The sequence below is a fragment of the Pezoporus wallicus genome, unplaced genomic scaffold, assembly GCF_028554395.1.
Source record: "Pezoporus wallicus isolate ANWC-B61680 ecotype Strahan unplaced genomic scaffold, APGP_CSIRO_Pwel_v1 contig_9238, whole genome shotgun sequence".
NCBI lineage: Eukaryota > Metazoa > Chordata > Aves > Psittaciformes > Psittacidae > Pezoporus > Pezoporus wallicus.
Genome location: NW_026636792.1, coordinates 322,943 through 467,121, shown reverse-complemented (window position 1 = coordinate 467,121; position 144,179 = coordinate 322,943). Strand labels below are relative to the sequence as shown.

Genomic DNA, 144,179 nt, shown 5'->3' with positions numbered 1-144,179 from the left:
AAGCTTTTCAGTACAGCACACTTTAGTGTTTGATGTCTTAAAAAGTGGATGTCTCTTTTATTTTATTTCCCTTTTTTTCTTTCCTATTACTCGTTCCTTGAGGCCACCTCACTACAAAAGAACGCTGCATCTTTGTTTCCTAAGGAATGGAAGATCAACTTCAGTTCTTTCCAGAACAAATGTATTATTAGAAAAGAAAAATAAATCCTGCTAATCACAGCACTTCACTGGAGCTTGGCAATGGAATTACATGGATGTGTTAAATCAGCAGTTCCCAAAGATGAGCTTGTGACCTGGCTGGGTTCATGACCTGGAAGTGCAGAAGGAAATGGGCATACAAGCCCAGAACAGGAATCACAAGCTGAAAGCTTGGAAACTACCGTTTAGCATAAAAAACACAATAGTGACAATTACACTTTGTATTTCAAGGAGAATTCAGCCACCAGCACAGACCTGGGAATGGCAGCAAGACTGAATAGGGCCAGGTCTCTGGGAAAGAAGTGGGACATAGGAACTACCAGGGAAGCCTGAAGGCTTGTTCAGTGGTGGTGGAACAGGGCTGTCTCTGGGCTGAGCCGCAGCTGGGTTGGCATCCAGTGTAGCCCCTTTGGGTGCCACAGCCAGTGCTGGCTCTGGTGAGGGCAGTGAGGAGCACATGAGCTGCAGTGATGGGAGGCGAGGAAGGAGGAATGATGTTCAAATGTCCAGCTCACATCTGGGCTGCATCTGTCCCCGTTTAGAGAAACACAGTTTTGAAATTTAGGCTCACAATAATGACTCCATTTGTGAAACCTGTGTTGCACCCACAGAAGCACAGAGTCCTCTTCATGTGCTGATGGGATGTGCTTTTTTATGGGTTTCAAAGGAAATCATCATGTTGCACTTAATGGGTGAATGTTGATTTGCACTGGTGGAAATGTTGATTTGCACTGGTTGATTTTCACTTCTTAAGTACAGATCATTAAGGTTTCCAAGTACATTAAAGTGTTCTGCACCCAGTTTGTATTTGGGAGTGAAGAACCTGCTTCCTGCCCAGCTGTGACTGCCAGGGTGCTCATGGCAAACACACGATTTCATTTCAGTTTGCTCAATAGACATATTTGTGCACACACACCACACCCCCCCCCCAAGTACCCTGCAGGAAGGTAGGAAAGGTCACATTCTGAACATAAGGGACACAACATCTTCAGTTGTTTCATTGGGGAATAATTAAGTCTCTAAAAGCCTGCCCTCTACCACCTTCTTTTAAGGTCTGACACCATCCTGTCCAGCACAGTAGTTCTGCTGCATTGGAGATTTTAGTTCCGCAGGATTTTCATACCTTTAATTTGAACCGTGTTAAGTGTTCATTAGTATAGTGCAAACCTGAATACAAAACACTCCATTTACTGGATAACCACACTGTAAACATGTTTTACCTGGATTGTGATGGATGATAAGATCTATTCACAACATTATTTACAACAGGATGCCCAGTGAGTAATCCTTACAGGAAAATCTGTAGCATCATGCACACAGCCGAGGTAAGTCAATCCTTAAGCTAATGCATCTGACATATGTCATTTTAAAGAATGCAAGTGAAAAGGGAAGACTTGGGTGTCTGGGAATGCAGAAAAGCTGCCTTCTGTTAAATTACACAGGTGAGAACAGCAATTTTCTGTACACCTTAGATGGCATGAGTAATACTGCAAATGTCAGCTGGATTTATTGAGATCTGCAGAGAATATATTTGTCTTAGAAAGGGAAGAGGACTTAACTTGCACATCTAATTTTATGAGGGGTTGGAAGCCATTTTAAAAGTGGAACAAATATCTCTGTAGTCTTTTTTTCCCAGTCTCTTCTTTTTATACTTCTCCTCCCTCCTTGGAGCTGGCACTTGTCCCAAAATGCACACCATGCATTCAAGAGAGGGAAAACACTAACCCTGTATGATTTGAATAAATGAGCTCTACATATATCGCCACTTTTAGTTCAAATTATGCAAAAATCCAAGATAAATGAGGCTGAGCATAAAAGCCCCACAGTGTGTAATTATAAATACTAAAATGGTGCATTTTTTCCAAAACAAGAACCTTTTTTTTTTTTTCCTTTAAATTTGCATACTCTGTCGACTTTTGACCTGCAATAAAAATGTAACACAAGTTGGTAAGTGACTGAGTCAGAACAGGACCTTCTGTTTGCATCATTCCTCCTGCCTTCTGGAGTTTCAGTCTTTAGCAATTTGCTTAGATTTATAGTCATCTACTGAGCAGCTACAGTGTGTAACCAAAAGCTCTTGTCTTTAAACATGTAAACTGTTAGATTAAAATTCCTGGGCTTCAGGATATGCAGAAATTCCATGGGTCAAATTATAGATAATAAGTATGGATCAAACCCTGAGATCTTTTTGGCTTGAATGTGTTTTTCAAGTGCAGCTGTAATAAACAAGCAGGATGCCTCCTGCAGCACTCAGCTTCCAGATGTGTGCCCGATGCAGTATCTGTTTAGAGATGAAGCTCGCCTACAGCTCTGATGAGCAGCATGAGGAAAGAAAAAACTATAATGGGATAAAATCAGGACTAAAGATTTTACTTAGCTTTTATTCAACTTAATTTCCATTCCTTTCTATTTCTGTTTCTATTCTAATTTCTAAATTATATGGATTATCATTAGGAAAATGGGATCCAGATATCTCAGTGTTTCAGAGTAGCTGATGGGGACAGACTTTTCCAGTTATTAATCTGAACAGACGAAAATGCTAAAACCTATGTTTTCAAAACACCACCCAACTATTCATAACTTTCCTAGGCATTAAGTTAGAAAGCACTTTGAAGATTAAATCCCAGTTCTTTTTGCCTGAATTGTGTTCGTTATAAAACACTGGAATTATCAATCTGGTGTTAACAGCCAAGAGTCCCTTCACTTGACTTCACTGCACACTCTGAGCCTGAAGGTGAGGAAGACTCAGCCTGGACTGGCAGATCCAGCCATCGCTCCCAGATGTGTGCCTGACCACACACATCTCATTTCCTGAGCCACCCTGATGTTCAGAAAGGTGTTTTAAGGCAAAATATCTTTTCTACTGAAAATAGCTTGGTAAATTCTGCAGTTAGAGCAGACAAGAGGTGGTAAGGTCTGAGTAGACCTGGAGACAATGGTGTTTTATCTCTTCATAGCAAGGAGAAACAGCAGCAGTGTTGGGAATGGCTCCCATCTCATAGTTCTGTAGTCATCCAGATAATTTCAACATGTTTACCCAACTCCTGACACATTTACCGTCATTAATGTCAAAATATGAAAGCTACAGGTAACACAAAAATGTAACAACCAGTACTCCTTTTGTTTCTCCAATCTCTCTCCCTTGGTTCAGTAGGGCCTTAGTCATACAAATATCTCTGGCTGTTGACCTCAGTGGAACATTTTCAATAGTAAAAGGCCATGTAGACCCAAAGGTAGCAACACTGGACCTGCTTCCAGTTTGTATTTAGGACAAAAAATTAAGATCTTTCATTCTGCCAGAGCCTGGGAACCACAGAAATGAAATGGTGCTACACAGTAGCTGATCACTGCTAAGCATATTTTCAGTCCATTCACTGAGTCAATACTGTTTCAGTCCTAACAAGGCTATTTTGCTTGCTTAGGCTGAGTTCAGCTTTGGTGCCACAGAACTGTCCCCAGGGACCTGCCCAAGGACTCTGCCTTTGAGCAGCCACGTGGCCATCAGAAAGTTGCTGGTGCTGTGGCCAGAAGTCCCTGTTGTGCAGGTACGACCTGGACAAGCTCCCATATCTACCCCTCCGATGTGTCCATCCCTTCTGAAAATGAGGGATGATGCAGATAAAGCGCAAGTGAAGCAGAAGCCACCACTCAGTGCATTCACTCTGCTGCAAGATCAGATCCTTGATAAGGCAAACTTAATGTAGAGCAACCCTTGAAGTTAAGGGACTAATCATATTTCTGGTTCATTTCCACAATTACAGCAGAGGTCAAGTGGATCCTTCATTTTAATGAGTTGACTAAAATCTGGCAGCATGTTGTTATGAGGCAGACAATTTGTAAAAGCAGTGTGTGTTTTAGATCACATCTTCATTCCATGGCCAATGGTGATAACTGAGTATCTTTCTGTGGAAATGCTACCTCTTTTAAAATGTCTCTTAATTTAACTTCTATTATTATACATTATGGTTGTTGCCTGGTCTGCCTGTATACTGGTTTCATTCTCTGTATTCTAATTTTAACTTATTATAACTGAGTGGGAAAGTGCAAGACCTCTGGTTGAAATTCAAAAGAAAATAAATGGATTTTTTATGGCCTGAAGAATCTATTCATTACTAAATCATTTATCTTTGCAGAAGGAGTGCCTATATTCAATATGCCTTCCTATTTCCCTAATTTTATTTCTCCGTAAGTACGCTTTGTGCTTGCAAATAAATCTCCATTGAACTTCCACTGATAGGCTTTGCTTTTGAAAATCTGAGCAGAAGTATAATTATCATTATTAAACACATCTCAAAGGTTGTATATAAAGTTTGGACATTGCTGTGTCTTCCCTAAAAATGAAACTTGGGTGAAAATGTGGAACAACAGCGTGTGCTCCTGAGATTATGAAAGGCATATTGCACCAAGGGGAAACAGAGCAGAGATACACATGACCTTTAAACAGACTCGTTCGTGCTTTTTGGCTTACTTCAAAGATTTCTTAAGGGGACGAGAGTCATTAAGAAGGAGGGGAGGGAGGAGGGGCATTAAGATTGGTTAAATTGCTTTTTCTTAATTCCAAGTTGTCTTTCTCTAGTGAATCCTAACTGTATTACTTATATTGCATTTCAGGCAGTGCAGTTGCATTCTTATCTTGAACAAAGAATGAACTTTGGACAGTATTTTGAAGGGTTTACAAATAAAGTAAACAGCTCTGTTGCATAAAACATATGTATCTGAGGCAGAACTTCCTTCTTCCCAGATTAGACACGTTTGTGTAATTTAATTTGTAAGCTTCTTCAGCTGCCATTTGAAAGTGTTTCTTTTCTGTTTGCAATAAATAGAAGGTGAACATTCACAAACAAACCCCACACAACTGTTAAACTTTTGTGATTCTGTTAAAGTTACATCGAATGCTCTCTTTACCAGTTCATATATTAAATATTGGCTTTCAGTTTCAAATTGAACTTCTGTCTTTGTTCAGGCTGGATTAAACCCAGATAGGTTATCTGGTTTAGTTATTACTGTATTGTTCAAGTGGTGCTTAACTGTGTGTTTTACATTCAAGCATAGAAACGAAGGGGGGGGGGGGGGGGGAAGGGTTTGATAATTTTACATCTTCATTTAAAAAAAAATCAGAACATTTTTATACCCAGGTTAAAAATTAACAAATCAGAACGTTGGACTTTTAACTCCCTACACAGAGACAGTGTCAGGTTGGTAGTTATTTTAACTACAAGTTTTAAAATGTATATGAAAATATGCTAGCCACTTCCAGATGTAATACTTCAAAGATGCCACATTTATCATAGTTGGCTTATGTCCTACTGCAAACACCGGTGAGATATCTGTCACCTCACGTCCCCAGTTATTACACATGGCTAACAGCACTAATGCAGTTGACAATTTAGGATTTGCAAACACTGGCAAAGGACATTTACTTTTTACATTCTGTGTTGTGCCCTGTTTCATTTGTTGTTTGTGAGCTCTGGCATGAATGAGTTTTTATTAGCAGAGATATTACGGGATGGGGAGAGAGGGTGGTTGTGTCTATAACGGCTGCTGCCAAGTAAATTTAGTATTTACTATTTATTATACTTTCACACTCTAATTATTCAGGCCAAAAAGAAGACATGTCATATGACCTAGATCCTAGGGGACTGATTGTACATACCAAATAATGAATAGTGAAGGGAAAAGCTTGGAAACAATTAGTTGGTTGAATTTGGTTTGAATAAATAGTTGGTTAATTTCTAGATGGTGATTTGGATTCTGCATCTGCATAGGACTAAAGGAAAGAAGCAAGAACAGCACTCTTCTGTGATGCAGCCTCTGGGAGCTGAGACAGAGGACTAAAACTCCTGCCATAGGTTTTAATGTGCTATATCTCTATTAGTCTAAACAACTGGGAATGCCATTCCCAAGTGTTCAGAAGTCAGGACATCCTTTACCTCATCCCAGCTGGCCTAGGAATCATAAGGTTCTTAGAAAATACCACCATTATTCATTTGTTTTTAAGCTGTTTGGCTGCATATAAATCTTGAATTTAACTTTCCTCTGAAATAACAAATGCAAATCACTTTTGTTTTGTTTTAATTAGGAGTGCACAATTTTACACCTCATTATGGGACTCTGATAGATAGGGCTTGAAAAAACAATAATCCAGGAATTCATCAAGCAATGCAGAATTGATGGGAGGAGGGAGCACTTCCCCTGGCCACTGCCAGGGCTGAGCTGGGTGCCTGCTTGTGCCGCTGCCCGTCAGCATGATTATTATCTATGCTGTACAAGGTAAGCAAACTGAGTCACTGAGTTAAGATCAGAATACAGGAGTTTTGGCTTTCTGCTATATCTGCAGTCTCCTAGACTACACTAGACTATATACTGCTTTCTATAATTACATATACAAATAATATTAGACTTCGGCACAAATCAATATCACCTCTGGACTGGGTCTGGATGAGAATGTTACAGCTTGTCTTTATTCCTGTACCAAGCTGAAAGAAACCCCTGTGCCTCATGACGTCTGAGGCTGGACAAAGGTCCAAGTGGTAAAATTATTGTGCTGTGATGCCAGACTTCTCCAAAACGGGCCAAGTTCCCTTTCCAGAGGTTTCTCAGAGCCTGACTTTTGCAGAAGTTAGCTTTTGATGTCACAGTGACAAGTACTGTGTAAAACCAGAGAAAGTCCAAAAGTGACACAGGATTTTAGGGCACTGCTAAACCTCACAATTCAAATAGTTTATGCATCTGGCAGAAGTAATCATATGGTGTGCAGAGGGCAGGCTGGAATGTTGGCCAGCATTAATGCTATTTTTAGGCATATTAAGGCCCGATCGTTTGCCACCAAAATTAGTGGGAGACTCATCCTGAGTGCCCCATCGTGCTCGGAGATCAAAAGCGGCTTTGGAAAGGTCCACCCTTTCTCCCTCCCCCCAAGTCGTAATTAGGTCTCTCTCTTTCTCTGTCCTCCAGTTGCGGTTGTTCCCAAATTTGCTGACCTCATGTAATTCCTAATTTGACAAGCTGGCTTTTTCTCCCTCTTTTTTTTAGCTATTTTTGTCATAACAAGTTCAAAACAGAACAGCCTGTCTTTAGAAGCCTCCATTCACAGGAATGTTGGGACATTTCACGCAACAAAACACCGCCACAGAGGAAACCCAGCTTTGTCTCCATGAAAATAAATGCTTGCAAAGGCAGCAAAACAACAGGAGGGGAAGCTGCTTTCTTTTTGTTCCAAACAATTTTGCCAAGAGCACACACAGGAAAAAAAAAAGAAAAAGAAAGGAAAAAAAGCACCTTGGGGAAACAAAAGATGAACTTGTTAATAACAGATAAGTTATTGGCCTTGCATTTCAGAGGAAAACAAAGATTCTTGGATGCCTTTTATTTATGTAGCTCAAATATTTCCTCCTAAACTCTGTGCTGCGTAAGAGTCAAGCATTCAGTGGCAGGAATTACTAGAATGCTGATGTGTTGGTTTGGATTTTTTTAAGTGGAAAGTGTTGTTTGTTTTGGAATTTGTTTTGCAGTGATTTATTTTTGAACAACTAGAACTATGCTTTTGCTTTGTTTGGCTTTACTAATATCCTTGTTTCCCTATTAACATTTATCCTTCTTCCTAAGTTAGTTGCTTGGTGACTGGTATTACTCTCCATGTAGCTCAGAGTTTAACAGCATTTTTACTACCACCCTATTACAGAAACAGAATCAGTCAGAAAATGTCTGAATTTTTTCTTGTTATTTTTTTCCACTATATCAAAATTAATCCAAATGCTTGACCCAGCCACCAGCTTCAAGGCAGGAGACCGAGCCCTGCTTGGGCAAGGGCTGCTAGTGAAATGGTCTGCTTTTATTGCTGAAACTTACTGGGACAAAAATGCAAGTCATATTCAGACAAAGACCTGGGTGGCTAAAAGAAGCTACATCCATCTTGCTCTCCTCTACCAGCGTGGTTATGTCACCGATGACTCAGTAACTAGAACAGTCCTATTAGCAAAAGTCAGCAGTTGTAGCAGCAAAAACTTACACAGTAACAACTCAGCCTTGTTTCAACTTATAATAGCTCAGTGGGAAGGAGAATCACAGCACAGGACCAGTGCAGAGAGCCTTTACTCCAGTGCAGTTACCCATGGTAGCCTATAGCACAAGAGGCAAATCAAACCCATAGGCTGATATGCTTCTGCTGATATGAAAGCTGCATGTGAGGCAGACCTGATCCCGTCAAAGTCAATATGTACGTTAATTAAAAACAAAACGAAAAGTAGGATCTTTAGGATATAGGTAGATTCTGGGAATCTGGGAAGTAATGTTTGAACATAGAAGGATTTATGCAGCCAGTAGTTTCATTATCAGCTCTTTAGCTTCTGCATCTAGTGTCCCTGTTAGTCTTTCAGGAGGGAACCAGCTACTATTACACCAAGAAATGCATCACTTTGGATTGTTTTCATGCCTGGGAGAGTGGACCACAGGACTTGTATTTATTGGAGCTGTACTGCTAAAGAGTGTGATGGCATGATAGGAACCCAAGTCAAATCTGAAAACACATTTCCCTTTAACAAGTAGTGGAAGATGTGCTGGATTGCTCCGAAGTTTCCATGGGAATTTTATTGGAACTAGATAGCGTGATTCATATGAAGAAAAATCTAGTTTCCTCTCATTCAGTGTATCTTTCCATGTAGAATAGATCTAGCCTAATGCTGGCAAGCAGGAGCATTTGGACCTTGTAATTGCTTATGTTCTGGCTCTATTTTTTTCCCCTTATCCACTTGTACAGAAGATAAGAACAATAAACAGAAAATGGACCACAGGAGAGGAACACTGATTTCATCTTGCCACTTAAGTAATACCAATCTGTTCTGATTTAATGATCAGGGAATAAATGACAACTGGTTGAATCTTTGCAGCACTGCAAACCCAAATAAGTTTTGTATTGTGTTTTGACTTTGAAATCGTGCCCAGTTTCTGTTCAGATTCTTCTAGTGAAACGAACAGATTTCTGTATTATTTCCAATCTGCTTAGGGTTTTCTGTGGAAATGTTTTTTAGTTCTAAGATGTAAGCACACTGTATTTTATATTTTACAGTCTGTGAGTCTGCAAATTGCAAATAATGCAACCCATTGGTGTCATAAAGCCACAAAATACACAACTAAATCCTCTGAAATAAAACTTCATAACACTATAGTATTCTTATGCTGTAGCAGCAGGCTTCTGCCAGTTTTCCTTCTGACATTGTTCCAGAACCTGCTAAAACTCATAAATCAAAGGCCATAATAGCTTTGAAACTCACTGAAACTGCAATGTTTTTTGTTTGTTTGCCTTTTTTCTCTCTCTGCTCCTGAGGAAAACATTTAATTAATGTTTTTAACAAATAGGTGAATGGCTTAATGGCTGATCCATTGTTTTTCAGTTACAGAATTGGACCTACTGGTAGCAATACAGTTTATTCTCACAGGCCAGAATTACAGTTTTGGCCTCTTGGAACATACCTAAAGCCTGAGTGTAGTTTATAACAAACAGATAGCTAAATCAGGAACATCATGACCTTCTGAATGCAATGTAACATGCATCTGTTTGACTGGAAGGATTTTTCAATTGGTCCTCCTGAAACAGCAAGAATATGGTCAAGGCTATTCCAAGGTTCCAGCTATCCCCTCTGGATCTGCACTTAACACAGACCCAAAGATGCTCCAGTTTCTCACATGAATGTGCTGCACCTAATCCAGTTCTAACATGCAGACCATTCCATGGTTATTCTCTACAACAGAAGCAGATGGACAGCTTGAACTTAGGTGGCTGTAGGTGATGTGGAAGCTCAAAGCACGGGAAGGAAATGATGCAGGCTGTGGGTGAAGTGGGTGTTCTTGTGCCTCCTTAATCAGGCTTCTAGGAAAAGCATTATCACATCCTTCAGATCAGGAGTTCTGAGGGTAAAAATAGACACAAAATCCCAAATGATGTTTGCACATCAGATAAAGTTGTATAAAGGGAGGTGATATTGCTCTGATGGCCATACAGTCTACCTATACAAAGCCAGTCCTACTCTGAAGGCAAAACTGCAACAAAGAGGGTGTTACAGGTTGGCACACGTTAGAACTGAGCTCAGATGTGAGACAGTCATGGATATATATTTCAGCTAGTCCAAGTAAACAGCGAAGCTAAGGTGGTATAAAACACAGAGAATTTACCAGTCTGCATGTTGAAACACTACGGACACTTATTTAGGAGCTTTCACATCACAACTCCCTGCTGCAGAGCAGAAAATATCCTTAAGTATGAACATAAATTCATATTAAACTCTTTGTTTCTTGGCAAAATATTCATCTGGAGTGTTCCTGCAGTGTTTTGATGTGCTAGCTGAATGTGATTTACTAAAGTGTTTTGGAAAACTCGCATCAAAAAAAGAAGATTTTTGCCAAATGTTCTCAATCTGCAGCATTTGATATTTAAAATAAAGTTAGCAGTTATTTTGCTAAATCACCACCATTTTATTTAAACCGCTGTGGTAGTGACTTTGGTAAGCCTCATGCTTCAGGAGCCAGGTGATCACTTGAGACTTTCAGTTTCCCTGTATAATATAAAGCAAACCTAGCCCTCATAGCAGGACAGCTGGAAAATAGGAACCACATAGGTTCGAGATACAAAAGGACAACAAAAATATCCAAAAATTATAATTTTAAGCATAATTTGTCACAATTCTGCAGGGTCTGACTTACAAATTTTGAATCCTTGAGTTTGCAGTAGTGAAACCAAGGCACATAAAACCTTGTCTGTTTGCTGCCTGGGGGCCTCATCCAAAGTCCATTAAATTCCAAAGGGACTGATTCCGTGGACTTTTCTAGACTTCAGGGGAAAATTAAACCCCCAAGTACACACAAAAGCTTCAGGCCTCTGGGAGAAGTCCTGTCTCCATCCAAATACCTTTTGGCTTTGGCACAGACAGGGTTCTTCTACCTGATCTGCTAGTGCTATGCTGAACAGGAATGGGTTTTCTGAGTTGGGGTTAAAGTGCACAGATCTCTCTGACACAAATACTGATGCATGCAGCTTTAGAAACTTTGAACTTCTTCTCCAAACATTTGTTCCCTGACTCAGTCACACACATGTTCTCAGAAAGCAGAAGAGATACAAGTAGAGCCAGAGGGAATGTGTTCAAAAATTTCAGCAAATATTAACAGAACGTATTTATTTATTTGCAGTTCCTGTCTGTCTCAAGCATTAGCAGCAATAAGCAAGAGAAATTTCAAGCACAGCCAGCTCCTGATATCATATCTACTTATCATAGTGTTTATTTTTTCCCATCCTTTCCAGCTTAGATTAATCACTCTGGTATACAGATTTAAAATGGACTTTAAATTATGCTTTGCCAACAAAGTAACTATTTAAGGCAGTTCTGTTACCTGAGCTTCATTTTGTTGTATAACAACCCTGTATAACCTTGTATAACAAGAAGTTCTCCCAGCAGTTCTAGCACGCCCTTTTCCTAGCTGGATGTTCTGCATACTCCCAGCATTTTAAATATGTTTTTAAGTATGAAGAGTTTTCCTTTTTTTGACTCTTCCTGCCATGTTTGGTGCATAATCGCCTGCAAAACACAGCTTTGTATTGATTGGTCATATTCCTGCTTGCAAACTTATTGTTTAGCCACATCTGTTATTTTCCATATTGGTCATTAATCCCCCATAATTAACTCATGGGAAGCCTGATTTTCTCAGACTTCAGGACTTAACAGAGGCTGTTCCCCATCTTACCATGCTCAGCACCATCCAAGTCCACATCCTAAGAGGGGTACGCTGAGTTCAAGGACGTCTTATTAGTTATGAAACACTATAATTGGGTTTATTGGAACTGATCCTAAAATTGTATATAATCAGATGTGATTAATCTTTTGATGCACCCATGTGTGCAGCATCTGAAGGCTAATGATAACCTAGTCAATCTTATTACAAATCAAAAAGTATTGATCATTTTAAAGAGACTTCCTTGTCCTCAAACTGTGCAAATGAGTCTTTTTCATATAAAATAGATCAGACTTTTATGGACCCAAAGATGGTCTCACCTAACAGATGCATCCGTGCATGAAAATAGGTGTTTTGTCTAAGCAGTACTTGCTGTGGCTTTGTGAGTAGGATTTTCCACTGAGTGCTGCCCTAAAGAATTCCATCTGGTGATCTTCTTGGGAATCATTATTTCCTCACACTAAACCCCAGAAGAGTCTTTGGATCTCAAACCCCACAAAACTCAAGAGATGTGAGGATGCTCAGGAGCCCTTAATTGCCTCCGGAACCCTTCAAGATCACCTGGCAAGTAATTATGCCTTGATCAAGTCAGCCCAAATTGTTGATTTCCTTATTGCTGACCAGCTACGGTGGCTTGCCACTATAATGCAGGTCTGTCCTGTGCACAACAAACATTGTTCTGATTGTACCAAAGAAGGATACAATGATAACACTGCACACATCACGCAGTAGTAGTCTTTATATCAATACAGCACCTGACCTTGACAGAGACTGAGTCTATATCTTTACAAAGGCAATTGGTCAGACTCGCTATATAGTGTCAGGTTCTGATATTTAATTAGAATTATTAATGTAGTTAGATTAAAAATAATGGAGGAAATACTCTGCAGGCATAAATATTCATGGCTTGACTTAGTACCAACAAGTTATACTTGTTTACACCAGCCTGGGGAATTAAACAGTTCAATGTAATAAAATATTTCCTACAAAACAGCTTGATGTGAGTACTGTACCACACAGCAGAAAGCAGGAAGAAAGCATGTACAGCAAAACTGCCACAGATTCTAGTGCGACCTCCATCAGGAATAAAGTCAGTCCTTTCCTCCACTGCCAGGGAAGCCTGCTTTTTGGTAAAACTGATGTTTCGACAAGCTAGACCAGGCATTTTAAGCAGAAAGAAATCTCTTTTGTGAATCCCCTTTTCAGTGCTGGGCGAGGAAGCAAATTCCCAAATGGACGTGGACTTTGACAATTGTGAGTCAAACAAGAACCAGATGTTTTTACCCTGAGAGTAAGAAGCTGATAATGACAGTAAAAGGAAGAATAAAAGCCAGGAGGGGCACCTGGGTGTACAGAGTGGACAAAGAAATGGCACATCCATCTTGCATCCCCTATGACTCCTCTGTCTCCAGTGCACCTCTGCCCCATGCTTCCACACAGGCCGGATCACAAAGACTGACTGTGTCTATTATGTTAATCCACAAACATTTGCCTGAGCACAGGCACATGTGCAAATGGGCTTTTGTTTGGATGCAATACCTGCTTTCATTTTGGAAAGTTAGGAAATGGTCCAGTGTGCTGCAATGACCAGAGCTGGAGCAGGAGGAGAGGATGGTGACTCCTGTTTCCAAGAGCGATCAGCCAGCCATGCATCATGGAGACAGGCACTATTTCCAGATGTAAGACTGCCAGGTATTCAAATGTGGCTTTCTGCAGTGCTGACTGGAAGATACCAGCCAATTTATTCATGAGAATCTAGACTTTTGCTAAAGACTGTGTTCTGACTAATGATAGCATGGGCTTACTGTAATGATTAAGGCTCGAGTTTTCTCACATCTGTGAGGAATGCTTAGACATTCAAGTTTAAAAATAAAAATATCACTCTGGGCAATATTTTAACTTTTTTTTTTGAGGGAGTGTGGGATGATGGGTGGGTGGATTAGATAGTAATCAGTTGAATAAACTCAGCTGAGCTTTGAAAGTTAAACTTCAAGCTACACAGGAAGATTTGCATGGTGGGACATAAAAAGAAGAGTTTGGCTGTGCCTGGCATGATCTGTTTTTATTAAGGTGCACTAATATAAATGCACTTTTATGCAATCATTTTTATGAGATATCCAAGTGCTTTAAAAACATATAAATGACTTAATAATATGCTTGAGAATCCAACAAGTATAATTGATAGACAGGAAACTAAGGCACAGAAGGGTTCAGTTAAGCAGGATTATACATGAGCAAATGCCACTTTTGGGAATTAAGTTAATGAAATTTGTCGTATTGGTTACTGCCAAAGGAGGAGGAAGCATATCCTTCCTAATATAAGTGTCATTGCAGAACATAAACACACACTAACAAAGCACAATATTTTGATGCAATAAGGCATATTTCCCTTTGTTACTCATTTTGCATACGAGCATGCACTGTGTTTGTGCCTTCAGATGCTTATGCTATATTTAGCAGACTCTTTTCTGCCTCTTTCCACACATAAAGATTCAAAGAAATATCTTTCCATAGCATGTAAAGAAGTAACTAATGATACGTTATCGAGGAAGAAGTGTTCTCCTAGAGGAGACAGTTTCCTTTCAGAGACACTAAAACAAAACCTCTGTTGAATTCTTGCTCATAGCTTTGTATCATCACTTTTTTTACCACGCTTAAGACTGCACACGCTGACATGAGATTGTACAACGTGCTGTAGTATTTCCACGTTCAGCCTGACATTTATTCCAGAAAACTGGGAAGATGTAATTTCTAACCTAAGTGTTTAGAACACAGTTTAGTAGGTCTTTTCTTAGTAGGATTTTCTTTATTATAAAGGTTTTTGGTCTTGGAACTCTACGCATGCTGCAGTTCATTTCACCACATGCATATGAATTTATTATTGAGGATGCGTCCCTGCCACTGATGCATAATCAGGCTGCTTAAATGTTCTAGTGGAAACAAAATATTCCAGGAATCTTAAACATTTGGTAGAAAGATAGGGTAAAAGAGCTTTTCTAATACCAGTGAAAGAGTGTGGTACACTAAGCATTTCCAGTCAAATAAAAACTATGTTTATGCTGAGTGCAAACTGTGCATTTCCCTTAATAGCACAGCCTTTCCTAAGCCCTGTGGAAAGCCAGGTAATCTTTTAAGTTTGCCAGATGTGGCAGGTCCTTACTAAAGATTGCATTGCACTGTTACAAGCCCTTACTTGTGTTAACTTGTTGTGTTTGAACGCAAATTTGCAAGCAAGTGGAACTTGTATCCCTATCTGTCAATAATTCCTCATCACACTCCACAAAAAGCCACTGCTTTCCTTTCTCCCCGCCCCCTGAATGCGAAATTGCAGTAAATCAGTCAACAGCACTGTTTAGCATATAAAGCAGAAAACTTCAAAGCAAAGCAGCCTTTTCTCTCCACCTATGAAATTCCAGACCATGCTCCTAAATTCAGGGAAATCTACTCGTCCTTTCTACTCACAATTCAGAAAGCCTTGGTAATGCATATTAAAGGGCTGCTGTCAGCTTACATTGTTTAAAAATGGGCTGATTAAAAAAACATTTGGGTAAAGCACCCTTTATATACTGTGCGAGAAACACACTCATCTGGTAGCGCTGCTCTCTCACAGCCCACAGAGGACTGAATTATACCAGCCGACAGCCCGTTCCGAATCGCAAATGTAGTTTTATTGTGTGACTTTATGAATTCCATGCCAGTTTTTTCTCCTCTTTTGCTGGGACTTTTGTTCAGATTTACCCCAAGGAAGCATGCCCACGTGTGCTCAATCCCACTTTCCTTCTTTCCACATACCTGCCTATCACCAGATCTTCAGCTTTGTAGCTATTGAATCACCCATACAATTATTTTTCTTTCAAAGTGTAGGGGAAGGGTTGCTCTTGTTCTTACATTTCCTTATGTTCATATTTACCTGGTGTAACATAATGTTCTGTTAAAATTCTCTTTCTGTCCCAATAAAAGAAAAAAAGGCCAGGCAAAACCACACCAAACAAAACCCCAGACTTGTCCAGGTTAAATGATACTTCTATATCTGTGTATTCAATATAGAGGATTATGCTGTATGTTGTCTTATGCAGTGGCATTGGAAAGACATTTCTACCCCTTTCCCACCTCCTCCCCCTGCCATGACCAGACTGCACCACTAATGTTATATAGATGAAAATGTCTATAAGATTGTGTTGTAACCAAGATCACCCAAATTATCCTTTAAAGTTAATTTCCTCCCTGAAGCAAACACATCACCAAGCTATGCCCTGAGAATCCCCTGCAATGTTGCTAACCATCCCTGTGTATAAGTAGGACCCAGTCCATGCTGAATTAGAAGATGGCTATTTTCTGCAGCTGAAATTAATTTCTTTACATGGAGTCAGCATGAGGTCTATGCACTATTCAGTAACTGCTGAACCCTGATGATGTTAAATTTCTTCAATCTTATTTTAACCAGTTAATTAACATGAACGATTTCCCTCCCGCTTCGTTGTGTATTTAAGAGGTGCAGGAAGTAAAGGTATCAAGAATTCCTGCAGTTACACCACGGGCTTCTGCTAGTGAACCGCTTAAATCTGGGCTTTATGTCTACATTACATTAACAAACCTCTCATTTGGATACACTGCCCTTTCCCAGGATCTCCCGTGCAGCTTGCCGTATGCCTGATCCACATCGCTGAAATCAAAAGAAAAACTCCCATTGGCCTCAATGATTTTGAGGCTGTGCCCTGTGTAAACTGAGAGATGCTGAAAAAATAGAATGATCATTACACTGGAGACCTAAAAGGAACATGTTGCAATACATCTTCTGACAAAAACATTTTCTTTTATTAAATACAATAGCCTCAAAAATCAGTGGTTTAACAGGGACTGTGCTCTTTCACTGCATGCCCAATAAACTCAGCATGGGTCAACCTTCACACACACTTATTCATAGCAAAGAGTACAGTGTTAATCATGATTATCAGTGTAAATAATTCCTACCTGCTACTCAGAGGCTACACTAAATAGCTTTCTGAACAGGATCTGAATTAGCTGGACCATGAAAGCCATAAGTATGCTTTCAGAAGTATTACAGTTGAACAACATAGCTTTGTTTGTGCATTTGGTTGTGAAAGCAAGCTTCGGAAAGTATAAATGATGCTGGGTTTACAAAACTGAGGACATTTAATCCAAATGCGCAGTCTGATGTAGCAGTTAGACCAGTCTAACAGACTACTCTTTCTCATGCCATTTAGCCACTAGTCTAGCTTAAGTGTAATGTTAAATTGCACTTTACTTGCTGCATATTTTAGTCTATGCAAGACAATGGGAAATCAAGATAACTGATGACAAGTAGCTGTAGCAGCACTGCTTCAAGCTCAGGCTGTACAAGTGCCCGGAGTCCATGTTTCAGAGTTCTCAGATCTTTACAGTTATCAGTGCCTAAATTAGCTAATTTAAGTGAGGGTTAGATATGTCAACACAGCCTGCAATCATGCCTTCAACTGCAATAGAGACATAGGCTGTGGGCTGATGTTCAAGGCAGATATAGCTGTAGCAGTTTAAGAAGTTACTGCCTCCGGCTTATTCTCACTGCCCACTGTACAAGGTTCCCCCCTCCCACCAAGGCAGAGGAAAGAGGGTGAAGGTATCTCAGCAGCATCAGCTCTAAGTGGGGTGTCTTTGACAGGACATTATTGCCCCACAGCTGGAAGGATGTATGTCCATGCTTAGCATGTCCCGTTGGAGACAGGGCAGGGTCTTATCCCAGGTGACCACTTAAGGTGGGCTTAAACTAAACCACTGAAAAGCTGTGGAAGATGCATATATTCCAGTATAGTAATTTCAGCTGCAGAAGCTTATTCTTAAATGATTGCAGCAATCTACATTAGATGTTGCCTAGCCATTGTGGTACTATCAACAGAGACTAGGGAATACTGTGTTTATTGGGATTTGCAGGAATTGCATTACACAAAATAAATCAAAGCAGCCCATTTTCAAACTGCACCGGACCAAATAACAAGTCCAAAGGTTCAGAATCCTATCTCTGATGAAACCAAGCTGTCTAGTGATTCACTTTTCTGTCATTCTACACAATACTGCTACTGGTACATTGTCTGTGTGGAGGAAGACACAAACTGCTCTATGAGTCATTGTGTCTGTGCGTACAGTTCTTGTGTGTCTGTCTGTGTCTGTGACAGTATGTGGAATACAGAGTTACTGACAAAGACATCTTAACCAAAACACTTATTTTAACTACACTACATCCTGCTGCTTACCAGGTTGTCTCACTTCATCATAAAACCAAAATCTGTTTGTAACGAAAGAGTTGCTCTCTCTCCATTGATCTTCTTCCTCAGCTAATTCTGTGTATGCTTTGAAAGAACTCTGAATTATTTTTTCTTTCACCATGTTAAACAGGTACATGAAAGATTTCATTCTCTTTCCCATTATCTTAAGTTGATGGGGGTTTTTTTGTAAGTTATAAATGTTTGCATTAGCAGATGGTGATGTTTTATCCTTCATCATACGTCCTTAAATAGATTAAGTCAATGTTGTCAAACCCAGGGGAATTAAAGAAAAAGTCAGACATGCAGGAAACCTTATGGCCCGTGACAAATCAATACCTATCTTAATCTCCACCAACACTGGGATTTCTACTCTAAGAAACTAATAGTGAGAATTCCTAGTATCTCATCATATTTTGATACTGAGCTATAAATACAGGGTCTTGATTATCTCTCATTTTTGTGGTTCATCCTTTTTAGGAGGAAATTGGATATGAAGTAGCTCCTGTTCACTAAACTAACTGGATGCTACCACTCTACACATGTCCTAATGTGGGTCCAGCCCCATTTCTGAGCAATATTCCATCCCAGAGAAATCCAAATCAGAGGCTCAAAACTTGCTGCTCCCCTATCCTGGGAAGGAGCCACAACGTTGTCAGTTATTCTGCAAGTGGTGCCTGCTCACTAAGCAGTATGTGCTCACCAAGTGTCGTCTGGGACAGAAATTCTAGCCCACTCCTTGGTTAGCTCACCAAGTTCCCACGTGCAAGTACTTTGTCACCAGTATCTCGCTGCCTTTTGAGCTGGATTGAGACAGATCCACAGCTTGCACAAGCTTGTGCTTTTATTCCCCCCTATGTCAACATCAAATTGAAACATTTACTCTGCACTGCGGTTAATTGCAGTGGCCACTATTAACTGTTACCATCTGGATTAAAGGCAGAAGCCAAATCTGCATTAATAACTCTTTCCACCTGGGATAAACCATCTGCATTACCCGAGCAGACAGTTTCAGTAGCATCAGTTCTGTTTTGCTCCAGCCATGGGGCTGCACACTTCTGCTCTTTTAAACATCAAGAAGGCAGCAGTTCACAAAGCTGTTGCCAAATGAAATAAAGCAAGCCTTCCCCATGAGTGCAACCAAAGGTAGGAAATGACAAAAATAGGAGAGATATCCAAAGTTTATTTTAACTTTTACGAGGTTTTGGACTTCTTTTCTCCCCAAGGTTAGGTGTTCACAGGATTTAGAAAAGCTGAATATTATTGCTCAGTACTTTAAAGAGAAAAAACTGCGCCTAAGGACAGTTAAATCAAAGACAGATTCCTGTTCTCCTCACCTAATCCTTCTCAGGAGCAGGAGAGAAAAATGCCGTGGTGGGTGGGTATTAGGGACCAAACCAGAAACATATTTTCCTATTTTGCCAGATAAAGACCAAAAAGTTCTGACTGAGCAGCTCCGTGCTTTGCAAGATCCTCAAACACTTCCTCACCCACCAGCCAAGAAAGTCCCAACGATTTCAACCCATTGGGTTCCATCAGATTAACAAAGCCTGGCAAACCCAGCCCTCCCAGGTGAAAGTATAGGTGAAAAAATGCAGACCTTCCCTCATCTTAGAAGTAAAGGCTTCTCCTCACCTCAGAAGTCAACACTTGCCTGTCATTCAAAACCCTGAATGGTAATATACACTTTGATTTAATAATCAAGTGAAAATAGCCCAAATCAATCTGCTCATCCCAAAACAGCAACAATGGAGCAGCCAAAACTGAGATGCAATTTTGAAATACTTGATGTTTGTAGGGCTAAAAGACCATACAGACACCTTTTATGATGCCAAGTTCTGATCCAAGTTCTCATCTCAAGAAACCTGACCCACATGGTTAATTGCCACCCATGATCCATCGGGCATTAAGGAAGAAGCAGCAGGGCAAATCCATGCCCATTTAGCTGTGAAACCATGAGCATCCAAAGGGGAAACGGATGCTCACAGGGAGGTGCAAGTGCCTCGGTTGTCCTGCTCAAACTCACATGGAGCTGTGAATTACAGCCCTGCATCTTGGGGAAGCTGGAGCTATAAAATACATGCATTTTCAGTTCAATGTGTACTTCTCACGCTGGCCGTCATCGGTGACACACAAAATCTACCAGCTCATTTCTTAGACTTCTTTCCTCCCCCCGCCCTTAAGCAAGGGAACTTTGAAGTAATTTGCTCACGGGCAGTGTGATCTTTAAAGCTTGCTCTGAACTCTGCTCATTCAAGTCCCATTCCTCTGTGAACACTTTAAATACAGCACATAGGTCTTTCTCTCCCCTCCCCAAAGTGACAAACAGTAATGATGGCTTGTGAAATCCAATTTTGCATTTTACTTCAAAGTATTTTATTTCATAAGCTCCTGAAGCTTTTTTGTATTGATCCCAGTTAAGGTCATCTATCTGCCAGTTTCTACTAGTCTTTTCCTCACTGCTGACTGTGGCATGTCTGCCACTGAAGAAAATATGAAACCTGACAAATAGATAGAGCCAGAGAATTTCTGAAGCAGCATGCATGGCTTTCTGCATCTTTGCCGAAAAACACATATATCCAGGCTTATATAGTTATATATTTTGTGTATATAGAGACAGTTAAAATGCACCTAATATAGGCAGGATAGAAATGAATCTACACTCTAATATATGTTTCTCATGAAACCAGTGTATATACATTTTATAGATGACCCAGTTTAGACATAGGAAAATATAAACAGCTATCAAACAAACAAACGAAAACCCCACCTATGTGAGTTCAAGCAAGAACAATTTAAAGTCATCTTAGACATGCACTGCCCCAAAACCTGCCAGGATATATAGGAAAAAATCTTTATATAAATTATTACTATGGTCACAAGAGCTAGTGAAGGACCATACCAAATTGTTCTGACTTCCCAACAAATCAGAATAAAATACCTCTTGAACTAGATGGCAGTCCATTGAATTGGAATTATACATTAGGGCTACATTTACCATGTTTGGCAAAGATTCAGACACTCTAAAGTCACCTTCAGATACTGGGCATGACCCCCGCCTTCAAGAGTAAAGGGTGCAGGAATTTGGGCTGTTTCTTCTGCTTTGTTCTCATGTGTCCTGAGAGTTCCAAAAGGAAACTGCAAAGGCAGCAGCACTTCCACCATGCTGATTTGCTGACGTCCTACTGCTGATAGGAAATTAGCTTGTAAAACAGCCACAGATGGGCCTCCAAGCCAAGGCTTGTTGGGCAGGCAACACCACTGGGAGGGGGCTGAGGTGCAAAGAATCAAACCTGATTCTTCCCAAAACTAGGATCTGAGCTCTGGGGTGCTGGTTCAAGATCTTGTTCTGGTGACTGTATGGTCACACCATCCATTGCCTGTTAGAGCTTTATCTCTTTTTGTCTTTCTATTGGGAATACAGGAAGTGGGAAAGATGAGCAGCAGAATTCATGCACACAAGAGTGTATTTCAGCCCTCACCCTTGCTGGGTTCTAAGCTTTCTATAACACTACCGCCAAGTTAGTTTTACAACCATTAAAAAGGCATGAGCAAACCACCACGGTTCAGACCAATGATCTGATTTTCAGTTTGCCTAGACACAATGCATATTCCAACCATTTCAACTGCTTGGTGCAAATCACATTACTGGGCACATTCATGAACTCAGAGCTTATGCAGGGGTTTAGTAGTTGGGGGCCTGAAAGAAAGAAGTTCATCCTAAACATGAAAGATGAGTCTTGGTCTAATTGCTAGATTGTGGCTGAAAAGCTCATAAAGAAGAGACTGGTATTATCCCAAGAGAGAAGCCAGGTAATTAGAGAATGAGGTGCAGCAGGTGGAAGAAAGTGTTATGGTCTTTGTAAGCTCACTGTGGGAAGCTCACATGCGGGAGACACTTGGTCACGGGCAAAAAAGAAGTTTTAGTTTCTGCATGAAGATAGATTAATGCCAAAGAATAACATGAGATTAGGTGCGTGTTTTTTATTGGGGAGCTCTTTGAGTTCCGGCTTTAGTACTATAACACCTTCTAAATATCTTGTTTTCAACTCAGCCTCTGTGGGATATAGCGAATGTAAATAAAACTACCTCAGAAATGAAAGAGTCTTTATTTATGTAGTATTTGTAGCTGTTTAAAATACTTTTTATGTCTGTGTTTATTTCATTCCAACTTGACATGGCAATTACTAAGAGTAGCATTTAAATGACTAAAGCATTTGCGAAAGAGACTGCATACATCTCCATTTCTTTAGGCAAAACAACACCACAATAGTCATAAATGTTGAAACACCTAAACTTGAATTTCTATCCTAAAATATCCAATTATTTTTCCACTAATTTGTAAGAAGATTTTCTAAAGAAAAGTCCTTCTCAAAAGGTTCCAGATAACAAAAAGCCCCATAGTTCTGTCAGATTGTTGTGTTTGCTGCAGCTTGTTACACCAAGCGCACTCAGACAGGTTATGCAGCTCTAGGGGCTCCCATATTTAAATGTTCTCTGCCTGTAGCTGATATTTCTCTGCTCTTAGTGTTGTAATGCTGCATTCTTTCGAGATCACTCAGAGTTGAATCATACAGTCTATCACTTTAGCAAAAGAATAGCCTAATTAAAAAGTAAAAGGTGTTTTTTGCCATTTCATCCCAGATGAACAACTGAAGGGGAAGGATGTAAAGTTCAGAACAGTATGGCAATGTAATGGAAAACAAACCCCATAATTAAAAAGTCCAATTTACCCCTGTACATCATATTTCACAAAGGAAAATAATGTGTTGTCTTTCCAAAGACAGTGGCCCTGACTGTACATCTCTTGTTCAACAGGAAGAATAGCAATCCCGAATTTATTCTAAATGTTTCACATGCCCATCGATTCCTTCAAGTTACAAGAGCAAAACAAAGACAGAGAATCACACTCTGACCCCTTTACAAACATCAAAGTGCCACACTATCCGTCCCGAATCTTCCTTACAAGCCAACCTTTGGCAATTATGTTACAGTGCAACTGATTATGAATAATCTGTCCTGAAACTACAAATTATTTATTGATTTTTCTCTAATATTACCAAGTTCTAAAGAATAATTACTGGTGTAATAGTTAGCCAAGTTGTTATGAGAATTGTAAGCCCTTTTGGTTAATGCATGGCATATGTCTGAGGCATTCAGCTAATTCACATATCTGTCTGCACTATTAATAGAGAAGGTTACATGCCAATTATCCAGGGTTCAATCAGCCTGTTAGGATACAATAGCTGCAGTGTTCACACACTTGATGTGCCACATTCCTCACAGACATTATAAGCAGCTGGTCCAGATAAGACCACTGGGGCTTTAATATTTAGGAATCACTCCTTCATCCAACCTGGATTGTGATTTTTTCATTGTTACATTAACTGTAGTTCTTTTGTTACCACCAATCTCTTTTTTTTTTTACAGTATTTTTAGATTCAGCACTACCAAAGTCAACTGACATTTTCCTCCTGTTAGGAGGGGAAACCAGACCGTTGTAAATGGCTGTAGCAAACCCTTAGACACAATAGATTCAGGAGTTCTCCAAATTCCACCAAACTAAGAGCATTCTTCTGTCGTGAGGAGGCATGTCAATACCTCCCCTTATCACCCAAATCTGCAAAACGGAGCACGTTGAAAAGACCGTTCCATACTAAATGCTTTAATCTCATTTAATTGTTTTGCCTGCTTTACTTAAAACCCAAAATAAAATAAAGAAATAAAAAGCCAACCTAAAGCATGAATTTAGGTTATTTGTTCTGCACGGTTATTTTGTTATTCCATTAGGGGGGATAACAACTTTGGAAGAAGTATTCTTATTTAGTTTAGTGAAAGGTAAGAACAGCATGCAAACAACCAATTTAGAATGCCATGTTAGTGAAGCCACTGTGAGCTCGATTGGGGATTTCGCCACATGAAAACCAGACATTCATCTGTTCCCATGGAGATATTCCTTCTCCCAGTCAATCAGGGAGCTGTTCAGGTCAAACAATAGGCAGTGGTTCCTTTTCTCATCTTACAAATAGATACCCCCTCCCTCCTCCTCCTTCTATTTACGGGTATTCTTGATAACATTTAAACACCTACAAAACAAGCAATTATATTTTCAAATTCTTAGAAAAAGTGTTTGCTGAAATTTTTTTCCAAGCTTACAGAAAAATGAATGGGAGCCTGAATTAAATCAAAACGAGGCCATCCTGGACTCTCAGACCCTAACCTTACAATGTAGCCTGAACTTTTTTCCCCACAATATTTGCAATAATTATGTGAAGATAAAATTATCTTCACAGGATTTGAACATCATTTTTGCCAGGCCACCTGGAAAGCGTGGAAACAGTCTGAGATTTACGTGTAACTTTTTAATTGTCAGAGCAGAGCTAAAAGAAAGGCAATACAGAATAATGCTGGGGAAAACGTGGAGGATGGTTACATACATGCTACATGGAAATCAATTGTACAACATGGAACAGGAGATGGAATGATGTTTTTAACAACGCTGCTCAGGTACTCAGGGCAGGCCAGGGGACACCAGCAGAGCAGGTGGGATGCTTCACTACAAGCCTAGAATTTGCCCATTAGTTTCCACAAATGTGTGTATTTAAACATGTTGCTATATAATTCTATGTGTGTGTGTAAAATTCTATACTTTTACATATTCTTACTTGAGAAACTACTAGATCCTTGCCTTACACACAATCAGGTATTACATTTTCCTCTTTCAGAACACTCTGTATCACTAAGCTTTGCAAATACCCAAACACTTGAGCATGCAGAGTTACTCCACCTGAGAAAGGGCACTCATGAAACCAAACTGTTTAGCACCCTCCTCCTCCTGATTGACAGTTTCAGAACCTGCAGCCCATTTTTGGCAGAGCTGCTGAGGTTTCTTAATTAGTTTCTTGGTTAATTCAATACAGTGATGATTAATCCCTTGTTTTTTATGCAAATGGTGAGTTGGCAGAAGGGAGAGAGCACCCAAACCAAGGGAAAGGCAAGTAAAATTCCGTAGTTATTTCACTGTCAGGTAACTAATCAGCACATACCTGCCAACAGCCTACTCCTGGTGCCCTTGCCACCTAGCAGGCAAAAAATCAGATATGAAAAGAGATGTATTGCAGCTGGATGTGGAGAAAACAGAATCGTGCCTGGTGTTATGCTGGCAGGATAAGGGGATATTAGAGTAAGTAATGGAGAAGAAACTGAAGTTCATTAATTTTCCTCAAAAAATAAATTCCTTAAAAGAGGGTTTGCACTGAAGCTTGTGCCTGAAAAGCAGTGTCACAGCTTTGAATGCACATGTGTAAAAGTGCCAGATACTGACACCCTGATCCCTGGCTTAGTGGCTATACCTATGTAACAGCAGTACTAGTAATCACTTCAGAAATATTAATGTATGAAGGGAACTCCCCAGATTAAAGAGAGTAAAAGAAACAGCAATGGGAGTATACGCCTGTCCTCCAAGTTCCTCCTAAATTCCACCTTCACTGGGAGGCATCAGTATCCATTCAACTGGACAGCAGAAACGCGCATCCCAATACTCTCGCTGTCACGTTTCGCTTCCCTTTGTTTTAGTCACTAATTGTCTCCTGCGATCGGAGACTAAACTCCTCAGGAAGGCTCTGTGCACAATGCCTCTTGTGTGAGGGGTTCATCGTGGGCCTCTTGGTGTTACTGTATTACAAATACCAAACAAAGGTAATCACTCCTTCCAAGGGTATGCTGAGGCACAATCTAGCTCTTAATAAGTATGGCAGTGCAACAGGGAGAATTTCAAAGTGGCATGAATCAAACTAGAAGTTCATTACAGCAAGCTCCAAAGGATGATTTTCCAACAGCGAAAATGATAGGAAGGAAATCTTGCAGCATGAGAACATTGCTGTTCAGATGAAATCTCAAGGAGAGGTTTAGAGAGGAATTTGTGTCCAGCTCACTGAGTAAGAATAGAACAGGAAACTGCAAATGACACCAGTGGTTTGGATTGTACGATTAAGTAACTGCCCTCCTTTTTAATGAAGTCGCTCAAGTACGACTAAACAGCAAAGCAGAGCAGTAAAGTCAATAGTTAAACTCTCTTAGCTTTAAACAAGCCCGGCCAGTTATACTGCTTCTCCAAAAATTGCATTTCCATGCGCACACGGGGAGATTTCATTTCTCTGAAGGACGGGGCTAGAACAAAGAGATGTGAGCTCCAAACTAGTCCTGAACCCACTCTGTAAATAACGGGGGGGGGGATAAATTATAAAGTCAGAGATAGTTAATAAACAAGCACAAGTAAATTTCCCACTGCAGATGTAAGTCGCTATTAGCTGCCCGTTGTGCCAGTTAGCAGTGAGCACCTATTCTTGTCCGTGATTTCTCACCTATTGAAAGAACACATTTGCAAGTGACTTCCCGTTTGAAAGGCCCAGCCCTGCTGAAAGGACCCTGATGGGCTGGCACCTGTCCTTAAAACGCTTTTATCTATTGAGGAAGGCTTGACTGAATTAACCGTTTTAAAGAAGAGCGCTCTGTTTTCGGCTACCATAGTTAACCCATTAAAGGAACAGCATTATCACCCATGGCTCTCCCTGCGAGTTCTTTATCTTCCTTCCTTGTCTGGAAGAAATGCTCCTGTGCAAAACCAAACCGCTTCCCATAACTGCTGGGGGCCCTGTGTGTGATCCTACACCAGCTTATTCAAACTGAATACTTCCTACTGAATAATTCTGGGTCACATATTCCTCTTGTGCCTTGATGCAAAGCTAAGAAATTAGATCATGACCCTTCATATCAGCAGCGTGGTAAACAGCTACCGGGTTCCCTGTCTGCAACTCTAGGGACGTACATGAAAACTCGAATAAATAGATGTGTGTAAATCTATTCACTGATATTTTATGCTAAGGCAAATGATTAAATAACATTATCAAAACAGGAAATAGAGTCGTGGATTTTATTTCCTTTTACCTATTCCGTGGAGTATTTCATATACAGCATAGTTTTACAGCCAGCAGAAACTGACTTGCTATTATGACAAAGCAGAAGGAGCTGACAGCGATAAAAAGGAAGTTCCATGTCATGTCAAAAATAAGCTAGAACTATCTGTAGACTTAATAGACAAATAGAAATAAAATAGGAAAGTAGAAAACATTACCTGGGCACAAAATAAGTGGTCTCAGACTAAAAGCAGAACTTTTGAAGAGCTACAGCCTCAGTTTGTAAGCATACCATACAAAAGGCAAAGCAAATCTGTGAAGTAATTGATTCTAGAAACAAGCTGAATCCTCATTAGGGACTTTATGCTTGCAAAAGAGGGTGGAGAGGAATCAGGCAAGAATAATTAGCAGAAAGAAAACCTTCCCCTCCCAGAAAAACCCACATCAGGTCTGAAATGGAAATTGTAAGAGAAACCCTGCTTCCACTGAAGTAAATTAGGAACACACTGATTTCTTCCACTAAGATCTCAGCCTAGGTGGTGGACTTGTATCTGTAGGTACTGAGGATTTAGTGCCCCTAACATAGGGAAAAAAAAAAAAAACTAAATCAACCAGTTTTCTTCCAGTTGAACTGGTGGAATTCTTACCATTCAAGAGAAAAACATCTATTTGATGGAAGGAAACAGGCATTGACATCAGAGGGACCAAGCTGCGGTTTGCCAGGTGCAGAATCTTAAACTATCGATGATGTCCTGATCTAACAACTGTGCAGGAAATGCAGGCTCCCAGCCTGTCCTGTGCTCAGGGCAGCCAGACCCCAAGAGAAATAAGCAACAGCAAAGTCAGCAGCCAGCGGAACACAGACATTAAAATAGCATTTGCATCTTTATTTTGCCTCAGTGCAGCAGAATAGCAGTGGGAGAGTGGGATGTACACGTTTAGACTGGTGAAGAGGGGGCTAAACTTGCAGAGGCCCAAACCCACACACCACCAGTGATTCATAGGAATGAATTCTTGCATGCAGATTTTCTGATTTTTACTATTCCATTATTTGGGAAATTCTGGGGAAATCCTGAAGCCTTTGGCATCAGTAGCAGAACTCATTAATTTCTAGAGGACAGACTGAATATTTATGTTGAAGACAGATTCCCCACAGTTACGAGGTTCCATATTCAAGACTGTGTTTCCAGAATGATGAAAATTAGGCTGAATTTAGATATCTTTATCCCTGGTATGAGATTTATTCAAACCAGATGCCTCAAATTCCTTCTGAATGCTTACAATAACTATTAATCAAATATTCACGTTGTACAGATTGTAATCGAGTGCTCAGATCTGCAGTCTGCTTCAGATACCAAGAAACAGGGATATTGTTTTTAAACTTCCTTCACCAAAAAGGGATCAAAGAAAAATATGGTAAACAACACATAGCTCCCATGAGCTACCACACAGAATCAGCCTGGAAAATTCCTACAGCAAAGAGAATGTTAGTAGTAATATCTTATATGACCATGCTGGGTAGTAGTCAGGAATCCTGGTGGTGAATCAGGACCTCCATCAGAATCCTAATGCAGACTGAAGAGGTTCAGTCCAAGAGGCACTACAGTTTAGACATTACAGGGCTCTAAATATTAGATTGCTTACTGGGGTGTGTTTTCTCTTGCAGTCAGTTAAGACGATAGTACCTACAAGACAAATCATACTGTGTGTTCTTTCAGTGACATAGTACCCCCCCACACCACAGCTTCTGCAGCATGGGCTTTTCATTGAGAAAGCCGCCATGCTGAGGAGTCCGAAACCGAGTCACTAAATAAACCCTGAAATGAATAAACGGGGCTGACACATACCTTATTCACACCCTGGTGCATTGTTTGTGCAATCTTTAACTTTAGAAACAATTAGAGTAATACTGCTGTGTGTAGAGGCATAGGGAAGAAGTATGCTGTGGCCTGCAGACTGTGGGCAAACAACAGACCTGCTGATTGTTCTTGTTTTAGAAGCATATGTAAACAAAATAGCCATAAAACCCTGAGCTTATGTGTGCTACGTATTTACCTAAGCGTAACTGCTCTGTGGAACAACTAAATCCCAGTGTATGCAGGAAATAAAAGTTTTCTAACAGGATGTTATCAGAATGAAATAAAATAACTCAGTTTCTTAGCTATACTTACTGCTAGTGGCTATTAATTTGTCTGACTACACATGTCATACCTCAACAGAATGCTCAGACACACTCAGTGATTTACTTTCAGGCAGAAAAGGTAAGTCTGTTATATCACTAATTAGAAATTTTAATTGTAAAACAAGCTGTCTACAGTAAGAATCTGTTCACCCCCCAAAATAATGAATAGTAATAAATTATATCTACTGATTCTTTAAACTCAGATAATAAATAACCTAAAGAAACTGAAGATATCACACAGTAACAAAAAAAAAACCAACACTGATTTCTCTCAGGCCTCATCCTTTTGTTTGGAAATGTGGAAAAACATAGTTCTGAGGTGAATATATTTTGTTACTGCAGCACGATTACATGATTCTAATGGCACCACAAGCGCAAGAGAAGGCGGCAGTGCTAACGTGTGCTGGCTTTCATCACATGCATGAAAGTAATTCTTGTAATATCCTTTTGCCTGAAGAAATTAAGATACTTTAGATACGCATTGATTGCAGCGTCGTATCCAAAGCCCAATTGTTACACCAAGGGACTTTTTATTCTAATTCTTTTGTTGCTTCATAGTCACTGTTTTTGTGCGAAAAGCAAAGTAAGAAATGAGCCTTGTGCCGAATATTCTCAAGCTGACTTCCCCCCATGGGTGATAATTTGGAAAGTTAAGTTTCTATTCAGCTGGTTTGCTTTTTGTTTCCTAATTTGCACAACTGAAACTCAGTCCGTCAGTGAGCTGGTACACCAGCCCTGACTCAGCTCTCAAGAATGTCCGTGCATCAGGGTGTGCCTCCACTGAAGTCACTCTGGTATAAAATTGAACCAAAAGTGAGTGTGAAGGGTACCCCGAGTGCCCCGTGTCTAACAGCCAGGGTGACAGCAGCCATCAAGGCTGCTCCGGAGGGTCTCCTCCCTCATACTGCAGTGCGGTGCCGTGCCCCTCCGCCGGGCAGAAGCATTCCCACCTCCCCAGGATACAGAGCACGTCGAAGAGCCGGCCCTCACTCCCGGAGGATGCCACCGGTAAAACACCGTGCGCACGCACCTAAGGGGAACTCAGACAGCAGCAAAGCCGCCGAGTTAAAAGAAACAGACTGCAAAAGGTCAGGGCCAGGGAAACCGAAACCTGCCAAGTCCTGCCCGCCCGGTGGCGGACACCCCCATTTCTGGTTTCATCCTCAGGCAGCTGTAAAACACGAGCCCCTGCCCTCCCCCTTCCTGCCGCTCCTGTGCCTTCTGCTGGGACGTGAAGAATCTTCCTCATTCACAGCGCCGCAGCGGGACGCCCGGGAGAAGCGGGATCCAATTAAGGTGGGGCCCAGCCTTACCCAGAACGTGGGGTGCACGGGAAAGGCGATGACACTATCGAGCTCCTGCAAAATGATGAAGGAAACTGTTCTGCGCTTGAGAGGCCGCTCCTGGCTCTCAGGGCTGGTTCAGCCGAGGTGTGCCAGTGTAAAGCTGCGAGCACTTTAACTGCTTTGAAAGGCATAACAAGTAAATAAAATCACAACTTTTCATTGAACTGCTGCCTAAACTGCCTCTTTGCTGGTCTGCAGTTGCTCAGGCCCCTGAAAATGTGGCACCAGCAAACAACTCTCAAGAATATAGCTTTCTGCATCTAGAAAGGCTATATATGTACCGACAGAGAATCGAACCTAAAGCTGAGAGTGTTTTCTATTGTCATTAGATTATCATCAGCATTGTGAACTGAAAGGGGAAGAATATGCCAATTATTTTTATTTCTTTTTACTTTTTTTGTATAATACAACCCAGTGAACCATGTGCTTAAAGTTAAGCACATGTTTCAAGTGCTTAGGGAAATAGGAATGGCTTAACGTATGCCTTTGGAGGGGCAGAGTTGATAAAGAGAGATTACGGTTTTACCACAGAACTGACATAAAAAATGGATTCAAAACCTGTTTTGAACTAAACCTAGCTATAATGCAATCTTTGTCCACACTAAAGACTTCTGGCTTCATAACCAGCAAACTGGAGTTTTAGTATATAAATTTCCCCCTCAAAAATTGTGCCCTCATACCATTTCTGTTAGCTCTTCTGAAAACAAAGCATTAAGTCTTATTTATAAGGTTCTGATATCCTTGATAACCACCAGACCAAGTGGTAACTTTAAATCACTCCAGTTATATGAATATAACTTCATTGGTGACTCTTCATTTTGGAAAACAGGCAGTCAGCTCAGTACAGTTGTGTAATAGTAATTCAGTAAGACAGAAAAATTGCCCCTGTAGGCCAGCCCACATGACATTTAGTTCTGGCGTATAATCCCACAGTGCTGGCAAACAGGGAGTCTGGGGGAAAGCTTTCTCTTTTAGCATTTTACAGCGTTTAGCTCAAAAGCTCCTTATCCATGGCTGCATGTATTAATTAGCATTAATAATTTCATTATTAATATCATTATTAATTGGGAAGCTACAGTTAGTCCCAGCACATTCTCTCTGCTGCAGCCTACCAGTAGCCCTGCAGAGCTTCATGCTGGCCACTCCTGAGGGACAGAACAGTATGTGGGAATGGGAAAGCACGCACAGAATGAGGGGAACACAGGATACCTTAAAAGAGCAATAAAAGGAGGAGCCACCTATTCAGGCCAAACCTGTCTGTCTCCCTTGCTAAAGCAATAGTGGAGAGAGAACTTAAAGCACATGGCAGGGTTGCTCTGTGTGAAGTTCAGGGTGTTCTGGGGGTCCTCGAAAGACCGTGGGCACAAGCCCAGCTGCACATACAGCTATTTTCTGGCCCCAGTATGCCAAACTGGCATCAGTGAAGTAGAGAGCAATATTAGAGCAATTTGGGAGTGACCAGACATGGCAAGAGGACAGCAACTTATAGCCTCAGGCACAAAGTAAGGAGCTTTGTCCACCAGATCAGGCAGGGCCAGAGAAGCACATTTGTCCACAACCTGAGTTTCTTTCTTTTCCTGCCAGCCCTCTCCTTCCCCTACCAACACCCCAAAACTGAAAAGGCAGTATTAAAATTAGAGGTTGTTAGGCAACTTAGCTAAATTTATATCCATACTCTGAGCTCTACTGCTTCCTTCAGGGAAGAGCTCTCCTATCGGAGGGCTGTTGGGTTACATCCATCATTCCCTTTTCCAGCCTGTACAATGGTAAACACCTGTTCATTTAGCAGCTGATGGAAGACATAATAGCTGTGTAACTGTAAATAGTCAGCAGCTGTAAACGTTGATGCAAATCATACCTAAGTGATTGAAAGAGCTGACAGAGCCCATTATACATCCTGCGAGCAGCGCCTCTCCACTCGTGTAGCATCTCATTTTTCCTGGGCTGTGACAAGCCTGGTTTTGCTCAAGTTAGGGGATGGAAGTACATTCTTCATTAAATCTAAGAATCTGTAACACCTTACTCCTGTGGTTAAAGTTTTAAAGTGATCTTTTGATAAGAATTACTGTGCTCTGGCTCCTGTCCCAGCTCTGCTGAGGGCAGAGGCTTGAAAGATATATTTGAAGTTACAATGGTAGAAAATGAGTTGCGGGTGGAGGGGAATGGCGAAACCGGCTGTTCTAACTGAAAATGACACCAGCTTCAAAAATATCTATGGGAACGCTGTTTAGCAAAATCATTTCTTAAATCAGATCAATGCAGGCAAACTACCTCTCCCAGGAGTTGGTTTTTTTTGGCTCAGTGTCTGACTGTGCCAAAACAGGGAACAGCTTAAAACGAAACACACACACATGCACACGTGTCTCCCCTCGCTTTTCACAGCTAGTAGGAAGTAGTATGGTTTAACAGATAAATCACTGGAGCAGAGTTCAGGAAGTTTTAGCTGTATCAGTGCTATTAACTCAGTTGCATCCTGCTCCTCATGAAAGCGCCCTTGGGGTTCTGGTGATGTGGGGGACAGACGGGACAGCACTCACTGAGCATGCTGTTCTCCTGGCTGTCTGACATTTATCCTCTATCTTCTTCCAAAGGCAGTGCTGGCAGGTTTTTTTGTACAGAGCTGAAGGTCAAATGTGTTTTTCCAGCAGTTCCTCAGTTGTGGCTTTGTCCTTCCACACTGGAGCTCACCTCTACCAAACCCTTCTGCAATGAGTGGAAAAGCTGATGCAGCATCCCCAAAACACACCGGGGAGTTCATACAGTGATATGTAGGGCATGCTGTGTGTGCCATTGCTGTTCCCAGAGCAGCCAGCCAGAGTCTGGTCTGCCATTGGGAATGGTGGTGCCACCTCTCCCTGCGAGTCCTTGCTTGTGCCTGTGCCAGTGCCAGACCAGGGAACTCATCTGGCTGAGGATGACATGAGGAGGATTTATGCCAGGCTAAAGCTACTGTAAAACCACAGCCTGAGGCTTATGTTTACATTCAAAAATGCCATTCAAAAATGCCAAACCTGATTCAGCATGGCTATATTGACAAATATTTCTTCTGAAGACCTGCCCCGTATCTTGTAAACACCTTATAGAAATTAACTAAATCCATCTAAATTCAGAGATACAGGTTGAGTGTGTTTCTGCATCATTCATTGCCCAAATAAAATATTTATAAGCAGGGATTTTATTATTGCAGTCTCTGTTCTTAAAGTCTAATTTAAAGAAAGAAACTCATAAAATAGGGAATTACATTTTTAAGCACACTTCTTTAGCAATAAGTGTTAATATATTGAGAATTTTACCTTTTAAACACTGATACAATATTGTCTGTGACAACACAAAAGCCTGTAAAAAAAAGGTTACATGCAAAACATTGCTTGTAAATATTTTTACATTAAATATTGTTCATTTAAACAGTGATTAAGTTAATGCCATGAAATAATGCCTCGTGATATAAATAACTGTGTTGTCTAACATCTTTAAGCCGTACCTCTTCTGCCTTCCTGCTCCCTCTTCCCAGTACTCTGGTAGTGTCAAATTGCATTGAAGTCAATTAAGAACTGCTCATTTATTATACACACCTTGTTAAAGCAAGAAGGATAATTGAATGCCAAGACTCCCTTTCCTTCACGTCCATGATTTACAATAACACGATAGGTAATAAGGATTTTTTAGATTAGGAGGCTTATAAATAGATGTATAGGATTATTTTTTTTAAGGCCCCATTGTAAGAAGGCCCATTTCTTTGATTTTAGCTATTGAAGTGTGCATTAACCTGTGGGGTTGATGTTGCAGGGACACAGGGATTAAGCCCTTTTTTTTTTTTCCCTTGGATTTCTGTAAGTGAAAGGTTTCATTGGAGGAGGAGAACGAGGAGGGTGGCAAAGGCAAAAAGACAGCTGGGGAATGAATGATGAGCAGAGCCCTTTGTGCCACCATTTGGTTTTAACACTAGGATTGCTGTGAAATGGTGGCTGTTGCTAATGCAGTGGCAGCACAAATATATCCCAGCTGTGATCCCTTCTGGTTAAGCTAGGTGATGTAAATGTAGGTGATGTAAAAAGGAGAGAGAGGAAGAATACCTAAAATATCTTTCTGTTAATTCTTGCTTTGACCTTTATGAATACAGAATGAAAAATAAACCTCTGTCTCTTATACATGCATGGTTTGGTCCACCTGTACTATGTCAACATTACCAAAAAGACTAAGGATGAGCTATTAAAAAGTGCACTCTTTTTCAACACCCAAACCTGGACTCCATCCAACAACTCTGATTTATTAAATAATAACATTTAAGAGATTCTAGAGAGGTGCCTTGGACCCAGAGAGATAGCCAGACTCATGGAGATAAGTTTTTTACTGGCCTGGAAACAAATGGAATGCCCTAGTAGCCTTATCCACTGTGACAGAGAGAGCTGCAGCCAGGCAGTGCTGGTTTATCTATGGGTATGCATGAGGAAGCCTCCCTTTAATGAAAATCTCCTATTTCATAAGTGTCTTTTGCTAGAAAAGCAGAAGGATTTTAAACATAGAATATAGGCACTTCCTCTCTCCTCCCCATACTTTTACACTGCTAGCTTTTAGACCACTTTCCTGTGCATGCAAAAATATGAAGTGACTTTCCCCCCTCCTCGAGGAATCGACATAGAGATCAGATGAGCCCGGCTCAGCCTACTGAAATTTGCACCCTTAAATTACCGTTCAGACAAGAAAGCCTTGCCCAAGCCACGCTGCAAAGCATCTCCTTAAATATTCCTTCCTTCTAAGCAAGAGCAGTCCAGTTCATTCAAGGTGACTCACCTAAATACATATTTAAGTCCAAATGACTTTCCACTATTATTTATTAGCTGAACACAAAGTCCCCAAACAGCATTGGAAAAAGCCAAAGTCCCGAGCTAGAGGAGTTTGCAGCGCCCTCGCTGCAGGTTCAGTTTGCTGTTTCTGAGAGAGGAAACTGCTCCAGAGGCGTTACAAATATTAATTCTCAGGTGTTACAAAACCCCCATCCAAACAACGACACAACAGAAGCCTCCCGAAGAACAGTTACCGGCTCCACATACCAGCTCTCTGGCAAAGTTAAATGTGTTGGGATGTTTTCTCAACCAACACGAAGCAATTAGGCTCGATTGTGGTTTAATGATTCTCCAAATGCCTTTTTTTGTGCCGTTCCTTTGTCCTGAGGGTTCTTCCTATCGCATCGGACGCAACCGAGGACGGATGATGAAGTGCACATGTTTGATTGGGAGCTTTGAATAAGAATTCATTCCTAACAGCTTTTTCCCCTGAAGGAAATAATGGTATGAAGTAAATAAATAAACAAGCAAACAATTAAGAAACCGCCTCTGTCCCGTTTCCTTGAAAAAAAAAAAGAAGAGCTGTTTTTTTGGTTGGTTGTTTTTTTTTTTTAATTTATTTTAATGTTATTTTATTTTTATTCTGCTTCTTTTCCCATGGGCCTCACCACCCCCCCCCCCCCCAGCCCCTCCTGTGCAGCGGGGCAGTTTAGTACAGTGGAGGTTTCAAATGCTGATGTTTAAATGTTTTCAACGAATATGTTAATGACAATGGACAAGCCTTTAGCACTCTGCTGAAACAGCAGCCTGAACATTGTGTATTTAGCAGATCCTATAAGGTGATGACAGCTCACAAGGAGTTGATAAACGCCATTCCTCAGGAAGATAAATGTAAACCAAACCTCAAACCTCTGGCAATTTATTCACAAATCCAATTATTTTACAATAACATATTAAATTTGAGGCGCTGTGAATTTTAAAAAGCAACAATAGAACTTGGGCTTGGCTTTCATTTATAGGCATTGAGAAAAACCTGATCTAAAATTCAAAAGTCAAAACAAAAGGTTAGGAGGAAGACATTAATATTCTCTACTTGTATGGGTCCCGGCTCCCTGCTGGGATGACTTCACATGCTCATCTAATAGCTGACTCCAAGCAAGCCCAGAACACCAGAGCAAGTCCCTATCTTTTTTTTTTTAAGGTAATAATATCTGTAAAAGTTTTGAAGGAGCAGATGGATTTCAGAGCTTAGCCAGCTAGAGGGCTACAGCATCACTACCATGAGTACAGACACACCAGTGCAGACTCTCTGCTTTGTGGGGACCCCCCAGCCCAGATGCTCCCCAGCTGGCTGTAGGATTGGGGCACAATCCTATACAAAAGTGTTCCACCTTATTCCTCATCCCCTGACAAACATAGGGACCATGAGAGGAGCAACTGGGTTCTTTAAAGTACAAAACTTCACTAATGTACAAAACCGCTGCTGCACAAGAAGTTGCCCAAGGGTGTGAATGTTCTCTCTCTCTCCAGGTGGATAGTCACCAGGGCCAATCCATGTTGGATTACATATCAGTGTCCCCACAGAAATCTTTAGTCCTCAGGAAAGGTCAGTGGAGGTGGAAGATTTAGTTCTATAAACCATTTTGGCAACTTGATACAGGACCGTAATTCTGCATAAAGATATTTCAGGGGCATTATGCCCTTCTTAGGATAGGTTATTGTAGAATAGTATGGTTCATTTATTTAAAAAATTAGACAACTTATATTTTACTAGCTGCCTAAAACATGCCTCAGTGGTTTTACTTACTGTGGAAGCCTCAGACTTTGGTCAGGAGAACAGTAGGTGCAATTCCCTGTTAACTTTAGAAGATGACACATGTGGGAGCCATGAAATGGAAGCTGCTGACATGCCCACCAAAAAAAAACCAAAAATAAGTTAAAAAAAAGGACTGTGACCCTGCTGCTTTCCTTTTGAACATAACTGCATCTAAACACAGCAGGACAAAAGCCCAGCACAGGCTCTGGAAGATGTTTGGTCAGTTGTGCTGTGTAATACTATGGGCACATACAGATCTACTGCTGTTTCTTATTTTTCCCCTTTCTTCTCCAGTGATCATGTGCTAAAGGGCTCTTAGCTTTTTTGCATACCCGAATTCCGTAAGATAATGTTTGCTGTGCATATACAAAGTGGGTCAGTGCAGGATCGGAAAGTTAAGGGCCTCAGTTAGAGCTCTGCTTTGAGAATCCTGAAGTTCGGTTAAGTAATATTTTTTTGGCACTAGTTCTAAAAGAGTAATCGTTTGGATTGTATGCTTTCAGGAATAGCTCCCTTAGCACAAAGGCCCGCTCCATAAACAAAATGGGCTGCTTCTTGAGAATGATGTTCTTAATTATAAGAAGGATATTCGTGTTTTGGGATAAGGAAGGAAGCACTTCTCTGATGGGCTATCAGAAAATGAAACTGAATAAATGAGACACGTGATAGAGACCTAAGATACACGTATGGTTGCTTCAAATCACGACATGTTACTCTGTTATAGCTTTGATAAATCAAAGCAATTGCACCACTGATATATGTGACCCACTAAAGGAGGTGTATTCAACCTTTCTAAGACTTTTGCTGGCACTGAGACGCTGGGATGTTCCTTGTATATACAATGCAGCATCACCAAATTGCACAAAGCATCCTTAAATTCATCCTGGACCATTCTTTTACTGTTAAAGAAAGCAGCTGAGCTACAGCTGTCTGTCAGAGCCTGCTGGCAAAGCACGAGTAGGTGCTGAAGCTGTGAGGCATCCTGTGCTGTGAATAGGCAGTGCTTGCTGCTACCCCAGATGGGCAGCTCAGAGAGTACTTAGCAGAAAACCTGCCATAATTCAGGGATGAGGTCGCTGAATACTCTTGCCTCTGCAGCACTATCCCAACCACCAGTTATACCTCAGTTAAAATACACCTTTTACTGGTTCCCCAAATTGACAATTACGTATAACTGCGTTAATGTGCTTAAGAACAGAAGCGCTCATAAAACGGCCACATGAGGCTCCTGCAGTAAAAAAAATCTATCTTCACTGCTAAACTTAATTTAATTATTGTATCTGTTGACCAAGCAGAACCACATCTAAGGCAGAAATTTCTCATTCTGATTTCAAGAAGGAGCATGTGATGAGAGAATCACCCGTTCTACATAGTTTAAAATTCTTTCATACCAATTGCTCTACTTGTTCGGCTCTAGTGGAGGTTTGAAATAGGTGCGCTGCGATGCTCGTGGGTTTGATTTACACAGATTTCAGACACACATTGTGTGAAACCATTTAGAGACATTCAACACCTTTCTTTTTTTTTAATCGGCATCTTAATGACTCATTTGGAGTGCTTGCACACCAACCCACCCAAAACCCCCTCAAGCAATGACTTACAGTAAGAATGTTTACAGGATGTGTCAATGGGTGGCATTAGAATTTGTTAAAAGTGTCTGGGCAAGATTTCTGAGTAAGAAATACTTCCTATTAACTAATATATTTTGGGGTATTTTCACTGGGAAAATCTGAAACACATTGTCATCTACTGCATCTGCAGAAGGGAAATTTCATCATTCCCACTGACGTTACAATTTGTTCAGCTGCAGGAAAGGTGGGAGTCTTTGTTTAGCCATGGCTCGACTGAATTCCAGCGTTTTTATTCTACGTCAGCTGCTCTGCCCACAGGCAGCAGAGGCCAGTTCCTCAAAAGGTGCTATGCAGTTCCTTAATAAAGCACTTTTATCAAGGAAGTTACCAATCTCCACGTGACTGATGCACAAAGTACATGATTTTCTCAAGATGACAAGTTAATTCAGTATCACAGAAGAGAGCAGGGACTTCCTAACTCCAATTACAAACCCTATGGAGAAGTCTATTTCTAATTAGTTTTTAGTTGGTGCATTCCAAGTGCAGTTTCTATAGTCTGAACAATGCAGGGTCTCCCAAATTCCAGCTAAATATTTTTGTCCCACTCAGGGCACATAACTGCTTTCTAATTATCCACCCCATTTCTTGGTGTAATATAATGCATAAATTCTCTTCAGTTGCAAGCATCCTATTTTCTGATTGTTGATTTCTTTTTCACATATAAACATTTCAGACTTGGGAGAATTATAGTAAAAATTGACATTTATGCCCTGACTATATTACATCTGTTTTAATTCTAATGTTAGTAAGAATGGCAATAGACAAACAGCAACATATGTCAGCTGTAAATACCATATTATTTTGCATAAAAATGTACTATTTATTATTGTCTGAAAACTCCCACATATTAAAATATTTCTTAGCCCAACTGCCCTTACAGAACCCTTATAGAAAAGGGTTAGTTTCTCACTAAGAATGATATCTTACTTTTGTTTCATGCAAGTACTGTATCGAATACTGTGGCTGTTTAGACCTTAGGTCATGGAAAGAAGAGAAAAGAAGATATTAACATATCAATGAAACACTCTCCTCAGGAGCCATGGAGTGGGAACAATATTTGCATCTCCAGTTTGTTAACAACACAGGCAAAACTGCTAGTGAAAATTCTTAAATTAGGGTTTAATGCGATGGTCGCTGTTTTCAAAAGAGAAACAAAAAGGCACCACAAACCGCATGTGCTCAGAAGTGGCTTGTTCTGTGTAAATATCACCGTAAATCCCCAGTGAAGACCTGAACCCCTTTTGGTTAGGAAGAGAACAAACTCCTGTAACAATAATACATGAATCCGGAGCTGCCATGCAGCTTCTTGGGCTCCTGACTAAGAAAATTATACAGCAGATCAAAAGTAGAATCGATCAATGCAGTAAATTTCATTGTATTGTTTACCTGAAGAAATTACTACTTCATACAGGTGCCAAAATCACCATACTGAATAAGGCCTCACTAGATGATAAACAACTTCTCCCTAATGTTTACCAGGTCAGTTTTGGGGATATTCTTGTGGAAGATACTCATCCATAGCAGATTTGTTTTCTAACTCACATCTGTTAAGTGTCTTATGCCTTGGAGCTTGAAAAGCTATAATTTCTTTTCTTGCCTTATCTAATGTACCTGTGGCTATTTCTGATGCACATCTCATTTTTCTTATTGTTTCAAGAACATCTTGTGATAACAAGTTCCATGGAACAGTTGTGTTGCCCTGCAAGAAGTATTTCCTTTAGCCATTTTAAATATGTCACTCATCTCTGAGCCACCTTTATTTATAAAGTACTTCTTGCTGAAATAAGATCGGATGCAGTACTCCAGATGACATCACACCATTAACATTTTACATTTTATTTTCTATCACACTCCTTATGCAGTCTAATATTTTACAAAAGAAATGGAAATCCTGACTGAACGCTGAATCCAGATCCCATTAAATTGTCCTCAATAATACTCAGGTCTTTTCCCACACTTGTAGAGCTCACTGGAAAAAACAGACTTTTTCCTTGGAACCATATGTCAATGGAGCTGTTAGCATAGTCACCACCCTTAGTCATATTTAAAGATGCTGTTAGAATGAAAACAAATATCAAGGCATCAGAGTTTTTCAGAAAAGGGAACTGTTTCTGGAGCACATTGCCTCCATCTTCCAAAACGTTCTCCCTTCCTTAGGGCCAAAAAGCAGACAAAGCTGAAGGAAATTCAGTATTTCTGAAGTGATGACCACAAATTCAGGAAAATCACTATGGAATTATGGGGGTGTGCATTGCCAATCATTTCTGAAAACCATTAATTGGGTAATTTTATGTAGTGCTAAGAGCTTAACTCAAATGTTAACTTTTGAACTATGAGTTCAGGGCCCAGTTTTCAAAGTGATGAGCAGAGTGAAGTCCCACAAAAGCCACTGTGGAGCGCAGCACTTCATAAAGAGCAGGCTCCATGTTGTTTATTTAATATATTTTTTAAAGATTTGCTCTGCTTTAGTCCACTAACAAGTAATTAAGCTGCCTCCAGATTAAGAGGCTGAGCCAAGAATTACAGGATATACCACATGCTTTCTCAAGGCAAATATTTACAGTTGTTTGTTGGGTTGATGTCTTTGACATCTATCTTCTACACATAGGCCATTAAAAAATGCAACATCACAAAAATCACCACATGACATTATGTGAAAGATTTGCTTTTTGAAAAGCAAGATGTATTCAACGCCAGCTTGCAAATTGTTTTGCAGATGCTGTTTCTATAATGCTGGCATGGCTCCTTTTAGCAAGGGGGGTGGGGGGTGGGGGGGGAGAGAAACATAAAAGACCCAGATCAAAGATTCCTTTTTGGTAGGCAAAGGCTTCTGGCTTCTTTTTCCTAATAGAAAAAGTTTGTGATATCAGAGGAGACCGCACATCAAGCAGGGTTATGCAGCCCAGCTTTAGCATTCTCTTTATTCGTGCTTTGTGCTTGCTGCTGCTCCCTTGTCACTGTGTTGGTCGTTCCATGGGGGCCTCTGTGGGATTTAGAGAACACAGGCAGAAAATGCTGTAGAAATAAAGACCTCAGTAATTTGTTTATCATTCCTGTTAAACTAACCTATGCCTGACTGTCCTCAGTAAAACTAATCCTGTGAAAGTCTCCAATGGCTTCTCGATACTTTCAGTAATCGGAATGCCTTTATGCCTAATGGTGGCATGGCAAATGCATCCCTGTGTGGGAGACAGCAAGCTCCTCAAAGCACTGCCTGGCTTTTCTGAAATCACAGGCATCTCTGATTTCAACAGAAGTCAATATTGCTTTCTCCTTTGGAAGAGTCAAACAGTTATGCAAACAGGAATTTCAGGTAAACAGACATATATATAGCATGAGGCTGGCCAGAGCACTCATTGACTCAGTTCTGCAGCCATCTAATTTTAGGATAAAGCTCCTGCTTTCTTGGTGTCCACATGTCTGACTGAGGAAGTGCCCAAATGCTTTCCTGGCAGGTTGCAGACGTGCAGTGTGACCAGATCAGGCAGGTCCCAGCACCCCTGCATTAATTCCTGCAGTGGGACCACAGACTGGCTGGAGGCAGCTCCACTCACACCACGAGTGGGTAACAAGGGATTGGGTGCCTCTTCCAGCCAGCTCAGCAAATGGACTTTTTCAAGTTAGTAAATATATTAAAGTATAGACTTCAAAAGCCCCTGATTGGAAGATGGTGACAACGAAGAACACCATGCAAACAGATAATCTAACACTGTAGACCTGTTTAAGAGCTGGAAGAAGTGTGGAGAAGATTTTTCTCTCCCTCACCCCCATGGTTTTCAGGAAAAGGTCTTTGAACTTCTTTATCTGAGCACTTATGTTTTTATTACAGGAAATTAAGAGGCTGAATGATGTGTGATTCAACTGGGGATCCCTGGACATGAAATGAAGCCATAATAAAACATTTTAATATGAAATCAAAACCATAAGCTTGACTCTCTCCTACATCTGACCTGTGCTCTGTGCAGGGGCAAGTACATAGTGGGAGCCAATGATTGCTCTTTTGTTGTATTTCACCAACAAGTCTTTAGACAGGTTATGTGCTGCTTTAAATTATAACACTGGCCATGGAGTTTCAAAGAGCATGTCTCTGTTGCACAACAGAAGGCAGCTCAGGGATGCCTGGCCAGTGTATGCCAAGATAGGATATTAGTGTGGTTCCCCATTGGCACATACTGCATGTGCACTCATGTGCCTGGCTGGTCTTGAAGCTCAAACCTGTGAGTCTCAGTCTATTAATTTACTTTGCCTCCTCCTGCACAGTAGGATGAGATGCTGAGAAGGTCTGAGATAGAGATTTTGGTCTATCCTTCAGAAGGATAAAGTCAAGAAATGAGATTAGCCAAGAGAAGGTCGCTTCAAAGATGTTTTTTTGCTTTGAATATTGCTACTTAGGAAGAACAAATGCAGTCAGTCGGTGTCATGCTGCTGCTAGCTGAGCTGGCAGAGAAAAACATGTGAGAACTGTAACCATTAGTCAAAGAAATCAAGCTAATGCTCTAATCAAGTACAGCTAAAATCTGTAATGTCCAATAAAAACCAACCAGCATAAATGGAAGAGTGCCAAACAACTGAACAATACACATCGAGTTTTCCAGGGAGGGCCTCTCACAGTAAACTAAGAAATCAACAAAGACTGTTGTCTGATGTTACAGCCCAACCAGCCCAAAGGCTCATCCCACTGCAAGCTCTCTTCCCTTCCCAGTGCCAGCCTCTCTGACTGCAGAGATCTGGTTCAGAGGGCAAAAGAAGTCAAATGCTAACCATTTTTTCCTGACATTCAAGCCCTGTAAAATGACAAGGTGCCAGTGCCAACACAGGGAAGTGGCAAGAATATATACATCTGTGCACTGCTGAGGAAAACCTTATCGCTAGATTGGGTACGCTTTGATGTTACTGGTCAGGTGAAGAGGAGAACTGAAGCATCCTGCCTGTACTCTGCCTGGAGAACTGAACTAGGATTTGCCACACAACAGGCCACAGCATGTGTGCAACAGCACAAATTTACACCGACTGCTTTGGATTTCTAATTGAATTACAGTTATAAATCTGAATAACCAATGGTAGAAGCAAAACCTCACGTCTGGACTTCCAGAACAGTTCTCCAGTGGGTCGTTTACTGCTGGCCTCTTGCGCTGCCTGACCTCCAAGGGAATTTTTGGAGTCACGCTAATGTTTAAATCCTGAACTGCTTCCAGCAGCCAAACAGAGCATTTCTCTTGGTCTTTGGAAGTCTGAACAAGCTACTCCAAGGTTTCTCTGGCAAATAAATCAGGTGTACGTCTGTAAGCTGGGTCCCTTTTATTCCAATTTCAATTATCCTACAGTCCCATGAGAGTGGTTCCCCCCCCCCTTTGCTCACAACAGCTACTTTGGATAGAAACTATTCACCTGCGATCCTGGAGAAAACAGCTCTGCCACCCTGCTCGTGCAAGTCAGTGAGGCATAGAGTGGTGATTCGGGGCACCTTTTACCAGCATGGCTAGCTAAATGGGACACCTTGCTCCTGCTCTCATTCTTCATAGGGCATTCCCCATTTTTCATGTAAGGCTTATGCTCAGAGATCTGCTCCATATTCATGTACCAGATCTTTAGGATAGCCCCATCCTTATTTCTTTATTAAAATGGAAATAACAAGAGTAACCAGGGATAGCAGTGTTAAGCCAATTTTATAACACGTATGTTGAAGAGGTCAGAAAGTAACAGTTCAAAACACCCAGAACAAAAGCCACTGTCTGGCACTCTAAAATGAAATAGTAATCTGGGCACACTGCAACGGGAATGTAAATACAGATGATGCAATGACACAGAGTAGGACAAACTATCCCTTACGCCAAAGTCCATACTTCAGCCACGTGATATCTAAAGAAAATGTACATTAGCGACACCACCAGACTTGTCAAACCTGGGCAACAAAGGCAGACTGTACACTCACCCTGTGTGGGAGGGGTGGTGAGGTGTGAGAAAACAACCTGAGAGAGAGATTAGCACTGAAAAGTGATACCCAGCGAGGGCAGAAACAAGACATGGAGAAGTGATACAGAAACAGAGACAAGGAAATAGAGGAAAATAAAATAAAACCCAACCCCCAAAGGTTGATTTTCTGTGACTCAAATCTGAAGTGAAGTATTTGCTCTTGTTCTGTGGGGTCTTTGCCTTCTTTTACACTCCTTTCATCACATATGCTACTCAGAGCACTCACATTTATGGTCAGAAGGATGCAAAGGACATGACAGCGACTGTTGGTTTTGGTGCAGCGCCTGCAACAGTGCGTTCCTGCCCTGTGACCAACAATTAACAAAAAATAATTGAAAGACACATCTACTGGAAGAGCTGATACACTACAGCATCTTTGTCACTGCTTCAGAATCAATTCATCCACCTGTCGTGTTTAGCTTTCCATTTCCATTTAAAAGGATGTGAAATACACGGTAACAAAACAGTATTAGAGCAAATAAGCTCAAGAAGACAACGAAAAGAGGAAGTGAAAGGCTTAAAATTAAAAATAGGAATGAGAAATAGCATTTGTCTCTGCCAATATTTGCTGGTATGTCCAAATTGAAATGTCAGATGGAAATGGTGGGATTTTTTGCCTAGATATGAGCGAATTTGTCTGTCAGATGCTTCCCTCTCATCCTTGGTAGGCCACAAAAGAATGAAACCAAGGACTTCTAACAGGATAACCTGTTGTCAGCCTTCCAGGCATAATGCCATGAAGCCAAGGCTCTTCCACACTATGGGAAATTTTGGAGTAGTTTTAGTTTCCATTCCAAATTACAGATAAAGGAAATTTGAGAACATCAGAACTCTGCCCTGAAACCTAATAAATTGTCTATCAGCCAGCTGTGCTAGAAATGTTTTTCCAGCCATCTAACCAAGAAGTTCCCAAGTGGAGCTCACTTAGTTATTTTCTCCAGTTAGTTATTTTTTCTTGTGTTAGACCACAAGAGCAGAAGTAGATGGTGCTGTGCTGGTTTGCATGACTGAAATATGCCTTCCTCCAAACCTCTCCTCTCATGTGGCAGAGAAAACAGTGGCAGCTACTGAGCCATGTGGCCAATTCTCATCTCTACAGGGAGGAAGACAGCAGGATATATTAATTCCTTGGTGTACTAGTTCAGACTGGTTTGTGTATCACCAGCAGATCTGGGCTTCTGTTCAGACATTCGCAGTTAGTTTATAACTTATGTTATGATAGTCCCTGGAAGCCCTGAACTTGATTGATCAGTCATAAGATGTCCCAGATCTTTCACAATCCAGGTAAATGACTCACAGAGAAAACCCAGATAGATAGCAAATGCAGATACCAAACAATGGTGAAAATCAGATAAGCAGGAATAGGAACCTGGCTTCCCCAAATCCCAGACATCCCATGTTCACTAGACAATATCACCTGTGCACCCAGCTTGCATGGACCAATCTCTGCAAGACTCTTAGTTCATATTAAAGCATCTACAACCTGTTGTGAAGTCTTTATGGCTTCAACCAGGCTTCTGTGCAATGCAAGCAGATTGTTGGGTATTAGAGTTAATTTACTTGGCAGCTGAATTCTTCAAAGTTTGGAGAATGCTTCTCCATTCATCATCAAAACATCTCCTTGATTCATACTGCATATTTGAAGCCTCCCAATGAATTACTGGGATTATCAGAAGCCCATTGCCCTTTCCTATGCACCGCTAAATCTATCAGCAACTCAAGAACAGAACAATGAGAATTATGACAGTTGTAATATAGGAGTTGTCTTTCCCTAATATATATGTCTTTCCCTGGATATATGCAAGGTACGTGGCCTTTTTATTAAGAAATATATTCTAGCAAGAGTGCTGAAAGGGTTTTTTTCCTAGTAGCTGATTTTATGTAGAAATGCGACTGCTAAACCTGAATGCTTTCTGATAGAGACTTAATGAAGTAACAGTGGGCAATAGACAAGATGAGCAAAGTGTAACAGTGAAGAAGGGATTGTTACCTAAACAGCATACAACAAACAGTGTTAATGTTGTTAAATACTGTAAATAAAGTTATTGACTTGCATGGTAATGAAGGGACATTCTGGCAACATCCAAACTGTCCTGCCACTGCAAGCAATGCAAGAAACTACAATAAACATTTTCACACTTCTTCAGAGTACAAAATCTTTGTTGCTGTTAAAAGCAAACAAATACCAAAAGACACAAAAGAGAAGAAATCAAAGGCAAAATAGTTTTCAGAAGTGCCTAGTTCTTCTCAAAAGAAACACAAGCTCAAGCCCAACAACCCCCCTTTTGCCAACTGCCACTTTGTAGGCCTTTATAATTAGAAAGAACAATTTAAAAAGCCACAAGAAGAAATCCTTCGCTGATCTTTTCAGAGTCTTTTCAGTTATAGTGTTCAAATCTCCTGAACAAATCTCCTACGTTGCCCACCATCTTTATTCAGGGAGCCTTTCTGAGGTTATTTCTAGGAAAAAGAAACCAGGAAATTACAATATTTGCTGTTGTTTCAGTACCTTTTTTTCCCTTCTTCTAATGTGGTCACCCTGAGATGTCTGGAATGACCAGGAGCAACCCAATGCTCAGAAGAATTAAGTTCAAAACCAATTTTATCACAGACCCCCCAAAAATGCAAGCCTCGTAATTTTTCCTAACTCCTTCTGCCACAAAACAGAAATGCTTTCTGGTTCATTGAGCAAATTGGTGGGTCTGAATTCCAGAAATTCAGATATCCTCACAAAGGCAGCATTATGACCAAACAGGTTACGTGTTCAGAATTCTGGCCGGGTGCCACTTTGTTAATAAATGCAAGTGTTGAATTCAGCTGGATTTAAAGATTGTGTCCTTTGCTTGAGCAAGTCTGAAAGTGCCAGAGCTGTAAAATGATTGTTGTGGCTTGTGCTTTGAAACACGGAGACACCATCGTGGATAAAAACTGTCTCTGATCCAACAAAGAGAATCAGATGGGCAGGTCTCGCATTGACCCCAGCTGACTTCAGTGACCTAAAGCAGCGGTTTGCTGCATGGAACTATAAAAAGATTGCCCAACCTGTAATAAATTAAACACTCAGATAAACTGTGAGACATATTTAATCTGGATTTTATTATTTTAGTTCTAATTTTAGAAATAGAAGACAAAGCAGAAAAAACAAATCAGAGCTGAAGGTGATTATTTTGGGGTTGTCTGTGCTTTGCTTCATTAAAAAGAGTTTGATTTTCTTCAGTAACATGGATTATATTCCATCATCAACAGCAACAATTGACTAGAACTTTAGTAAAACCCTCCCAACAGTTGTTGGGGGTTTCTTTTGTTTGTTTGTTTGGGGCTTCTATTGCTGTTGTTTTAAGTTACAGCACAGTTGCCTGATTGCTCTAAAGAAACAAACTCCTCTGTGCCTTAATTACACAGAGGAACGTTTATATTTTATATTATACAATGGCAGTCATCAGAGCTGAACAATTGCAAGCAAATCATTTATTTTCCTATTCTGCTCCAGTTCATAGAAAAAAATCTGAGTAACTCAAAATACATTTGTTATTCAAAATCAGTCAGTAAATACTGTTTGCAATTAGTGGTTAATAACTAGGCAGATTTTCCTTTTCCTGGGTGCAGAATTACCAGATCCATTTCACAGATTAAAACCTGAGGCAAAGCAAGGCCTCTAACCCTGCACAAAACCAGCAACCATCTTCCTGTTGAAGCACTGGACCACACCGGCCAAGTATGGTCAGATTCTTTGAAGGCAACTGCCTGTGTGTGCATTTACTTACCTGGATTTTATGCATGCAGGTACACATATATACATCTGTATCTAAGACAAGACTCCAGTTTTACCAATACCAGTTTCTACATATGCAGGACTGTTAACAACTCAAGCTTTGTTTTGTACAAGGGCCAAGGAACTGCTATCACTCAAATAGCCTAGAGGCAATCCCTCCTTCATAGTACATATTAGTTCTTCTAAATCCTTTATATTCCCTTTTACTCTTCCTAAAAATTTGAGACTGCGCTGGTGTTAACAAGAAAGAGGAATTTTTGCCCATCCTCCCCCCAGTTCTGGTACAGGGAGAGACTCAAACTCGAGTGAAAACCTTGTTTCATGAGAAAAAGTATTATTTGATTTGAATGACTCAAATAAGAATTTTGTTCTGAATGGCTTCAGGGAAAACTGTTCATAAAATCCTCCTGTTATTAGCAAAGATAGTTTATTATTGGCATAGTGCAATAAAAAACCCCAACACATCTGGGCTGTCACTGTTTGCAAGAGAGCTGTATGGCTCTCCCACCAGGTGCTGAATGCTTTCACCTCTGGATTAAAGCATGCTCGACATTGCATAGCTCCTTGTAGAAAGCAGAGCTGAATCTTTATAACCTGTCATAGCAAGATGCAGACAAGTATCTAGTGGGAAATACAGAAAACTCCTACTTTTCCTTACCCTTTAAATGCTTATGTATTACAAATAAGAGATACCAAGCATCTCCTAGAAGATTATGCTGAAAACTCTTGCACTGAATGGGCCCCATAGTAAGGATGCTAATGTAGTCTTCTTTTTCTGGCTTTAAATGTAGCTGCAAACTTAGCAGTGCCCAGAGTCCTCGGACACCTGATCTGGCTACATCAGCCCAAAGCCAGTCAGAAGAAAAAGAAAGGTTTCTTCCTGTGCTGGAAGTGAGTTTAGAGGAGGAGCGAAAGCCCAGTTTGAATGCCGTGCTACAGGGAGAGCTCAAGCCATTATTAACATCTCAGAGGTTCCTCAGAGAACTGAAGGGTTTCATTGCAGCAGCCTAATGAAACTCTGCCATGCCCCCTTGCTTCTTCCTAGGGTGGGACACATGGGGCTGGGGGAAGGGAAAGGGAGGAAAACAAAAAGATCAGAAGCACATTGCTTATCTGAACACTTGGCTAGGTGCTTTTCATTACATTGTGGGAGCTAATCTGGTCGGAATAATCCAAAACATCTAGCGAGAGAGCTCACTGCTTGCACAATGGAACCTTGCAAGACATTTGCTCTTCTGTCAGGAGATTTCCACACGTTGTCCCCAAGGAAGCAGGTTTAAAGTCACAGGTCCTCCAGCTGCACCTCATCACTTACATCGCTACTTGAAATCAACACTGTCTTTGTAAATGTAAATATATTCTCACACGTACTTACGCACAAAATACAATGTGTTTGCAGAAGTGCACGCACGTATTTACCAAGCTGAATGTTTTACTTCTGTATTTGTATAGTTTAGAAAAAGGAACAGTGTAGCTTTAACATGGTTATGCTTACAGTTTTGATTCAAATACTTGGGAGATGTGTATATTACAACATCTCATCGCAGACATGTTGTACTGTCTAAGAAGAGTGGGGAAGCATTTTTATCCATAAAAATGTCACCCATGAGGGCTGTCTCACTGATGTGTTTTGTGCTTTCTCATGTGAGAATCAGTCACAAATAATAACTGGTTTGATATCTAATCAATGTCAAGATGCTGCTAGAAGTTTGTGTCTGTCCACGTTAGGGATCTAATGGATCTATTTCAACATTAAAAATACATGGAGACACTTCTCTTACTCTAAGCTACAACAAAGCTTTTAATTGCTTTACAGATGACTTGACAGTGTATACCACATCAGTGGGCAGAAAAAAATCCCTGTAATGACAGCTCAGTGTCTATTTTTGTTCCAAGATACACTTGAATCTACAGGGCAAAGTTCTCAGATCTTGCTTTTTCCTTCCAAATTCACCTTGTACTGCTCAGTCCTCGCAGAAGGAAATTGAAATGGGAATCAAATATTCTATGCAGCCTGGATGAAGAATTTTGCTGTGGTATACCTATAGATAGAGCTTTTATGGTTAACCTTCAAAAATCTCTCACTTTCTCCCCACTTCTTATCCTTAATAACATTTTCAGTATGATTACCCTACGTTTAGTTGCTGTAGTCAAAACAGAACCACAAGGATCTTAACTCAGAGTCAGAAGAGCGGTTCTTCCTCTTTATCATCTAAGTAGCAAAATGTCCTTAAACTAGTCACAGATCATGTTCAGGGATGTAACAATGTTCTGAGGTTAAAACAGCTTTTGCCTTCTCTTAATTTGAGAAAGATCAGATCAATTTGGTTCGATTCACTGTGAGGAAAAAAAAGAGTTCTGCAATGATTACACAACTGCAGACCTCAAGGTCTTTCTCCAAAGTACTTCCTTCACCTCAGAGCAGGCCCCTAGCTGCAGCCTGCTTGCCCAATGATTTGTTATGTTTACCTTTTGCTCTTTTCTTCCATTTCCCCCTGAAATTTAAGCTGCTAAACCCAGAAAAAAAGGAATTGAAGTTACGTCTCTTTTGAGAGGTTTGCCAAACAGAATGAGAGGTTCACCTACCAAATATTCAGCCCTTACCCAGCTGAGCACCGAGCTTATGGTTTCAGCTGCTAGACTTTTTTCTTCAGCAGGTGCAGATTTTTAAAGTTTGGCAGATAATAATACACAGACTCGGGTATTTTTTTTTACCCAGTGATACAAAGGAAGTGGTTTTGCTGCTAGCAGGTACCTCATTTGGGATATGAAGATAATGAAAGTTCATCACCACAAATTGTGACCTGAAGCTTGCGTTACGGAATGAGGAGACATGCATTTATAGCAGCCCTCCTAACCCTCCAATAAATCGAATTCACACACACACCCCCAAGCTGTTAGAAGAAATTAAGCTTCATATACACAGGTTTAGAGGGGAAACAACAAAAAAGTTCTTTGAGAAAGAGAGGTTTCAATGGTGTTTTACGCATGGAAATGAAAGGCTGGTTCAAACTTTAATCAGATTTAGCTTTTTTTTTTCTTCCAGCATTTGCTCATTACTTTTAACAATCAAGTTTCTATAAAGGATGCATGGGGAGAGGTATCAAGAGGCAAATTTACTCGAAGAGACAGGAAACATTACACATTGACTCCCAGTTCTGCAAGGCCAGTCTCCTACCAAGACTAGCTGCTTCTACAGAAATAGTAGATTTTAAACTAGCGTAGGGAAATACAAAAGCAAAATACAAAAGCATGGGTACTTGTGTTAATCACAGCAACTGAATAACTGCACTGAATAAATACCAATCAAAGCCACTCCTAGATTTTGCAGGCACACCTATAAAAGGTCTTCTATACAGTCACTACTTCTAGTTGTTTCACAGTATGTTTAGTGCCTTGCCACTTCAGTGGGTGTGTTAAGCATGTTGTAATCTGGCAGGATAACCTGGTCACCCTGCTAAAGACACTTTCTCTCTAACCTGAAATGTTCACTTTTCCTGATTAAATTGGGTAAAAAAAACCCTAATTTATGTTGGTGGTTACAGATTAAATAGTCTGGTATACTTCAAAAGCCTGTTTATCTGTGATTTAAAACCAGTATCTTTTGATCAAAGAGATAAACTGTCTCCATGCTGTCTGGTGATCACTACTTTCCTAAGGCCTTTTCCCCTTTTAGCTAACTACTTCTAGTTTTACTGAAGTAGGAAAAGACGCAGGTTTCAAATGTTTCCATGTAAGTTTCCATACGTTTTTGCTAGGGACTATCATACTGCATCGGGATAATGTTTCAGCAATTTAAGATTAACAGCTGCTGCTAAGGGCTGCAATTGGATAATCTCATAGCTGCTGTTACTTTGAAGTTGCCAATTCACAATAAACCTCACAGCTTCTCGTGAGTGCTGCGTTTGGGATTATTATGGGTGAATTGGAAGTTCTTTGGAAAATACTGAAAAGAAAACATGAAGATGTAGTCATTTTTTTTCTCTTCTAAATTCAGCTTGAAACCTGCAGCAAAACAAGCCAAAACTTTATCCTTTGTAATGACAGTGGAGTAGAAGAGATGAGAGTTTGACCTGACATCCTTTGGTGCTTGTTTATATCATTGGAGCAGAAAGAATCTCAGTGCTTGGCAGCCCACTTCCTGAGGCAGAAAAAAAAATAACCTACATTTACTACAAATTGCATTGAGATCGTGAAGCTCTGATATCACAAGTCATTGATCTGGTCAAGTGTTAAATGATAGATGTGAGACTTCCCCTTTCCAAATTCCAGAACAGGCGACAAGAAAACAACTATTTGTCACCAGAATGTGTTAAGTACTAAAGGAGGGAACCCTCTTTGAGAGAAATACACGGGTTATTTTTTAATGATTACAACAAATAAGTTGCTAAATATAAAAAAAGCTGCAACTGAGCTATTGTGAGGGAATCGACTCTGATAAATATTGACTTGAAAATATGGGCAGAGTTGGGACTTAATTGAAATGCTAAAGCTTTGTTTGCTTCCCCTGCTCCAGCACAGCTGAAACAACAAAACCAGTCAGACAACTTTTTTTTCCCTTTGGTCAGGTATGTGCCGAATTACTGACAAAAAGCTCTGGGGTTCTTAGAGGAGCTGCAACACCCAAGGGATTTCTCCCAGCTCCAGACAGAACGACTTCATTTAACTATCTTGGGTGCTCTTTTTGTTATCGCCTTTCACGGCCTTGGACTGAATGCGTATCTGTTTAGTGGGCAGACACAGAGTTTAGTGTGAAAATACTCCTGGCACAGCCTTTTCCAAAACATTAAAAGATTTACAAATGAGAGTTTAAGACTCTAATTTGTGAGTGTAAAGGGACTGGGGTTTGGTTTTGCTGTAAACCTCCCCCTTCCCATAAATTGAGGATTGTGGAGATAAAAACTGCTCTTTCTACTGCACCCCCTTTGTTTGTTTTCCGGATAAAATGAAATTTCTGAAATTCCACGGTGGGTTGTAACATTTTGTAGAATCCTCATATTCAATAACTTCATTTTCTAAGCATTTAAAACTAATTTTTAAGCTCTTTAAAGAAGTGTCTTGAGTTGCTGTAACTACCCAAGTGCAGACTTCCATAAAGTACTTTTACACCTTTACTGCATAAGTGTGTTAGTGTCAAATCAGTGCTACTGTCTCAATTTTACAGATAGAAAACTTTGACACAGATCCTCAGAAACTACCTAGAGCATTTATCTTCTCACCTACTTCCCAGGCTATATGCTGTGAGCAGTAGGCAAGCCTCCGCTGAGCTCACCCAGGCAGATCCCATGGGTAGGCACATCCCATCATAGAATCCCAGGCTGGTTTGTGTTGGAAGGGACCTTAAAGCTCATCCAGTTCCACCCCCTGCCACAGGCAGGGACACCTTCCACTAGAGCAGGTTGCTCCAAGCCCCTGTGTCCAACCTGGCCTTGAACACTGCCAGGGATGGGGCAGCCACAGCTTCTCTGGGCACCCTGTGCCAGTGTCCTCCAACATCCTCCTGGCCTTACCTGACTCTTTCATTGAGTCTGAGGGCTCCGGCTGGAAACAGAGCTTAATGTACTCAGGTGGAAGAAGAGGTTTCAGTGTGTAAAAAAGAAGGAGCAATGCTTTAGAGCATCCGGAATACACAGAGTAGTTTTTTCTTCCTGCTGATTCTTCACATTGCTATTGTTTGCCTGTGTTACATACATATACTACAGATGGTATATATAGTCATACTATTCCTTCACTCTGGCCTAAATTTAGACTTAAATTTCTACTGCTCCAATGCCTAAAAGACTTTTCTATCTTAGCCTAAAGTAATCCAAACTGCAAAAAACTTATAGGTCAAGATTCAGGAAAATTAAGAAGCCTAAATAAATGAACTATTCCCAGGCAAACTGACCCTCCAACTGAGATGCTTGAAGTAAACCTTCAGCTGACCAAGTTCCACAGCATAGGAAAAACATGTCACCCTCTGAATGTGTTCTACATCCTGTCTTCATGTTTGCAAGTTTTCCTTTTAGCTCTGCAGTACTAGAAACATACATAAACAACACACAGACATGGAAAAAACCAAACCAAGAAGTAAAAAAGATGTCTCAGCAACAGCAGGCTTGCTTTAAATTAAATACAAAGAGCTTCTGAGATGGTACAATAGTCATGAAAACCATAGCGGCTTGAAAGATAGCAATTGTTTGCAGAGCTAATGTGGGGCACAGGGTGGGGAGGGCTACAGCAAAAGAAGTTCTACAGCAGTTACAGTAGGTGAGAAAATGAAGAAATTAGAGAAATACAACATTTTTTAAAGAACACTTTTATCTGAATAGCACAAACTAAACAGAGTGAAGAACATGCTGTGTTCCATAGGCAGTGCTTTTCCAGGAAAGAGTTTGTGTAAGACTTTCCCAGTGCAGGTATCTCGCCCTCTTTGCAGAAGGGAAGAGAAGAAAAATGCAAATTATTGCTTTGTGTGTGCCTGGTAATACATAAAAAATTCTCCTCTGTTCTGTACAGAAAATACTGTGATGCATACCAGGATGTGGATGACTCAAAGAGTAGTGTTAATATTATGCAAAAAACACATGTAAGAGATGGGGAAATAAAATCTACAGAAAGATGCACAAAAACCATTCTGGAACTCTCATTAGAAATTCTCACCCACACAAAAGCAGACAAATATTCATGGGTTTGCCCATTTTGCAATAAGCTTTGTTTTTTTCTGTAAAGAGCTTTAAATGGCTGACAGCATAATAACCACCATCATCAGAGTGTGCCTCTTTGATTGCTGTTCCATGAGTTCTCAGGTATGGGTTTCAACTAAAGCACAATGCAGGCATTCAGAGTTTCACAAGGCTACACTCAGTACAGTACAAGACAGACCAGTAGACTCTGACCCTACGATATGAAATCATAAATCGAGATCATTTAGAGACAAATGTAGCATCTTATTCCACATTTATGGCCACCAACTACAGCAACTTGGTAAAATGATTAATGGCGGAGATAAAGGGCTTCTGTTCTGAAGTGCTGATGATATCAATGCCTTAATGTTAGGCAACATCATCTAAACATCTAAAGAGTATGACACCCACAAAGGGCAGCAGAGGTGTGCAGAGGCAGGGGATGTGTCATCTGCCTTGCAGACAAACTTTTGGTACATTGAGAACACTTAGTGTGTGTATATATATATATAAATATATAAAATGTCTTTAATTCTCTTCCTCTTAGGGTATTCACACCTCATTCTGCAGATTTACAACCTTCTGTATTTAAAAATGAAACTACAAGATTAATGCTATCTCTGTGGCAATTTTTCATTAGCAAACAGGTTGTGCTGGGACACATTAGAAACTCGAGAGCAAATTTATAGAGCTCTGAGTTTCTAGAGTTGTGATCATAGGAGACTCTGACCTGTGTAGAAAGGGGAGTAAGTGCCTTGCTGTGTTGCAGGATGGCTGTAGAAACCCCCTGGCATTTTGATATGCATAAATATATTTGTTCTCTGTCTTGAAACACTTAGGGTTTCTGAAATAGTGGTGCAACAGTGGAAACTGGAGCTTTCTGTTGTCTTTTCAGCCAAGGAAAAACTAAACCCAAAACTGTTATTTTTTGGGGGGTGAATGTTCTCCATCTACCCAATATACCAGGGAGATTATGATGATATTATATAGTATGCTGGAAGATTCTCCACCTGCAAGTAAAACCCCTAAAAGTAATAAGTAGGTGAAAAGAATCACCAAAGTAAACACTGGACTGTAGAGAAGGAGAGTCCATCTTAATGAGGAAAAGCAAATAAAAAAGCAGCAATTTCTGAGGGCTAAACTGTGCAATCTGAATCAAAACCAGTGTGTTGTGACACTCTGAACGCCGGCCACAAACAGGGAGCTCTGTACTGCCCACCTACATTCTTCTCCTACCTTCTCTTTTAAAGCATTTTATTTGGTGTTCTTACCAGAGTGAAAGCTTGTGAAGCACTCCTGCAAATCAGTCCCCAAGCTAAATACCACTGAGAACCTTACACACCCGGTAGCACAGGGCTGAGTTTCGCTCCTGTTGCTGAGCTGATCAAATAGTCTGGCACAACTGGAGGCTCAAGAAAAGTGTTCGGGCTCCTTTGTGACATACAATTTGTCACCAGGGTTCATGTGCTTTTGATGTTACAAAGACATAGCTAACAGGATGAGGAAGGCAGCAAGGACTTGATGATTTACTTTTCTTTATTTGAGAATGTCAGTTGTACCTCTTTTTCCCATGAGTGGGAATCCATTATTAATATTTACAAGCAATTCTCTAGTAAGCAGGCAAAAGCTCATAATCAGAATCAAAGGACTGTACTCCTGATGGTACTTCATAAGAAGAGCACTTTATTAGGAAACAAAAGCTTCCAGAGAGATTATTTAATAAGTGCATCTGTTTCTTTAATACTTTAATGGCAATTGCTGGTGAGACAATTATTTTTCTTGCCCAATGTTTCCCCCCCATTCCCAGTGAGAATTGTTGTACTCAATGCTTAGAGCATAATATAATTATTCAGAGATCATTAACAGACAACACTGCTTTTCCTTTCATTAAACCAGAAGTGTGCATCTGTTTGAATAAGGACATAGAAGTCATCAACCATGCAATACATAGGTTTTAATTTTTTAACTGTTTAGGAAGGAATAGAGTGAGCCTGGCACTTACTATTCAGTGAATAGAGAAACCCGACTCCTAGATACAGCTTGCTGTTCATGGTAGCATGAGCAAGTCTGTCACTCAGCACATCTGCTCCACTTCAGTTTCCCACATGTCAGACAAGGACAATTCTTCCCCAGCTTTGGGAATTTAGAGATGAAGGACAGTAAATGACTTACACTCTTGTAAACTTCTGTCATGGTACTGAGGACAACAAGCATGATAAGGCATGATAATATGGCTAGAATGATGGCAAAAGCCTTGTGGCTCTGTAGTCCCATTGGCTCCTGGAACCAGGAGGAGAAGAGCTGTAGCAGTAACCATCATTTTGGAGTGCCTTTTGCCAGTGACATTCCTTGCCAACCCCAGGATTTCGTTATGAAATCTTCCTCAGCTAGATGAGCCCTTTACAAACACAGAGGTTAAGTTTCTGCATTTGATTTAGGTAAATGGAAGTAATACTCAAAATTTTCTCCCTTGGCATACTGACTCACTGTTGGTCAGGGTGATACTAATGAGAAGCAAGAGCTAAGTAAAGCAGTGTCCAAAAAGGCAATAGGCAAATCAGGAAAGCACTGTCCTGGATAATCTCAGCACAATGTGCCTCTCACTGGGGCAGGAACAGGGAAAAACATCAGGGGTATAGGTAGTTTAAGGGCCCTGCTTTACCTTGAAATATCAAAACAGCCTTCTTCCCTTGTCTGCGCTCTCCTTATGGCACTGCAGATTAGCTAACTCCAGTGTATGATTAAAGAGAGGATGTAACAATTTTTCTAAACCCTTATAAGTCTTCTTAAAGGAAATGCATTAATTCTGAAGTGCGATGATTCAATTTGGCCTGTTTGCCCCAGAAAGCCCTAGTCTTATTTCAGGTCCAGTTAAGCAATCAGAGTAGTGGGAAAAGAATTCTGATGCCGAGCAAGCAGACTGAGGAAAGTACTTTTACTGAATGTTCAACGTGGTGCCAGTAATTGCTGCCAGTAATGAGGGAAAACAAGCTAACATCCATCTGCAGTTGTATTCTAGTACCACAGCACATAATACCGTTTGAGTTTCCCTTCTGTATGTTTTTGCATGCTAGGTGCTGATAAAGATCTTTACCTCTAGTTTCATGTTTGCATGGTATTCTTGTGTAATGGCCAAACCTGTTTGGTTACAGATTCCTCTGTCTGTCCTGATTAATGTCCTCCTCTTTGGACCCCATGAGGAAATCTGGGAAGCTTTTGGTGTTTTTTAGGCCATTTGTTGCATTATCTGGGCTGTCATTCTCTATTTCAGCTGTGGATTGCTCAAACCTCAGTGTTCTACAGAGAGCAGTGCTTGAGGTTTTACTCCAGAGCAACTTCTCTTTGAACTGGTACTGAAACCAACTTTAGGAGTAGTAACTGTTATGAGAGTATAATGTAGATATCCTAATGCCTCTTCAGTCAAGAATCTCAAGTCTCATACCTGCAGGGAACCAAGAAAAGCACAGCAGTTACGAACTCCATATGATTCTGGGCTTGTGAATTCCCTATCAGCTTGTAGTAGTGAACAAGAAATTCGGGGTGCTTGTCAAATTTTTAAATGAAGAGACAACATATAGTACACAGTACTAATAGCAATGAAAAGAGCATAATGTGCAGGTGTTCCAGTCCCAGTGTGGGGCAAGGCAGTAGTAGCAAAGTCTCTCTTGGGGGCAAACGAACTACCAGAGTGGTTAGACAGTCATTAATTCCTATCAACCCTAAAAAGATTAGCTCATTGCAAAATGAGTTATACCTGTCCTGTGGAGTACTACTACTTCAGCCTGAAGAACCTGGCTGTATGGGAATGCTAGGCAGGAAAAGGTGAATTAAATAAAGTTACTTTGATGTGACATCCCCATGGAGACTGTTGCTACAGCAACAAGACCTTTAGTTCCTCAGAATACTAGTAAAAAGAGACTTTGCTTCCCAAGTCATTATGAAGTTCCAAAAAAGAAAAGTTAACCCAAGAAGAGCCTGGGATGAGTGCTGTTATAGCTGCTCATAACCCATCCAGCAGGTGTACAGCATTCCCATGCTATAATCACAACCTTCTGCCTGATCCTTGTTCTGAGGGAATTCATCATCCTTTTAATTAACAGCATATATTATGTCCCCTTAAATACATGAGGAAAATAAAACAATGCATTTGGCTACCAGGTACTATTTTGAATGGCTAATAGAGAAATGAGGGAGGGTGCGTGTGTGAAAAATGAAAAGTATATTTACTACTGATGCTCACTATTAAATTTGACAGATAGCATTTGCCTCCAACCTTTCAAGCCAGAAGTGGAACAGATGTGCATGAAAAGCCAGTTAATTTCCTGCCATTTGTGAACTGATTAGAAACTGAAACATTAGCACACTGACACTTCTTTATTTTTAATCTTGCTCATGTTTTGAAAGGAAAAGAAAAGAACCACCGGGAGCTAAGGTCTGGTTTTCAGATAGGAATGGCTGCACATTTTTGTTTCCTCTTTTAACTTAAACCCTCTCTGTTAAACAGAAAGAACCAAAACTGACACCACACAGCCAGTAGTGACTTGGTGTTGCAAACTGTTGCCTTCTGCATAGCTGATGCAGCGCTGCAGGACGGCGAGTGAATGAGGAAGAGCGTAGCTGCTGCTTTCTCACACACCTAACTGCTGAGTAAATGAACAAAGAGTCCGAAGCCATTTTCCAACACGGCGAGCAAACAGGCAGCTACACTTGTACAGGTCATTGTCAAAAACTAAGTGCTCTGCCATATGAGGAACAAGGAATGGGGGGCTTTTCCAGTTTTAGCTTTCAGAAGTGGTGTAACTGAGCTGCATTCATAAGAGGCCAAACAGCCTCTGCTCTAATAGTTCCCAGAACAGAAATTCAGGCCCAAATACAAATCTGGTATAAGCAGGTTCAATTCCATTCCAAACTGAACGGTGTCTCCAGATCTAATTCAAGGACAACTCACTTTTGTTATAAATATCTTTGCACTATTATTAATTCCAGTGGGAAAACTTTGGGCATGCATTATCAGTTATGTATATACCCCCTGCCCCAAGAAAGCTGAGCTTTTACTGTCTTGGGTCAGATGTAGGAAGTTAGTCAAAAGTAAAGCTGGTGAGAAACTGTCTGACAAAGTGAGGTTTTGTTGGACAATCACAATTTGCTAAATGCTATTTAAAACATCCTGGGGTTTGATGAACAGCCACTGAGCCTGGGACAGGGTCCAGCCCAGCCAAGCCCCACTGGGGCAGCTGCTGGCCAGCCTGGCTTCAACCCTGTTCTTGTCCATTTCCCCAGCAGGCTCTGGAGCCTGGGGTGCCGCTTGACAGTGGATTCAGCAAACTTCATTGTCCTGGGACTCAGAGCAAATTGAAAATGAGCAAGCAGACAACAGACAAGAAAAAATAGAGGAAAGAAAAGCTTGCAAACTGGAAAGCCTGCTTTTCAAGCCAGCTGTACTCAAGAGCAATTAAACCAAAACTAAACAAGATTTCTGCATCTGAAACCAAGATTTAAGAAGAAAGTCAGGCAAAATTCTCCTCCAGGTCAGCACAGCTGTCAGTATTATATCTCCTTTGCTCGTGTTGTGCATACATCTAATAACTGGAAAAACACATGCTTTCAAGCATGTAACGTATGCTTTGCTTATCTTTGCTTATCGACAGCCTGAGCAGCGTGACTGCGATTGAACAGAAGATTCAGCGAGCAGTAGATGCTGAGTGTGTGCATGCACGCGTGTCTGTGCACATGTGTGTGCATGAAGTCAGAGAACAAGAATCACAGAAATGCAAAGCTGGCGTCCAGTGAGAGCTGCTGGAAGCGCTTCACGTTGAAAGACAAAAGCTGATGTGTTCCCTGTGACTGTTTTCTTGGCTCTGCGAGTGTTTCACCCAAGGTGCGCTTTTCTGTATGCCTCTGGAAAGGTATGCAATTGTTTTTCCTGACTGAGTTTCATGTGTTAGTAACAGGTGGTTGGACTAATCCTCCAAAAAAAAGCATGCAGCACACAAAGCTCCACTCATTTTGAATACTGCTTTTACCATACTGAATCAGCACACACCCAGCTTAAAGGTTATGAAACCTCTTGAGTGAAACTATCCAAGTTACTTACCTCTCCCCTAATATATGAACAGCGAGGATGTTACACAAATAGTCTTATCTGTGTTTTATCCTAAACCTTTAGGCCACACCTTCTGCTGGAATAAATTGCAGTAACTAAGCTGGTATCAGCAGGACAATGCATATGCTTAAAATAAATGCTTCCTAAACCCAGAATTTTCATTATCTCCCAGAATTTAGCTCTCTTTCCAAAGGTTTGCTAAAAAGTGCACAGTTCCCCCTTAAATTCCTTTCCTTACTCCACTTTCAAGTTTTCTTTACTTTTTAATTCCTTTCTTCTTCCTACTTCTACCACCACTCCTCTGCTTCCTCCCTCTTCTGGGGGAGGGGAAAGGGAAGAATAAGTGCTTTGTTGTTACTCCCCTCCCCCAGCTTGTAAAGTTTTCTTCTCATATCCCACTGGAAAATAGCATTTCCCCAACCACTTGAACAAATACTGCAATTTTTAATTGACAATTAGATGTTTGGAAAGGAGGGGGAAAAGTAAAGAAGGAAAAAAAAAGGCAGGCTTTGTGGGGAGGAAGAATGCATCAGGTTTTGTTGTTGTTGTTGGACACGTGATGTGACTGTGCAGCGGGACTCTGCATCCCAGCGTCTACATTCGCAGTCATATCACTCCCACCAGTGAGAGCCCAGCAAAGTGAACTGATTGAAAACTGAGAGAAGCCACTCCCGCAGCTCCTGCGGCTCCATCTTCCTCCAGTACTCACTTCTGAGGCCTTTTAGGGCTTACTTCTCTATTCTCTATTCTGCAGGAATTTCCTATTCCCAGCTATTTCGGTCCCTTCCCCTGCCCTTCCACTTTATAAAGTGATCAGCTGTTAAACAATTCCCACTGACAGGAAGTGCCATTACTACACTTGAACACTCACTCCAGACACGGAGGAAATGCAGGGCAGCCTGCAGCAGCCTCTGCCTACTCAAAGAACATCCTAATATTAGTTTAAACATCCAAGCAGTCTCTTCAGTATTATCTGCTTACTCTTTCAGCCTTAACTACCCTCCAACAGCCAGTCAGTTGTTTGAAAGGGGCAATTTATATGAGGTCAACTGCATAATTAATGATTTCACGTAAATCATAAATGTGCTAAATCAAATCACCATTGAGACTCTGGAAAAAGAAATAACATAAAATTACCAACTAATTTTAGAATCCTACAAATCCAGCCGCTGAAAGGAGCTCTGAGCTGACAGGGAGGAGACTGCTAGAAACAAAACAAACTACCACCAATGAAAATCACAGACTTAAGTTGCACAACTGCTGTGACCTTTACACAGAGCCTTCTGTCTAACCCCCTCAAACTTAATCCTTTCAATTAAAGAAAAGTTTATTACATTGTTGAGTATATTTTAACACTTCTGTATGAACTCACTTTGATTTTCAAACGCTCCCCCTTCCCCCCAGTGTCCATCTGTTTATAGGGTTCTATTGCTAACTCAGGGAATAGAAAAATAACTAGGCTCTGGATAAGTTATTAAAAACAAAAAAAGGAAGAAAAAATGGCAACAGAAAGGTCGAGTACATGTAATTCGGTAAAATTATGACTAAAGGAGGATATGATAACAGCCTGAAATATTTGACATGTGTAAACATTAAAGCTTGGCATGAAATAGCGTGAGCCGAAATGAAATAAGGCTGAATAGCAGACGGTATCCTAGACTATGGAATATTTTGCTAACAGGAGTGGTGTTTGAATCACTTGAAACTAGACTGGACAAGGAACTGAAGAACATACTACATGGTTAGAGACACAGCTACATCAAAGGGTGATTTTCAGTCTATGAGTCACCGTGACAGCTGTGCCCCGCTGGGAAAATGCAGATCACAAAGCTCAGGATGAAGCACATGAGAGCCAGAGACAAAGCTTTCTCTGTCAAGGGGAGCTGGCTACGCAGCCGTCCTCACCGAAGAGATCTGGCAAATCCAGGGTCTGAGCATCGCTGCAAAACTGTCTCCCTCAAATAGTCTCTGCGCTAGGAGAGGAGCACGGTGCTGACCCCTGCTACTCAAAGCGCAACCAACTGACTGAAATAAAGAAAACAAAACCCAAACACACCACCAGCCTGGCTCCTCTATAAGCACAGATCTTACCCCAGAACAACTTTGATCCTGAAACGCAGAACTGACCAACACTCTATGCACTCCACTACAGACTCTCCTTCTGTGCATTGGTGCCCACATACTCACCTCTGAATAAAACTCCTTATGCCAAAAGAAATTATTCCAGCAAAATTATTAAATATATATTTTCAGTTTATTTTCTCTTATGATTAACCTCACAAGTCCCAAGCACAGAATACTGAAATAACAGGGAAGCTAGCTGACCATTTGACCAAACTTCTTTCATTTTTTATTTCAAAATGGCAATTTAAAGAATTGCACACTCTGCCCAGTAGAAGCTGCTGTTTAAAATCAGGTTATTGAATGAAGATAAACTGAGGCATATACTGATTTAAACTCAGAGTTTAAGTATAGTTCACAAAATCAAAGTTTGCTAACATTGTTCTATTATATTTATGCTGTGTAAATCCAACCTAGTCAGCCAAGCCTCCCACAATCAGTAAGGTTTGCTGTGATGATATGTGATGCTTATATACTTCAGGTAACAACCTCTGTTTAAATGATCAGAATGAAAGCAACGGCTCCAAACAGGCTCCACAAAACTACAAGCTATAACAACAGAAATCTTCTTTCTTCATCCAAAATAACTGCATGACTGTGACCAATTTCATAATGATGAAATTCACTTTCATCTGCAAATGGGAATTTAGAGACAGACAGTGGTCGTTCTTACAGTCTTACTGAGACAGAGCTGTTCCTGGTGCACTTCTAGGAAAGCTCACCCTGCTATAGCAGGGATAAACATGGCCATGAACCAGGCGTGAAAATGTGTGAAAAATAGTTCTTGTGTACAAGCAAATTCACCTAGAAATTAGAAATATTTATTTCATACACTATAGTTTTAAATGACAGTATTCTTGTTCTAACGTAGTTATAGCAAAATTCATATAGACCTTCCGCCCCTTCCCAGATACACCTAAAACCAGAAAATAAAACTACGGTTCTGCAGGAAGTCTGACTTCACTTTGGATTGTGACACACTGACTTACTGGATTTACTCCAAATGTTAAAAAATCTTACATTGTTAGACTTGGAAACTCTGGACTTTTCTTTTTAGAATAGATAGCACTCTAGTCTAAACTAGAAACTAGACAGACAAAACCAAATACCCTGTTTTTCTTCTAAAATTAGTTTACATGTAACCTTGTCAAACCTTTTTGGTTTTGACCTGAACACAATTCTGGTTACATTGATGTGATTTCATAAAGCACTTTAACTCCAAGAATCCTGCATATAATCAGCTCTTCCTTTCCTATGGGTGAATTGCTCAATCTGCAGATTAAACCAGATTCTGCCACCTCCCAGAACACCCCTTGCTGCTGAGGAAGTAACAGAGTATGTGCTATACTGCCTGGCCTTATTTATCGTTTGATAGCCTACAGGGTTTTAAATCAGAAACTTAATGTATATTATCCTTATAACCTGACACCTATATGATGGGGTTTGCCTTATGTGCACGTCTCCCCCCTAACCCTCTAACCCTCTTAATTTCCAAAGGTAACTGAAAGTGAATTACAATCAGCCAGTACAATTTTTCCAAGTGACTGAGTTCACTGACAGACACTGCTTGAACATTCGCTTTTGTTCTCAAGTATCTTCTTACTAAAGATGCCTCTATAAATAAAGTGTTTTATTAGCAGGCACAGAATTACTTTAGCGACCTTTTGGGGTTTTGTGTGATCTTATCTTGTAGTCTTTCATTTTCATTTAAACAAATGTTAAACGTTGTGGCTGAGATTATTAAAAGAAGCGTTATGTAGGCTACAGGAAACAAATGTGTGATTGTTTTCAGCCTCTTCCTCAAGCATCATTCATTTGTACTACTTTTTTGGTTCAATTACTAATAGACACTGATGCTGGGGCCATAACAGCACACTCACTGCAACCCAAAAGTACTATTTTTGTACAGTCTGACAGGCCTGCAATGTTCCTGTGGCCTTTGCACAAACAGCTTCATGTCTAACTTAAATGATATTAGTGTGTGCAGTTAGTGCCAGTGTGGCAATACATAGCCACTTGTACACTTAGGGAGATGACAGAAGCGGCCCATATTGATACACCTAATGAACAACTGTCCACCTCCAAAGTTTCGATGTAGCTTTTAAACCAAGGATGCATAAAGCATTACCAAGGTGTATAAATGCAGAGAAGAAGGATTTCTGCATCTTCTCCAGAATACCAAGGAAAAGCAGCTCTATCATGAGTACTGATGCAAAACACATGTTGGGTCAAATAGAAGGAAAAGTCTTCTTGGGACAGTTCTCAAAAGCTGGGGTTCTATTTGCATAACAGATCAGATAATGTGCAAGACCTGCCGACTCTCATTTCTGTCATCAAACAGGAAACAGAAATAGCAGAATGTGACTTGTGGCCAATCATGTGACAAAAAACTGAACAACATGAACCTCCTGGACTGTCTATGGAAAAATCACAGGGCACTGTTTGTTTGCACAAGCTATTTGATGAATCATTGTGAACAAATAGACTTGTATCAGGTGATTTAAAACCAAAAAAGGGTTAAATTAGATTATTCATGATGACTGCGATCAAATCTAAGTGGCTTATTTTATCTAATTCCACAAAGTTTTATCTAAACAGACTATCCAATGCCTAGGTTCAAGGCTTTTAAGAATTTTGTGATAAAGTGAGCCACACTGAGTAATATTTTGGGTGAAGAAGAAGAAAGTTTTGACCCTCTTGCAGTTCAGATTTGGGTTGCTTGTTTTATTCTGCCTAGTCTGCTCATTCCAAACCCAAACCAGACTCTCACTGATGTTATAAATGCTGCTTGCCCTACTCCAGACACTGTGAATCTCTTTTTCTTTCTAAGCACACTAATACTCAAACATCTTCTTTGTGGAAACAAAACCAGCAGTTTCTCTTTCTATAACTCTCTCTGACACAGATAGCGCCAACGGCTTCTGGCACAAACAGGCAGGAGCTTTCAGATAGGTTATCTGTCACTGCACACAGGCTGAGTATAGAACCCCAAATCTTCCTGGACATATAGGGTTCCAGAATTAGGGTTTATGGCTCGATTCCGTTGTCACTTGGTAGCTTTAAAGAAGGAACCACTGTTCCTGCTTCACAGAATAAATCATCCTGCAAAATATTGATTGCTCAGTTCCAATAAACCACTCTGTACCTTGCAAACTGTATTCTTGGCTGTTCTTGGTGGATCATTCTTCTTTCAGTACTCTCTTTCTCCGTCTCTCTCTCCCCCTCCAGAGTTTTATTGACAAGCCTAAAATAAGTGATTCCTCAGAGAACAGACATGCTCTTTCTAAGAACACAGATATCTCTGAAGAAAATCTGCGCCAAGATGTTCAAAAAAGCATTGCTGCATGTGGGAAGTTGCATTTCACAAGCCTCTCACGACACTGCCTCCCTTATGCAAGCCAATAAAACAGGGCATAGCCCCTCAGAGGCAAGCACTGCATTTATTTGGCCTTTAAGCTTTGATAGAGTATTAGCTGCTGTGTGATCCTTATTAGAAGGAAGGAAACACTACTTAGTTTGTCAGGCAGTAGCAGACGCAAAGTAGTGTGGGTGAGGGTTTTGCTTTGTTACTCCTAGCATGTTCTGACAGCCCTACAAACAAACATCGGACCATACACTGTGTATCAGTGTATAATGTGCATTTGATCCCACTTTTTATTTCAAGCTTTCATTCACTACAATGGGGTTATGGTCAGAAAAGAACTATTGAAAACATGCCCATCTTCACTATGTTCCTTACTGTCTCAATCACAACTTTTATTGTATCTGCTTGTACTATGCAGATACACGAACACTGAGAGGGAAGCATATAAACTAGATTTATGCTGGTTGCCCAGATTGACCCTGGTGACACTCCCCATTTTATATAATAAATAAATACCTCCCAGAGGAGGAAAATCTGGAAGTGGCTTATAGCTGAACCTTAAACCACAGGCAGGTCTCTGTCCCCACTCAGCTGCTCATTGCTGCCACCTCAGAATTTACTGGCAATCTGCTTTTTATGACTGTGCCTGGCTCATTTGGCCTGGAACCAGTGAACTTGAATACAAAAGTGAACAGGTTTCTGCCAGACTGGCTCCTATTGCCTGTGGTGGGCTTAGAACCAATCCCATAAGCAACTTTTGGCCCCCTGACTGGGCATGGGGCAGCAATTCTTCAGCCTCAGCTAGGTGAACACATGTATCTGTGGCCCTCTTGCCCACGGGCAAACATCATCCTGCAGTGGAGGCAGAATGTGTCCATCCTGAACACTGCTCCATACTCCCCAAGCACCCTAAAAACTCAGAGCTCTGGCCTCTGCCACCTCTTCCTCTCCAAGAGGATGACTGACTGACAGGCATGGCACTGCTGATGCAAAGTAAAGCTAAGCAGGTTATCCCAGCCTTCCTTATGCTGGTCAAAGCTATAGGGAAACGTTATACTCTTTACTAGGCCAAATGGCAAATTATTTTTATCCTTCTCCTTCCAGACTTGTTAAAAAGAATAAATAAAAATCCTTCTGGCCCTGGTAATGACCTTTGTCCATTATAGGATTCAAATGCATGCAGAGTAGGAAATATATACACCAAACTTTCATCCAGGGACGAAAACACAGCAGATGTAAGCACAAGGACCTCAAATTAAATGCAGGTTTTCTTGCCCTATTATCTAGGTATCTGCCCTCTTCCAATAACTTCCCTTTTAACCTGGGAGTTACAGTTCAAGGGTAAACTGTTAATTGCTTCAGCCAAAAGGCTTAAATGCTTATTCTTATCGCCACAGAAATCTCAGTGCAGTGATGTGCCTGTCAGAACCGACTGAAGAACCTGAACATTTGCCTCATTTACACAAAAATTTGATCTGGATCCATGACTCATATCTGCCTGAACCAGAATGCTGACACCAAATACCAGGAACTTCAGATACCCCTTCGAGTAGGGCCCATCCTTTATCTTTAAAGAGAGAGTTCAGAACACACTTTTTCCGTTATTAAACTGAAATGTGCATTAGTCAGTTTTAGAAAGAGTTTCACCATTTTCAGTCTCAGGAAATATCATAGCTCCTAAGAGCTGCAGCCGCAAACTAGAATCCTGGTGCGTGAACTATTGTACAAAACGACCAAGATACTTTCCAAAGACAATGCCTTCTCCTATTTATAATGAAACTAGGAAATTAAAAGTTTTCCTTTATCCTAGAGGAGGGTAACTGCTAATGCGCATTCTATAAGGGCCCTGCTGAGTGTGCTTTTAAACCCAGATGAATTTGCACTAGAAATATTACCGGAAATGCTGGCAAATTATTTTTTAGCTTAGGGCAGGGACTGTGAACACTCTGGACTGGTGCAGACTGTGGGATAAGAATACTTCCTTTTAAAAGCAACTGATTCTGCAGCGGCTGTTCTGCTGAGGTTACACAGATGACAGTTAAGGATCCCAGTCTACGCAAGGTTTTCTCTGTAATAACTCAGCTGTCTGCCCAAGCTCAGCCTCTTGTGACAGGTATGACTGCACTCCTATTTTACTCATGCAGTTATGATTGCATACAGTATTTAATTAATTACATACATAACTAGGCAATTATGGATCTCACAAAGCAGTTATACTGTTATCTGACTTTTACATGAACTGAAAGCACAGAACTGGCTGTACAACTGTATATATATGGCAGATGTAAATCACAAATCAGTTGGCTTTGCTTAACTGTGTGCAATTTTAAGCCATCAACCCCAGTTATATTTTGTATGAGGCATTCTTTAGTTACTTCTGTTAGGTAACAGCTTTCCTGATTGGATGACAGTGTTAGGAGGGAAAGGTTTACAGTAAGAAGTTTCATAGGTCTCAAGCAAAAACTGAAAGTTGCTTTCTGAGAAGGATATGGCAAGAGTAAACAGCACAGTTTTTTCTTCAAAGCACTGTGGTAAAGTACACAGGTAAGCATGTTTCCTCTCCAACAGCCATCTGGCCCACCACAGGCTTTGTCCCTCTCTCACCATTAGCATTGTTTTTATTTCATTCTTAACATGGACAAGGCAGTAAGAGAAGAACAATAATACATTCACAATAGCACAAGAAGTGACTTCCGTGTTATGGTGCCGACCAAATCTCTCTTGACCTTTTTGTTTCTTCTGCATTTGAAAGACAAAGAGAGAATGGAGTGGGGAATATGGCTTTTCATATACATAAGGCCCTTATTCTTCTTTATCTTCTCTCTTTTTAATTTAAAAGCACTTCTGTGGCACTTGCTTAACATTCATGTCACCCACCCTGTGCACAGATAAATTTTTGGACAGAAAAGAAATAATACTGTGCCTAAAGCACATTAGGTTTTTTGCAAGGCAGCAGATGAAGAAGCCTTGCAAAGCTCTCTCACTTCCCCGTTATCATCCCCCCTCTCCCATTCAGTGACACTCCATCACTTTTGTCTGCCCCACTCCCACATTCACACACCCTACATCACCTTTTAATCAGTGGGATCCCAGAAAAGGTACCAAATGAAACCCCATCTGCAGTAACACCCTCAGCAGTGATGAGCAGGGGCTCTCCTGAGCCAAACATTACTAATTAAACCACACTGCGGCATCCTTACACTCTTTGTGCAGGAGGGTGGGATTAACAGGAAACCTGAACAGAGATTACTGGGAGCAACATCCACTTTGAGCTGTAAATCCTGGAAAAACGAGTAGCCAGCAGCAGAATCAGGGAGGTTTGGAGGTGAGCAGTTGTCCTGTGCTCAGCACTAAGCTGTGCTTAGGATAAGGCACCATTTCGCTGAGGCTGCAGAAGCATTATTTACCCAGAGCACTGCTGTGAAGAAATTGCTCTCAAAACATTTTTGTTTTGAGACTTTCATTAGCCTCCCTCCATGATCAGAAAGATCCCCCTAAAGAAAACAGACGACTTGGAGCTCACTAGAATTGTGTGTGTCCCCAGTGCAGAGACATTCCCATCCCACCAGCACCTTTAGGCACCACTCTCCACTCCCTGGTTTCTGTGTATGTTTTGATTATGTAGATTGGGGGGGGTTGGTTTGTTTGGGTTGCTTTTGTTGTTTTCGTTTGTTTTTTTTTTCTCCAGGTTTCTGTGAATGGGACGATGGGAAAAAACCAAAACAAACCAAACCAAAAAAAAAACCAAAAAAGAAAACCCAAACCTGCAAGCGCAACTGCTTGAATAGTTTTAGCGATTGAAATATCCGAGAACCTAAGTCCAAGTGCCCTCTACTGGCATTAGAGAGGCAGATGTGGCTGGGCGAGGAGGAGGCGTTGCAGAAGGAGGAGGGAAGTGATATTAAGCAATAGTAAAAGGAAGCTGTGTCAATAAAGTGGGTACGGCCTGAAAACTATAATCGCACAGCAGAGCTATTAAACTGTTGGCAGGCTGGGTTGTTAGTGTAATGTACAGTACATGCCAAAAAGCATATTACTGGCATGAAAGAACTAACAAGCCAGGATGTTGAAACAACTTCTGTTTTAGGGATGGGGAAGGGGAGATAATGAAACTCTTTAATGTAAGATTATGTCTGTACTCCTGGTACAGAAGATGTCTTTTTTACTTTAATTATTCTTGGCTTTTAAATTTCATACTGAAAAAAAAATGGAGTTAAGGAAGAAAACCTTTCGGTTCTTTTAGTACTTAATGTCTTTATTTTAAAGCTGAGAAAACCAGTTGTGCAACACTGACATTATCACATGAATCTAGTCCTGGAAGAAATTATATCATGTGTGCTTATGGGAACTTAATCCAGGAGGTCCCAGGAATGCTGGGATTGTATGTGTGTACATGCACGCACACACACACTGACAAAACAGTTCATGGAAAATCTGTTTCAGACAGTCATTTTTGGATAGAACAACTCATTCTTGCCCTGCAAGGAAAGCAGTGTGTACAGTTTTATTGGTACCACTGTGCTGACATTTAGTGAATTTGCAAGATCAAGAAGTACTTTGTAGTGTACACTTGTAGGGCGTACAGATTTTACTGGGCTCAGTAATCCACAGGATCTTATCGACTGCCTCAATAAAAGTTGAAACAACCCTAACGTTATTGCAGACAAACAGATTAACTGCAGTAGAATGGGAGGGCTACTTAAGAAAAGAGACTTTAACAGAAATTCAAGTGCAAACTCTGGTAAACCAATGGTTAAAAATATATGTAATTCTGGGAAAGTGCTTTTCAAATCCTGTAATAAGAGCAGTGACTTTTTTACTGAAGAGAGCATGTCAAGAATGGAGAGTCATGCAGCATTCACAAGACACAAAGGCGCTGGGGTAGCAAGCCCAGAACAGGAGAGCTGGACGGAGATGGGATTCAGCTGCCGCATGAGGAAGCAACTTGGGGAAGTGACAATTTTGTCTGTTTTTCTGCCAGGAAGGCAGGGGAGGAGCCTGCTCTGTACAGGCTGAATAAAGCTGGATGGGATTGCGATTACTCACTGGAAGATTGATGTGACTATTCCAAATATGTGTACAGTGTCCTTTTCCCCCTGCTGTGTCCAGAATCTGTTTCAGAAATGCCATATTCCAAGTGTTTCAGTAAGTAGCTGCAATATTTACCCCACTGGGAGAGGACGAGCACCACTACACATTTGCAGCATTGCCTGTTCTGTATTCTGTGATTCTGCTAAATTCACTTTAGGTAAACCTAATGTATACCAATTTAATTAGAGTACAAGCAATTCAGTTTTTGACATCTATATTATGCTAGCACAGGTTTAAACACACCAGAAATGGTGCCAAGGCCTTGTGTGAAATAAGGTTCATGCACTGTACTTTCTCCCACAAAACAAACCAAAAAATAATGTATTATGCTCTTGTTAGACTGGAACTTGAGGTAAGATCTACTTCCCAATACGACCACCAGATCAGTCACACAATATCAGCCTAAAAAACCTTAAAATCCTGGTCACCTTTCTGATACAAACATAAATAAAGACAAAATTTCTCCTGCTAGCCAGTTAGCTTAGGATCTCTTTCTGTATGAAACACATGTTGATATTTGATTACTCCCTTTAATAGTGTCCATCTGTGGAAAGGGCTGCAGTGCCAATACACAAAGCAGTAATCTTATTTTCATACCAAAGATTGTTTTATCTGCTCCATCTTTAACATTTTACTGCTGAGAACAGGTTGTGCATATGGTTCTGCAGCAGCTTGTTTGCAGTCCATTTCATTGTGAGCACCTCCCTTTTCACACCTTCCCTTTTCCACCTGAGCTGATGCTTTACAAAGTGCAGCAACATTCGCTTTTATATAGTGCTCATCATCTGGCCCCAGTCTAAACCTCCTTGCAGGCCGGATATTAAATCATAAACATCTCAGGACTAGTTCTGATAATAAAAGTTAAATATCCCACCAAATGCAACAGGAAAGAAAAAAAAAAAGGAAAAAAAAAGGGAAGAAAAAGTCTATTTTGCCCAAGTGTGGACATATCTCACTTGAACAATAACCACATGTGAAACAGGGCTATGGTGAGGCTGGAAATATTGTCCCCTGGAGAGAGTTACCAAACCTGCCTTGTAGAAGAATGTCTTGGGGGTAATATACACTGGGAAAAGTGAAATTAAATACATACATGTAGCTGTCTTTACATGTGATCCTTGCATACTATAATGAGAAGAGCCTGGCTTGTCCCTGCACTTTTCAGGGTCTTCTACTTGGCACGGAAGTCCCAGGTTCTGCAAGTTTCCAGGAGCAGCTCTTCATTTTGGCTCTTCTAAGAGAAGTGGTGTATAAGGCCTCCATCTGTCTCACGCTGTACTTTGAGGAGGCTACAAGGAAAACGGCCATCAACAAGGAAAGGCCCTAAGGGTGACCCGTGCTGCTCCCACCCCAACTCACAGTCCCCTCCTCTGTTGGGCCACTGCTTTCTCTATCCCTGGCTTTAATTTAAGGAAGCCCAATGACATCTATGAAGTACAAATAGGTGAAGGAACAATAATGCATTATCTTACTGGAGCTATTTTGAAGGTAGACATTGTATTAACTTGCAAGAAGTGATTTTTCAGCCAGAATTTATTTTCTTCCTCAGACAGTTAACAGCAAGATCCAACTCAGACTAACAACTGGAATAAAGATCTCACTTTAAATACACGGGATGTTTGTTGGTGATAACAACTGGATTACTCACATCACTGCTGATTATCTCAAACTGCAAATTGAAATCGTTCAGAAGTACTTCAATACTTCATGTTCTCTTGTTGGTAGAGGAAAGATCAACTAAATGCGTTAAGAGGAAGTCAGATACAGAAAAGTACTTAGATAAATGCGATCAATGAATGGTGTCTGAGAATACAATTTTGATCCTGAAAACATGAAAAGTATTCCCCAAGCTTACAATTCCAGTTCCAAACTAATATCATGTTTTTCAACTCTAACAGGAACTAACACTACAGTCTCACAAAGAGTCAACTGGAGGAAGTAAATGCAAAATAAATGAGAAGGTTGAAAGCATGCTAATAATGTCAATTTGGGGTGACCTTCACAATGTCTCACCACCAAAGAATCAGCATTCATGAAAGGTTAAGTTCGTTGAGAAGCTACAAGCCAAATAGCCCAAAATTGAAGCATGCATAATCATTAGTTGCTTAGGAAATTCTTGGCAAATGTGTGTACATAAGAACAAAGATACATCTGTGAACAAAAACTTAAGGAACACTTTCTGCAAAACCCTAAATACTATTTCCATCCTAGAGTATAGACATTTACAAGTAATTCTGCCAGTAACCAGTAGTAATTTTAGTACAATGTTTGCTTCCAAGTACTTGAAAGCACCTACTCTTGTGTAATGGACTAGGAATAGTAACTACCATCTTTACCCTGTCTACAGCAATTACTTTTAGGTTTTTTCTCTTGAAGCTAGAAAAATGAAGCACAGACTTGATGAAAGAGACTAAATTTTTCAAAATTATTCTACTTTTAGCATATGGTTTAATTTCAGTTTTTGCCAAGCTAGAACAATATACTTTACAGGAGACAAAATGATGAATGCTTAATTTTGGGTTCAGTTAAAACAAACAACTTTCTCTAAAAGCACATGCTTTGTTTCAAAGTGACATCTGTTAAAAGCCTCAGTATCCATATTATATTACATCACTGTAGGTCAGCTATCATGACTGACACAGTGACATGGGGCAATGAAAGAAGGCAGATTTGCTTTAACCCTCACCACGCCACGTCTCCTGCATGCTCTAATCACACCACAGACTTTTGGTTCCTTTTGCACTGTCTCTAAACCTCTTTGCAACAATCAAGATAGGTAGAGATTTTTGCTTGTTGAGAAAGCAAAGAAACAAAAAATCCCTCCCAAAATTAACCCAAGAAACAATATTTCATTCTGTCTAGCAGAGGCAGGCTTTCTGATGCTGATATGCCAAAACCCACCATCACTCTCTCATCAGAATACTCAACACAAGTCCCACTCCACTGTCTCAGTGAGGCTTGGAAGTGACATATCCCCTACTTAGAGAACCCCAGCACATTTTACAGGGAAAGGCAACTTTAAAAAGTAAGCTTGTTATTTCTGTGATGAATGTTCCTATGTAATTCTGGGCTTCAGTCATTGCCATTAGCCTTAAAATAAATATTGACAGAGGTCAAAGCTGTTTATGTTTTCGGGGCTGAAATTTGGTGGCTAAATTCACATTTAGGCTTCTAACAAAAATCTGGGAGAGTGTATCGCTTCACTGGGCTATGGGTGTGCAACGCTTCCCCAAAGGGCTTGAGCTAAGCCACTGCCACGGCACTTCCACAAAAACCATACCACAAATGCCAGAGGAGGCTCAACCAGAGAAGTTTATCAAGGAATGGTGTCTCCTTGAAGGCCATGAATAGACTCCACATGAAAGGCCGGGCACATGTTCCAGATTGAAAAGACAATAAAAGAATAACATGCTGGCCTGTCTACCCGAGAAGTGGTTCAGTAACACACAGATCCTACCTGATCTGGTTGGAACCTGGCTTTTCTTCTAGCAGCTGATGTGCTGGCTCTGTCTTCCTTCCCACTCCCTTTCAAAGGAGCTTAAGCCATCTCAGCAACTCATATATGAAAACCAACTGGGATCACTCACCCCACTGCAGTAATTAACCCTTGCTAGGTCTCTGTGGGACCTTCAGACCCCACTGCAACAGCAGATTGAAGGAGACAAAACCTAGTCTTTACTTGGCAGTTTTACTGACAGGATTGCATGGAGGTGAGAGGCTGGGAGAAGAGAGCCAAAAATGATTTTCAAGTACAGTCACAACATTGATAAAAGCCTTAGTGTGGATTTAGTCACCCGAATTAAATTTGTGTAGCTGGTGTCTCCAGCAGGGGTGTGCTGCTAACACAGTTGCAAGCACTTAGCTGCAATCACCAAAATGCTTGTGTACACTGTTAGTGGGTTCCTAGTTACAGGGAGTTGATTCCCTAACACCCAAGACCAGATTCTGCTCCATGATTTGGGATTTGAATGTAGATATACATTTTGTGTCAATAAATAGGTGCTATTGAAGCTGTCTAGCTTTAATTACTGAATTTGATGAAGGATGCCTGCTAATCTGTGCTTCAGACATTTAAGTGGTTATTGTCTCCACCTACTTGTTATTCTATTCTGCTGGCAGCTGGGGGAGAAGACACCTTTCGGTCACCTCAGGTCACACCCAGGGATTTTAGTTTACAGAAATAAATACCCAAGGCTGTAAAATACTGTAGTGGAACCTGTATTAGGAGGTTTACTTCTGCAATCTCCCATAGTACTTCCAGTAAGAATCACCAGGCTTTAGGAACTCACCAGATATCTATTTATCTAGATGTTTATATGAACCTGATCTTCTCAGCAGCAAAGCATGATGAGCATTCATACATAGTATGGCATCACCTTCAGAATGGTGGCAATAAGCACCTATGTTCATATATTTACTAGAAATAGCACAAGCTATGCAGGGGCGGGAATTTATGGTCTCCTACGCAGAGGATGAGTAAGGCGGCTTTGAGAAGGAAAAGATACAGGATCTGAAACAGGCAGCAGGACATCTGCAAGCTAAGCTTTTGCTGTTCTTACAAGCCAGGCATTGTAGCAGTGATTACAGCGCTGCCTACTGCCCGGTTACCCCACGCTCCCTCCCAGCCCACAGAGGTGGAGGCTGAAGCCAGCTGCTGGCAAAATCCCACGCTTTCTTCCAAGCCCTCTGTTTATGCCCTTGAAGGGAGCTGCTCCCTGAATACAGCACTCTGTGACAACCTGCCTGTGAAGGAATCGTGACAGCAGTGTTTTGATTTGGGCTTTCTGCAGTGAATGAGTGATAGGAAGATTTTCAGTTCTACCAGACAGACATATGTTCTTATTTTTATCAGTCTTCTGCTTATCAGGGCTTATATAATCTATTTGTGTAGGAACAGGGCAGTTGATAATTACATGCTTTTCCAATACTGTGAATCAGTGTTAAAGAAAAAAACAGAAGAAAGCTTGCTTCAGAGGCAAGCTCAATTTTACAAGCAAATTTTTCCCAAGCAATTCTTCTCCTCCACTTATGACAGCCACTGCCAATGCTTAAAAGCTGCAAAAAGCAAGCTTCCCGTGATGACAGTGCCTCAACGTACTGGGTTACTTCAAACTCATTTACTCAATAATACAATTTCAGTTTATAACAACTAAGAGACTATTTCTCCAACTGACTAGAAACTGATGACAGAAATAAAAGTGAAAACTCTGCAGCTTAATCCTCACTTCCTTTCTGTTTTCCAAACAGCTCTAATGAAGTAATCACAAATATCCTTAAAATTTGTGAAGTACTTCAACAACATTTTAAATGCCCTGAAGATTGTGTCCAGGGTCTGTCTTTATCATTATGATAATCATAAAGGACCTTACTCCTACTCTGTAAGGGTAGGTGAAGGGGTATTGTGGAATGCTGCATCACCTGCTTACAGTGGGATGTGATAAAGAAGGAATTTGGACTTTATACCTTTGCGGTTTAAACTCAAATCGCTAATACTTCCTGTGCAGAAGGCTGTTTTCCTATGCAGTTTAGTAGGTGACAAACTTAGTAGGAAATCATTAAGTAAAAGCAAAGAGTGTTGATAAGGGTTTTATTCTTCTTCCAGGCTTTTGATAATTTGTTTTCAGAAAAGAATATAATCTTTAAGGAATTTAATACTCATCTTCAGCCTCCGTCAAGACTGCTGCAGAATTTCCTGTTTTTGTGTTCTCAGAACTGCTAAACTGCTGAAGTTGCCAGTAAAGACCGGGGTGTGTTATCCAGAAGAGGTGGAGTCTATAGCAAATCCGGATTCTTCACTGTTATTCCCAAATGAGTATACTGCAGCTAGAGCTATTCCATCTTTAACCTCACAAATGGGGTCAGTTCCCACAGCCACAAATCATCTGTGCACTAACCCTTTCTGTTTGTCTTCTGCCGTGCTATCTTTTCTATGTATGAAACCATGGATTTTGTAGCATAAGTCGCCTCAAAGCCTGCTGTAAACATTTACATATAAAAAGATATTAAGGTAGTCTTAAAACATGTTCTAAGTGCTGGGTGCAGAGCCAGCAATGTGAAACACACAAGCCCTGGAAGCAGCTTTGTTACTCCCTCATGTAACAGATCCTGGTCTCAAGTGTAAGCAGACTGACCCCTCATCGCCTAAAGTGAAGAATCTTGTACTTACAAGGGGTGAGATCCTAATCAGATTCGCACCGCTCCAGCTTAACACCATGATGAGGGTAGATACAGGCCTAGCATGGTCAACAGGGAGAAAGTCTGTGCTCTCTAGATGCTCTCAGAGGTGTTCAAATGCACTGCGATTGATAAATACATGTCATTCAACAGCACAAATGCTTTCAGCAGACAGGCGGCTCACAGGAACCTCGGAAGATCCTGTTATACAGGAACAAGAGCGTAATTATGACATTTTCAGGCATATATCCTGCAGAAGCTGGGACAGAAACTCCTTGGCAGCCCCCCCGGCTTTAGCTGGTGCAGGAGTGGTGGGTGGAGGAGGCTGCAGGGGCCTGAGAGCATGTGGACGTCATGGGGCATGGAGGTGGGATGCTGCCCACACACACAACAGCCAGCTGCTCTGCCGTCAGCCTTCAGAGCAACGCTTCATGCATGTGGTGAGGTCTCTTGTGCAGCCCCCTAAGTGATTACTTACACTTTGTGGTTATTTTGCAGCCACCAACACACCTCAGCATTCCCACCAGAGAAAAGCCAGGCAGCGTCATGGTGGCCATCATAAACCTACTGTTCCTGAGCACAGACACGGGCCAGGCCCAATATTCGGCACTGCCTCAGTTTCCTTTTGTACCCTAAAATGTGGGAAGAAATGTGGCAGTCCCCCTGCCCGCCCACCCTGGGGACAGGGACAGGAGACTTCAGGCCAGGTGTCAGCTGGACGTAGAGACAGGGCTGGTGGTGGTGATGTGCCTGGTCATGGTAATGGTCCTGGTGAGGGTGATGGGCAGGGAATCCAGCAGGACCCCCTCAAAGACCCACCCTCCACAACGCAGAAGACAAGCAGTGGACAGGACAGACCAAAAAAACACCAGGATTTTGGTTGTTTTGTTTTTTTTTAGGCAAGGGTCTGTAGACAAAGCTTACACCAAATAAGTGATGGCTGCTAAAGTGCAATTACCTGTTCTGTGAGTGCTGGTAATTAGCTGCTGGTTATGCACACAATTAATGGGCTGAATGTTTAGTACCATAAATCACATTGTTCTAGTGGGGCTGTGCAGTGTAAGAGCCAGCGCAGGCAGTTCTGCCAGGAGTTATCTGCAGAAACCTTCTTGCGGTGCAGCTAAACATCTGGACAGAACAAGTGAGCTCAGATACGCTTTCATGGGAGATCATTTGCTTTCAGGTAATAAAAACCCATGGTACCCAGCGTGCTGCGGAGCTGCTCCATTTTCCATGCTGGGATAGTGAGCCGGGCTCGCCCACCAAGGGCTCATCCTGGAGACAGCCATGGCAGGGAAGCATTTCTTACACAAAACGTAGCTATTTAATCCATTCCCTGGGATTTTTATATTTATGAGACTGCACTAGCTTCTTAAAATTCGTCTGAAATGCCTCATGAAACACACCTTAAGATCATTGAGGCAGCCTGATCTGCTTCAATTCCCCTCAAAAGATCCTATGAATAAACCCAGAGCTTATTTGTTGACAACAGAATCTAAATGCAATGTATTATTTTGGCCTCTCTTTTCTTTTGTCTTGGATTGCAGCCTCTTCCAGAGCTTTGATTTCCAAATGACTTGTTAATCTTTACCGGGCCTGAACATAAAAGCTGTACTTCTATGTTTCTTACATGGCATGTGGAATGCGGAAGCTCAGCTTAACTGTGGATGCATCTCCTAAGACCTTTCTTCCTCTTGGGGCTTCATGTGTTGCTGCCTTATGAGAAAGCTGATTCGCTTCTTCAAAGCTTTTGTTGCTCCTGTTATCAGAGAGGAATCAAATAAATCGGAGAGTTTCTACATGGGAGGCAGTGCCAACACTAACCGTTATTTCATCTGCAATAATAGCTCAGTGGTGTAAGGGGCATCCACAGCCAAACTTACTGTTTTTCTTGTTTTTCTGCCAAGAGGATTTCCTGATTCCTGAAATTAGCCGCATTGCCAAGTGATATGGTCAAATCACATGGCCAGCAGTCCTGATTGCCTCAGGAATACAGGATTCAATTAAGGTAGACCTGCTCCTAAAGAGTGAACTAAGGAAGAGCTGTTCTTTTCCACAGAAGGCCTCATCTATCCATAATATAATATTAATATCTACACTGTCTGTAATATGATTTTACATATATATATGCAATCTATAATACAATGAATTACCCAGCACATACTTTTATTTGAAAATTGCTTAAATGCTATTTTAATACAGGGGCAATTACAGTCAGCAAATAGAGTGATAGTTTATTCCTCTTTTCTGGTAACACTCACTATGCTGACATCTGGCATGTAACCATGGTGGTTGCCTCACTGTATGTAACTTTACATGCTGTATGTCCCTGTAGTACAGAGAAAGCCCAAGACTTTTTTGTGGAGCAAAGCTGGATATAACAAGCCCAATTCTTCTCTCATGGCCCCATAAATAGGGATGTGCAGAACTCACCAGTCCCACACAGATGTAGAAATAGGTTGTTATGAATCAGGTTTGAAATCTGTAAGCAGTCACTCTTGATTGATATCAATTTATAGGGTGTGAAAGAGCCATTGTGGTAGGGAGGAGAACAGAAAGTGCTGTTGTAACTCAAAGACCTTTTGTCTATGCTCTCTGTGCATAGAGGCAGTGGCAAGTTTTTTGTCATCTGCAACCAAGTCCACAGGTTTGCAGAGGCCAGTGCAAAACACCATCTAATAGAGAAACAAGGCTTTCTTACCTCTGTTTCCTATGACTGGTTGAAATGTAATTCTGCAGATTTTACAGAATTCTCACTTGATTTCCAGTTATAATCTTTGCTCAAATAAAGAATGACAGCTATTCACTCCCAAGCAGGGCTTTTATGTATTGATTTATGTCTTAATGTCACATCAGCCATCAGAAAGCAGGTATGTAAATAACAAACTTTAAGATAAAAGCAGCAAATTGTTTCTTTTTTGAAAGGATAAGTATTTGTTTATTTAATCATAAAGAGGTCAAAATATACAGTACTGTATCGTTCAGATGCTAATGTGGATTAAAATGTCAGGCCCATGCTTTCCTGTCCAGGTTAGCCCAGGGCTGAATAAACAAAAACCTTAACTTTCTGTAAAATTTATTAACTACAGTTATTACAGGAGCCTTGTGAAGCAGGGAGGTGCCTGGACAGCCTTGATTTTGGTTTTTATTAGGATTAATTACAAGTATGGATAGCAACAAGTATCTGATGAAACACCTACGTTTTCTATCATCTGGAAAACATTAATAACAGAATTGTAGGTACAGCCTCGGAGTTAGGACGGCGGTGGGGACGCGGGTGCCCCCTTGTGTTCCTATTAGAACCTGAAAGAGTTTTTAAGTTGTTATCCCACCTCACCAAGACAAGAGAGAAGTTGTCTCAATCATATAAAGCCTTTGCACTTTAGCGTTTTAATTTACATTAATAACCAATATGAAGCATGACTTTACAACCACTGATTCTATTATACTGCAGACTTTTTGCTAATTTCAGCTCTGTCGAAAACCACGGAAAGTGACTTGGTTGTTTTTACATTTAAGTGTAACATTTATTAAAGGGGATTCTTTTTTTTCCTGGCTGCTTTAAAGCTCTCCAAAGCTGAGGATTTGTTGCTCGCGCCTTGCTGCACAAACTGCATTCCTTTGTCACATGCATTTTTTCCTGCCATTTATTTAATTCACTGCCACTTTCTAATCTTACATACTCACCCCTTTATACACTTAAAATCATCCACATGACCTTTCTTTAAATATACTGCACATTGCTTGATGACCTTTAGAGTTGCTTTCTAACATCTAATGAACAAATCCTGTAAATGATATACCTTAAATGATACACCAGTGTTTGCTTTAGCCTCAGGCATTTGATGACAGCCATGTAAAGGAAAATAATGAGTCATCCCTACTGCAAGGTTGCTCTCAGAGAGCTGCTGATCCTTCAGCAGCCAAGCATATTCATTACTTGGATTTCCCAGCAGGTAGGATAGACACTGGATCTGTTTGCACTTCTGCATCAGATGTCCTTTTGGAACCCTGTGGAATAAGACAGAGAAATTTATACAAATTTTCGAACATTCCAGAATAGTTAAGTCTGGGATTATGTCTTAAGAGTTCTACTACCAGATTTTTTCTACTCGTTTCACCTTTGCTTTTCTTAATTTACACTTTATTTAATACGCATAAATATATGAGTGCCATCTGTATCATGACAATCCCAGAGAGATACTGCGTGTGACTTTGCCTGAATGTGTTGATTATTTTAATATAACTTTCCTAGTCAGCATGGAAAACAACTGTCTTTAGAAACTGCGCTAACATATCAGAGAGATGTTGCTGTGTACTTGTAGTCTTACAGGTTTGGCATAACTGTAAAATTTTTCTGGCCTAAATGGTTCACTGAAACCATGCAAGGAGTCCTTCAAGCATGATTAATAGTGTATTATAGCCAGCCTTGGTCTGCTCTAAGTTAAAGGAACATTAAAGACTTTTATGCATGACAGGCATTTGACAATGTTAGAGTGATAAAGCTTTTTTACACTACAAATATAATTCTAGTTTTGGAACTAGTTCAAGACACTAATCCAGCTTAGATGAATGAAATGCATAGATATAGCTATACCAACTACATTTTTGACTAGTAAAAATCTTTGCTTCAGTTTAAGATGCCTTGAACTAATTTTACTGGCCTTGAAGCCACGAAAAATTCACAACATGACAGCAGAATGGATCTACAAACACTGTTTCAGAGGTCACTACTAAGATTGCAGAGGATACCAATCCTGGTTGTAGCCAGATGCTTAAATCATTACATGCTAAAAAGAAAAAAATAGTGTGACAAAGTTAAGGTGACTGCCATGTGCTTTCCCTGCAATAGGAACTGTGCAGAATCATATGTGAATTGTTCTCTCACACAGTACGTTTCCAGTGGAAACCTGACTCATCACTTCAGATCACCATAGGACTATTCTGTATCAGACTGGGAGAATTAAAAGATCTCAACTTCCTCATCCCTTTCAGGGAAGTAAAAACAGTGGGGGTTTTATACTGATTAGACTCCACCTCACTGATATTCTTTTAACTTTCCAGCTTTGGAAACCTAAGTATAAAAATGAGCAGCTAAAAATCACAATGGACTAAAAGACACCCCCCACCTCCATCTTAAACTAACTGTAATCTGGTGCAGCTCAGTGGCAATAGGTTTGCTTCTGCTTACACAGATGGCAAGTTTGGAAGATGCTCTAGACCAGAATAATTTTTTTTTGGCCACTTATATGTAGCAGAGAATGGAAGACATTAAAAAGAAAAAAAGTACTAATTTCTAACATCCGTCGAACAATACCAAATAAGCTAATCATTCCAAATTCATCCAGCAACCCAAAAAACTACACATTAGTTCAAATATTTCCCATTCTACAAGAGTAATGGAGTCTGTCAACTGTAGCTGTTCCCATCTGATGCATGAAGGTATTAAGCCATTTCTAGACTGATCTAGGAAACAAGATGATACTATTTGCTATTCTTCCTATAAATGGGTGGAGAAAGAAGTAGAGGAGGAGGAGCTCATTTGAGATAATCCCTATTTTGACTCATTTAGCACAATTGCAGAGGTGTCATGCTATTTGCTTATAGGACAGTCCCCTGCTGCACCCATTTTAAAGGTGGTTGCTGATTAAAACAGGAAGCTTGGAGGGAGACTGGCTGATGATTCTTAAACTGGAATTTCCAAGCCTGCTGTGAAATAAAGAACTTTGTTCCTGCCCTTTTAACGGACAAATTCGAGCTCTGCCCTCAGATACAGAAGCATGGGTATCACTGGCTCACATTTTGCCCTCAGTTACTCTGAAGAGCCCCTTTCAGTGCAGTGGAAGTTCCCTGCATTTGTGACAGCTAAGATGGAACCTATTATCTTGGGCAGAGCACTTTAAAGTGCACACACAGGAATGTCACTGTATTGGAGCATATTTTTTTCCAGCTTGTGTCAGTACACTAGATATTCTGATCAGAGTAGGTCAGAATAGTTTCCATATGCTAAGCACTCCCAGCTTCTGACAACTTAAGAATGAGTTATTCCAGCTCAGAAAACAATGTCATTAATCCTACTTTCCCCCCCTCTTTTTCTTTCTAATCTAATCTTTCTAAGACTCACTAAATACCTTTGCATTTCATATAGCTTGTAAATTAATCTCTTTTACCATAGGAACAACCACTGGACCTTATCATCTGTACTAAAACCATGCAGCTGGGTGGTAACACTTTGCTTGCCTAAGACGATCCATTTGTATCAAGTTTTAGCATTTGTTAGCACAACTGGAACAGATGCTTGGACTACAGTGTTCTCATCAGCTGCATTCCTGCACTATGACATCCTCTTACTATGTGCCCTTTCCCAGAGGAATCGACAGATTCAGAAAGAGTGGTGTTAAAATAGCTCACCAGAATTTAGGAGGAGCTTGGTGGGCACAAGTTATGTGAGCAAGTAAAGTCTGCTGGATCCCCTGTTAAATGGCTCCTGATTCCATTTTATCAGTGTAAAGCTTAATATTTCAGCCAAGTTGTTACCAGATATTTGAGCTGTTATCTTGAAGTGGAAATTCTGGCTTTGGTTTGTGTATGTTCTAATACTTCTAGATTAATGATTACACCTTCTTGGGACTTAGTATGATCTACCTAGGAGATAGGTGGATTACTTTTAAAAAGCATTGCAGAACTGGTTTTCTTTCTTTCTGGGGATATTCAAAAGAGGTAATCATCTATTGTAAGACATCTCTTTTCCCTCCCAGTTCAAAAGCACAATAAACTGACCAAAGCAGCTATACTGTTATAATTTGTTGTTGTTGTTTTAAAGTGCCATTTTCTGTTAATGTGAGAGGGAAGTTGTACAATACTATTGGCCTCTATAATTGCAACAGAAGAGACTATACAGCCAACTGTCTGCCTATTACTCGAGCAAGCACAAATATCTCACAGAACATCTATACTTCTTCTATATTTATTTTGCATTTTTCCCCCCCAAGTGGTCATTTTACTTCTTCACAATCTCCTCTCAGCCAAAAAGCTTTTTCTTACCCTTTGAATCAGAGGCACCTTTCCTGCCTGTCTGCCTTTCATGAACTTGCACTGGAAAACTTATTTCCTTGCTAGCTTGCAATTCCTCATATCTCCCTTTCTGGAATAATTCTAAATTTGTATCCATTGTTAAACTCTATGAAAGATTTGAAGATAACAGCTTGAATGAATGACACCATACAAAATAAAGTGCAATTGTCGACAGACAAACCCTTTCTCACGCAGTGGCTACAGTGAGAACTTTGATAAAGAAGGGCTGTCAGTTCTCAATTTCAACAAATCTCCGGCCCAGAGAAACAAATCTCAATTATCTCCAGAAATAATAGAGGCAGTTAACATTTGCCCCATTTCTAGATAACCTATGACAGAAAAATGTGGCTGTTTTCCTCCCCTCCAGTTGATGTAAGAGATCTGTTACCATCATTTAAGTGGTTTAAGTAACAGAACTGATTTCACTGCTGGGAGGAGGTTGCCAATACCCAGAGCAGGATATGACACCTACATACTGTGCTTGTGAGTGTCAATCAGATGTTACACGCATGCAACGTTGTTGTGCATAATGGAAATTTCTTGCAGAATTTGGAGGCAAAGAGGGTGAGGAAAGCAAAGTGTGCCTGAGCACAAACCTGAGTTTGGTAACTTCAACCAGCTAGTGTCATTCACGGGTACATATAAAACAATAGCCTGGCTTTTTCACATTGAGTTAAGAAAAATCATAAAACAGTTTGGGTTGGAATGGATCTTAAAGATCAAGGACAGGGACACCTTCCACTAGAGCAGGTTGCTCCAAGCCGCGTCCAACCTGGCCTTGAACACTGCCAGGGATGGGGCAGCCACAGCTTCTCTGGGCAACCTGTGCCAGGGCCTCACCACCCTCAGCAAGAAGAGTGGAAGCCAGTGCAAGTTGGTAGTTACTCCAGGTGAGCTCCAGGACTTTTTTTGCTCTATTGAAGCTACAGGAAAATCCCACTGGATTTTATCCCAGAACAATGGGGTGAAGCAGAAAGCAGTAGTGAACTGTCACTAATCAGTACTGCAGAAAGTTATTTTTCTTTTCTTCTTAATTCCCCTTCTAATGTGTAATTATTTTGGTAATGCAAATCTCTCTCTGTAGGATACATAGCAATTCTGTGAAATGCATGCAAATTAAACACTTCTTATGATGTAGAAAAACATTTGCCTCTGAATGAGTCATTCTGGTCTGCACAGCAGCCTAACTTTATAACCCCATGTCCTAATAGGGCTAGTGTTCAAATCTGCACTACCATGTCAGTCTGTATTTCTTGACTTCTTTCAGACCTGGAGGACTGCCTGGATCTTTTCCTCTCCTGACAGCCTCACAAGTAATATAGGGAGGAAGGAAAAAACAAAAAGCTGTCTGTCTCTCAAGGGAGCCAAATTCACTAGGAATCACTGCAGGCAGCAGTCACATCTGCTTGGTTTCTTTGCACCACGTGAAATTTCTGATGAAGCTCAGTTTGCACACAAGGTTTACAAAAGATGCTAAAAATGACCCCATAGCTCTGTGGATTCATTGCTGTTGTATGAGGAAAGAGAAGCAAACTGCAATTTAGATAAAAATTTATATTATATATAAAAAGCAATGGAAATCTGCCCTCTCGCTAAGGCTTGAGCGGCAGTCGTAGGTCTAACCTGTGCTTCTGTTTCTACACTTGCCCCTGGATATAGACAAGGGGAAAAAAAAAGTTTCCATCTATTTAATGCCTGAGGAACCACTATTTGCATCAGTAACACCAAGCCTTACAGAAACTCAGATTTTCGGTATGCTGAATTCTTTCCTATTTACATTTCAGGTTTCAGTGAAGGGGACACAGCAAATTTAGGGTAAGATGTGACCAAAAACGCAGGAAGAAAAAAATAGTATGTATTTTTTGCGTGCTCTGAATAGTCTGCAACTGATAACATATAATATGAGGTGCTTATCTTGTGACCACTATGGTGGTTCCCACCCATCCAGTGGTCTGTGTTGATTTTTTCCTTACAGGGATTTCCCACCTTGCAGGGATGTCCCAGCTGCTCTGAAGCAGGAGCTGAACCAGCATCATGACCAGCAGGTTACTCTGGTAAACTGGCACCACCTCCACTTTTCCTTAGTAAACACACTGTAATTTGTAGGTGGTTCAGTACCTGCTGCAGGAACAGTTGAGTCATCCTCACAGCCAAGGCATGAACCTCTAAACAAGGGGTGTGGGAACAATTATAGCTCTCCCATAGTAAGCGTACCTGCCCATGAATCAGTACCCTGAGGCCCAAGTTTTCTTTGTCCAAAAATTTGTTGTTGTTTGGCTTTAGCCCTGCAAGCTGCTTGTGAAGGTGCACTCCATCTAAGCACAGATCTCACATGGCAACAGCTTGCAGGCTGGCTGCTTAAATCAGCTGAAAACCGACCAGAAAGATAAGATCAAGTACACGTACAAGGCCCTTAAAAAACCCTCCAAGTGACTGCCTCTTCTCTGTCTTCTTGAAGGAGGGTTCCTTTGAAGCATCTCCCCCGTTCTGGATGGAGTCGGTCTCCGCTGCTTGCTGCTCCCTGGAGTCTGGCTGCTCCCTGGTTTCCTGTTTGCTGCCTTTCTGCTTGCTCAGCTCCACTGTAGACTTCTTGTCTTTTGAACTCTCTTTGCTCTTTTGGCCCACAGGTTCACTTTCAGCTGGGGCAACTGGCCTCTCTGTGGAGTTTAATGTCTAAAGCAGTTTCAAACAAGGGTTATTTTTAGTGCGAAATGTAAACATTTTGGAAGGCAATCCATAAATATATTAAAAAATGAAAGGCCACCTGGCAGGGAGAAATCCTGCTGTCCAACAGGTTTTCATTTACAGAGTTTGGGATGAACTCCTGCAGCCTTGACTTAGGGAAGGACTCCCAGGGAGTCGATAGAATTACTTGCAGGATAAAACCATCCCTGCATAGACTTGCTTTACTTACATATATGTCTATGCTGAAGCTGTTTTAAGAGGCAGAGGACAGCATAGAAAGATGCACAGAATCACAAGCATGCACTGCCAACTGAGACTCCCCCAGCTTTTGCATTTCCAGGCTGTGGAAAGCACTCAAAAAGTGCAAGGGAAAGATTCATAAGGAAAAAGGAAGAAATTAAAGACACCATAAAGCAAAAGATAAACATCAACTCCTCTATAAAACTGCAGCACTCCACCAAAACATGAACACAGGGTTTGGCTATGGAAGGTCACAGCATCATTTCACCTACAAGTACAAAAGAAGAGATAGCAAATATTCCAAAGACAAACACAATGACAGAGCAGCTGTTTATAGTAAAAGAAAAGATTCTGAAACTCAGAGAAGCAAGGGGTATGTTTGAAGTTGACAGGAGAAAAATTGTATCTGGCAAACAAAGGATGAGACAATTAAACTGTCACTGCAAGTGACTAGGTATGGTTTTAATAGGAAATCTGTTTGCAAATGGGATTTTCTGTTTTTCTTATGCAAAAAATTATACTGCCTTATTTATTAACATAATAATTAAAATAGTACATAAATTTGCTGTGTTGAAAAGCTGGAAATCTTACATCTGCCCTTAAAGCACAGCTCAGAGCTGAATGCCGTGTAATTTTACTTTGGGGATTTTACCATTAGTCTCGAGATATTTGTCTTTCTAGAGGCATAAAGTTATATGCTTACATGACAAGCTTAGCTTTCCTTAGAAACAAAAGCATTTTTAGATATCATGATTTCAGAGAAAAACCTGAAAGCAGAAACTCCAGGGAAACAGAATGCAAACACACCTCTTGTATCTATTTAAAAAAACCCTCAAGCCATTCTAACGTTGGGGAAACAGGAATGAGAGGGGGTAGCAATACTGCTCCTGGGCTGTTTTAACTTGATTCACTTTTCTTCCACACCCAATATTAACCCTCCCCCCATTTAAATTATAGAGCCAGCAACCATTTAATCCATTCAGTCGTGACCAGCAGGCTAAAGTCCTCAACAAAATACATGCTTGTATTTAACTATTTCCTTTCCCAGAGAACAGACATATGTGGGTATATATTTGCTTACATCTGTATTTGTCTGCTTTTAGGCTTAAAAAACACAGTCCTGAAGCTAGTCTTTGCTCTACTTCTGTGGGATTTACATGGAGACAACACATGAAACCTGGAGGTGTGGGTCATCAGCAGCCCTACACACCACAGCCAGGCACCGAGTGTCAATAGTTTACTAATGCACATTTAGTAATGTCAGACTGCAGGAGAACTGTCATCTGGGGCTGCACAGACACCACACACTGCCTGTGTCTTGTTCACCTTGCTTGAAGAGAGAGATCTGCCTGGATTCACTTTTGAGAGTCCGAGTGATGCAGGAGCTCTCCCAGTACAAGGCCAAGCAGAACTTCATAAACCCAGCTTTAGCTCTGCCTCTTTCTTTCTGACTCATTTTAACTATCTGAGGAGAAGCTCTCAGTTGCTGGCCCCATCAATTAGTTTGACAAGACCCTTCCTGCTCTCACTTACCTTAGTTTGCTTTTGAAATGTTTCTCTTTGGTACAACTGCAAACGTGCACATGTAGTTCAAAAACAACCACAGCACCCAAAGTACGGCTATGAAACTGGGTATGTCTGAGTTGAAAGGTGCCACAATAACTCTTATTAACACTGTGAAATCTGTGAGTTTACTCTGAAGGTGTAAAATTAGACCCAAGTCTTCCTCATCACATGTGCTTGATTGTGTAGGTACCTGAGAGTTAACAGTATTGCAGCCAAATGTGGCCTGGATGCAACAGGACTATTTCTGTGAGCAGGTTTGGGCCTTTGATGTTAGTCAAACAAAACACTTGAAAAAAGAAAAGTAATTCATAATACATTTTCCAGACAAAATAAGAAAAAAAGTTCAAATCAGATAATCCCTGAGGTGTTTCATATTAACTTTGAAAGGCAGGAAATTGGCATATTTTATATTGATGGGAGCAGCTCAGGAAACACAAAGTGAAGCCTATGAATAATGAAAAATGTTAATGTTTCTTATTCTAAAGAGGGATCTGCACCTGACAGATTGTTTTTACTCTCTCAACATTAACAGAGGCACTGAAAAAAGATTACCAGGTTAGTATTCTTCCCCATCATGTTACAGGAGACTTTAATCCAAGGCTGCTCTTTAAGCACCACGGGCAGACCACGAAATTTCTACAGATTCTGGAAAAGTGTTGTTATGATTTCTGCAGCATACAGAATGGCAGTGATGAAAAGCAAAGGAGAATCATGGCATTCCAGAGATGCTACAGCATAACTGAACAAAACCCTCTAAATTTCACAAAAATTCTAAAAAAGGAAAAAGTCAACAGCAGATACAGTCTGCCTTGAGCCTGTCTGTGTAATAAAACTGTCCTAAGTTACACCAGTGCAAGCAAGAGAAGGAGAAAGAGTAATAATTTGACTAAGAAAGGCTTGGAAGGCAATTGGCTGCTAATTGAAATAATAAAAACTAGATCCAGGACTGTAATTTCTAGTCACTTACGTAAGGTTGTTGTATGACAGGAGGAATAAATGTCACAAGACAAGACCTATATTTGGGATGTTTTTAGAGAAATAATTCATAAAGATTAACCTTACTATCATAGGACATCATGAAAACAGGAAAAGTGAGAAAATAATTTCACTGATAGTTAAAAGAGAAAATAATTTCACTGATAGTTAAAAAAGAAAATATAAAGGGAAATTCTGAACAGCTAGTTTTCAATACAACTTCAGTTTTACTTAGGTTAAAGGAAACCCTATATCTATACCCAGAACCTGTGTTTTATCTCTCATTACTAAATGCAATTATTCTGGATACCTTGACTTGCAACAGATGAGGTTTGACTCTCTGACATTTATATTTGTATTTCTGATGAAAATGTGATTTTTCTGAATCATTTTTAAAGCCATAAAGATTATACTGTAAAGGTCACATCCAAAGTTTTGGTTTACCTTTTATGAACATAGAATGCAAGAAACAAAAACTGAATAAGAAGCCTTTTCATGGCTTTTGTTAAATTGCAGTGACCAGTTTTCATTTTCACCTCCATTTCTCATCTGTAGAGTTTCCACCTAATTGGTCCCTTCCTCAGCAGACAAGTGAATCAAAGTAAAAATAATTCTAGCTGTGTGTATTTAGTTTCATTGCCTAAGCCAAGGCACATGGGGAAATAAAATAATGGCAAGAGGAATAGGAATAAAATTGAACATGAAACCAATATTTTAAGAAAAGGAATATACCTGGATTATTTATTTTAAAAAATTTGATAGCAACCCTTTAAAATTTAATAGTATGAATAGGTAAAAAGTAGACAAGTAATGAAATATGTAAATATTTAAAGCCCAGTGAGCATGTAGCATGTTTTTGTTTCAGTGACTTTTGCATTCCAAAAGCTAGAGTTGTATGGAAGTAGGTGACAAGAACCCATTACCAAAAGATGAAAATATCCAGGCATTTACCTCTTCTGAACTGGTTGTCCCTCCATCACTGACTAAAATGACAATGGATTATAGGGCTCCTAACTGGGTTCCTGTTTGAGGCATTAATTCAATATGAAAAAACACAAGAGCCAAAATATGCAAGGTTTGATATAAGGATATTCTTTACAACACTAAACCAAACCCAGACATTTCAGAAACTCTACCAACGTTTTTGAAATGCCCACATCTCTAAGGTAGATTTCTGCTTGTTCTTTTCTATGTGAAGTGATTGTCTCTTGCAAGTCAATTTTTCCTTTAAGCCTGAGAAACATGAACAAGGTCTCCATGGACCAGAGATCAGAGCAGACAGTAAACAAGTCAGTGCTCTCAGCCCTGTCACCATGGTTTTCTAGGAAAGAGCTTTTGCTTGCTTTTCAGAGGCACATCTGTCTTAGAAGATCTAGTGGGACTTCCTTTCTATTTAACAATCATAATAAGTGCATATCCCATGAATAATTAAAACCTACTCAGCTTTATATATATATTTTTATATTTTATCATCAGCATCCATTTTTCCCAATTTCTCCTTTCCAGTTTATACTTTCTCTCTATATCCATCAAAGTAATGGATCTTCTTGGTGCCCACTTTTCCCAGCCCGGACAATGAGAGCAGACCCTGAGGCTGTAGCACTGGCAGGTCACTCCAATCAAACTCTGAAATAGGTTTAAGGTATCATCCCGTGTTTCTAGATTTAAAAATGAGAAAAACCCATTTGACAAAACTAGTGCAATGAATAAACATTACAAGATTTCTGACAGTTAGACTGAGGTTTAGCTACAATTAATCCTATAAAAGAAACAAAAGCAATGGTATGTATATTTTTAATTAAAAAGCATGTTAGAGAGTTCAATGTAGCATTCCCCTGAGTACCATATAAGCTACAGAGCTTAGCAGTAAAGCACAAAATAAATTCCAGAATTTCAAAGTGCCCAAATTTAAATGTCATTTTTCATTGCCTAAGTTCAATGAAAACAATGAAAGGATGTGACTTTTGTTCTAAAGATAGATCAGGCAGATTTGTGTTTTTCTGCAGCTTGTAGATTTGTTAACTTGAAGCACAACAGTATCAGCTTGATCCTATGTATGCTGTTACTGCAAGGACCAGTTTCAGTCTCTGATTTTCCTATGAGACCACAGGAAATCAATATGTAGCAGCAGCACGATAGAAAACTAAACCACTCCATGACAATTCATTACTTGTCACAAACCATGGGGGAAAATCTCTTTCTGGAACATGCCACTGCTCAGCCTCTTGCATGTTTATGCTCGTGACTCTTTATCTGTGTAACAGGTTGCAGAAATGGAGGGGAGGAAGCACAGTGTGGTCTGTTGTAACATTACAGGATAGAAACTAAGTCCAGAGTGTATGAAGATGTACTGTAATAAGATCTAGTTAGCATTTCTATTTCAGTAAGTCTTTAAATGCCTTAAAAAGTTTGTGTTATAACAAGAAACTACTTTGCTACATTTCCCCCCTAAAAAAGAAATCCCAGAAAAAAAGAAAAAAAGCTATTTTAGCCAACCTTAGTAATTCACTTTTTTTTTTTTTCAAATAAATAAGAGAGTATTGGACAAAGTTGCCTCTTGCCTTCTGTGAAACGCGTATGTAAGGATCACAAGGATTTCTCTTTAGAGCACTGCTGACCTCTTATCCTTGCTTCTGGTCATTTAGGATTGCTGCTGCTGAAAGGTTCCTGAAAGGGTTTTCTGCTTTCTGCATCAGGGGTGGATCAGCATATCTTTAAATGGAGGAGAGTGGGGACAGGCAATAGACATGCTACATTCTCATGAATAATGAAGGAAAATTGAGATGGGACAGCATAAAACAGTTAACTTGATTCTAAATGCTATTTCTTACGTGTAAGTTTATTTATGTGCACAAGCAGGCCAGCATAGACACTGCTGAAATTTGGAGGAGGTCTTTTTCATTATTCCAGAAAGATATATTCCCCTTGGGAACATCTTCATTAACCAAGAGAACAGGACATTTTATTTGTCGAGACCATACTCAATGCTGTCTCAGACCAACCATGTCAGCTTCCCAGCTGAGGACAAAGGCTACAGCCTCAGTTAACAGTTGGTAATTCTGATAAAAATTGCCATTTTAAACTCTATCTCCACAAAACATCTCAAACCAGACATTTTTTATTTATCTTACCTAGCTCTTTAGTTTATATTCTATGGAGCAAAGCAGTGACTTTAAGGGCTCACATCATCTGACATGTCCTTATGGGGTTCTCAGACCTGCTCACCTCTACTCAATGCTTTTAAAGAGAACTCCGGATGACTAGCTCAGGTGTAGCCTTTTCTATCAAGACATCTGCACTGGGGTTGATGTATCCTACCTTGTAAATAATAAGATAGCTCTTTGATTTTGATTAATGTGGCATAAGTGACTTTGAGAGCACAGGATTTCACATTCATGTAGGTGTGGCATAAATATTGTGGCTATGCTATTTCTTCATCTCTTATTGAATCACAGGGATTTAAACTAATACTATTTTTCTATAATTTCCCAACAGCTTTTATAGCATTAGTTAACCCTCATTTTAACCACAGCAGTGATTTTTGTGACCTTTGCAATTGCAAACAATTCATCACAAATAAGAAGAGACATTTGTACTGAGCAAGTCAGCAGGCAGTCTTTGAGATACTCACTGCCTTTTGCAAAGTGAATTACTCCTAGTTCTCGCAATGGCTATCCCTGTGTCAGTAGCGGTGACTACAGGGCTAGTAAATCTGAGGAGAATATGCAAAACCGAGGCACATGGAGAATAACTGTCTGAGGCTCACAATAGACTGAAGTAGAATTAAACTTAATTTCTGAGTCTCAATCTTGGATTCCAAGAAGAAAATAAGCTACCTTTTCTTAGACACCTGAGTGGTTGACCTGTGTAACCTAACTGTGGATGTTACCAGAACACCTTGGGACCATCTTCTGCAGGCAGAACAGAAACCCAGTAAACAATCATATTAACATGAAATTAAAAGTCAGTCCCTTTCAGCAGCCAGAGCAGTACTCCACCTATTGCCAGAATGGGTATTAAACAACAAAGTATTATCAAAGAAGTCCTGCTTCCTTTGCGAGAAAATCAAGCCTGTGTTGGAGTCTTAAACATTTTCATGCATTTTCAGCACTCACCACTAGTTCGAAGGCTTTACAGAAGCTGGTTGTTTAGCACTGGCTCAAAATCCTTCTTCCTGCCTTAGGAATTGGAGATACTGACTATCCAGTCAGCACAAAGCTGTAGAACAGCTCCATAGTTCTGATTGTGCGCAACAGCATGGCAGTGATCCAGTAATCCCAATGTTATTCAGAGGAAAGAGCATGACATACTTCAAGGACAATAAATACATTAAAATAATCCATGATCTGTTTGGAATTGATAGCCAAAAGTAGAGCAAATAAATATTAAAGGTTTCAAAAAGCTGCAAAACCAGTTCCACTGTTAATACAGTTCTGTTTCCCACGTAAGTAGATGTTTGCCTATATACCAGTTCTGCCTTTCTAGGCCAAAATCTGGATTAAACCCCTGCTCTGATCAGAGCAGTGTTTTACATCTACTACTTTTATCACAGCTCTTTTTTCTTCCATGGTGACTAAGATGGGTGTGGAACAGCTTTATTTGTTTTAATCTGTGCTAGTTTTTTGGGTAGGGTGACATGATTTGAAGTCATGGTTGCCACAGACATGAGGGTTTCATATGCATTGCTCCTGAGTCAGCTTCTGCATGCCTGGCACGTGCCGTGGTGACAAGCCTGTATGCAGGATGACCACAAGTCCCCTCAGATTTAGAAATAAGGTTGAGATTTTCCAAACTGACTAATTTTGTAAAGTTTTATGTGGAATTAAAGGCACATTGGGTGCATAATTCTTGACTGATATCAAGAATTTTAGCTTGGATCCTCAGATACACCGGTGACTATGTAATAAAGTAACTCTGAAGAACAAAGAAGTAAATGTACCCATTGTGGGGTGGGCTATCTAAAACCTGAAAATAAAAGAAACACCAATCTTTGGGAAATAAAAAATAAATCAGCATTTGAGTTGTTGCATGTGCCTTCTATGATCTGACTCGGGACTTTTAACCTTTGACAAGGTGGATGTTCACAGCTGCATGTACCAGCATGTACCTGTGAGCTATGTACCTGTGCTATTTGTTACAATGGGTAGTAAGAAACTACGCTTTCCACATTATAACGTATAAGCTACTCTGACACCCACGTAACGCAACTGCCTGAAAATAACCCAGTGTTGATTACAAATAGAAATCTTTCACACATATTTGTAAACTTTGCCAAAATAGATCAATGGCTATATAAATCCTGAAGGCCAACTTTAATCAGAGAAGTGTTAGTTCTGGACTTGGATTATTTTCTTTCTTGGCCACTTCTCTAGACTCTTTCAAGTAATACTGTCTGGCTGTCATTTGTATACAATGATAGAATCCCAGACTGGTTTGGGTTGGGAGGAACCTTAAAATCTCATCCAGTTCCAACCCCCTGCCAGGGGCAGGGACACCTTCCACTAGAGCAGGTTGCTCCAAGCCCTGTCCGACCTGGCCTTGAACATATATATTAGTGTATGTTCATATATAACACAAATATATACATACATATATATATAGCGCCAATCCATCAGGATAGCTTTACACAGATAACCACAAGACAACACGACTCATGCTACCAAATCAGTGCTTTCCTTTTTCCCTCCAGTCTTCTGTGAAGAACTATGTGTTACTCTGTGCCTTTATTTTCTGTCTAACATACAATACCTCTGAAGCAGCAATCACACCCTTTTACATGCCAGCTTTGCTAACCTACATAAGCTGCCCAAATAAGTTCCACGCCTAAAAACACAACCCCCTGAGGCAAGCACAGGGTTTAACAAAGGTGCAGCGCAGGGACAGAGGCCGCTGCCATGTCTGATGGCGACAGTTTCCTCCAGGAGCCCGGGCCTCGCAGCACGCACTGGAAGCGCTTTGGGCAGCTGAAGCCTTCCTCGGAAGCTCAGAGCCCCCGGGCCGCCCTGTGCCACCTCGCCGGGGCAAAGGGCCAGAGCGGAGCCCCGGGGCTGTTCCCGGACGAGCCACGAGAGGGAGATGCAGAACGCGGCACGGGCGGCGGCCACGGGGCTGGGGGCAAATGGCGGCGGGGGAAGGTCCCGCAGCAGCGCGGGCCGCTGGAGGCAGGCGAAGCTCTGCTACAGCACGCTACGGACACGGCTTTGCGAGAGATTTTGCGAAGAATTACCGCCCGTGCTCGCAGCACACACATTGCCGTAAACTCTTAAACCGATCGCTTGCTTACCAGTTTAAAAAACTTCCTCAGGTTTGCTTTGGGGGTTTTACTTTCTTCTCTTCTGGGTTTCACTTCTGCGGCTTCTGGGTTCTTACTGTCATCCTTGTCAGGAGCCGCGGGTTCTGAAGACAAGTCTGCTTTCTCATTGCTTACCATCTCCGCTTCTTCCGATGTGTTCTGGGGTTGGGTTTTTGGTAAATAGTAAGAAAGTGGGGAAAAATAAAATATAATAAAATTCAGGCCTAATCAGTGAGGTTTTGTTTTTTAAGAGGTTACAAGTGAAGTGCTGCAGCAAGGCAGTCTGTTGGTATATCACTAACACGTGTGGCACGAAAGCATTATCAGCTTCACTCTATCTGTATGTGTCTCTTCAGGAACTCTATTCATCCCTGTTGAAAATGGCATTTATATAGGTTGGTGGGATTCTAAGCTCTTGTTTATACCGAAGAAATAGGCTTTCCTGAGTTGCAGTGCCAGATCCCAAACACAGTCATTAATCTTTGGTTACAGCTGAAAATATAAATGAAATCACATACAGTAATATGTTCCCTGAGTAGATACCACTCAGGCAAAACTGAGAAGGATCACACCCAGGAGCTTGCACACAAGCACACAAATGGGATTAAGTAAAACACACCATGGACACTGTTAAAACTGTTTAGCACCCTTCTTGGTGATATACAGAACATACCAGCCACAGCGTTCCCAGGCTGGCTGCATTCACGTTAGCTCCTATTCCCACTTGTAAAGATATAAATGACTTCTTGAGGTACAAGGTAGTTAAGTAGCTCATCGGTTACTTCACCTAATCCCATGGGTCACAGTCGCCCTCTTTGATAGTGCTGACCCTCACTTGAGTTCAAGAAAAGCCGGTGGGTACTCAGCAATGTTGCCTCTATAGAAGGATTTTGGGTCCCACTGAGCCTTTGTGAATTACTGGAAAGTTCCTTCTGTTAAAACAGCACTTCAACCAGAGGCATGCGGTGTGTACATTCCTCTGAAATATGGATCCCCATAAGATTTATTGATTAATCTCCTGCACGTTTCATTCCACAGCCCTCTCAAGGCTATCCTGGGAACGCTGAATGTGTTTAACCGGACGAGACCTGTGCAGAGCAGAATACGTGAGCAGGAGGCACATTGCTGCCGTAGGAGGTGGAGGCACGACTGGGCAGGAGGCTGCACAGGCACTTCCTTAGCTGACTACACTGCCCTGGTAAATAACATTCTTCTGTGCCCTCAAGAACCACTAATTAATTCCCATGCCACTGTAACTGTGTAAAGACATACATTCCCTTCTGCCATAAACAGAAGCTATTATGCTAATAACCAGGTAATTTGACCTGGAGCAAGCCCTTGATCATTTTGCAGCCTATTACAGAAAGGTGCAGAACATTATAAAAGCAGGATATGTTATAACCTATGCCTCCAATACGGAATCAAACAGAAGCAGTTACCCTAGGTATTGGCATTTCAACACATACTGCTGCTTAAAAATACAGCACAGTTACAGCTGAAGCATATATTATGGTTACTATAGGAAAGAACTGCTGTAAATAAATATCAGAATGATAGCTCACAATTTTTACATGTACTTACAGGAACTCACATGTAAATTCATACTTGCAGATCAGATTAAATTTAGCCACATGAACATGAAAACAATTTAAAAGGTAATACCAAAGATTCACCCCAGCCCCAGACACTGACTCTTGAGAGTGGTGAAAAAGGGATGCCTCCTCCAGCATCCATATAGTACTACTGCCCTCATGTACTTTTCTAGTTGTCTTCAACTTGGTAATTCCCATATAGTATCTTTGGTTTAATAGCCCTTGATGGATTTTTTTCCTACAGAAATTTAGCTAAACAATTTCTGAGTTGATGAAATTCCTGGTATCCAGCAGCACCCTGTGGCAGAAGATCCAACAGCTAAAATATGGTTTTTATTTTGTTTGTTTGTTTTGAAAAGTAGTTTATTTCTGTCACCAAATAATTTTATTTGATAGTCTCCTTTTATTTTGAGCAATGACTGATCTTTCCTGTTCACCTTTTATGTTACAGTAGTCATTCTGTATGCTCTTGTCATCTTCCTTTGAACTAATTTATGTAAGTTCTTTATAGAGAAGCCATTCAATACATTTATGCATTTTTCTCTCAGTAGCATACCTTTTAGTTCTGTTTGAGTTGAAGGGGATCCCACATGCAACATGGGGACTCCCCATGAACTTCTACAGCAGCATGAAAGATTTTGCTTTGTTCTTCACTCCTCTTTTGTGGAAGAAATGAACATTTTGGGGGTAGGGTAGAGGGAGAAAATTATGAGGGAATAAATATGCCTTGTCTCCGGCTGCCTGAGATGACTGCAGCACAGCCTGCTTCCCCCTGGAATTGCAGATTTAATTTATATTTATGAACATCTTTGAGATAATCAATCTATAATAATTTTAATCTATATTTCTGCCTATTCATACATACATATAATCAATTCACCATCTATTTGCTTGAAGGAAATGATTCATTGCATGAGTTGAAACAGTGGCTCAATAAAGCAGCAACCTTGCTTCTAGGAGCTCATCATTCAAAGATCACAGTTTGGGATCATATTACTGCTGCACTGTTACAGCTGCAACCCAAATGAGTTTTGTCTCTCAAGCTATGGCTATGCAATGTTAGTGACACTGCTGATAACAAATGCGTCCTGGGGCAAAATGCCAAACTCTGAAAAACACTGTCTATTGAAATAAAGAGCTAAGTGATAGTCAACTATTCAGAGAGATTAATCAATCAGTGACTTTTTGTACTTTTTTCCATAGGAAGCTTTAGGAAAGTTTAAATCCTGATTTAGAATACCTCATTTTTACCCTTTTTTCTTTTTTTTTTTTAAACTTAGATATCCAATATATTTTTGCAGTTACTTTAACTTGATAGTATTAGACATATCCAAATTATCACTGAAGTTACAGATTATCTTGTTTGAGATCTTAGCCTTGCTATTAAAAAAGTTACGATAAATTTCTTATCACTATCTCCAGGAATCATTCTCGTATACCCATCTCCTTCTGTAAGACTGGATTAATTGATGCTGAAGATTTTCTTATATGGTTCTATGGTTTTGTGATCTCAAAGATACCTCTGGAGGCGTAGTCTAACCTCCTGAGAAACTTGTCAAGTCAAGCTTTTGGTATCTGCAGGACTGGAGGTTCCACAGCTTGTGTGCAATCGCATCAGGGTATTCAGACATGCTGGGACAAACAGAGACTCTAGAGACATCACAAAATCCTCTCAAATAAGACTGACCAAGGTGGCAGGCTCTTGGAGACTGATGATACATAATTGTGGTATATCGCATACTTTTGAGAGGCAGAGAAGGTATAGTCTCTCAGTAGGTGGGAAAACCCCTGCCAGTATAGAAGGTATTCTGACATACTTTGAAGAACAGAGTTTTTAATCTTCGTTCCTGTTTCCCCTGAGAAACTAGAAGAAATATTTCCATTTGTGTGTTCAAGAAAACCACCAAGGTGTTTCTGGCAGGAATTGAAAGTCTAATAGGAAGAGCCTGACAAAGATGAAGTCAGTAAACTTCAAATGATGTTACATTAACCTAAACTGTTCTATAGAGCAGTGGGCTCAGTTTCTTCATTTCACATGGGAGAAAACCAAAAGTTTATCAACTTTTGTGACTAGTTTTGGGAAGAAAATGCAATTTGTTTATAATAATAATTTATAAACAGCTTTGTGAGTCTTTGATACATGAATGTTCTCATTAAAGCAAGTTATCTCCTTATAACTATAAACTACATCAACTGAGGTTGCTGCATTCGTGGGCCCAAATTCCGCCTCCAGTTTCCTTAGACGTGGATTATAAGAAACTCGACTTAAGTCAGCAGTTGTTGCTGTTATGCACCACAGAGACAGAAGTGCTGTTGGGTTATTTTATTTTTCTTCTTTTAAAGGCACTCTGCCAAGCTAGAAAACATTTCAAGATACATTTATTTGAAGGAAGATGAGCGCCATCCTTTGTTCTCCCTATTACAGAGCTAGCTTTGTTTTCTTTTCCAAAGTAATATTTATCTGTATTAGTGGTGTTCTAAAAGAGTTTTACTAGGCTCTTTATTTCACTATGTTTGCAAAACATTCTTCCATCTCTTAAATGACAGTGGTCCTAATTTAATCTCAGTAATAAGCTTACTTAAAATGTGGTGAAAAGTTTGTGTCTAGTCTTCAAGTCATCTTCTGGTTCTTAAAAATCCTCTCATAGTTTTGTAAAACTGCTACTATAGCATTTTCTTATCTAGGTTCTTGACCATATAAATAGTTGCCTGGTGAGAGTGTAACTTATTTTGTAACCCAGATAACTTTGATAGGAGTTTTCCTTTTGCTTGGTGTATCTTTCCTCAAAATTGATGTAAACACTATACCCTACTTTGATCTTGTGCTGGAGTCTGAACTGGCACACTCCGCTATGTTTCATTAGATACAAGGAACAGTTCATGTTTTCCTGGGTCATACCGTCTTTATGAAGCAGCTTTACTTTTATCTTAAAAATATATAGGAGAGATGACCTTATGTTCAAGAAATTTCCACTTAAAAGGGCAGTCATGCTTGAGATCTGTTCCTGCCGCTTACAGACTCACAGGCAGGAAGCAGGGAGGGTTAGAAAGGCTTTAACCCACCTTCCTGCCCTCCTTTGCCAAAGGAAAGAGGTTGCTGCAGTTAAGGTAGCTCTGCTTTAGCTGTGAACATGCTTTCAGTCTTCTACCCTAAAGTCCCCTGTGACCTGCGGCTGCTGCCTGAAGGTGCCACTCAGCAGATCTTGAGCTATAAGAGCTCAGACTATTAACCAATTAGTGTTAACCACAGTTAAACCATACTGGTCTGTAAACAGCCCAGGAGCTAACTCACAAATCCTACTGGTTTTATTCGCTGGGTTGAGGGCCCTCCCTGATGCCAGGAAGGCAGCTATGTCAGTACTCAGATTGTGAAATGGTCCCCAAAAGACCATTGCTTATTGTCCTCTGCACTCCCACAGCCAGGGGGGATTCTCTTTCAAGTTCCTTCACCCAGCAAAAACCAGCCAGAATCCCCTTTTCTCCTGCCTGGCAGGTGGTATATTCCAGGATAAGAGCATAAACTTAGTAACTCATGGGTAATTTTAACATTTATCCTATACATTCCACCCAGGTATTTATCTTTGCCTTCCTATGGCAGAGTATGGTTGCAGACTCAGCAAAAAAAGGTGTTATTATGCTTCACTTAATAGCTAACCAGTTTGATGTTTGTATGATCAGTACATAAATACCCCTCAGTAAAAAGGCAGTGATTTTTCTGCATTTGTATGGCAACAAAATTGCAACAGGTTAAAATTATACTTCTTGAAAAAAATACCTGTTTTTAAAAGATAATTCCCAGAGCAGTCTAAATAATACTCCTTCAGTCACCTTCCTCCATTTACTGGCATGCTTGGATCAGATATAAATGAAGCATCATGTTTTTCTACCCAGATCAAATATCTACAAGGTTTTGAAACCAGGTTTCCAACACAAATATTGGAAATTACTAATTCTAATTTTCTATTAATATTACTTAGTATTTACAAAAAAAAAGAATGTTACCATGACAAACATTTGGGTAACAGTTATGAAAATTCTTGAAATTCAGGAAATGGGGCAAGCACAAAGTGGTTTCCATCTAAGGAGTTGAATTAGGATTTTTTTCTTCCCCCTTTTACATATTTATTCATCTGTAGTCAGAGCAACAGCGTTAACTGCAGTGTGTTGACAGGCACTTCATTAGCTTTACTTTGAAGTGGAAGCTCATGAGAAGGTAGACGTTTAAGAGACTGCCTGGAAAGAGAGACACTGGATCTAAATCCCACATCTATTGAGTGTTTTGATTGCTATTTGTTATTTCAAAAGAAGAGCCACACATGACTGAATTGTACACCTATTTGAAACAGTCACTAGCTTCGATTCTCTATCTTAGCAAAAGGGCAGTACATTAAATGTGCCAGAAAAAAAGATCACTGCAGAAAAAGAAGACAGGTCTTCGAACCAGGCTGGGTTTGAGGCTGACCTGTAGTCTAAGGACTTTTTTTTCCTCCACATTTATCCTTAGGTTTTTTTTTTGCTCCGAGCTGACTGGGTCACCAAGGTCTTTCATCAAAGGAAATAGAATATTATTCTCTGTCAAGAAAATCCAGTAAAGCAGCATCGGCCTTTTATAGGTAAAGATTCAATGCTCAAGCAGGTAGGTATTTTTGGGGGGTTTTAAGTTCACAGAATGGTTTGTGTTGGAAGGGACCTTAAAGCTCATGCAGTTCCAACCCCCTGCCATGGGCAGGGACACCTTCCACTAGAGCAGATGCTCCAAGCCCCGTCCAACCTGGCCTTGAACACTGCCAGGGATGGGGCAGCCACAGCTTCTCTGGGAACCCCCCGCCAGCGCCTCAGCACCCTCACAGGGAAGAGCTTCGGCCTAAGAGCTCATCTCAGTCTCCCCTCTGGCAGGTTAAAGCCGTTCTCCTTGTCCTGTCCCTACAGGCCCTTGTCCAAAGCCCCTCTCCAGGTTTCCTGCAGCCCCTTTAGGCACTGGAGCTGCTCTAAGGTCTCCCCTTAAGGAGCCTTCTCTTCTCCAGGCTGACCCAGCCCAGCTCTCTCAGCCTGGCTCCAGAGCAGAGCTGCTCCAGCCCTTGCAGCATCTCTATGGCCTTCTCTGGACTCTCTCCAACAGCTCCATGTCCTTCTTGTGCTGTTGCCCCAGAGCTGGATCAGACCTGCAGGGGTGGGGGGTATTCTCCAGAGCGCAGCAGAGGGGGAGAATCCCCTCCATGACCTGCTGCTCATGCTCTGGGGATGCATCCCAGCACACAGTTGGTTTCTCGGCTGCAAGCACACATTGCGGAGACCAAATCCAGTTAATTCAGAAAACTTGCAAAAATATTTGATTTTAGCACAAATCCAGACTCAAGAAATTCTAATGACACAGAAGTGGGTTCATTTTACCCATTTCAGATTTCACATGCTATTGTGATTCAGTGCATTTGCATAAATGATTTAACTAGTCCTTAATAGTTTTGGTAGTAACCAAAACCTGCGGAGTTGTAGAGGGTTCTCTACAACACTTTCCACTGATGGAAGCAGCTGATATTCACTGTGGGCAGAACCTACATTATGAGAAACAATAAAATATCTGTAACTGGATTAGTTTGTATCCATCTTTCAAAATAATGTTCTGAAATCTTACCAAAGCCTTACCAGATCCAGTTTTTTTAAATCGACTATCACCACCAATTTCTCCTTCACAGGAATTATTTTCACTATTTTTTCCACAGGAATATGTGCCTTTCTCATGTGCTTTTTCTTTTTTAAACGCAAAAGACCTTGTTACTTGATTATAAAATTACTGAACTTCAGACCAGATTTATTGCTCTCAACTTTACACTGAAATTGCATACAACCACCTGCCAGAAGGCCTCTTTTTTTCTTACTTCATCCTGATGTCCAGTATACATCCTGCTTCCCATCTCCATTTTCAGATAAGCCAGACTACTTAGAGGAGGAGGTTTCTGGAGCAATAATAACTGTATAAAGCCCTTCCCTCTCCAGCTCTTCACAACTTTCCTCTCATTCTACACACCTGATTTGCTGAGTTCCACAGGAAATTAAGTCCCAAGTAACAAATGTCTCAAGCTTAGACTGTTTCCAAACATGTTTACTCTAAATAGCTAAATACCTTCCTTTCTTAAAATCTAAGTAACATACTCAAACCGTATCTCCACTAACGCTGTTGAGCAGGGAAAATAACAGCTAAAGAAGCTGCAGGGCTAGTTGCTCAGTCAGCATCTGTGTGTTTGGAAACAGTTCATTTCTGGGATTTGGACTTGAACAGAAGCCCAGGAAAGCAGTTATTCAACATGCAGTGATTTTGTAAAGTTTAATACAGCTCTTCTCTTAAATGAAAGAAGAAAAGTGTAATCCTTCAGCTTATAAACCATAAGGATCATGGAAACAGGAACCACGTTTTCAAAGTTAGTCCTAATTTTAGTTAAAATCATTATTTAACTTGAGGAAAAATGTGTCTTCCCAAGCAATCAACCTCAGTTCCCAAGCCCAGGGACTGATCCACTCTGGTATGGAACTTTTTCTGTTGGGAAAGAATAGACCCACCAGATTTTCAGATTCCAGGTTTTCAGACCTTGATAAAACCTAAAGCAAACAGTTCTCCTAAAAATGAAATGGGTTTTTATAGCTACATCTATATTAACGATATAATTTGGTAAAGAATGCTATAATTTCTGTGTTTTTTTTTAACAAATGAGTTGAATTGACAGAGAACAACATTCCTGCTTCCATAGTATCATTAAAAAAAAATACCACTGACAGGTTTAAAAGGCTTGTTTACAAGATTTTTCTTCAGCAGTTTAACTCTATTACTAGCCATGTGCCTACGTGACTGCCCAAGCCTCACGTGTTTGTACATGCATGTATTGTTTATGCCCCTCTTCCATTTAGCAGATGGGATATGCTCAACTTTGCAGATTTGACAGCTTTACTATATTGACTTAAGAATAACACTAGATGCTGTGTGAAGATGGAGCTGTGGGATGGACCAGCTCTGAAATCCAGACATACCTTTTTCCAAAAGAGCTTGCTCAGCGGCATGGGAGCGGATGATGATCTCTCCTTTATCACCTCTTTGGGGGCATCGCTGGCCACTGCCTGCTGTTGGGCTGCAGCCTCGGGGGCTTTTGTACTCTGCTTAGTTGTCTGTGGGTCTTGAGAGGAAGGGACATTTTTGTCTGATTTTACAGAGGTAACAGGCTGCTGTTCAATGCTCTAGAAGGAATCACGAACACACAGGCTATTGGAAATGTGCAAACAAGATACTGCAGCAAATTCAGGCATCATCTGGTACAAGAGACAAGCACACAGCAGACCACCATTGCACAGGACACACAAGGCAACAAGGTGCAGCTCCTGAGCTTCGAATGAGTGTCTTGAACCGAGGAAGCAGTTTACACAGCTACCACCTTTGTAACTGTAACCCACCCTTTGTAACTGAAATGGTTAATTGCTAAAGAAATTAAACACTGTCTTTTAGACTAAAAATGACAGTGAGAATAAATCCTCTTTAACTGCATTACTCATACAGATAACTTGAATCATCCTACTCACTTTGGTATTAGTTGTCTGTTGGGTCTCTTTTGCAGCCTGAAGGGAAACAAAACACAAAGACAAGTCTGTCTCCAGCAGTGTCAGTGCTCACAGTTACACAGTTCAGGAATTGTCTGTGTCACAGATTATTTTATTTTTAGTGAATGTTTGTGAAAATCCTGGCTCCTGCAACCATGGAAACTGATCTCTAGCACAGGCGAGGCTGCCTGAAGAGACTGCCAGCTCACATCCTTCTACCTGCAGCAGCGTTGCAGCCATGTGTTGAATTGCTTTGTGCTCACACTGCCGTGCTTGCAGCCCTCAATTTGTTCTTTACAACTGTATGTTTACATATGCATTCCCAGATTCTTCACGTGAGACACTGTGCAGGGTTTGAAGAGAGATTTCTGAGCTGTGTCTGCATCTGCAACTTCCAGCGCACACATACAAGCCAGAGCTAGGTCTTTTCCACTTGGGAATTGCATACCAGTCAGGGACGTGCTAACGTCGCCTCTGACACGGGAAGCTTTGCTTTCTGGGATACAAAACATAGGCAGATGGCTGGCTGGAAACGAAGGGCATAGAACAGCAGTGGCTTTATAACTTAAGAGCTGCAGCTCTGCAGGTGCTGGAGGTTGGTTCAGTCCATCCACTCACACTTTTGTGTGGGAGGTGGGATTTACTCTTTTGTGAAAAGAGATCAATCACAGTGATGGGTCTCCTGATTTCATCAGAATGCACAAAGCCAGGAAGAATCCAGTTTGTTTAAACTCCTTCTTGGCCAGTGATTTGTACCAGTATCTGTGGACCCTAGCATCCAGCATAGCTTATACTCAAGACTAGTATCTAAGCCATACAAAACGGAGCAGCAAGCCACAACCTCAAGTAAATGGGAACCCAGCACCTCTGGGTTTAGGCAGCCTGCCACATGCTTTGTGGATCTCTTGAAAGAATAAGTGAGAATTATTTTGCAGGAGCCAAGAACTTCTTTTTGTGGTTAACTTTATTAAACAAGGTACAAAGCAAGTGGTAAGTAGTAGTGAGATAGTAATGCCACAAGCCTTCAATACTAATGCTGAAAATAAGTAGTTAACCCTTCTTTTCCAAGTAAGGGTTCCATAATTTGGTACAGTTATACTGCAAAACTGTCATGCAGTGAAAGGCAAATACACATGAATGGGAATAAAAAGAGACAGGGAGCCAACTGTCAAATGCCATCCAAACTCAGTCTTTGAAGTCAAATGGCCAAATCACATTCCAGCAGCTTATGTTATGGTTTATATTAGGATGCACATTGCTGTTTGAAAACAACATTCACAACTTGCTTTAAAGTTAATACTCATGTAAACAACAAGACACTGAAAAACAATGGTTTTGGTAACCTAATAGTCAATCTGTTCTTAACTAAGGTACAGAGAAGTGCATTTCGGAAGACTTGCAGAGAAAGAACTTTCAGAGGAGACAGTGAAGTGTTAAAAATTAAATACAAATACATATATTTAAGTGATAATTTCAAATAAAGAAATTCATTGCCTGTTCATCCAGCTGACACATCATGCTGAGGCATTTCAAAAGAAAAGGCATAAACTACTTTTTCTTTAATTTTTTACTAGAAGTGATAACTTCAGGGCTTGCCTGTTACATCAGTGCTCCAATTTGGATTTCCGCTTTCAATCAACCCTACAAGCCAAGTGTTGGCACCATTCTAATCCATCTCCTTTGTTCTTAATATGTCAGAAATGATACCTTAGTTATTGCTTCTGTATTTTGTATGTGGAAGGAAAGCTATGAAAATAAGTTTTGAAACAAGAAAACTATTTTGGAAGTAATGACATTTTATGAGACAGATTTTATTGGTGTAAAAAAAAAAATCAGTGCTGCCACATTCCTTCAAGATAATGGCCTTCACTCCAGACCAAAAGTCTTTAAAATTCTACCTAAAAGCCTAATGAAAACCAATTGTATCTCTCAACAATTCACTGCAATATTTTTAACTGTTGCAGAAGAGGCTTAGCACCTTGACAAATTCTAGCCAGGTGTGGTTTTTACCAGGAAGCCCCAGCTCATCAGGAACAAATCATTCCTGCTTTAATTGTATTAAATATCAAAACTATTAATGTAGTATGTGCTGTTTAACACATAGCTGTTGGCTAGAACTGTAGATTTGGAGCCAGTGGCAGGATCATTATTCCTTCAGTAACATGTGGATGACATCTCAAAAATGAAACAGCAGCAAGAACATTTCTGTTTTGAAAATAACTTAAAGAACTCCCTTTGACTCGTGCTCTTGATTATAAAGCCCCCTACTCACCAGAAATTCCATGTGGGTGTGCTGAGGGAGCATTAAATATTAATTACTTTCCTCCCCCAGTGGAAGGGTCTCTGCTTCTGCATTCTTTGGGCTAGAAAGCTACAGTTCTCTGCTTCCCTGCCATAGAAGAGCACGGCAGATTATCTTCAGAGAACGCAGAAATGCCCAAATACAGACTTTCAAACAAAAAGTTTTCAGTGATTTCTTTTTAAAGATAAAAGCTAATGTCCTCTGAAACTTGCACAAAAAGCATTTTGAACAGCTTTAGAGCATCCTCAAAAACCACTTTCCCCCTTCAAACTAAACTTAGAATTCAATCAACAATTACTTGTTTTCAGTGAAAAGTAACTTTCTGAAGGAAATTCCATGTTCCAATCTTCTCTGTGCCATATCAGATGCCCCAGTTCACTCAATCACCAGGCAATGTGGACCATAAAGCCTTAATTGTGATTGGACTGAACTATTAAACTTGTCCTACAATTGCAAGCACTGTTCATATCTATAGCATTCATTGTTTGTCAGTACCTTTTATTTTAAGTGGTCAAGGAAGTTTAGTTAGCATTAGCAAGTGTAACTGGGAAGCAGGTAGTGGGGAAGGTTAGAGGAATCGTTTCAGAATCCTGAATTCACAGATGGTATAAAGAGAAACGCTGTACACGCAGGCTGCTTTCATAATGCATGGCACAGAAATGCTCATGCCAGTAGTTTTCAGAGCACTGCACAGCTGGCCAGATGCTGATTTCAGTTACCAATTAAGTAACTTCACTCTGTGGCAGGAGCCATCTGTTACTGCTCAGGGTTCTGTTCTTGCTAGAGTTTCATACAGACCTTATGCCTAAAGAGTTTACTAAATGTACTGTGTCCTAGTTTGGGACTCTCTGCCTTCTTTTTCTTGGCTCCTTTAGTGTGCGATTCAGGTGCTGTCTTCGGAGCAGGTTGCCCACCATGGCCTTTTTCCGCTTTCGATCCCTTTTGTACAACAGCATTTGAGTACTCAGTGCAAAGTTCTCATTTGGTTCATGGAAGACATTTAAACACTCACATGCAGTATTAAACCCAGACCCTTTTAGCTCTGGACAGCAAATTACGTGATCACTCAGTTCTCCTTAGGCATTTTCATGCAAGTAGTGAAATAAATATAAATGGTACAACAATACAGCTGCCTGAGCATTAAACCACAATTTGCTCCTTAAAATCTCCATTAAATTGAGACCCAAATTCCACAAAGACTGAGACTGAATTTGTAATTTATAATTTTAAAATAGGCAGCTATCCAAGTCTTTGAAAGCACCTTCATTCTTTTTAGTGCAATATTATAGGAACCTTTAAGTGTTTTTCATAGTGCATTATTTAGGTAAAGGGAAGTATGAATATTCATTATATATGCTATCTGTATACTTCAAGTTTGCTCTAATATTCATAAAATTAGTTAGAAATGGAAGTATTCAAAAAAATATTAATTGATACTAAGTGTTGAATGAGTGCTGCTTCTTTTTCATTCCAGTTTAAATAGCTGCAGGAGGCACTTGTTTTTGGGATTCATCACCCACATATTAGAGACTAGATCTCTAAAAATACTAGGCAGCCCAGTGAAAATTCCACTAGAAAGGGCTATAAAATAAAGGAGTATTGATAGATATCTCTATGGAAAAAAGTGTCCATCCTCCAGCTAATTACCTCGTCCCTTTGCAAGTCTCATTCTGTTTTATTTTGCATTTGTACAACGCAGCTTCCATCCAATCGAAAGCTTTAAGCTTTGTTGACAAAAATTTCCAGGAATCGCCAAGTACAAAGAGACCCAAACTCCAAAGAAACAATCAGTCTACAGCATTTACCATGTGAAGTACCAAGCACTGTGGTTGACTGCAACTAATAGGGTAGAAGGTCCAGCGTATGTAACACACATGAGCATGTGAAGTTGAGATCTTGGTCTCTAGATGGTTTCATTCAATGCAATTAATAAGCTCCCTACAAAGTGCTTCATACCATGAAGAGGCTGTGGCCAGTGGCATCAAAAATCAGCCATTTTTCCCTATGGCGCTCTGTACCATTCTCAGTATTCCCAAAGGTACAGTGAAGTGGGAACAAGTCAGGATTTGCGACAGAAGGATCTGGGGCAGATCTAATCCAAATATCATGTTCATTAGTATACACTTGCCAAGGATCAGTTCATCCAAGGAAGGATGACTCAACTTACATAAACTCCCCTGTTTACAGAAGAAATGACAGTCAATGAGGAAGTGCTTAGGCTGCTGAAAGCATGCATGCCTTTAGCCAGCTGATTAAAGCCAGAGGCATCACTGATGACAGCATGTTGCTACAAAACCCACCAAGCTCAGCTTTGCTGATGCCACAGACCTCTGCATTTCAGCAGGAAGGAGCATGTTGCCATGCTTTGCAAGCAAGATTATAAGGATTTATAAGGAAGCTTGTCTGCCCTCTTCACCATGGGAGAGCCCCTGCTGAGACACACTGGGAAAATATCAGCCCTTGTGTGATAAATCCTAGCTTTTCTGTGCAAAAGGGGTGCAGGAGCAGCCAAAATGAAAGCATGACAAGGACTCAAAGACAGTCCCTGTGCAAGCCTAACCACACAAAAACACCCAGAGAGGCTCAGACTACGTGAAGGGGAAAGCCTCACTTAGGAGCATATCTTTACTATTAAGATATAAATTATTTCTCAGGGGGGAAATTACCATTATTTCATTATACATAGTAGCTGGAAAATCTGCAGCTTTTCTGTATGGCAGTTGATAAACTACCCTCTTTAACATCTGTTCTCTTTAACATAGTGAAAATGTCATTCTTCGTATCAAGAAGATAGTGAAGATAAAGGAATTCTACAGAAAAGAACTCTCATTTAACCTGTCTATAAAGTTTGCATATCCTGCTGGTCCCCTGGATTTGTTTATCCTCACAGGTGTGAGAAAACCAAACCCAAACAGCCTATTTGTTTGCAAATCACATTACACCCGCACTAACAGGCACCAGTTATAGAAACACATGGGTGTGCTCGATAAAGTCAGGTATGCAAACAGGACTGGATGCTTCAGGAGTTACTGAAAGCGCTACAAGTCTCACTGAAACCATGCAATTTGATGACCACCTTTTCTGGATATCTGAAGACCTTAGCCCTAGTTAATGATTTCCAGAGCCATTGAGCTATAATTGAGGAGTGATGTGTATCCCCCACACTTCCTGGAAAAGCTGACTTAATTTTAGTACCAGGCCATATAAAAAAAATTAATGGGACAAGAGATGAAAAATGAGACTGAAAACAAAAATGTTGATGCCTGTAGTGATTTTGGCTACCTAATAGTTGCATGGAAAGACCATTTCCTTTTGTAGGGTTTTATACTTTATGTGTTAATTAAACTTTATCACAGGCATCACAATAACAGCTTTAGTTATTATAGCAATAACAGTGTGCAATGACATATAATCTGGAAGTTCCCTCTTATGCAGTGATATGCCTGTAAGCCATGGAAACACTGGAAGATAGAAGACAGCTTAATACAAATTGTCTCACTTCTGCTTCTGTTGAAGCTATGGTAAATTTTGGCACTAACAGAACAGGAAAAAAGGGGGAAAGGAGAAGGCTTTAAACACCTATATATTTCCATTTTTAGATGGCTGTTTTCAACTTATTTTTTACAGTCTAAGCTTTTCTGCTTTATTTTACAAGATTGTTAAATACATCAGATCAATCTGGTATTTTCAATCTCTCTAATAGCAAATGAAAGCTACAATAATGAAGTTTCTCTGAATTAGCATGTAAAGGACCAGCACTGCTTATGGACAATAAGAAGCACATTTCTTCTCATTAGTGGAATCCAAGAAGAAATGGTTTATAAAGAGAGAAACAAGAGGCCACACCTGCCCATTGCATGGAGGAGTGTTCCTCAGACTGGTTCTGTACCTGTCCACCCAATACAGATTTCAGTTCCCAGCAGGAACATCACACACTTGCAGTCAGCCCAATGCATTTATTAGAAAAGCAGAGTGTTCAATTCACCCTGCTTAAAACATGAAGCCCTGATCTGCATCTCTGTGTGTAAAGGGAAGAGTCCTGGGCAGCAGTTTTCTGTGGACTCAGGAGGATTTCACTCCAGGGACTACTAGTTTTAAATCAAGGACAAGTCAGAGTAACAACCAAAAACGTTACCAGGTCATTATCAACCTTGCAGAAAATGCTACAGTTCAGATGTTGGTTGTAATGCAGGATGTGAAGAAGCGCACTGTTTATGCTCATCTTCCTTTCAAATTTATTCAGGAGGAAAATATTTAAAATTACTTCAAGTGATAACATCAACTGGGCTAAAAGCCAAGACAATGAGGAGGAAATAGAATCAAAAACATCTGGTGAGCAGTGACAGAAAGAGGAATCTGCCTACCTTGTCTTCAGAATCACTTTTGGCTTCAGCTTTGCTTGGGGAGACCTTAAATATATTTGAGAAAAATAATCAGTCTTGTGGAAGATCTGAAAGATCAGGTGCTTGAAACTAGGAGTTTTATTCTAACAAAGGTGAAATAAGCACAAGTACCGCGTTCCCCCCCATATGGGGAAGTTTGTAATATAAACATCTGCCAACAAATTAATGGCAAAAATGAAAATATCTGGACCAAAGAAATGTTATTCAAGCTTATACATCCAATTAATCCATAGAAATAAACTTCTAGAGCTATTGAAAAATAAAGTTTCATCATACAGAAAAATTCTTAGGACAGGTGAACACCTCCAGGTCAATGAGTATCTATGCAGAAGTGTAAGTTTCCAGATTAGGTCATCATTTGATCATAACTGCACTGTACCTACACATCTCTCCATCATCTCAAATCATTTTCTAAGGTATCTGGCTTCATTACTTCTCAGTGCCCGTGGACAGTGAACACGTTACATTTAGCTCAATGTGTCCACATGGGGTTTTTGTAAGCAATTTAAAGCATAGCCTAGAGATGAAAAGGAAAAGCAAAAGCTTACCAGTGTTTTAAGGAAACTCATGATGGAATTATCTACTGCAGCAGCTGTTTGAGGGCTTTCTTGTTTTCCCTCTGCTGTTTGAGGTTGTTCAGCAGTGAGGCTGTTGACACCTGCTGAGTCCTGCTGTAGGTCTTTTTGGTTGCAGGCATCTATCTCCTATAAAAAAGGGGGCAGAGTTCCCTCAGTCCTAGCTTGCTTAATTTCCAGTGGAATGCAAAAGTAACATTTGTGACTTGCATTATGCTGCCGAGAGTCACAACCCTAATTCCAACCATACTTCTCCAGCCTACGTATTCAGAACAATTGAGCATTTATACATCTCTTTCCCCCCTCTTTTCTAATATATTTAGCATTTCCCATTGGTTGAAGTAACATTGTTCTCAGCTACCAAGTATAATAAACACAAGTAAAGTTGCACACAGCATCCCAAACACCACCACTTTTCTCTTTTCAAGGCTGAACTTGTGAACAAGAACAAATGCAGAGATTTTGGTCTTTCATGGCTCAGTGTCTGACTGTACCATGCAAAGATTGCTTCAGATACTCTGTATTCTGCATTTCCAGAAATAATTTTTATCTAACACAAAAAGCAACAACCCAAAGGAATTCTTCTGAGTCAGATGGAGCTGCCTCCTCTCTTCCTGGAATTACAGTTCCCACAGCCCAAAAATGTTTCTTGATGTTTTCCAGTGCTCAAGCACTTACCAGTATGTAATATTAAGTCACACAGTTTTAGACACTTAAACAAGGGTCTGATTCTCAAAAAGCTCTCCTGGACCAGTTTGGGAGAGCTTGGTCCCCTTTTGCACTGAATTTGTCTGCCATTCTGGCCACTTTCACCTGGAGCCTGCCCAGGTAGAATCATCACAAAAGTGCAGGACAGAGCAGCATGAGGCAAATCCTCATGTCCCATAATATACAAGTGTACTACATCTGGCTAGTAATGTCTGTTACCAATAATCCTCCTTCCTTTTGTCTGTCTACGTGGTAAGAGCAAGGCTGGCCCTGTCTATTATTAAAGTAATTTGCAGCCAGCACAGCTATGGCCTCCGCTTCAGTTGGGGATTTGAGACCTTATTGAACAGCAATCATAGCAGTGCCATAATTCTTCTAAAGAGCTGGTGATGGCAACTTCTGACAGCAGTACACATCCGGTCACTTCAGAAGCAGTGACTTGAGAAGCAGTTGTTAGGATACAAAAATGCCCACATTAATCCAGAAGAAAAATCAGGACAGAAAAGAAAACTGATGAGCCTGCCCATGTGTCTCCAGCAAACAGCATCTTCAAATCACTGCTGTCAGGCTACCTGGAGCTCTAAATGACACCAAGGTTTTTTTTTCCTACCCTGCCAATTCAATGTAGTTCATGGCAATTCCCACTAGGAAAAGTTAAAATGAAGTTGTACTCTTGAGAACCTTTCCCTGTACTGGGCCATGATATTTGTATAGCATTTGCAGAGGTCATACGTTTCCATAGGTCACTAAAGGAAGGAGCAGACTGAAGAGAAACATTTTAAAACTTCAGAGGGCTAATTTGTCATCAGGAAAGAGAAGCATGGAATGGCCAATCTCCATCAGCATTTAAGAAGTTAAAATGCACAAGGTTTTACTTGCAAGAATAGACTTCTGTCTACTTCTCCACCCACTGTTTTCCAAGTTTACCCAGGAAGAAACACAGCACAGCAGCTGAGAGCGCTTCAACAGGCTATTTAGAAGTTTCTTACAAGGGTCTAACACACCACTTTGCCCAGCAGCCAGTTACAGGCCAGAATAGCTCCAAGAACAATATGTCCCATGCAGAACATGCGTGGCCAGGCCAGCTTTGGCAGCCCTGTTTCCAGAGATGCCATCTAGAGAGCCTGGGTCATATGAAGAATGCTGGCTCTGTTTCAGATATAAAGGGGCAACAAAGGCATGAGGCAAGAGACCAAAGAAGCAGGAGGCAGAAGATATGTTTCTAAATAAAACCAGCTTCATAACTCAACTGCTGCGTGCTATCAGACATCCTTTTTCACACACAGAAGCCCAAGCTCTGGTGGCAGGCTGCACTGTGTTTAGGAGGAAAGAACCTTTTGGCTCAGTACTGCAGCAAAGAGCAGTTAGCAGCAGCAGGTACCACCTGGGACAACCGCAGTGGTGATAGGTACCACCTCTGGTAATACTAGTTGTTCAAGGATATCTCCGTGGAACACACTTTGCCCTGCAGAAGTGAAAGCTATTGCAGCCTCTACAGAGCACAGCAATCACACCACCATCAAAAAATCCCCAAGCTCTGACTTGCAGAACACAAATGGGTCCTATAATGGCCTACTACTGCATGAGGAACCCTACTCCAGGATTCCCAAGCTAAGGCTGCCATTAGTGACTGAGATACAACTCAAACCTGGACTTTGATAGATGCTACGATCTTGGCCTTTCGCAGGAATACTGCTGTAGCAAGGAGCAGAGACTCAGGCCATCAGCATATATATAAATCAGGCAGAGATAACGTGGACTCCTACAATGTCACATTTTCAGAGCCATAGTCAAATAACCATAAACCCCTCCCTCTGCAGCAGCTCACTGCAGAATACACTGTGCAAAGCCCCAGAGGCAAATAGTGAAAGAAAACTAGAAATAACAGAAGTCAGCATTAGAAGTTAACAGATACCATGTAAATGTTCAGTTCGTTCCTCTGAGGAGCCAAATTTGGGGGTAATAAACATCTTAAATACTTATACTATAGTTTCAGTTCACTCATTAGAAAAACATATCAAAAGAATGTATCCTTGCCAGCACTTTTGTTTGTATGAATCATGGCTCAGTGAAACATTTCAGGCATATAATTTATCTTTTCTTTGGCTTACATAGTAAATGCTTCATGAATTCATGAATTCTGTCCTTGTTTTAATTATGCTGTGTTCTGAATGTAGTTTTGTAGACCACAAAAATAAAGAGTGGTTCACCAAACACAGAATGTTTGTGCAGCTCTTAAGCTACAACTGTGGAGCCTCTCTCTTACTTACCAGCAATGCTGTTTGTTTTGTGCTGGCACTCAATTCAAGGAAACTTTGCTTTGCTTTTAGCTTTAGAGATACTACAAGTCATAATCCACAAAAAAAAGGGGGGGGAGAGGGAAGAAATTGTTGGCAGCAATATCTGGATTTTTAGTACAATTATTTGGTAACAGTTTGTAGTTACTACAGTAACAGCAATTTAATTAGACTTGGTCATTCACGCATCCTACAGGAGAACCAGCAACTTTAGTGGGAACAGAAGGCAACTGTGCTGCAAAGCAGAATCACAGCCTTTGTTTTAGAAATGAAGTTAGTTTGACAACATATCAGAAGTGCTTAATCACAGAATGGTTTGGGTTGGAAGGGACCTTATTTTTCCCAGAAAAGGTCCTTAACATCTATCCCATTTCATATTTGAAGAATCAAAGATAGAAATACTCCAGAAAATTAAGGATAAGGTTACAATTTCACTCTCTCCTGTGATACAGTTCTGCCATTCACTTACTCTGAGCAACTCAAATCTGATTTTGAGTCCTCAAAAGATTTTTTTTTGTGGTACAGCTTTAAGAACACATGTAAAAGGTGCACAGGCAATGCGGTTTCATGGGAGACCTGTCCTCAAGCATGTCAAAAGCTGTTGTGTGGGCTAGGATCCTGCAAACACACACATAAACACACCCTACAGCTGATGAGTGCCCAGGATTTCCAGATTATTTCCATTAGTGAGGTTCAGGATGTGATAGATGTAAGCTGAGGACTGGAGCAGAGATTCAGAACTAATGAGAAAGCGAGTCATTATTGATAGAAAAAAAAAACTTTATCTGAGAGAATGCTTCTAATATCTGCTTGAAACAGCAGAAAAAGGCTTAGGTTACCTTGTCCTATTGCTTGTTACAAACACATGCTTAGCTGAGCTTTCCCAACATAACTATTTGCTACCAGCAAATGTTTAACTCTGACTTGTGGCTAAAGCTGCATCAGACTGCTATTCCACTGGAGTCTCACACTCTATTACTTTAACAGCACAAACTGTGACCTTTTGCACTTTGTAGTTTGCAGTCATGGCAAAACAGAAAATAACAAATTCTACATTTAATTGTAAGAGTAACAATTCTTGTGAGTCACAGGAAAAGCTATTCTTTGTGTGCATTAGTCAAAAATATCTGCAGGAATTTACAATGTTGAAAAGCTTCAGTCTTATAATCTACAGGCAGAAGTATCAGTATGCACTGAATAGATTATTCATTCTGAATTATGCACCCTGTACTGTTTATGTAGTGAATGACTTGATATGCTGTTAGGTTGAGACTACAGACTCTTTAAATGCGCATATATAGCTGTCTGAAGTACCAGTGATGGGTGCTGCTTCTGGAGGGCAAATGCAACTGTTCAGTCTTACAAATGACTTCAGAAAAATATTACAATTTATGTAAGAAATATGATCTTCAAATGGGAGGAAGCATAAGATAGAGTAGACAAGGTAGAACTGAAATTGAAGAGACTTTTGCGCACACCTTGCAACATCATCAGTGCAAGCAGTGAGCATCTTGTGAACTATGTTCAACACTATTCAAAGCATTACCAATCATACAGCAGTCTTATTTTTAAGCCTGAACAAGGCCAACAAGCACAGTTACTATTAAAATGGCGTTTACAGATTGTGATGAAGGAGCCATGCAGGTAGTTTCTCCCTACTGCTCCTGCCATTGGACAGTATTTGAGCTAGATCACCAAGTAGTGCCTGCTGGCACCTCTCCAGCCGAGCTAAGACAAGTTATGACACTTATCCCCGTCTGCAGGATGGGCTTTTTTCAATAGTTAATTACTTGAAAATTAATCCTAGAGTATATTTGCTGATATCAAACTTCGCAGGAAGGGCAAAATCTAAACCCAGGTCTGTTTTCAGCTCCTTTGAGTAACGTGCTTTCAGGCAAGTTAATTTCTTATATCACATTCTCATCCTGTAAAATCAATTCTAAGGGACCAGGTTTCCTTGACTATAAAAAGGATAAGATCACAACAGCTAAGAATGCAAAAATTGCTACTGCATAATATTCCTTACCCTGTTATGTAGGGCATGCAAAAAGCAGCCATTGCTGAAGAGTGACTATTTTAAAAATGACACAAAACACATAAGAGAACTACTGTAAAACCATCCAGTGTCAAACTCCAAGCTTCCAAACCACAAGAAGCAATTTTACGTTCAGGTATTTTTGCCTTCACTCGTAGCTGAGTGCTGTTCATCATCCTGGCAATTGAAGCATGAACACAGCTATCTTGCCTAGACCTTTCAGAGAATTACAAGTGAATTTAAACTCGAGGTCAGATGCTAGCATTTAGTCATGAGGCAGACATCAGAGCTGTTCCCACTCTGCTTTAGGTTCCTCTCCCGTACCTCTATTCAGCCACCCCGCAGCACTGACTCAGTCACACAGCATCACAGCATTACGTTGTCCTGTGCTAGTAATATTTCTAAGGGGTTTCATTAGGAGTGAAATGGATATTCCTACTCAAGCACTTGCCTTTCCCCGTGGGACACTGTTTGATGTGCTCTGTAATCCAGCAGCCTCTTTCACTGTGATGTGCCCGTCAGGAAGGTCTGAAGTCTGCCTTTCCTCCTGGGTATCAGTTTGCACTTTACTCCTTTCCTTTCCCTTCTCCAGCTTGAAGATTCTGTCAAAGAAGGTTACTTGTTTTGGCTTTGAGGCAGCTGCATCCTCTCCCTCAGGTGCCACGGATGCCACAAGACCGATGTCATGAAGGGATGGTGCCACTGGGGCCTGGGTCAGGTTTTTATGTGCTCCTTCCTCCCACCCAGCTGCCGGGGGAACCTCTGTGCTGTCACTTGGTGCTTTGTTCACTCCGGGCGTCTCTGAGCTGACATCAAGTTTCCCCGCTCCAACTGATGAATCTGTAGCTGGATCTTCAGTACGCCCTGGTACAGACCAGGCAAATGCGAAGACGGAGCGGGGTTTAGCAGATGGCAGAGCTCTGCTGGCAGCGCTCCCAAGGCTCTGCTCCATTGTCTTGGGGGAAGAAACGGCCACATTATCCCGTGCAACACTTGCCTTTGCATCCACTACAAACAGAAGCATAGAACTGTAATTATCCACCACAGCAAAGGAGTTATATCAGTTGTACAATTAATTATGGAGACCTCACTCTTTAATAAACTAATTGAGATGTGGAGCCTCTGGGAGGACTACACAGAGGGCATCTTGTTGACGGACCCCCTTGTCTTCCTGTGCTAAATACAAGCTGCCGCTCACTGATCAGACCTGCCTGTCTGATTTTCTTTTCTGTCACTCCTCATTGAAGTCAGTGCAAGTTTAATGTTCTTCAGTCCCCTCTCAACTACCAAAGTCAGGTAACAGCCCAGGTGTTTGACTGCTAAGCCCAGTGGACATGCTGAGGGTATTTTACTTCCAATAAAGTTTAAAGAAGTGAGGTGCAGGTAAAACTTGAGACAAAGTTATATACATATTAATATATTACGCTTTCCTCTGTCAAAGCTGAATGGGAAAAAAAGGGTGGAAACTGCAAGGACTGATCTTGTTTCCTGGCTTGCCAAACTCCTCACAGGCCTTGGCAGACATAACTTATTTCATTCATTTTTCCAGTACTCTGCCTTGTTGCCTGCTCTCCATAGTGCAGTTTCTGCTTGCACTCCCCTATTGCCTGTAGGTTAGCTTAAACCTGATTTGAATACTTATAAATCACATCTGAGCCAGGTTTCTTATCCTTGCATTTCTAACTCCTCTTACCCACAAACTGCTCTTAATCACGTCCATCCCCCCCCAATTCTCACAGATAATTTTCCCTTGACAGTCACACTTCAGATGTGAAAAAATCTTTCATCTTAAAGGTATATGCTATGATTTTATATTGCAATGGCACTTTGATAACAGAACTGAGGTGAAAGTCCCCAACACTCTGTATGCAGACAGGGGAAGGCTCCTGCTTTACAGAAGACAAAAGAAACGAGACAAGAAAATACAGCATTGTATATGCTTTGTGGATGGGAGACTGAATCACAGATGATGTGGTGTTTACTGGGGTTTCACAAGAGGAGGCTTGTCAAGAGGTAAGCCTTACAGCTTCTCCTCAGATGAGCTGCTCTTCCGTACTTTGACTAGAATATAGATCTGATTTCCCTGTCAATCATCACCACAGATTTCAAGGATGGATGTAGATCAGCTTCATTATAAATGAAAATCTGACAGTCTCAAACTGACTTGCTAAATTACAATTTTAAAATTGACAGGTTTGGTGGAAAATTTAAATTATTTTAAATGATAATTGCAATAGTCTAGTCAATATTATGCCTTCACATTTTACTTTAACAGCAATAAAGCCCCAGATGCCACCACATCCTGACTCAAACACCTGCCTTTCACAGCACAGACCTGCAGTGTTCAGTTTCCTTTTTAAGGTAAGGAAAGCAGAATATCTGTAGATCACAGCTTTCAATACTACCCCTCAGCTCTTCACAGCAAAATTATCCTATTTTTCCACCCCCTGAAAGATTTTGCATAACACCACACAAATATCAGCAGATGCCGTATGACACGTCCCTGCATCCCTTTGATACTGTCCTCCTGTGGCAGCACCCAGAGTCCCAGGTCATGTCCCTGAGAAATGAAGAATAGAGATCCAGCATCCAGATGTGACATCCTCTTCCTCACAGCCTTAACTCTGTGACTGAGCATCCCTGCTAGACTCTTGCTTCACAGCTCAGGGCTGGTCCTGACAAAAGGTGGGAGCTTCCATAAACCATAGAGGTGAGAAGTGCCAGCGCAAACGTCAAGTGACTTGGCTGAAACACCGCAGCGGCAGGGGACAAAGCAAGGGCTGTGGTGGCAGCACTTAATTGCAGCCAGCATTTTACCAGCTGCTGGGGAGCTGGCTCCTAACTTCTTCACTTCTAACCTTAACATGACATTTGCTTTCTTGTGTTTTGGTCATATTCAAGCACACAAAGGAACCAGAGTGCCTCAGTACAACCTGTTCTGTCCAGGTAAACAGATTTTTATTCCTTTGTGTGCACTCTAATTGAGAGAATTTCTTCCCCTGGATTCTCTCTGTTGCTATTTATGTGAGAAAACAACTCACACTGGCAAGACCCTTTGACAATAATATTCTGCGATATTTCACGAGTACGTTTCAGTGTACTGACATGCAAAGAAAAGGTACAAATAAGTAGCTGCCCAACAACCTATTCAGCTCTTCAGTCAAGGCCACTAAGTATCGGTTATAGTTTCCTAAGTCTCCTGTAGTACTACAGGAAAAAAGTGAAGCACCGAGTTCTAATTATAGTTGGAAACTTGGGAAGGAAGCAAAAAGCAAACCCTTCCTCAGCTAAAGAAAGCAGAAACAATATCCATTGGAAAATTGTAATAGATGCTAAACTTCTGCTTTATGTAACAGATTAAAAAAATGCACAGGAAAACTGCCTTTAGTATAAAAATAGGAATATAAGCTCATCATTAAGAAAACCGACCAACCAAAAAGCAGCTCATGAACCTATCAAGCTCCTTTTATCTCTAATTATCATGGAAGGAATGAAAGACCTGGAAAATATCACCAGCATGAGCTCTGCAGCTTGTCTCTTGTGTCAAAACAGTTCAAACTGTTTCTGCTCAGACACCAGGCAGTGCAGATCCCACCACCAGAAAGGAGATGCTGCTGTGGTGGGGTGAACACAAGAACTTGACTCATACTGTATTCCCAGCAAACCATGAAGGAGAAAGGCTTTGAAATGGCAGTACTTGGATGAAAAGTGCATGGTATTTTTGTTTTTAGAGACACAGACGTGCCATTCTTTCCAAAATTATTCCACATTTCAGAGGCAGAATTAAGGATAGAAGCAAAACATCCTAAATTCTAGGCCAGGTCTGCAAGTAGATCAAAGCTGCTCACTTAATGAGATTAATAACTGCTCTGAAACTAAAATCAATATACAATTTGCAGCACTGCTGCAAGATTGCATTTCATACTACTACTACACAGGCATTTCCCTTTCAAGTATTTAATAAGAGACAGTCACAGTGCAGATTTGTCCTTCCTTTAGCTTCACTTTATCAGCATGTTGAAAGGCAATGCTGTGGCTGCACTTACCCTCTCTTCTGTAAGAGCATACACAAAATAAGATTATTTATTCTGAAATTTGCTAGATTAGACCAATTTTTTTCTTTAATAAAAACTCTACAGAAAAGAGTAATGGTTAGTGCAGTATTATGTCAATACCATTTCCCTGCCGAGAAGTAATTGCTGACAAACTTTCTCCCCCTTCCTTTTGTAACCTTGACTTCAGCATTTTAAGCACTTCCATAGGCTGTGGATAAAGAACAGCGCTAGGTTTGCTGACACAGAATGCAAACAAGTCCGCAGAATTAGCACTGCATTTTGAAAAGCAAGTGCTCAGGTTCTAATAAACAGAGCCAGCAGGTAAAATATTGTAACAGACAAAGCCTTATGGTGAGCACAGGCTTCAAGATGACCATGTGAGCTGCACCAACCATGTAGGTGTGGAATTATTTCTTTCTCTATGGGACCCAGGGTGCCCAGAACCCATGGGCAGGCAGTTTTGCTCAAAGCATCAGTGTAGAGTGCTAGCAGTGAAGCACCTGTTTTCCATGGGTTTGGGACCAAGATGCAGCACTCAACCAGAGGGAATAGCAAATGGGGATAGGAATACTGAAGATGCGACGGACACGAAAGGAAGTTCAGAGCCACCAGTCCAACACAAATAAGAATGCTAACCAAGCTTTTTTCAGCTGATTTACTTTTGCTAATCAATGGGAATATAACCAGACTTCAGCCTGGTGCACAGAACAGATGGCAGCCAAACTCCCTTAAGTGGAACCAAGATCATTCCTGTCCAGCACTTCCAGATTGCCTTCTCCACTCCTCCTGGCTTTCTCTGAATCTTAGTTTGATCTTTGTACACCTGGCAACAGCCTAAGCCACATACTTAGTAAGCGTCTATTTTTGATGCTCAGTTTGCCCAAGTTAAATCCTTGCTTTCTTAAAACATGCTCCTTTTCCTTAGCCTTTGATTATTAGTCTGGTTTCAGCAGTTACATGCACCCTCATGTCTTAATACTTACACACAGTAAACAGGTAAAATAAGGTCCTGTGATGTCTTATGCTGGCAGCTTTTCACCTCCTGCCATTTATCCTGACTCTTTCATAGTGCAAGCAATTTTTAGCTGTTGAGTGAGGGACAACTTGAATTGGCAAGGTCTTCAGCACAGACATCTTCTCCTGCAGGCCACCGGTATGGGAACATGACAAAAAATAAATGCCAGAAGATGTTTTTATATTTGTCAGTAGAAAAAATAACCAGCTACAAAGAGGGTTTTAGTAGCTTTGGTATTTTGAATACAAGCCAGTTAGAAACAGGTATTTTGCTTAGTAATGTAATTATAGTACCACAGCATTAGCTTGTTCCCTACAGTTCCGATAAACATGGAGACAATAGATATAAATGGCCATGAAGGAACCATTAAGGGCTACAAGGCAACAGTTCCACCAAGATGTCCATCAGTGTAAGCTAGCAAAATGAATTACTGCAGCAAATACTAGCCTTAAAAAAATCTAAATAGCAACAAAGAATGAATTTTTAAATTTCTGGTAATTTTATAGGTATAGCATAAGTTATTTTTTTCCTTCCATTATTTAGAACTGAGTTGGTGTCATAATGCTATAATAGCTGTAGAATTTTCAGATCTTCAAATATACCTCATGTTTGCTGGGGAGATTCCCAAATACTTGTGACAAGAGTGAATAACTGAGTTTTCAGAAGCATTAGAGAATTCAAAATAAGACATTTCCCCCCTTTCTTAAAAAAGGCATACTAATATTCTTCCACAATCTTGCTTGACTACTTCCAGCAAGTAAAGTTGATAGTACATTTACGCTCTAAGAATAATTGTGTTTCACTAAGTTAACTACCATTGTTATTTACCCAACTCATTTACCAAAATGAATGGAAATCAGAGAAGAAAAACAGCAGGAATAGTAATAATCATTCTTTAAAATAAAACCCTCACAAACCCAGCAGACTACAATGCGTTGTGTTTCACACCTTACAGGCACATAGAGTTATTGCAATACACCGATTTCTGCTAGATACTGGTTAGTAGCAGAATTTGCTTGCTCAGATTTATCCTCTAGAACAAAGGAGTTGCATCTTAAACTGAGCTTTTTCTTCCTTGCATAATCTTTCCTTTTTATAAGCAGGTTATTGTTTTAATCTGCATGTGATTACCACCCAAACAACAAACAAAAATTGTCCCATTTTGTCCTCCTGATACATTTCTGATCTGTATAGTGCAAATCTCAGAGGTACATGGCTTTTAGTTCTGGTCTTCTTCTCTTTACCTGCTGTCCAACAAGTACTTGTATTAAAGTTCAACAAAGGAAACACAAAACATTAAGAAAAGCCAGGATCAAGTTTGCTCTCCATTTGCTTGCAAAACAATACATCATGGAGTAGCAGTAAGGGCACCCCTACTCTTTAAATGGCATTACAGGAGAAGAAGGTGAATGTGCAATGTCTGCAGCCCTGATAATCGATAGGAGCAGGAAAGGCAAGTCACGGAAAGAATCCCCAGGTCCACACATCTGTCAGCCTTTTTGAGGAGAAGCAGCAAACACAGGGAACCAGTCACCAATCTGCTCACCCAGATGTGAAGCAGATGGTGACAGGGCTCTTCCAAATAACATTACTTCCTCTGGTCAGATTAAGTTAACTCTCTGGATTCTTTTCTCATTATATTAGCAGATATAGATTTCATAGACTCATTTATCAACTCTACCATTTAATGCACAGCACATGGTCAGATCACTGGCAATCACAGAAATGCAAACTAACTAGACAAAGACCACAAACACATAACATTATTAATAAAATCCTCTTGCTTCACTTGCTTTTTTGCAGCCCTTTTGTCTTCTTCAGAAGTGCTCACTTCATGACTATTAAGTAATAACAGTACTAGTTCTTGCACTATTTCATTTTAGAAAGGCTATCAGCTACATTTTCTATAGGAGTAACATTCACCTCCAAACATCCCTTGCAGTTTTATTGCACCAGGACCTGATTACATTACAGAAACCAGTGAGACTGCAGCAATATCTAAACAGTTAATTATTTTAACTGCTTTTTAAACATTAATAAAGTTAAAATAGAAGTAATATCAACACAGGACAGTCCAATTCTTCAACTTGCTACTTAAACTGATTTAGTAATTACATTAATTTAGTAATCCATTTAAGTAAAACAATGCCATATGCTTCATTTTATGTAGTAAGAGTAAAATGTACACTTATTTTCTAGGTCTTCAGACAATGTAAATCATCTGGCTTTTATTTGCTTCCCAGAGCATTGCTGGTTTACACTAGCAGAAACACAGCTACAAGCTTTTATTTTCTAGTAGGCAACTGTTTAAACTGACTTATTATAGCTAGATGGCATTAGGAAATTAGCCATGGAACAGAGATTCTGGACTGTAATCGGTACCATCTGCATATTGCCATACCAGTCTTTGATTATTTGTGCATAAGCTTAGATTTTTCAACTGGATGTAACAGGCTGAGAAGGTTCTCTTAAATAAAAGAGTACTTTTTTCTTTACAGAGATTGGACAGAATTGTTGGTTTTATTGTATTCTGAAAATAGAAAAAAACCCAGCACAAGGCAAAGAGTGGCAAAATTAATGTGGCTGAATCTGCAGAGATGCATTACTTCACTTCACTGCTCCAAATGAATGCTGCCTGAATGCCCCTCAAAAAGGCTCCAAAGCCAACAAGGTATGCAAGGTGAAATTAATGAGGCACTGAAAGGTGAGGAGGGAGACACATGGGAGCAATTGCCCATGAATAAGTGGAGATACCATCTCAAAACTACTTCTTAATGCTCAGGCCATGTAGATCACACCAGATATTTAGGACATCAGCAGTGGAAGTGGGGCTCAGCTCCTGACAGGCACCTTTCCATGGGCAGCACAGGGTCCAGCCTGCCCCAGGTGTGATCACTCAAAACCCCAGTTTCTGTCCTGCTCTGAACACCACCCAGCTAGGTCTGAAACAGGATTCTCTTCCTGAGTAATGATTTACACATACCCCCACCAACTATTCAACTTCTACACCAACACCCATAGCTCATATCAATTTTATTTCATGAGTATACAAAGAAAGAGAAACAAGTCATCATCCCCCCTGAAAATCTCTTCTTGTCCTGGCAGTAGTTCAGTAATATCTAATACATCCTATAACAGGATCAGGAAAGGGGTGGTCAGGGTTACAACATTAGTCTTGAGACCCAGTTTGAATAAATTCTGGTAAATAGGACTGACCTTTTAGTAATAATGCTGTCAGGCCAGGCTTGCATTCCCAGCTCTATAGCTGTCTGTGCTATACCCTAACTTCTCTAGAACTCACAGGCAGTCCACACAGTTAAATTTTGTTTATAAATATTTCCCTGCAGATTAGACACACTCTGCTCTCTTCAGGAAGGACTGCCACTTCTAAAATGACTGCAAAGTAGATTTCTATATATGAAAGGTACCAATAAGGACCAGCTCAGGATCAGAAGCGACAAAACTCTAGAGGTCTAGAGCAGCATCCCTACAGCTATAATGCCTACCACCTTACAGTACTAGCCACAGCCAATCACTTTTTCCAAGTGACAAACAGGACAGAAAATCACATCCCTATACATATTTAATTCTTAACAAATAATTGTTTGGCATCTTTGAAATCAAAGCCATGCACCAACTTGGGAACACAGGACCAGAAGTCAGAGAACAAGATGGAAACATTTAGATGAACAAAAAGGTGCTCACATTCTATCATAGCATCTGTTGAAGTCGCTACTGAAAGGATCAGAGCTGTGGTGTCACAACAGAAGTGCAGAGGTGGCTTTTAAGACTGTGCAAACTTGGGGATGAGAGCATGCAGCAAGGATCTGGATTTTCAGTTTTATTTCAGTTTTTATAACCAGCTTGCAAAGAATTTTGAAAAACATCCTTTTATTAAACTGCTCAAGCCACCCCCAGAAAGCTGAGTGCACACAGAACATGTCAGAAGGATGTCTTTTATTGCAGACACTAAAAGAAGTCCCATTCCCCCCTCCAACAGCTTCCTACTCCCTTATTCCCTTTGTCATCTCAATACACTGTTACTCTGGGATTTTAATAATTTACACTATCACATTGCTTTTGGGCTTGCCTGATTTCATCACCATTTGCTACACTCAATGTTGTAACAGCTTGAGTCAGCAGCCCTCAGAATCATGGCAGAGCAGCAGAATGAGCTGCTGTGCCAACCTCAGGCATCCCTTGAATTGCCTTGGTCAAGCTCCTTATGAAACTTGAGCCAAGTGAGGTTCACTGTTAAGCAGATCAGTGTTACCAGAGCAATGTGACAGTAGTAGTTTCTCTGGCCCGTTACTGTTTTACCTTCTCTATCCGTACCAAGATACTCTGTTTCTGCAAATCTTTGTAGAAGCCTATCTTTAGGCATCATTAATAGGCAATGTGGGGATAGACCCTTAAGTCCAGAGCACATTGCTGATTTCTTTTATAAACAGAATATTGCAGTGGATCTCCAAATAACAGCCTGGTCTCTTTATAGCCCAGAGTTGCTGCCACTGTGACCAGAGAAGGGTTTGGCAAAGCAAGGCAGCCTGACCAACAGCACATACGCTTCAGTCACAACAGTTACTCCAGAGGACTTGGGAAATGTTTTCCTGTTTTACCATTCATTATCTTTAAGCTTTCAGGCTTCCGAAAAGCCACACATACTGATCCACGAGGAGGAGCTGTTACACGGGCTTGAGACCATGCAGCAGTATTTACTGCCGCTCCAGCGTAAACCTCTCTCTGCCTGCCTTGTGGCAAAATAAGTACAAACATGCCACCCAGTACATACCTTCACCATTCACTGCAGGACAAGGAGCCTGAACAAACGCAACAGACCCATTCTTGATATTGTCAGGAGATTCAGATAGAGCCTGAAATAGCAAAAAATACAGTTCTTAGGGCTGTGTACATAATAGGATTTGAAAATTACAGTATGCAATAAACAGAGAAACGCAGTTGGACAGCTCTTGTTTACCTGATAGCTCTTTACTGTGCATGTATTGTCTTCTTCAGTTCTCTCTGGGGTGCTGATTGTGTTCCCCATAGCTCCTGAAAGATAGAGGAGAAGAAGAAAAAAACCCAAACCAACCAACCCTCAAACAGCCTTTTCTTTCACGTATATATGATTTTCCTGCCTAACTCAAATTAAGAGCCAGCCAATGATGACAGACTGCTTCAATTTCTCATAAACCCCACCTGCTTTCCCCAAGGCACCTACCCTTATAGTCACAAGGCTGCACTAACCATCCTCTACTCAACCCAATTATGCATAGGGGCTCTCAGCTGCTCACCAAACCTGGTACAACCTAACAAACTTTCCTTGTTTGTTGAGGAAAATGGGGTGCAATCATACCTGCATCATTCATTAAGACTGACCAGATAGTAACATGGAGTTAGTAGCAGAATAAAGTGAAAAAGACCAAAATAGATTAATAAATCACAGTGGCTTGGTGAGGTTTTATGTGTTTGGTTGGTTTCCATTAAAAAGAAAAAGAGAGAGAAAAGAGGTAGCAGATAAATTCATCATGTAAAACCGGGTCCTGTGCGTCCTGCAGCTATGTATAACAAATTCTCGGGGGGAAATTCTCGCCTGTGGCTTTGGAAGTGTTTGTCCTGCTCTGCTCTGGGTGGCCTTACCGGTCAACTGCAGCTCACACAAGTAACTGAGATACATTTCCGTGGCCAGTTCTAGTGCTGCCAAGACTGTAGCTGTAGCAGGTCAGAAACAAGTTGAACCAGGCACCATCATCCATGATCCTGGATGTGTTTTTCAAGCATCTTGTGTTGCCGCAGGTGCAGCACTATTGATACCCAAGATAGTCAGTTTCAAATGGCTTGCTTATGTTCATACCTCTGGAGTCGCAGCTCTGACTGAAGTCCAAGCATAACCTTATCTAGTTATTTACTATTAGTCCATTAGATTATTCAGCACTTGGTGAAACTGTTCTGATTTCTTTCAACTTTGTTTCAGGAGCAATGTGTTTGATACGATTTTAGCCTCTTTCCTATGTACAAGTACACATAAACCTGTTGGTTAGTGGTATTTTCTTTCTTTTCCTTTTCTTTTGCCCTTAATTAAAAATACATTTATATAACCTATATATATATATATGCTATGCTTTAGGACTGTGAATTCTTTGGAACCAAACACACTGCAACATGGTTGACAGGCAAACAAGATTGAAGTCAAGAGGAAGGTTCCTATTGACTGGCTCGGTATATATATGTATCTATACTGTTAAAGCTACACAAACAAACAAAAAGGGCAAACTATTCTGAGCCACACCTTGAAAGAGGAAGGTTGGGGGTCAGCTCCAGCCTCAGTGCTCCTCCTGTTGATGTCCTGCACAGCCAGTATGGGTACCAAGTGCCCTTCTGTTTTACTGTTGCTCTGGTTTATGCCTGTGCAAATTAGTGAAGCTGCAGAGGTATGGATGAGAGCAACTTTTGGGGAGGTTTAGTTAAAGGAAAGGAGTAGTTTTGCTAAATTGCTTTCAGTAGAATCTGAATGCAAGAAGGGGGGGCAGCTCTCCTTTCAGCCTCAAGTGTCTGCTTCCAGTTACTGTTTACAGAGCTCAGGCTGGTTGTGGGTTTTTCCTAACCCCAATCAACAAACCTCTGCTTTACAGGGATGGTCCAGATCTGGTTTCTATTTTATGCTGCATCCTAGCTGCCATGAAATCCAAGCTGGGCCTCTCTCCAGAGATGGTTATTGTTCTCTGCTAAATGCCTAATGCCGTGCTGGACGCTGAACGGCCCTCACTGATGCTGAAACATGAAATGCAGTTGTGCACTGCTGAGAATCACTGCATAAATAGTGGCTGTAGGGCTGAGCCTTGATTTCAGAGTGCAGTTATTTTACAGGGGTTTTATCTTCTCAGCTGATATTTCCACTATAAATCAGAATTTCTGATTTATGGTGGAAAACAGCCAACGCTTCCTCATGGATGTACAATGGCCTCTTGTCCTTGCTATGTAATTCCGTTTCCTAGCAACTTTAAGTATTATCCAAATGGAAGAGAAGAAAACAAGATTCAAATCCGACTGCTTAGTCTCGATGGTAAATTTAGTGTCTGGTTGAATCTGGAGGATTTACTTTTGTTTTCCATTCACAAGGCCGCCTGGTTTATGCCAGGAGACAACTTAAGCAGAGGACGGAATATTTGCAGGTTACGTGCTTCCTTTTCACATGTGCTGTAAAATCAGTGCATATCTGAAGGGAGCAAGAGAAGAAAATTCGTCTTTAATTTCTTTATTCTGTGTGGCTTGATTCTCAGTTATCCCAGTTTCCTGTTGGCGCACCTCTACTCCCATCAAGTAAGTTATCTTTAACTGGTACAGAGCAGAGATCACAGGCTCCAATCTGTATCATATTTTGCTCTAGGAGAGATTACCCATTTTCTACCATCGAGTTTACAATTCCCACTGAAATAAAACACACACAGTGGTCATGTGGAATTTTTAAGGATTTTCACTCACCAGAACTCTCCCATAGAAAGCTGGATAAGACTGAGGCTATTTTTGCTAAAAATGGCACAAACTTGCTACATAATCCTCTTGGAATATAATCCTGAAACACTCAACACAGTTCTCCACCATGCACATATATATTTCTTCAGACTTTTCCTGTCCTTGCAACAGTAATCGATTATTGTTTTGCATTGAGGTTTGCATTCTGTGCATTACGACTTACTATGCATTGTATTGCAATACAACTGCATGTTTTCTGTGCGCTGGGGTAAAGTGGCTACTGAAGAAAGGTGACAAGTGTGTGGCCATTCCTCGGGGTGCAGAACTCAGTCAGCGGCACAGCCTCACAGTCCTGGCACAGATCCTTTGGTAAAATTAATAAGATAGACTCGTATGTGTGCTTCTGCCCTATTTTAAAGAAAAAATGAAAGGTCACTGCCACCTATAGACAAAACTGAGTATCAGCAGAAGTGACAATGCACACACACAAAATGGTATCGAACTGGCAGAGTTTCAAGCTGCCAAGCAAGTAATGTCACAGCTCTTTGCTTCTGGATAGCATCTAGAAACAGCTGCTGTAAAGACTATTGTGTCTGTCACACCCATGCGTGAGTCTAGACTTGTATAAATGAGCAGCTCCATGTCATTAACATGAAACTGTTATGTTCTTCCCAAAGTGCTCAGGCCTCCAGTATGAAGGCATCAATTTTTCCCTCATTTGAAACACCTTCTCTCAATGCTAAAATTACTCAGTGTGCAGCCAAAGAGGTCTTGTGAAAAGTAAGGGGCTCCCGCATGGGTCTCATTCGTGCCTTTCTTCACCAAAGACCACCATTTTGAACAAGAGCTGCCAAAAGCTGAGCACCAATCCCCATTTTGGCACCCAGCTAAAATCCTCACATGAGCAAATGAGTTTATAGAAGAAGCTGAGGTTTCCCAGTGTGCAGGGACTTGCCTGGGAACTGGGAGTCATCAGGAGCTCTTGGGCCATGTGCTTGTTCCCAATGGGGAGAATCAGACACTGTCAACCACTGAGGACCTCTTTCCAGCTGTGAACCCTGTGCTATCTCTCGTGATGCTGCCTTGGTGTCTCCATTGGGTGTTTGTGCTGTCCGGGCTATCATTTATGGTTATTAATTCATGGTACAACCACCAGGTATGACCCATTTGTACTCTTTGTCCTCCATCTGAAAAGCACCAAGCTGGTCTCTGTAGTAAGCTGTGAGTACTGAGCAAACCTTCACCAGACCTGGGAGATGCTGCTGGCAAGATGTCTATTTTATGAGGGTTTTTTGAGGTTATTTTTGGGGATTAAGAAGGGAAAAGAGATGATGCTGATGCTTTTTTTTTTTTTTCACTCAAAATGAGAGGAAAACCCTTCGAAGCTGAGAGGAACCGGAGTCAGCTCATTCTCATCCTTAAGCTTCCTTTCTAGATACAGATTGTTTGATTAAGTTTCAAGGATATTATCCTGGTGGGGGGGCTCATTCAGACCAGCTGGAATGCAGCCTGACTGGTTTAAAAAGGAACATGAACTACCAGCCTCGGGATCAGACACAGCTTCCTCCGTTCCCTTCTCAAATTATGCTTTACTGCTTCTATTGTAGTGCAGAAAATAATCCAAATGGGAAAATGTAATTTTTAGATAGATTTTTTTTTTTTGCATTATATTATCTATAGTGTACCCCAGCATGAGCTCAAGGCTTGGTAAAATTCTCCTTTTTCTCTCTCTCAAAAATCATTGTTTCAGTGAAAGTTTTGAAAACTATAAGAGAAAATTACAACAAACCCATGACAGACAACCTGACCTTTCTAATGCATTGACCTACCTGGGATATTACAATCACCTGTGCCACAATGTCTATTAATACACAGTTAAAAGTACACAGTTAATTCCTCACTAAAACTTGCCATGAAATAATCAATCTGATTTAGTTCTCTTTGCATCTCATTTCATTGCAGATATGTCGACTCTGTGGGTGTTGGGGAAAGACTTCATTAAACTCGATTCTACTCCAATGGCAGTCACTAGCACTTATTTATTTGTGCAATAGCAGCTTGCCTTGTGGCTGGATCCTTAGCTCTTTAGTCAATCCCTACCCTTTATCCGGCCTCTTGGAAAACAGGTGAACATGGGGACATGTCAGCGTCCAGCTGAGAAGGCAGAAGCTCCTGCTCTGATTCATGTGGAGTCAAGGAAGGACCAATAATAGGACAGAGTTTTAGAAAGTGTCCTTACCTTCCTTCAGTGCAGCTCTCAATTGCTCTCCTGCAGATAAAGGTAACTCAGACACGTGTTGGGTATGATGAAACCAGGGGACAAGTGTGTCTGAGCATTGTCAGTGGCTATGGAGGAGAAAAGGAAATACAATAGACCGTAGTGAAGGGACAGGAGAAGGAAGGCTTGAGATGACTCACCTACAGCAAACAAGAAACACCCAAGAACAATTTGAATAGCCACCTGGCAGCTGGCCGTGCATCCAGGACATGCAGAATTACAGCCCTGAATGCTCCAGGGGCAGTTTTTAATACAGTTCTTTCAGTCACTCTGCATTGAGGCCAAATGGGAAAAGCAGAACAGTTCAAACATTCACACCCTGGCTTTCAGGGAGGGAACAGTTCAACAATACCACAGAGGTGAGCAATCCAACCTTCTGGTAGAAACACTCTGTCTAAGCTGATCTTTCTGTTTTTCTGCCCTTCTGCAGAAAAACCAGTGCACTGAAAGGGAAAGTCTACACCAGGCACTTTAAAGCCCAAACAAAATAAGCCAAGCACATGTGGGAGCTCCCAAGATCATTTAGCACCGGAGCACATACAGGGCTCTATTCCAGCATGGGGCAGAAGTGACAGCAGAGGAAGAGCAAAAGCAAAAGCCAAGAGAAGCCAAACCAACAGCAGCAGCAGCAGCAGTTACCTGGGCAGGGTGGGAGCTGGAGCTGGTCCTGGTGAGGTGCTGCTGGCTCAGTCCCGCAGCTCTGCCCAGGGAGTGCTCACAAACGCTGGGTGCAGACACACAGGGGTGGAGTAGTCCACCCTGCCAGCCCTGCTCGAAATACTTTCTCTTCTTGAGTGTTCTGGCCACCCAGACCTGTTCAAACGCATGCTTGACTTTATGGCTTTGGGGCAGCCCAGCACGGACACTGTTGCTGGAAACTGTTGTGCTGAACACCTAAAAACCTCTTGTGGATTTTCCCCTCAATGGCAGAAAATACCTAATTCCATTTAATGACATGACTGTTTGCTGTAGTCAAAGTGGATCTTAATATCCTCCCATAATGAGCAAACTGACTAAGCGTTTTTATTTCAAACCTCTTGTCACAATTTACTGCTCCCTTACGTGAGTCACTAAAGCCCATGCTCAGACTGGGGGTGTCTGAAGAAGGGAAAGGCTTTTTGTTCTCACCACCTCAGCCAATAAAACTTGGGTTTGGAACTGGGGTTCCCACAGACTGTTGCAATACCAACAAAAAATGCCTTATTTTATAGTTTGAAAAAGCAATGGCAAAGAGTTGTGAAAGACTGACACAAGGCAATACCTTAAACCAGTCTGGGCACTGGCTGGAGCTCCTGTTGCAAGGCTCTGAGAGAGACCAGGATGCTCCCCAACACAGCAGGTGACAGCAGCACTGCTGTTAACACTGCTGTGATGTGAAGATGCTAAAGCACAGTGTCAACTTCTCCTTAATTATTAAGGAAATATCCCCAGGCCAGTGGTTCCCATAAATTCTCTTTAGGCTTTCCTTCATGCAGGCTTGGTGTGCGCAAATCACTGTCAGCTCCAAGTGTTCCAATATATTAACCAGCTTGTTTCAAGTAATGTGTTGTCTGTACGCTATGTCTCGAGATTCAAATAAACTGGAATACCATACCCATGATCTTTCTCCCTATTGACTTGCTTATATCATCCGGGTGGCACTTTTATTTCTGTGTTACTTTATGGTTCTGAATATAATTCTGTTATTAGTCATGATATAGAAACAGAAACGGATCTGTAACAAGGGTGATGCGCTGGCTGTGAATGGTGTCAGGTGCTTCAAAGGATGGTGAAGAAACTGTAATCACGAAAACAGAGCTTCTGATTACATCCACCACCTCAGCAGTGCATGGGAAAATCAGTGGATATTCCAGTTCCCCAGGACTTCAAGCATTGGGTCATCTTTACCATTTTCACTTATTTTATCACCCTAGATATTGCAAATCCTCACCTACTACAAGCTCAGATAACCCCACCCCACAAGTTCAGTTTCATAATCCTGTCCAGAGAAAGAATATGATTTTTGGAATGGTCTCTGGATTCACTTTTTTTTTTTTTAAACTTTACTTTTTGGTTGTCCTCCTGGGGTTCAAATATCATTATGAAGTGATTCTGAAACGCAAGATGTAAATATTTAATTGCAAGAATACTTCATTCCTTGAAGAAAATGTCACTAAGATTCAGTACATGCTTGCACCACACTTTCCTTTCCATGGATCTGTTTGCTCCTAAAATATCATCAAATTCAGCTTTAAAAACTTAATGTGCATCATGAAGGAAAATGATTTGGATTATCGTATACTTCACCTTACGTGCTATGAATATAAGAATAAAATTCACATTTCCTTAAAAAAAAGGCTATTCTTAGAATTAAGCCCAAACAGATGGTAGTTAGCTGAAGGATGTTTGCATACTTTATTTTCCACAGTTTGCCATTATTCATCCAGGCATTTTTTCGCCTTCATGACTGGAATTGTGCAGGAATAATTTAGATACTTTTAAAAGAAAAGGTCACTGCCCAGCTTTGGGCATCTAACACAAGCGCTTCAGTGAGAGGACAGATCTCCTTTGGGTGCTCCATAGGCTATGCTGGACACATCAGGAGGTGGTTGTGACACTCGCCTCAAGTGCATTTCTCTCTCAAGTCTGATCCCTGAATTTTGGCAGCTGAGTAGGATGCTTGCAACCAGGCCATGTGAATCCTCTCAGTGTCCCAAGTGTCTTTCCCCATTATTAAGGCTAACTGTGTTGAGATCAAAGCCGTTTCTCCCCTCCTTCTCCTAGCTCATCCTTCTCTGACCTGGTTTGGCAGCACTTAAAACAAGAGAAATAACTACTGCAAATATCAGAGGAAATGTCTTTCTGCTGTGACTCCTCCAGCATCAGTGCAATTACACTGAGAGCTAATCTGATGTTCAGTCACTGAGATGCTCTTCTTGATTACACTGGTGTAGCATTATTAAATTAGAGAGATCAGAGTGAGGTTTATACCAATGTAATTTTTCCCAGTTATGTGATCTTAATGGACAATTAACTATCCATTCTTTGAGGTATATTTCAGCTCTGTTTTTTTTTATTCTTTCATAGCCATTTCAAAGACATCCCATGTATTCATTGAGGACAGAGCAGAGTGGTACACAATGAGTTTTGTTTTGCCTTGTGCTTGGGAGCTGGGTGGCAGAGGTGGGGAGGATGAAGGCCACAGCCGAGAATCCTCTTCAAAGCAAACTCTGTGCTGCTTTCATGATTTTTCAGTGATCAAAATGCTGGTTTTTTAGATCTAAATTCTGTAATGAAACTGTCACCAAATAAATCTTTCTCCCCAGCAGGAAACGATCAGCTTGTGCATCTGACAGCTGCATAAAACTTCCTGTTAATTAATGGCACAGAGCTCCCAACAATTACATATGATTAGCCAGCTTCTCTTATTACTGTCCAGAATGAAAGCCAACACCATTCAAATATTGACAATTGAAGAGCAGATTAATATCGGCCTGTCTTTGCATCTGCTTTTGCTATATGTAGTCTTGAAAGGGGCTGATGTGTTCATTTAAGGTGAAGACTTCCATCTGGCTGTTACGGTCAAGGTTTATTTAGCAGAGCAGGAGGAGTGTGCAGCAATACACCCTTAGCAACACTAGGGAGAGCTAAGAGACGGAACCTGCAGGAAGACAGCTGAGTTAGAAAAGCAATTAGGCATAACTCCAGTCAAATTCTGACGGTTTCAAACAAAACCCAAATGAAGCTTTGACTCAGCTTTCCCCATTTCAGTCCCAAGAGGATGGATGAAGTGAGTCAGGGACTTCCTTCTTCTTTCAGATAAGAGAGGACCAGCCCAACATTTGTGTTGCTTAATCCACCCTGAGCCGGGAGAGATGTGTGAGCCATCCAGATCCCAGAGCCAGGCCAGACCCTGGCGGGATCTCTGCACCCAGGCAGGTTAGGACCGCCTGCCTGAGGGGTGACACACTGGGCTGCCATCATCTGCCATCATCTGCACTGATGGCTGGAGAACAACCGTAAACAGGGATGAGTTGTGAAATGAAAGTGCTTTGTTTAAAGTGAAAAATTCCAAGCGCATCGAGTTCAGTTTAATTCCTGTCCAAGAAGACTGGGGAAAGGGCAAACTGGGTATGTTTCTGCCTTCTTTGGTCAAAGAAACAGGATGGGGCATCCTGCAGGGCTGCAAGTCTGAGGTAGGGGATATTGCTTCAGCCAGCGCTGGAAGAAAGCAGGCACCAAAGTAAATGGAGTTAGTAGCATAGAGTCACTTCTCATGGAAACTCAATAAATCCATCAGGAGCTACATAGCTGTCTCCCTTTACACCATTCTGTGGTTTCAGCTTAATCTGAACATCCAAACCACATTTCATATCATCTGAATGCTCCAGTGGGAATTTTTCCCAATGAAAATGTTGCCCAATGTGTCATTTAACACCGTGCCTCAGGGGAGGTTGTCCTGGCAGTGAGAGCTTTTGCACTCCGGCACAGTCACTTCAGAAGAAAGGGAGACTGTCCCATTCAATGCTTCAGTGCAGACAGCAAACCACCCAGCAGCTCTTGGTCTTCAGATGTAACCTTGCATTACTAAGAAACTTTGAGTGAGACCTCTGAGGTTTCTGTTTGTCCGATCAATGTAAGTTTCTCCAGTAACCCACCGCAGAGTAGGATTCCAGAAATTCAGAGGCAGTGCAATGACTGATGTTGTTACAGACTAAGGGCTTCAACAGCTGACACTGATGCTGGCACTCCTAAAGACCTAATGCCTGGAGTGAAATCCATAACCCTTGGGACAGACATGAGCTCCAAAGATGGTGCAGAGGTAGAGGCAGACATCACACCAGCAATGCAAACATCCCCTTCTTTCAGATAGCAGATGCTGTTTTGAATTAGACAAAGAAAAGCACATCTGAACTTATTTGTCTCCAAAACTGAAGTGCCTGACTCAGATTTACAGCAAAAACTGTTTCTGCTTAAGCTCTGCTTAAGTTTTAAGCTTTATTGGTTCTGGCTTCTTTACAGTTAGCGATTCCTAGTGATTACTGAAGAATTGTGCTTTCAGCAAGTAGCTTTTCCCCACTGTCTCTTATGGAGTCCATATTAATTGTTGAATCTGTCTTGTATTTAGCCAATGTGGTCTGAATGGTAATGAAAAGGAGAGAATAATTGGTTCAGTGCGGGGAGCTGCAGGGAAGCAGCATCATCAGTAATCATTACCATGCTCCCCGTACCTCTCAGCGGGGACCGCAAGTGAGGCTGCAGCCATTGCTGCTGTGGTCGCACCCTGAGATAACTCCACCAAACCCAGTGGAATCCCACTAATGTGAAAGTAGAATTTGTCTCGTGTTTCAGCTGGATGAGAAGCACTTGTGCTGCTTAACCCAAAGAGCCTGAACATCGTTTTCCACGCTATGTTTTGCAACCTCTAGTTACTCCAGACACTGGCAGTGGTTCACAGTGTTGATGTAGGAAGGGAACTGGTAATCTCCTATTGTCTCTCCTTCCCCCATCACAAAAGAACACATTCGTGCTGTCACTGTATTTTTAAAGAGAGAGAATTACAAAATATATACCAGCTATTTCTCCATGTGGGAGCTTCTAGAACAGATAAAAGGATTCTGTGTCAGGATTGAAACAGAGAGTTATTGTACACATTGTGCTTCAGTGGGTGGGACAGGCATTTGAACCACAATTATTCCTCTGCACGAGCATTTTATGTTTCCATCAAATATGCACTGATGATAACAATACTATGTTAAATATTTCACTTCATTAATACAGCTTCTGCAAAGGCTGGGTCATGACTTTTGCCAGCTGTCACAGCTCTCAAGTATGCTGGCTGTCTGCTTCCCTTCCCTTCCTTCTCTTTCCCTTCCCTTCCCATTAATGTTCCTCTTCAGTGCAGGAGAGGAGCCGTCAGTCTCTGAAGGATTAGGACAGCTGGAGACAATTTTTCCTCCTGGAAAAAACGTGATTTTCTCAAGTTCTGTCAAGTGAAAACATAAGCACGGGTAGCTCTAACTTTACTGCACTGAAGGGATAAAAGCTTTAAAAGATGCAAGAAAACATTAATGCCAGTGAATGGCTGTGAAGTATAATATTATATGATGTTATTGTTAGCACTGGAAATGAGCTTCAACTGCAATATCAGGTATGACCTCTGCCAGCTCCTACACTGCCCCTTTCCCTTCGGAAACCATCATCTCAGCACTGCAGTTAAACTCTGTGACCCCACTGAATTACTCAGCAAGTTCTTGGTTTTTATGAGCTAAAGCTTTATTTCAGGATAACTCCCGTCTCGTCCTTCAGCACAGCTCCATGGAAGTCAGCGACATTACACCAGCATTAGCTCAGCACATAAGGAATGTGACACAAGTCAGCTGGGAGAAACAAAGCAGGAATTTCAGGCAGCACAGGACAACTTCCTTTAAACCCTCCTGGTTCATGAAAACAGTTGTTTCATGTGCAAAACCAAATATGACACACGTGTTGGGATTTCATAGTGTCACTGATTCAGAGGTGCTTGTATTTGAATGCATTAAGAAGCATTTTGAGAGGTTTGGGTTTTTTTAGTTATTTATGAATGTAAATAAAAGTAATACATAAAAAAGAGGTAAAGAGGAGTCATCAAATACTCAGAATTCATACTGCAATTCAAGAGACATACACTCTAACTGTAGCTCATTATCAGTAAAATCAGCAATACTCAGATCTAGAAATATTATACATTTTGAAGGCAGCATTATTACCATATAGGAACTTCATCACTAAGCTTAATATTTAGAACTGTAAATTCTCAAAAGCAAAAGCAAGAGATGTGCATAAGAAAGCCAGCAGGTAAACAGACTTCTCCCATCCACAGTTCTGGCATCACAGTTCAGCTCTAACCTCCCAGTGTGATTCCTCTCACAAGTGATCTCTGCATTAATATTGGTGTGAGCAGCAATATGTCTGGGTCAGGAATGGAACTGAGTTGATTTTAATTTGTCACATCTGAATTCAAAATTAGTAAAAAACTGAGAATACTTCTAGTCTCAATGCAGCTTGGAGCGATTTCTTCTGGATTCAAAATCATGAATCACTTCTTGAGCTTTAAATGAAAAAGATTCACCTGTTTAAGTGGAGTGACAGGTTACTGTCTGACACAATGTGCCATTCAATGATGAGGGCATGACCTGACCTGTCCTCCATGGCCAAAGCTTGGGATGTGGACTTTCCATGTAACCTTCAACTTTGTCCTTCATTTTGCCCACTTGTAAGATGTAATGACAACTTTGCCTTCAACCACATCAGCATCAGTTTGCAGAAGCACTAAGGTATTACTGCAAGGAGATTTTCAAGTGACAAAGAGAAGCCAATGCTCAAGTCACCAGAGGATTTGTGTGACTTTAGATGTTGTTTTAATTTGCTAACATATTCTAGAGTATATTAGCAACTGCATTGGATTGGAGGTGCCGATATCACTGTGACAGAGGCTTTTCTAATGCAGAACAGGTGGCTGTGTGGTATTTAGAAAATACGCCTTTTGTAGTTGGGCTCTTTAGAGCTAGTTCATTATACAGATGAAAGACCAAACTAACATTCCCTGGGTTTAATGAGCTTGTAAAGTCACAGACTTTAAGATTCTCTCTCATTATACATCTCTAGCCAATAATGTCCGGATTTCTAATGCTTTGGTATAGCATGTCTTTATAAAGGAAATACAATAAGGAAACATTAAGGAAATACAATAAAACAATCCAGGTGATAGCTGAGTGAGTAATGCTCACAAAAGTGAGCAAATTATAGATCTGATAAACTGAGCCTAGAAGCAAATGTGGGCTGGGAGAAAGCACCTATCAGTCTTGTTAATACAGAGGGATTGCACTTTGCCTTTGGGAACGTTGCCAAAGGGAATGCCTTCTGGGTGGAAAAGCATGTCTCCTGGCTAGCTTTAGTACTGGCTTGGGTTGAGATTATGCAGTGAGTTTCTCCACTTTTAATCCTCCGGTGGGGAGGTGAAATGTCAGCAACACAGCTCTAGGCAGAATGGATTGTAAGAAATGTGTGTTAGCCCTCCCCTGGCAATAAACACCGCTGATACCTGATATGCTTTGGCAAGCAGCACCATGTGCAAGGAATCAGCCCATGTGAGTGCGGGTGCACTGGTTTTGGCTGGGATTGGGTTAATTTCCTTCATAGTAGCTCATATGGGGCTGTGCTTTGGATTTGTGCTGCAAACAGTGTAGACAGCACGGGGATGTTTTCATTACTGCTGAGCAGTGCTCGCACAGAGCCAAGGCCTTTTCTGCTCATTCAGGGAGACAGCTGGGGGGCACAGGGAGTTCGGGGACACACACACAGCCAGACAGACAACCCCAGCTGACCTAAGAGATACCCCTTAGCATCATGCTCAGCAATGAAAAGCTGGGGAAGTAGAAGGAAAGGGGGGACGTTCGGTGTGATGGCGTTTGCCTTTCCAAATAACTGTTATGCACCTTGCTTTTCTGGGGATGGCTGATCACCTGCCTGCCCATGGGAAGCAGGGAATGAATTCCTTGGTTTGCTCTGCTTGTGCATGCAGCTTTTGTTTTACCTATTAAGCTGTCTTTAGCTCAACCCATGAATTGTCTCACTTTTCCCGTTCTCTCCCCCATCCCACCAGGGGACACTGAATGAGCAGCTGAATGGGACCAAGTTGCTGGCTGGGGTTAAATCACAGCAGCGTGAGAGGCCATCCTTCCACCTTCGTGTGAACCCCAGTGTGCTGCAGCTCGAGGCTCACCTTGATAATCAGAGTTAAGTAAAGACATAACTGCAAGGAAGCAACTATGCTTAAAACCCACACACAGGAACATAGGGTAGGTTGTTGTCAGAGAACTTCAGCACAGTAAGAACCATACCAAGGTGCATTTACTGAGGCTGCTCCCAGCGGGGGCTGTTTGCAGAGCGGGGAGTTGGTGTGCACCAGCATCCAGCCCTGCCTCTGACTGGACTGGGTGGCACCATGCCATTTCCCTGCTCAGAGCACTGGTCCTTTGCAGCTCCCGGGTAGCCTCAATGTGTGTGTTTGTTTCACAGGCAGGGGACAGGGTGCCTGTGACTGGATGTGACACTGGGAGCTGTTGTGCACAACGTGCTCTTGCAGGAGAGCTAAGACCCTGCAAAAGATTCTTGGCAGATTCTTTCTCCATTTTACAGTGAAAAATAGGCAATCCAGCTGTAAAACATTCAATTAAGAGGATTTCCTTACGTATCTTAAAGCTAGGAAACAGAGTGCAACGGAGTGCAAATATCTGACTCATTTACCAACCTTTTTTCTCCCAATCCGCCCTTTGTAGGAGTAGCTTAAGGGCAAGAGATGTGTAAGAGATTGTTTCATTGACACCTTTGTCTTCTAATAGACTCGAGAATGTCTTCTCACTTCATGATTTATTTCAATTTAATCATTTTCTGACAACTACAAACTACCCAACTTTTCCTTTGATACTTAAACATGAGGGGTTCTTTTTAACATTTCTTTTTCTGCCAAGCTGCTGTTCATTTCCAGTGCTATTCTTGGGTCTTTCTCTAATTTGCCAATTTGGAAATGATACACAAGATCTAAATGGATAAATGTCACCTTAATTCTGAAGGAAAGTAGAAGAAAGTTAACTTGGTTTTGTGAATGCAGCTTGATACATATTTAAAAGCCTTTTATGTACTTACACTATAAGTCAAATGATGAATTTGTTATTCTTTGTACCTTGTGCCTTTTCATATTGAGTGTAACCTGCTTTTCTTCTCCATACATCTCTACTTTGGAGCATGGTTTTTGGTCATAGCTCTGTTCTGTCTTGTTTCTATTCTTTATCCTCTAAACTACTGTTTTTCCCCTGCTAATTCAATAAAATGAAAGTTTACCTTGAACAAGGTGAGTCAGGGCTAGTGAGAAATCACATGAATTAAGCACAACTAACACTAAAGACAGGCTTTCTATAGCTCTATCATGGCAAATAGATCTGCTCAATTCTTCTATGCCTTTAGTCCCACATTAAGATTGAACGGGGTAGGAAACAACGTGGGCTGGGGTTTACATGGCACAAAGTGCAGGGGAACACAAGTCCAGAAATGTAGTTTGAAGATCCTACTACATTAACTACCATCAAGTTATTGGTAGTGGCATGGTGGTTGGGGTTTTTAATTATGAATGAGGGAGATGATGACAATTTTAATGCATGAGACTAAGTAAAAATTTATAATCCGCTTCACCCCCTCCCCAACTCCGTACTGCAACTCTGAAACGCAGAAAAGGTCATGAATTCTCCCGCAGACCAGGGATGCTGCTGCCTGTCCCTGGCAGCCCGACGGCAGATGGCAGCCTTAGGTCGCCTTCAAGGGGGAGTCTGCACCGAGCTCTGTATTTATAGGCCAAAAGAGGCAGCAGTGAAACATTGCCTGGGAATCTGAAAGGCAGCATCTTCTTGAGAGGTTTTAGAGTCTGAAATCTGCTTTGGAGCTGAACCTCACTGATGTCTCACCGCCCCAACCTTCCTAAGTAGGTAAACCCACTCCTGGGTGGTGATGCTTTGGGTGGCAACTGAGTAGTTCAACCTACTCAGCACTAGTGTGATTGGTCAGGGATGTTCCCGGTAAGACAAAATACCTTCAGACAGCAAAGTTTCCCATTTGAGGTATTAGACTAAAAGATGGAACCCCCTTTTTAATTTTGTGCATAGTTCTGTCGTGCGTTCATAGGTGACTCAGGAAACGTCTCTTAACAACGAGCATTGCAGTTACTCAGGGTTGACTCAAAATGAAAACATTTCTCAAAAAAGTGACAAATAAATCCTCAGATGAGCGAGGTCATTTGGAAGGTTTCATCTGATCAGGAACTGCATTGCATAACCCACTCGAACTCATAAAAACCCCAGATGTCAAGAACTGACAAAACAAAACCAAAACTATTGAATTTATTGGAATAGT

General features: G+C 40.8%; 1 protein-coding gene and 1 long non-coding RNA gene across 2 annotated transcripts; both read right to left on the bottom strand.

The window, feature by feature from the left end:
- Positions 1–81,037: 81,037 nt before the first annotated feature.
- Positions 81,038–128,419, bottom strand: BCAS1 (brain enriched myelin associated protein 1). Its single transcript, XM_057401678.1, has 11 exons — positions 128,411–128,419; positions 128,298–128,379; positions 118,887–119,443; positions 113,369–113,524; positions 112,782–112,826; positions 109,216–109,356; positions 106,098–106,133; positions 105,555–105,758; positions 96,934–97,101; positions 87,591–87,857; positions 81,038–82,121 (listed from the first exon to the last, which is right to left on the bottom strand). Exons 1-11 carry the CDS (start codon positions 128,417–128,419, stop codon positions 82,047–82,049), a joined length of 1,740 nt encoding a protein of 579 aa, XP_057257661.1. The 3' UTR covers positions 81,038–82,046.
- Positions 128,420–128,483: 64 nt separating this feature from the next.
- On the bottom strand, positions 128,484–133,992 carry LOC130595185 (uncharacterized). The gene is made up of 3 exons (XR_008971248.1): positions 133,896–133,992; positions 133,218–133,324; positions 128,484–128,557 (listed from the first exon to the last, which is right to left on the bottom strand). It is a non-coding gene; the product is annotated as an uncharacterized LOC130595185 (long non-coding RNA).
- Positions 133,993–144,179: the final 10,187 nt, after the last annotated feature.

What these genes read in the sequence shown, in the direction of transcription:
- BCAS1 (XM_057401678.1), bottom strand. An exon ending in TCCTGCAGTGAATGGTGAAG is followed by an intron (nt 119,444 to 128,297) that starts GTATGTACTGGG and finishes TTCTGTTTGTAG; the next exon opens with TGGATGCAAAGGCAAGTGTT. An exon ending in AAAGTGATTCTGAAGACAAG is followed by an intron (nt 109,357 to 112,781) that starts GTAGGCAGATTC and finishes GTTGTACAAAAG; the next exon opens with GGATCGAAAGCGGAAAAAGG.